Source organism: Spermophilus citellus, assembly GCF_964194105.1.
Source record: "Spermophilus citellus genome assembly, chromosome: 1".
NCBI lineage: Eukaryota > Metazoa > Chordata > Mammalia > Rodentia > Sciuridae > Spermophilus > Spermophilus citellus.
Genome location: NC_138182.1, coordinates 191,108,496 through 191,251,027, shown reverse-complemented (window position 1 = coordinate 191,251,027; position 142,532 = coordinate 191,108,496). Strand labels below are relative to the sequence as shown.

General features: G+C 46.9%; 2 protein-coding genes and 2 long non-coding RNA genes across 8 annotated transcripts in view; 3 read left to right on the top strand and 1 right to left on the bottom strand.

The window, feature by feature from the left end:
* Positions 1–52,805, top strand: part of UBE2D2 (ubiquitin conjugating enzyme E2 D2) — a 56,619-nt gene extending 3,814 nt beyond the window's left edge. For both annotated transcript variants that reach the window (XM_081293673.1, XM_081293672.1), the window contains 6 exons: positions 35,238–35,301; positions 37,650–37,681; positions 37,762–37,839; positions 37,923–38,028; positions 48,259–48,352; positions 51,139–52,805. In XM_081293673.1, the coding sequence (XP_081149799.1) occupies position 35,301; positions 37,650–37,681; positions 37,762–37,839; positions 37,923–38,028; positions 48,259–48,352; positions 51,139–51,184 (357 nt within the window). In that variant the 5' untranslated portion in view covers positions 35,238–35,300 and the 3' untranslated portion in view covers positions 51,185–52,805. The remainder of the gene's footprint in view (positions 1–35,237; positions 35,302–37,649; positions 37,682–37,761; positions 37,840–37,922; positions 38,029–48,258; positions 48,353–51,138) is intronic.
* A 15,185-nt stretch (positions 52,806–67,990) lies between these two features.
* Positions 67,991–75,389, bottom strand: LOC308643614. Of its 2 annotated transcripts, none has more exons than XR_014020756.1 (3): positions 73,976–75,389; positions 73,557–73,662; positions 67,991–69,477 (listed from the first exon to the last, which is right to left on the bottom strand). It is a non-coding gene; the product is annotated as an uncharacterized lncRNA (long non-coding RNA). The 2 variants fall into 2 exon arrangements; XR_014020757.1 differs by lacking the exon at positions 67,991–69,477 and adding an exon at positions 69,494–69,703.
* On the top strand, positions 72,867–110,224 carry CXXC5 (CXXC finger protein 5). 2 transcript variants are annotated; one of them, XM_081283560.1, is made up of 3 exons: positions 72,867–73,489; positions 106,708–107,814; positions 109,170–110,224. In XM_081283560.1, exons 2-3 carry the CDS (start codon positions 106,867–106,869, stop codon positions 109,212–109,214), a joined length of 993 nt encoding a protein of 330 aa, XP_081139686.1. In that variant the 5' UTR covers positions 72,867–73,489; positions 106,708–106,866; the 3' UTR covers positions 109,215–110,224. The 2 variants fall into 2 exon arrangements, with proteins under 2 accessions (XP_081139686.1, XP_081139687.1); XM_081283561.1 differs by lacking the exon at positions 72,867–73,489 and adding an exon at positions 73,507–73,652.
* A 9,605-nt stretch (positions 110,225–119,829) lies between these two features.
* On the top strand, positions 119,830–130,389 carry LOC308650435. 2 transcript variants are annotated; one of them, XR_014022325.1, is made up of 3 exons: positions 119,830–119,920; positions 127,005–127,114; positions 129,851–130,389. It is a non-coding gene; the product is annotated as an uncharacterized lncRNA (long non-coding RNA). The 2 variants fall into 2 exon arrangements; XR_014022326.1 differs by lacking the exon at positions 119,830–119,920 and adding an exon at positions 124,229–124,931.
* Positions 130,390–142,532: the final 12,143 nt, after the last annotated feature.

The following is a 142,532-nucleotide window of genomic DNA, read 5'->3' as shown; positions in this document are numbered from 1 at the left end:
ATGGAATTAAGTTTTTTACTTTTCATATGATGCCCATTTTAGGCTGAATGGCAGAGCAGTCAGTCCCATCTTATCCTCAGTCCTATTAGTGTATCTCTAATGGAATCTGCAAGACACTTGCTTATCTTTTTTTTTTCTTTTAATACTGGGGTTTGAACTCAGGGGTGCTTTACCAGAGTTACATCCCCAGACCTTTTTATTTTTTATTTAGAGACAGGGTCTCATCAATTTGCTGAGGGTCTCAAATTTGTTATCTTCCTGTCTCAGCCTCCAGATTACAGTTATGTGCCACTATGGCCAGTAACATACTTGTTTTATATTGATCTTGGTCTTGAACCTTAATTATCATTTTCTGAAATAATAATTCTCCTTAAATGCCTTTTCAACTTTAGATGTCAAGAACTGCATCTGGATTCCAATAAAATTTTTCTTTTTTTTTTTAAGTATTTATTTTATAGTTGGACACAATATCTTTATTTCACTCATTTTTTACATAGTGCTGAGGATCGAAACCAGGGTCACGCGCGTGCGAGACGAGCGCGCTACCGCTGAGCCACAACACTAGCCCCCAGTAAAATTTTTCTAAGAAAAACCACATTTGACATGGTATTTTTAGGAATTTAGTATCTTGTTTCTTTGACAGAGGGACACTATTTGTATCTGAATTTGGCAGTCTTCAAATCTTTTTTTTTTTCCCCTGTGCTGAGGAATTGCAATGTCTTTTTTGGGAAAAGCTTTTGAAGGGCTTTATTTTGAGATACAGTTTAAGGTTGTCAGACCTATGCTTTAAGCAGACTATATCAAAGAGGATTATTATGAATATACAGTGTAGTTCTGGCAAAGGTTGAGATCCTCTGGGGTTTTTGTATCTATACTAAATGGCTCTGGTCTATGTTTTGAGGTTTTTCTGCTGACTATATAGGTCTTCAGCTTTGATTTTGATGCTTTGAGTGCTTTGAAGCACTACCCCCATCCCTTTTCCAGTACTTGCATCTCATCTGTTGTGGGCTAAGAAACCAGATCATGGAGTTTATTAAAATTGTGTCTAAAATAAGATCTAGTAGGCTCTGAGTGAAGAGGGTTCATGTGTTCTGTGAATTGTGTGGTCTCTGGAAGATCAGAGACCTTTTTGACTTGCTTCCTGTTTTTCTTTTGCTATATAGATGCCAGAGGTTCTTTTGTAAGTGCCATAATACTGACATACAAAGTTAGTTTCTGTATTTTTTAGGAAGGTTAAAGGCTCAGTATCTTGATCTTTGAGGATTTGAAGATTGACCAAACTTTGGATACTGAAAGTTTTTTTTTTTTTTTTAATTGGTGCTGGGAATTGAACCCAGAGGTGCTTTATCACGGAGTCAGTCACATCCCCAGCTCTTTTATTTTGAGACAAGATCTCACTAAGTTGTTTAGGGCCTTTCCAAGCTGTTGAGACTCATCTTGAATTTACAGTCCTCCTGCCTCAGCCTCTTGAGTTGCTGGGATTATAGGCATGTGCAACCATATCTGACAAGCTTCTTTTTTAATAGTAATAGAGTCATGTACATTTAAAAGATATCCTTGGGGCTGGATTGTGGCTCAGCGGTAGAGCGCTCGCCTAGCACAGGTGGGACCTGGGTTCGAACCTCAGCACCACATCAAAATAAAAAGGCATTGTGTTATGTCCATCTACACCTAAAAAATAAATATTAAAAAAAAAAAGATATCCTAATGGTGCCCTTGCTACTTCTAGTTATAGTTAACATTTGGTATACTAGCTTTAAAACATCACCTAATATATATTATATTATTCTGTTTTTTGTTTAAGATTTTATTTTTTAGCTGCCTTAAATCTTTTAAGCCTCCTAAAACAAAATGATGAAGTTTTCGGCTAAAGATTTAAAACTCTGATGACTATGAAATCCAGGCAGGTAACCAAAGTGAGCAAGAAGAAAGAAGAAAATTAGCAAATGCATGTGTTGTGTCAGATGAGGGCAGCTGCTACCCTGTTCCCTCCAAATGTTGCCATTGCCAAGATCCTTGGGCCCAGTGTTGCCAGATCTTCCTTTTTTTTCTACCCATGAAAGAGAAGCTGAAAGTCCAGATTTTTGGCAACCTAATCAAATTTTTTTTCTTCTCTTTTTTAGTACTGAGGATTGAACCCAGTGTGAAAGGCATGCTAGACAAGTACTCTAATACTGAGCTACATCTCCCACCCTTTTTTTATTTTGAGACTATCTCACAAAGTTGCCCAGGCTGGCTTAGAACCTATGATTTTCCTCCTCAGTTGCTGGGAATACAAGTGCCTGCTACTGCACCTAGCTTTATATTGTGGTGTGAGGTTATAGGAAACATCAATTTAATAGATTTAATCCCATTTAGAGGTATATATCTTATCCTTTTTAAAAAAAAAATTTTTTTTTAGTTGTAGGTGGACACAGTATTTTTATTTGTTTTTATTATTTCTTTCTTTTTTTTTTTTTTTTAAAGAGAGAGTGAGAGAGAGGGGGGAGAGAGAGAGAGAGAGAGAGAGAGAGAGAGAGAATTTTTAATATTTATTTTTTAGTTCTCGGTGGACACAACATCTTTGTTGGTATGTGGTGCTGAGGATCGAACCCGGGTCGCACGCACGCCAGGCGAGTGCGCTACCGCTTGAGCCACATCCCCAGCCCTATTTCTTTTTTTTTTTTTTTTTAGTTTTCGGCGGACACAACATCTTTGTTTGTGGTGCTAAGGATTGAACCCGGGCCACACGCTTTAGCCACATCCCCAGCCCGTTGTTTTTATTATTTCTATGTGGTGCTGAGGATTGAACCCAGGGCCTCACATGTGTGAGGCAAGTGCTGTACTGAGCTATACCCCCAGCCCCATTTTATTCTTTAAAAAAAAAAAAAAAAAAAAAAAATATATATATATATATATATATGTATATATTTTAGTTGTAGATGGATATCATACCTTTATTTTTTATCTGGTGCTGAGAATTGAACCCAGTGCCTCACATGTGCTAAGCAAGTGCTCTACCATTGAGCTACAACCCCAGTCCATACATCTTATTTTTCATTATGATTTGTTTCATGTTGGTACTCATCTTGAGGTTGAGAGGTTACCAGAGTAATGATTTTTCCTTCTTTTTCTTTTTTGCACTGGGGATTGACTCAAGAGGCACTCTTAAGACTGAGCTATGTCCCCAGCCCTTTATATATATTGAGATCCACCTGCTTCCTGGGTTGCTGGGATTATAGGTGTGTGTAATTGTCTCATTACACCTGGTTCAAGTGTGATTCCTAAGGATGTGGGAAAGGAGTTGTAATACTGTAACAGTAATAAATTTTAAAATATTATTTAAAAGTTGCCTGGGGGCTGGGGATGTAGCTTGGGTTGTGGCGTGCTCCCCTAGCATACACAAAGCCTTAGGCTGAATCTCTAGCACCATGTGGAAGAAATACTAGAGATTTGGATTGTATATTACTATCATCAGAGGAGGGCTGGGATATAGTTCAGTGGGAGTATTCTCACCTAGCAGGTGGAAGGTCCTCTGGGCTCCATCTAAATGAATTCCTATCAAAACGATGAAACAAATTAACAAATATTCCTGTGAAATGCTGGGAACTTTAACATAGTAAGTAGTTGGCTAAAAGAAAGCTATTTAAATTAGAATTAGTTCTATCTTGGAAAGTAGGTGTACCTTATTCCAAAAAATAGCTTTTTTTTTTTTTTTTGGTGGTGATGGTGCTGGGGCTTGAACCTAGGGCCTCCTACATGCGAAACAAGTGCTCTATCACTAAACTCCAATCCCATCCAACCCCAGCTCTTAGGATGAGTATATAAGTATTTTGGGAAGTTTTTTTTTCTCCTTCCACTAGAAAAGGATTTCTTCCCAGGGGGCAGTGGCCCATACCTACAGTCCTAGCTCTATTGAGAGGCTGAGGCAGGAAGATTACTTGAGATAAGGAGTTCAGGCCAGCCTGGGTAACTGAAAGATCTCATCTCTTAAAAAACACTGGGGGTGTAGCTCAGTGGTATACCCAGTGCTTAGTATACATGATAAGGCCCTAGTTCGACCCCCAGCATGATTTTAAAAAAAGAAGAAGAAATAGAAACTTTACTTTGCAACATTTCATTGAATTGAGAGACTTTCTTTGGTTCTACTAGGTTTCTATTTAAATATAATTTAAATAGCCATTATTAGCCAGGTGTTGTGGTACATACCTATAATTCCAGCTACTCCAGAGGCTAAAGCATGGAACACAAATTTGAGGCCAGTCTGGGCAACTTAGCAAGACCCTATCTCAGAGTAAAATAAAATGGGGTAGGAATGTTGCTCAGTGGTGAAGTGCCCCTGTGTTTAGTCCCCACTACCAGAGGTGGTGGGGAGCTGTCTTTGAGGATAACTTAATGAAGATTTTTCTTTAGAGATCCTCAGGGATTGTGTATTATTGTAATGCTGACTAAGGAGGTTTTAATAAGGCCCAATTCTGGATATTATAGTTCAAAAAGGGATGGCTGCTAAAATATCCCAGGCAGCTCCCACGATAGGAATTCCTGACTTATTTCTGATATTTCCAGAATCCTCTGCCCCCCACATCATGGAAATATAGGAGCACACTTGGTTTTCCTGTACAAATATTTGATGGCTAACCATCAGGCTAATCTTCAAAATCATATTAAATTATAACATAGAGAAATAAAGTACCATTTTTTTCTGTTCAAAGTCAAGTGAGATTTCAACTAATAGAATCATAATGTTAAGTATTGCAACATATCTCAGGGCTGCTATCTGAAAAGGCCATGTGACTTGCTAGGGAAGACTAGGCCTGAATCCAGAACCTGGATTTATTGCTGGGTATGGCGGTGTACACCTGTAATCCCAGCAATTTGGGAAGCTGAGATAGGAGAATTGCAAATTAGAGGCCAACCTTGGCAACTTAGTGAGACCTTGTTTCAAAATTAAAAAAGTTGGGTATGTGACTCAGTTTAAACTAAGTGTTTCAGGGTTCTGTCCCCGTTGGGTACAGGGGTGGTGTAGAGGGAAAGAAATTTGGATTTCTTTTTTTTTTTTTTTAAAAAGAGAGAGAGAGAGAGAGAGAGAGAATTTTATTTATTTTTTAGTTTTTTTGGCGGACACAACATTTTTGTTTGTATGTGGTGCTGAGGATCGAACCCGGGCCACACGCATGCCAGGCGAGCGCGCTACCGCTTGAGCCATACATATCTCCAGCCCAGAATTTTGGATTTCTTGACTGTATCCAATATCTTTTCTGGAAGGACATGTAATAAATACCTTTATGTAGGTGTTAGGATATAAATCAAAAGGAAGCAATATTTTTTCTTTTGTTCAAACAATTTTTTAAAAAATTGGGAATTGAACCCAGAAGTGCTTTACCATTGAGCTACATCCCCAGCTCCAGCTCTTAATATTTTGAGAGGGTCTCACCAAGTTGTCCAGGCTGGCCATAAATGCAATCCTCCTACTTCAACTTCCCTAGTCACTGGGATTACAGATGTGCTCCACTAGCCTGACATAATTAGGATTAAATTATGTCCTGGAATCTGAATATCTTTGTAAACTTTCCTTTGAATTGTTGATGGGGGTCACATTAAGAGCATATCCATGATCACACACTTGGATGTTCTTTATCATTCATTCATTTATATATATATATATATATATATATATATATATATATATATATATATTTTTTTTTTTTTTTTTTAATTTTCTTTAGTTGTAGATGGACACAATATCTATTTTTTTTTTTATGTATTTATGTGGTGCTAAGGATCGAACCCAGGGCCTCATGCATGTGAGGCAAGTGCTCTACCACTGAGCTACAACTCCAGTCTTGTTATATATTTTTCATCAGTGTAAAATGGGTGCAGTGGTGCATACTTGTAATTCCAGCTATTTAGAGGATCTGGCAGAAGGATCTCAAGTTTGAGGCTAACTAGGCAGTTTGGTAAGACCATGGCTCAAAAAATTGAAAAACAGTAAGGGCTGGGGATATAGCTCAGAGGTAGAGCACTCCTCGGCTCTGTCCCCGGTACTGCCAAAAAAACAAAAAAAGAAGAAGAAGAAAGTCAAATGGGTTCTTAAATTTTTACAAAAGATTAAGAACCATCCTCCTACCTTCTTAAATATAGTTTTAATCTCATCATGACCAAAGCATCTATTCTACAGAGAAAATAGGAATCTTTTATTATGTGAATCTTTTAGATTTCCTTGGAGGCTTTAAAAAAAATTCCAGCTACTATATTTAGAGATTAACTGTATATCAAGAATTACTGAATCTTTTCAGCAGTTCTATGAGAATTGCTTTCCCCGGGTTAGACGAGAAACAGAGACATGGAGTAAACTTGTCCAAGATTATATGGTTATGGTAGAAAAAGTCAGTATTCAGATGAAGGTCTTGACTGTACAGCCCAGCCACTGCTTCTCTACATTTGACTGTCTTTATCATTGTTTTCTCCCTGCTTGTTTCTAGAGAAACTGTACTTTTCCCGTTGCCAAACAATTACCTTCTATCCTATTCTTTCTTAAATGTCCTTGCTCTCTAGTAAATTGTCTGCTTTTATAGTTCCAGTGTCTGCTCTACTAGTCTTCTTCAGCATCCAAATTTATCCAAGGTGTTTTCCCTTTCTAAATAAACAAATTTGTAGGGCTGGGGATGTGGCTCAAGCGGTAGCGCGCTCGCCTGGCATGCGTGCGGCCCGGGTTCGATCCTCAGCACCACATACCAACAAAGATGTTGTGTCTGCCGAGAACTAAAAAATAAATATTTAAAAAAAAAAAAATAAAATAAATAAACAAATTTGTTTAGTGGTGCTGGGGATGAACTAAGGAATGGTGCATGCTAGGCAGGCATTCTGCCACTGGACTACACTGCCAATTCCAGCAAATGAAAAAAAAATTTTTTTTGGATCTGGAGATTTAACCAAGGGGTGGTATTCCCCCCCCCTTTTTTTTATAAAGATGCCTTTATTTTTATGTGTATGTGGTGATAAGGATCGAACCCAGTGCCTCACACATGCTAGGCAAGTGCTCTGCCACTGAGATACAGCCTCAGCCCCTCTCCACCCCTTTTTTTAAATTAAAAAAATTTTTTTAATATGTGTGTGTTAATTGTGTCATTTCTTTTTTAAAAAATATTTATTTTTTTAGACTTTTAATTTTATTTATATGTGGTGCTGAGTATCAAACCCAGCATCTCACACATGCTATGCCAGCACTCTACCACTGAGCCACAACCGCAGCCCCTGCCTTGGAATTTTTGATCTTCCTGCCTCAGCTTCCCTAATCCCTGGGATTACAGGCACTTGCTACTGCATCAAGCTAAATATTTTTTAATTAATTCATATATATTTTAAATTTGACATCACACTGCCAGTTGTGTTGTCTTACGCCTATTGTCCCATCTACTCAGAAGGCTGAGGCAGGAGGATTGCAATTTTTAGGTCAGTATGGGCAATTTAGGGAGACCCTGTCTCAGAATAAAAAATAAAATAAAAAGGACTGAGGATGTAGCTCAGTTTCTGGGTTCAGTCCCTAGGATTTCTAAACAAATAGCTCTAATGATCTCTTGTGAGATCATTATTAATTTAAATATATAATCAAAATACACTATAATAAACAAAAAAAAGATAGGGACTATTGAAAACGATATCAAGATGGAACATCTTTCATATTTATTAAGACTAGTATTTTTGGGGGGCCAGAGACATAGCTCATTGGCAGTGCTTGCCTAGCATGTACAAGCACCCTCACACACAAAAAATAGTACTTTTCTTACTTAATATAGTGATCCTTTGGGGCTGGGATTGTGGCTCAGTGGTAGAGCTCTTGCCTAGCATGTGTGAGGCCCTGGGTTCGATTCTCAGCACCACATATGAATAAGTAAAATAAATGTCCATTGACAAGTGAAAAAAAAATATTTAAAAAAAAAGTGATCTTAGGGCTGGGGATGTGGCTCAAGCGGTAGCACGCTCGCCTGGCATGCGTGCGGCCCGGGTTCGATCCTCAGCACTACATACAAAGATGTTGTGTCCGCCGAAAACTAAAAAAATAAATATTAAAAAATTCTTTCTCCCTCTCTCTCTCTTTCTCCCCCCCCCTCCCCCTCCCCCTCTCCCCCTCTCCCCCTCTCTCCCTCTCTCCCTCTCCCTCACTCCTCTCTCCTCTCTCCTCTCTCCTCTCTCCCTCTCTCCTTTTTTTTTTAAAAAAAGTGATCCTCATCAGGTGCTGCATTAATGTATTACTGGATACATTATTACAGTGTATGAAAATTGTTTGGAACAGGTACATTGTTGTAAATGAAAGAACACAAACTTCTTTTATTTATTTCTTTATTTTATATATTTATTTATTTATTTTTTAAAAGTAGTTGGACACAATACCTTTATTTTATTTATTTATTTTTATGTGGTGCTGAGGATCGAACCCAGGGCCTCGCATGTGCTAGACGAGCACTCTACCCCTGAGCCACAATCCTAGCCCCCTACTGCTTATTTTATACTATTATTTGCCATATGTAGGCAATTCAGCTACCACTAACACTTTTTGGTACTGAGGATTGAATACTGGAGTGCTTAACCAATAAGCCACATCACCAGCCCCCCCCCCACCTTTTAAATGTTTTGTTTTAGTTGTAGTTGGACGCAGTACCTTTATTTTACTTTTATGTGGTGCTGAGGCTCGAACCCAGGGCCTTGCACGTACTAGAGGAGTGCGCTACCGCTGAGCTACAACTCCAAACCCATCGCCAGCCCTTTTAATATTTTATTTTCAGACATGATCTCTCCAAGTTGCTCAGGACTTTGCTAAGATGTTGAGCCTGCCTTTGAACTCGTGATTCTCCTGCCTCAGCTTCCCTAGGCACTGGGATTATAGACATGTGTCACCATGCCCAGCTTACCAACATTATTAATTGTCCTTCATGAACAAGTCACCTAGTTTTTTCTAAAAACCAGAGACTATGCTTTGTTTATGTTTTTTTTTAATTATTAATTTTTTGTACTTGTAAATGAATAGAAAGCCTTTATTTGTTTTTATGTGGTGCTGAGGATTGAACATAGTGCCTCACACTTGCTAGGCAAGCACTCTGCCACTCAGCTACGGCCCCAGCTAACTCTTGCTTGTTTATTTAAAAATAATTTGACTTCTTGGGTTAAATAATCAAGGGACTCTGCTTTCCATTTAAAACCTGTTCATTCTAACTATAAGTCTTTGGGAAATAGGTTAGAATGCTAGAAATATTTAATATTACGGTGAGCTTTGATTAAATAACTTCTCAAGTATATATGGAATTATGACAAGAAATAGGGTAGATCAGTGGTTCATTGGTGGTTAAGAAGAAAGTAATGCTGGTAGTTAAATACTGCATCTCTATGCAGATTGATAGAAGTTTGGCATCATTTGCACGTGTGTGTGTGTGTGTGTGTGTATGTATGTATGTGTGTGTGTGTGTATGTATGTGTGTGTGTGTGTGTGTTACTTGAGTTCAACTACCCAGGACCTCCTCATACATGCTAGGCAAGTATTCTACTACTGAGATACATCCCCAGTGTCTTTAAATAGTTTTTTTTTTTTTTTTTTTTAATTTTTGAGACAGGTCTGGGCTTAGGCTGGCCTGGAATTTGTGATCATCTTGCCTAAGCCTCTTCAGCCTCCCCAATACCTGGGATAACAGTTTCTGCCACTGGCTGGGCTTATCATTTGCTTTTGCCATTTGATGTGCAGATTTCTTGAGGCAAATTATTGCTCTAAAGCTGAAAATAAAAAAGTAATGCTTAAGAATATGTATTGGGCTAGGAATATAGCTCATTTGGTAGAGTGCTTGCCTCACATGCACAAGGCCCTGGGTTCAATCCCCAGCAGCACACACATAGACACACACAAACACACAAAAGTATGTATTAAAAGTGGATAAAAGGGCTGGGGATGTGGCTCAAGCGGTAGCGCGCTCGCCTTGCATGCGTGCGGCCCGGGTTTGATCCTCCGCACCACATACCAACAAAGATGTTGTGTCCGCCGAGAACTAAAAAATAAATATTAAAAATTCTCTCTCTCTCTCTCTCTCTCTCTCTCTCTCTCTCTCTCCTCTCACTCTCTCTTAAAAAAAAAAAGTGGATAAAATTTAGAACAAAAAATATTGCTGCCTTCACAATAGTGATAATAGTACATAGTAGTTTATCATGGGAAAAACTTTGTAATTGAAACAGTTCTCATTGATCCTGCTCAGTCATTTTATTTTGTTCTTTTTTAGTGCTTTCCCTTATAGAAAGAATGTCTTCTTACCCCACATTCCTCTCCTTCCAAATTCTTTATTCAAACTTAGAGACTTCTGAGAAGCTTGCACTAATATAGAATTGTTGTTTCTTCTTCTTCTTCTTCTTCTCCTTCTCCTTCTCCTTCTCCTTCTCCTTCTCCTTCTCCTTCTGTAGATGGACACAATACATTTTTTTTCTTCTTCTTTTTTTTTATTATTAGAACTATTTTCTTATTTGAGGTTTTTTCCCAGATCCTGAATTTCTTCTAAATTTACAATGAAACAACCAGAGGATTGGAAACATTGGTTCTGAGACAGACTCCTTGGTAATGAGAAAGTCCAATTCCAACTGGGGAAGTTTACCTGAGTCCCAGCCTTCTCAGTTTAACATACACTTACCACCTAGAAAAATAAATCCCAAGTACCCATCTGTGTTGAAGGAAAAGAGTTACTTGTGATTTTATAAATAATGGAACTAACGATACCTTTCTTTTATTTATTTTTATGTGGTGCTGAGGATTGAACCCAGTGCCTCACATGTCCTAGGCAAGTGCTCTACCACTGAGCTACAACCCTAGCCCCAGTATTGTTTCTTAGTATGTGTACATGAATGATTTTTATCTCTTTTGGACTTAGCTTTCCTGGACAATATCTCTGTTTTATTCTTTGTAGTATACCTGATGCATGGTAGGTATTCAGTGAATGCCAATTCCAGTGGTGTGGTAGGAAAAGATAAGAGGATTTTGGAGCAGCATACCTACCGAGTTATTTTCTAGTCCTGTGGCATTAGGCAGGTGTTCTCACTAATGTTTTTAAGCCTCAGTTTTCTTATGTATAGAAGGGGGATAATGTCATATAGCCCACAAGCCTGTGGGAAATATTAACAGGATTAATTCTTGGTACTTTGAACTACACAAAAGGTGTAGGTTCTTGTTTTGTTTTGTTTTTTGTTTGGTTATTTGTTGCTTTTAGTTTTGTTTTTACAACATGTGGCCCTTTAGTTTGTTTCACAATCTGAAAACAAATCAAATAACCATCAATAGATGAATATAACAGCAAAATATAGGATATCCATACAATGTAGCATTACCCAGCAACAAAAAGGAGCAGTTCCTGGTGCAGTGGGAGGCTGAGGCAGGAGGATCCCAGAGTTCAAAGCCAGTCTCAGCAAAAAGCAAACCCTAAGCAACTCAAGTGAGACCCTGTCTCTAAATAAAACACAACATAGGGCTGGAGATGTGGCTCAGTGGTGGAATGCCCCCGAGTTCAATCCCTGGCACCAAAAATAAACAAATAAATGAATGAATAAAAAGGAGCAGATAAAAGATACTTATCTGCCACTTATATTAACTCAGCTTTAAATTCAGCCTTTAGAACCTTCTCTATTGTAAGGAGCTGGACTCTTTCACTTTTGCATTTAGCAAAATATTAGGCATTGTCAGTAGAGGGCACTGGAAGGACATTGCAGAAGTAAGAGGTTTCTTGGATCTGTTAGGCTTTTTATTACTTTTGTTTTTATTTTAATTTTTTTCTGTTAGTCTTCTTAAAATCATTATTTAGTGTTTTTGTTTGTTTGTTGTTTTTTGTTTTGCTTTTGCAATACTGGATATTGAACCCTGGACCTTGGATATGCTAGGTAGCTAGCATGTGGGTTTACCACTGAATTACATCTGCCCTCTAATAACATGTGAAAGTTTCATAGTCTAGAATTGTGACTAGTTCTCTTAAATGTTACCTTGTAATAGAGGTATCAGCTGTTATTTGAGGACATCCTTCACCATCCATAGAGGATCGTTCCAAAAAAGTGATAGCATTTCTTTGTCAGTTTCTACAGGACTTATGTCAGGTAAAAACTTGGAAATCAAATTTGTTTTTTACAGAAGCATCAATGATAAAGAGTATAGGAATTAATCTCTTAAAGTAGTAGTTCACTAGCTGGACACAGTGTTGCATACCTGTAATTCTAGGGGCTTGGAGGCTGAGGCAAGAGGATCCCAGGTTCAAGGCCAGCTTTAGCAACTTAGGGAGACCCTGTTTGAAAATAAAAAATAACAAGGTCTGGGTGTGTATGTAGCTTGGTGATAGAGGGCTCCTGGGTTCAATCCCCAGTATGAGGAGTTGGGGGGAGAAACAAAAAGATTAAAAAATAACCTACTAAGGTAAGTGCTTTTCTTTAGGTAAAGTATGCTTTTCTTTATACTATGCATATTAGTTTTCTATGCTGTCATAATAAATTACCACAAAGTGGGTGGCTTAAAACAACAGAAATGTGCTCTCTTGGATTTGGAGTACAGCAGTCTGAATCAGTGTGTCAGCAGGGTCACATTCCTTTTAATGCTGTAGGGGAGAATGATTCCTTGTTTCTTCCAACTTCTGGTGACTGTCAGCATTCTTTGGTTCCTTGTTTTGTGGTCACATCTCTTTCAGTCACTGCTTCTTCCATCTTTATAGCACCTTCTCTGTGTGTCTTATCTTCTCTTTTGTCATATATATATATATATATATATATATATATATATATATTTTTTTTTTTTTTTTTTTTAAGAGAGAGAATTTTTTAATATTTATTAGTTTTTGGCAGACACAACATCTTTGTTTGTATGTGGTGCTGAGGATTGAACCCAGGCCGCACGCATGCCAGGCGAGCGCGCTACTGCTTGAGCCACATCCCCAGCCCTGTCTCCTATATATATGACAGTTGTAATTAAACTTGCCCAAGACTGGGGATGTACCTCAGTGGTAGAACATTTGTCTAGCATGGGTAAGTACCTGGGTTTAGTTCCCAATACTGTAAAAAACAAACAGACAAATCCAAAAACTTGTTCACCCAGGTGATACAGGATGATTTTTTATCTAAAGATTCATAATTATATCTGCAGATACCATTTTTTCCAAATAAGGTGACATTTGTAGGTCCCAGGAGTTAAGGCATGTGGATATCTATTTTTCAGATGGGGTATTTAGTCCACTGAGGGTTGAGCCCAAGGCTGGGCAAGTGCTGTACCACCAAACTTCAAACTTCATGCCCAACCTCAACATGAGAGCATTTAATCACTCAGTTTTTTTTTGGGGGGGTGGGTGGTAAATACTGGGAATTGAACTGGGGGGGCATTAGGCCATTGAACCACATCCCCAGCCCTATCTTGTATTTTATTTAGTGACAGGTCCTCACTGAGTTGCTTAGCACCTCACTTTTTGCTGAGGCTGGCTTGAACTGTAGATCCTCCTGGTTTAGCCTCCCAGGACACTAGGATTTCAGGCATGTGCCACACTGTGCCCAGCTCAATCACTCAATTGCTTTTTTTTTTTTTTTTGAGCAGTACTGGGTATTGAATCTGGCGGGTGAGGCTCCTACCACTAAGTGACATCCCTAGTCCTTTACAGGGTCTCACCAAGTTGCTGAGGCTGGCCTTGAATTTGAGACTCTTGCCTCAACTCAAGTCACTGGTATTATGGGCATGTGCTGCTAGGCCTGGCTAGCCTTTGGGTTTTTTCACACTGTTTTTCAACCTACACAAAAGTTGCAAATACAGTATAAAGAGTATTTTTTTTTTCCTTGAGCCATTTCAGAGGAAGTTGCCAACATGATGCTTCATCAACCCTCATTTAATTTAATTTAATTTTTCTGGTGCTGGAGGTTGGATCCAGTGCCTCATGTGTGTAGGTAAAGTATCAGTGAGCATGCCTCCAGTCCCTGCATGGATCTGCAATGTTGTTTTCACAGTGATTGTACCATTTTACATTCCCACCAGTTATGCACAAGGGTTCCTTTTTTTCATTTTTCTTTGCATTTTGCTGACTATTGTTTTCTTTCTTTCTTTCTTTCTTTCTTTCTTTTTTTTTTTTTTTGTTAATAAGTATCCCAGGGGATATGAGGTGATGATTTTTAGTCCATTCTAAGATAATTTTTTAATTTAATAATATAGGGGTCCAGATTTAGTCTTTTGTATGTGAATATGCAGTTGTTCCAATATTATTTATTGAAAAGATTATGTCTTTGAACCCTGTTGAATTGTTTTGGCATTGAAAACCATTAAACTACAGATGTTTGGGTTTATTTCTGGACTTTCAATTTTATTACATTGATCTCTGTAATCTTGTTTTAGTTGTAGATGGACACAGTACCTTTATTATTTTATGTGGTGCTGAGGCTTGAATCCAGTGCCTCGTATGTTCTAGGCAAGCACTCTACCACTAAGTTATCACCCTAACCCTGATCTTTATGTTCATATGCCACTACCATACTGTCTTTTCTTTGGGGAGTTGGGAGTACTGGGGATTGAATTTAGGGGCACTTGATCCCTGAGCCACACCCCCAGCCCTATTTTGTATTTTATTTAGAGACAGGGTCTTACTGAGTTGCTTAATGCCTTGCTTTTGCTGAGGCTGGCTTTGAGCTAGGGATCCTCCTGCCTCAGCCTCCCAAGCCATTAGGATTACAGGCATGCACCACCACACCTGGCCTTACCATACTGTTTTGAATGCTTTAGATTTGCATTTTGTTTTGAGTCCATAAATGAGTCCTCCAGCTTTATTCTTTTCCAGATTGTTTCTGTTCTTTGAGCCCTTTGTATTTCTATGTGAATTTTATTTTATTTATTTTTTGGGTACTGGGGATTTAACTCAGGTACAATTTATCACTGAGCTGACAGCTCCAGCACTTAACTTTTTTTGTTTTTTTCTGAGACAGGGTCTTATTAAATTCCTTAGGACCTTGCTAAGTTGCTGAGGCTGGCTGATCTTCCTACCTCTGCCTCCCAAGTTGCTGGGATTACAGGTGTGCACCACTGCTCTTGACTCCATATGATTTTTATCATCAGCTTTTTTACTTCCTGTAAAAATAGTTGCAATTTTGATAGAGATTGCATTGAGAATCTATAGCTTAGTTTGAAGAGTATCTGCACTAGTCTTACTATGCTCCCTTTGTAATTTTCATCTTTGTCTTTGTCTACTTTCTGGAAGGTCTTCTCAATTTTGTCGTCCAGCCTTTCAATTAAAGTATTTTCATTCTCAGAAAATTTCATTTGTTGGACTGTTTTAAGTGTTTTTTTTGTTTGTTTGTTTTTGCAGTACCGGGGGTTTGAACCCAGGGCCTCATGCATGCTGGGCTACATTCCCAGCTTTATTTATTTTTCTTGGTATTGGGGATTGAACCCAGGGGTGCTTTGCCACTGAGCTACATCCCCAGCCTTTTGTTTGTTGTTTTTAAACTTTTTTTAGGGGTTCTGGGCATTGAACTAAGGGGCACTCAACTACTGAACCACCTTCCCAGCCCTTTTTTTTTTTTTTTTAAAGAGAGAGTGAGAGAGGAGAGAGAGAGAGAGAGAGAGAGAGAGAGAGAGAATTTTTTTAAATATTTATTTTTTAGTTCTCGGCGGACACAACATCTTTGTTGGTATGTGGTGCTGAGGATTGAATCCGGGCTGCATGCACGCCAGGCAAGCGCGCTACCGCTTGAGCCACATCCCCAGCCCCCCAGCCCTTTTTTTTTTTGTTATTATAGATGGACATGATACCTTTATTTTGTTTGTTTAATTTTATGTGGTACCAGGGATCGAACCCAGTACCTCACACATGCTAGGCAAATGCTCTACTACTGAGCCACAACCCCGGCCCGCAGCCTTTTGTTTTAATTTCATTTTTTTTAACTTTTTAAAATTTTAAGATAGGGGTCACTAAATTGCCCAGGGTGGCCTTGAACTTGTAACCATCCTCAGCAGTTCAAATTATAGGTATGCACCACAGCTCCCAGTTTATTTTTTTTAATCTTCACTTTTTTTTGGTACCGGAAATTGAACCCAGGGTTATTTAACCTCAGAGCCACATCCCCAGACCTTTTTATGTTTTATTTTGAGACAGGGTCTTGTTAAGTTGCTTAGGGCCTCAATAAGTTGATGAGGCTGGCTTTGAACTCATTGATCCTCCTGCCTCAGCTTCTCAAGCCACTGAGATTACAGGTGTGCACCACCCAGTTTATTTTGTGACAGGGTTGGATGTGCTAGATTATATTTTGTGTATGCAAATACTATGTTATTTTGTATAAGGAACTTGAGCATCAGATTTCAGTATCCCTGGGGATTGGTCCTCTCTCCTCACTGCTGCCCATGGGGGATACTGAGGGATGGCTGTATAAGGGAAATTGCTAACTATTCTACAGTACATAGAAAGAACAACAAAGAATTATCTGGCCCCAAAATGTCAGTAGTGCTAAGATTGAGAAACACCAAGATAAGACTTTTTATTATTTATTTATTTACTTATTTGGTACCAAAGGAAAACCCAGGAGCACTCAACCATTGAGTCACCACCCTAGCCCTTTTTATTTTTTATTTTGAGACAGGGCAAGGTCTCACTAAAGGGCTCAATAAGTTGCTGAGACTGGCTTTGAATTTGGCCATTCTCCTGCCTCAGCTTCCCGAGATGCTGGGATCAAAGGCATCCATCCACCATGCCTGGTGTGATAAGGATTTTTAAAAAGTGCACAGTAGTTAACTAAAAATATGGACAATAATTTTTGTATCAAATGTGTAATCGAGCAAAAGAAAAAAATTGGTAAAGTTCTAAATACTGGACCTGTAATTGTAATTTCATGTTTGCTACATTTGATTGGTTAAACAAGACGTGTTCCTGGGTTCAGAGGGAGGAGATATAGACTCTATTTACTGATAAGAGAAGTGGCCCTGCTTATAACAAGGGAAGAAATTGTTTGTAGCCATCATTGAAGATTATGTGTTTCAGGACATATTTAATGTTTTATTTTTATTTGTTTATTTTTCGGGGGTGAGGTACTGAGGATTGAACTTAGAGGTACTCAACCACTGAACCACATCCCTAGCCCTATTTTGTATTTTATTTAGACACAGGGTCTTACTGAGTTGCTTAGCTACCTCACCGTTGCTGAGGCTGGCTTTCGATTCTCCTGTCTCAGCCTCCCGAGCTGCTGGGATTACAGGTGTGTGCCATTTTGCCCGGCAAGATATTTAATGCTTTCTTAACATAATTCTTGGATAAGGTTCATGTGCCATAAATTTATTTTTTAATGTAATTTTTGCTGCTATAGAGTCATTAAAAATGAGCTAGTTGAGGGCTGGCATTATGACTCAGTGGTAGAGAACTTGACTCGAACATGTGAGGTACGGGGTTTGATCCTCAGAACCACATAAAAATAAAGATATCGTGTCCATCTACAATTAAATATTTTTTTGTGGTGCTGGGATTGAACCCAGGGCTTTACACATGCTCTGGGAGTGCTCTACCACTGAGCTACATTCCTACATTTCTAGCCCTAAATTAACATGTTTTTCTAAATGTTTATCCAACAAAACTTCTTAAGATTTGTTTGGGAATAGTGGGCGGGAATAGAGAAGGAGATGGAAGGGGAAAAATGTGATTGTTTTGAGAAGTTATCTAGTTTGAGGACGGGGTGCTTCCTGTCAGAATAACTTCCAAATTTGCTTTGTTTAGCCTAGTGCTAAGAGACTAAGGGAAAGAAGTTAGAAAGGTAAAAGAATTAAATAACAGATGAATTTCATGCTTTTACAGACTTTTTCTTTTGAAACTTTCACTTAAGAGTCATAGGCTTGATAGTACACACTTGTTAAGAAACTTGAGACTGACTAGATTGTGTTTTTAGGGGGAAGAACTTCATTCATAATATTTTTATACTTCTATTGTACCACAGAACAACTTCTCTACTTTCTGTCTCCTCTGTATTGATCTAAACAATGCTCTTGGAATCCTCAAGTAGCACCACTGTAATGATTGTATGAGTTAAATATCCTCTAAAACTTAATCATATCTATCATATTGTAAACTACTTACTACATAGAAATAATGTTTGAGAAGATAGATATGTTTACTCTGACTTGGATATCACACAATTTAAATATGTATTGAAGCATCACATGGTACTCATAAATCGATACAATTTTTATGTCAAAAAGTAAATTTAGCTGGTCATGGTGGCATACCTATGATCACAGAAACTCTTCTTCAGTTAAATGGTTTTGTGTTGTTTGTTTTTAACTGGCTATGTAAGTTGTTATTTGTAGAATAACCTTTTCCAGAACTGGAGCACCTGACTGTCCTTCATTGTACTATAAAAATAAATGATTTCCAATCATGGTGGCACATGCCTATAAAACAAACAACTTGAGCTGAGGCAGGAGAATCCCAAGTTCTAGGTCAGCCTCAGCAACTTAGTGAGACCCTGTCTCAAAATAGAAAATAAAAAGGACTAGGGATGTGACTTAGTGCTAAAATGTTCTGGGTTTAATTGTTAGTACCACAAAAAGTAAATTAAAAAAAATATTCATATACTATGAAAAGTTTGTGCATGCCATTTTTGTATTTAATGAACGAAATTGACCTAGTATTTTTTTCCCCACCTTATTAAACTGCTTACTAGAGCTGAGGTTTCTAAATGTTTTCTTGAAACAGGCAATGCAGGTTGGTACTCTAGCCTAGCTATAGACTTGAATTTCCTGTTTGGCCCCTTCTACTTTCACTTGCAGATAGCATGACAGTACTTTCAGGGTGTGAATTTTCATCATCACAGGAAAACAAACTGTTCTATTTTCTTATTGTCTAAGTACTCTATCCCCCAAGATTGTACTAACTGCTTCTGTTCCTGTATAGAAGAAAAGTGATTAGATACTATCTCAGGTGCTTTTAATGTAGACCAAGGACTCCTATCTTTAAGCTTACATACAATATAATTTTTAAAAACATTATTTCATATGTACCAAGTCACATTTGTTAATAGTGTCTAGTTTTGGAGACTGAAATGTTCCAGGGAGAGATAAGACCTCTTTCTGTTAGTTGGTGTTTTGATTTGTTCTTTTTCAGTGCTAGAGATTGAACCTAGGGTCTTGTGTGTGCTGGGCAAGTGCTCTACCATGAGCCATGTCCCCCATTCCATTTTCTTATTTTGAGATAGGGTCTTGCTAAATTGCACAGGCTGGACTTGAATTTGCAATTATCCTGCCCCCCTAGCCTGTCAAATACTTGGGATTACAAACTCTTGTGCCTTTGATTCATTATGTGAGACAATTTTGCAGATATATAATGAGTCTTCTAGTGATTGGTACTGGCAATTGAACCCACAGGCCCTTTACCACTGAGTTTCATCCCAACCCCTTATTTTTTGAGACAGTGTCTTGCTAAGTTTCCTGGGCTGGCCTAGAACTTGTGGTTCTCCTGCCTTAGCCTCAAGTGGGGTGACAGGAATGTACACTGTGCTTGGTTTACCATTGTACAGTTTAACAGCTTACTTGACTGTTTTACCCATCATGTACCATACAGTTTGTCAATCTGTGGGAAGACTGATGTAACCATAGTCAGATTTCTTATTACGTATTTATTTATTTATTTATTTGATAACTGGGATTGAATCTAGGGGTACTTTACCATGAACTACATCCCCAGCCCTTTGTATTTTTTCTTTGGAGACAGAGTCTCACTAAATTGCTGAGGGCCTACCTCCAGAGTTGCTGGGATTACAGATGTGTGCCACTGTGCCCAACAGTTTCATCCTTTGAAACTCTTGATAGTCATTGAAAATTTGTGAAATGAAAACTACTGGCTTTACTGTGGAGGAATGAAGATGAAAGTCCATGAGAAGTATTACTTTTTGTTTCAAGGATTTACAGTTCTGACAGTTTTATATATTTCAGCACATCACACCACTTAAGTACCCATATGCTGCTTAACAAAAATAGTTCACATAGGTTCTTTGGGAGAGGGGCATAGATAGTTTTACAGGGTATAATGAGAATCAGATTGCCATCTTACTTCTATTATGAGTTCCCTATTATTCTGTCGCTTTAAGTTAGGTTCCAGTTTGGTACTGGGTCGTGAGACATTAAATAGTACACAAAGCTCAGAGGCCAACCTGGGCAACCTCTGATTCCCTGTCTCAATAAAAAGGAGTGGGTATGTAGCTCAGTGATAGAATGCTTGCCTAGTTTGCCCAAGGCCTTGGGTTTAATCCTCAGTACCAACAAAAACAGAAATATGAACTATGCTAAGTCGGAAGAGTATCTTCTGCTTCTTTGTAGTATTTAAGGAGAAATTAATGAAAAATGGGCCAGATGCAGTGGCACAAACCTTTCATCCCAGCAACTCAGGAGGCTGAGGCAGGAGGAAGTAGAATGGTGGTTACCTGAGCAGGGTTTGAGGGTTAGGGAAATGTTGGTTAAAGGATACAGTTTCGGTTAGATGGGAATAAATAAGAGATCTATTGTGCAACCTGGTAACTATAATTAATAACAACATATTCAAAATTGCTAGGAGAGTGTTTTTTAAAATATTTTTTAGTTGTAGATGGACACATACCTTTATTTATTTTTTTGTGGTGCTAAGGATCAAACCCAGTGCCTCACATGTGCTAGGCAAGTGGTCTGCCTCAGAGCCAACTTGCCAGCCCCTAGGAGAGTGTTTTTAAGCACAAAAAAACTTAGTTGCAAAAAACGTAAGTATGTTAGATTTGTGTGTGTGTTTTAGCTGAATATTGCTATATTCAACATTGTATACATATTTACATAATTTTGTAAATGATGCATATGTTTTTTGACAGTTTTAATAAATTAAAAAAGTTTTGAATTATGAATTCAAATAAGTGAAATAAAGCCTAGGGAAGATTTATTTATTTGTCTATTTACTGATTTATTTATTGGTGCTGGGGATCAAACCCAGGGCCTTATACATGGTAAGCATATGCTGTGCCACCAAGCTACACCCCCAGCCCTAGGAAAAGTTCTTGATCCTCATAATGAACAGAGGAAAGTAGGCATGGTGATAATTGCCAGTGTCTCAGCTACTTTGGAGGCTGAGCTGGGAGGATCACTTGAGCCAGAAATTTAGATAAGCTGAGCGACATAATGAGACCTCAAAAGAAATAAGTAGCTGGGTGGCACTGTAATCCCAGTGACTTGGGAGGCTGAAGCAATTGGATCGAAAATTCAAGGCCAGCCTCAGCAATTTGGTGAGGCCCCAAGCAATTTAGTGAGACCCTGTCTTTTTTGGGTTGATACTGCAGATTGAATCCAGGGGTACTTTACCACTGAGCCACTTCCCCAGCCTTTTTAATTTTTTTATTTTGAGACAGTCTTGATAAGTAGCTTAGGGCCTTGCTAAATTGCAGAGACTGGCCTTGAATTTGCAGTCCTCCTGCCTCAGTCTCTCAAATTGCTGGGATTACAGGTGTGCACCACTGTGCCCAGCTATGAGATCTAGTCTTAAAATAAAAAGGTTTGGGGGCTGGGGATGTGGCTCAAGCGGTAGTGCGCTCGCCTGGCATGCGTGTGGCCCGGGTTTGATCCTCAGCACTATATACAAATTAAAAAAAAAAAAAAGATGTTGTGTCTGCTGAAAACTAAAAAAAGTAAATAAATATTAAAATTCTCTCTCACACACTCTCTCTCTCTTTTTAAAAAAATAAAAAGGTTTGGAGATGGGTCTCACTAGTAAAGCACCTCTGGGTTCATGCCCTAGAACTCCCCTCCCTCCAAAAAAAAAGGAGACTAAAACAAATTATGAAGAGAAGATGTTGTCATTAATTATAGCAGAACGTTTCCATCTAAATGGTTTCTGCTCAAAGGGAGAAATTTAGTGTTCTCTCTAGTGTTTTCCAGTCCCCCCCTTTTTTTTGGAACTGGGGATTGAACCCAGGGATACTTTGCCCCACTATGCTACAATTTCCAAACTTTTTTTTTTTTTTTGAGACAGGTCTTGCCAAGTTGCTGAGGTTGGTTGGCCTAGAATTTGGCAGTCAGGGATTCTCAGCCTGGGATTATAAACTTGTAGCACTGCCCCTGGTTTGTTTTCTGGTCTTAGCCCCAAATGCCTTTTCCATTCAGGTTCAATAAATAAATCTTAATGTATTCTGTATGTCACTATAGACTTTGTTTTCTGGCACTATAGGTGATTAGGCTCAGCAAATTGGACTTGTCCTTGGAAGTATACCCCTCACATTGTCCCACCCCCACTGTCATACTGGAGATTGAACCCAGGAGCACTTTACTGTTACCACTGAGCTATATATCCCTACCCCTTTATATTTTTTAGAGACAGATCTGACTAAATTGCTCATGCTGGCCTTGAACTTGTGCTTCTCCTGCCTTAGCCTCCCTAGTAGCTGTAAATACAGACATGCAGCTTTGCACATGGCCTTTGGAAATGTCTTTTATGTGTTTTTTTTTTTTTTTTTTGGTGGTGTTGGAATTGAACCCAGAGCTTTGTGCTTATGAGGCAAGCACTTTGCCAACTGAGCTATATTCTGCAATCCTGGTTTTATGTTTTATTGTCCTTTTTTTAAAAAATATTTTTTAGTTTTCAGTTGACCTTTATTTTGTTTACTTATATACGGTGCTGAGAATTGAACCCAGTGCCTCACACATGCCAGGCAAGTGCTCTTCCACTAAGCCACAGCTCCAGCTCCTCTTTTTTTTTTTTTTTTTTTAAAGAGAGAGTGAGAGAGGAGAGAGAGAGAGAGAGAATTTTCAATATTTATTTCTAGTTCTCGGCAGACACAACATCTTTGTTGGTATGTGGTGCTGAGGATCGAACCCGGGCCGCATGCATGCCAGGCGAGCGCGCTACCGCTTGAGCCACATCCCCAGCCCCTCCAGCTCCTCTTTACCATTCTTTTTGTTGTATCAGTTCTGCTTGGTACTGTGCTAAGAATCCTTTCATTTAGGTATTTAAGTGCTTCTTATTTTCCACTCTTTGAGAAATGTACTGAAGAATGTGACATATCTTATCTCTCACTTTAAAGAGTTTATAATTTAAACATTCAAGGAATAGAGGGTGAGAATATAGAAGTGAACTTTTGATAGTTAATTGAACATGAAGTACAACTGTAGAGTACCATATATGATATTAAATGTATATAACACTGTTAATGAATAAAGTAGCAGCTTTGAAAAGGAAGGTGATTTATGGGGTCTAAAAAGTTAAGAACATGTTCACATATATAAACACTATCTTTATAATTGGAAACGTTTAGTGCTGTATTTTAAAATCACAAATATGCTATTGTGGATTTAGATAAAAATGATCTGGGCCAGGGGTGGCTGGGGGTGCAATTCAGTGATAGAACACTTGCCTAGCATGCACAGGGGCCTGGGTTTGATCCCCAGTACTGGGGTCTTTAGGAGAGATCTGGGTGTAGCTTAATATATTTTTCTTTAAATCTGTTTCATACTGGGTCAGTTGTGCATTGTCAGTTTTATATAGATTTCTCCATTGTGAAACTTTAAACAATGGTAAGCAAATTTGTTGGGTGTGGTGGTGCATGTCTTTAATCTCAGTGGCTCAGAATTGCAAGTCCAAGAACAGCCTGCACAACTTAGTGAGAACCTGTTTCAAAATAGAAAATAAAAATAAATAAAAAGTACTGGGATATGGGGCTAGGATTGTAGCTCAGTGGTAGAGTACTTGCCCCTCACATGTGAGGCACTGGGTTCAATCCTCAGCAACACATAAAAAATAAAGTAAAAGTATTGTCTACCTACAACTAAAAAAAAAAAAAAATTAAAAAAGAAAGTACTGGGATAAAGTGCTCTTGGTTTAGTACCAAAACCAAACAAGAACATGGTAAGCAAATTCAGATGTCTTATCAAATCAGCTGTCATTTATTTGGGAGAAATATCTTACAAGTCTGAACTCACTGACTTGATCTCAGAATTCCTAGACTCAGTTGTTCTCTTGCTTCAGCCTCCTTAGTTGCAAGGACTACAGGAGTTTCACTGACTTTTTACAACTTCTTTTCTCAAGGTAGATTTTTCCTGCTTGCCAAAGTGATATTCATTATTCTCTGACTTCCTGATTCCATATTGCTGTCCCTTACCTTCTGATGTGTAGACCTAGTTTTATACTTGAGGTCAGTGGTGAGTGTAAAAAAACAATTTTCAGGGGATTGGTGATTTAGTTTGAGATAAAAACCTTTTGGGTTCAATCTTCACTACTGCCTATAAATAAATATAAGTACATAAAAATAAAACCAATCTCTGAAAATTCATAGATAATACATGTAATCTGCCTTGGAAAGAATTTATGATGATTGGGCTGGGGTTGTGGCTCAATGGTAGAGTGCTTGCCTAGCATGTGTGATGCACTGGGTTCGATTCTCAGCACCATGTAAACAAATTAAATAAAATAAAGTTTTAAAAAATGTGAAGATTGAAAAAAAATAAAGAAGAATTTATAATGGGTGTGTACACTCTTGTAATCCCAGCTAATTGGGAGCTGAGGTAGGAGAATCCTAAATTGTAGGGCAGCCTTGGCAATTTAGCAAGATCCTGTCTCAGAATTTTAAAAGGGGCTGTGGATGAAACTTAATGGAAAAAAGTAATTATGTTGTATTAACCTTATCTGAAAAACTACTAAACTTGAACTTTTTCTTACTTTAAACATTTGCTTAAAACACTTCAAAGTAGTTTTTTGGATAGATCTAAAATGAAGATGAGGAATAACTATTGGACAGTTTAGCTGTATTGTGCAGATTTCTCTGTCATGTTGAAAGACTTATTCATGAAACTGTAACATTTCTTGTCTGGGATAAAAATACATTTTCATGGTTCTTTCAAACTTATTTCAGACATTATGTATTTTGTGAGAATCAAATCTTGAGGGGGAGAAGGAAGAAAGAAGTAAAGGCTAGTTTTGTGTTCGAACTGTTTTCTATATGCAGAACCTTTTTAGAACCTTGAATATTCTAATGTGTAAGAATGTAGAATACAACATTTTCCAAATTTCTTTGACCCTTAAAGACCTATAAATAAACCATGCTGTGTAAATTTCCTTTTCAGTCTAACTCTCCGCCCCTCGGTCCTGGTCTTATTTGGGTGGTCTGTAACTTGTGACCCTCCCACCTCAGCTTCCTGAGTAGTAGAGACTTACCAGTGTTTGCTACCGAGAAAGTGGCCTTATTTTATAGATATGAGAACTCTGATCTGGACTGTTTGACTGTTTTGCTTTAAGTTATGTCAGAGCATATAATGAAAAATATTGAAGTATATTAACATTTAGAAAACCTGAATTCTGCATATTACCCCTAGTGATTATAAGCAAGAATATAAGGAAGTTATTTATTTATTTATTTTTGAACTGAGGATCAAACCCGGAGTGCTTTACCACTGAGCTCTACGGTAGAATTTTTATTTTGAGACAGGGTCTCAAAATAAAACCAGTGATCCTCCTGCCCCATCTTCACCAATTACTGGGATCACAGGCATGTGCCTCCATGCCTAGTCCTTAGTTTCATTTTCATGCTTTCACAAGGACTGCTTAATTTTCATTATTTGCAACATAAAAATCTCTGTGGTATTCTTGGTAGAACCATTCATTTATTAGGTTTTTTTTCATATATATATATTATATATATATATTTTAGTTGTAGATGGACACAATACCTTTATTTATTTATCTTTGTGGTGCTGAGGATCAAACCTAGGGCCTTACACATGCTGGCGAGTTCTCTACCACTGAGCCTTAATCCCAGCCTGAGAACAGGTTTTATTTTTATTTATTAATTTATTTATTTTGGTACTGGTTCTTTTGTAGCTCAACCACTGAGCTACAACCCCAGCCCTTCGTACTTTTTTTTATTTTGAGACAGGGTCTTGCTAAGTTGCTGAGGCTGGTCTCATTTAGAATTTTTCATAAATTTAGTAAGAAATTTGTTAAAAGAGCTAGAATGTAGTTCAGTGGAAAACCACCCCTGGGTTCAGTCCTCAGAAACATACACACACAACAAAAAAGGGAAGGAAGAGAGAAAATAAGAGCCAGCTGGGCATTGGGGGCATATCTATAATCCCAGAGAGGAGGATCCTAAATTCAAGGCCAGCCTGGGCAATTTAGTGGTACCTTGTCTCAATAATAAGGGCTGGGAATGTAGTGCCTTCAGGTATAGCACCTCTGAGTTCAATTCCCAGTTCAACAAAGGAGGGGGAAAGAAAGATCTGTTTAAGAGCAAATTCCTCTTTAATAATGGAAACATTTCAATTAGATAAATAGCAAATAATTTGTTTTGTAAACGAATAGCTATAGTATTAGAAATGTAATTTTAAAAGAGGAAGTTCTTTCTACTTAGTGTTTACCTTGAGAAACTCATGAATAAAAGAGAATATTTAGTAAAGCATTTTAATAGTGAAAAATAGGAAATAAACTGTAAAGAAAGGTTTTATTGTTGTGAGTAGCAGAATAAACAGCAATGGAAAAAAGATAAACTAGGTCTACTGTGTATTTTCATGGGAAAATATCTCGATATTTTGAGGGGGAAAGCAAAGTATGGAAATATATGTAACCATGTAAGGCTTTCTAAATATAAATTTAAAAATTTTATGTGCAGTGATGTAGGCTTGTATTTGGGAGGCTGAGGCAGAAGGATGGCACATTCAAGGCCAATCTCAGAATTTAGTGAGACCTTGTTTAAAAATTTAAAAAAAAAGAAATAAAAAGGGCTGGGGATGTAACTCAGTGGTTGAGCGCCACTGATTCAATCCTCAGTATTGCAAAATAAATAAATGAATATGAAAACAGTGCTATATTGTTTATGGACACAGATAAAAGTATAAAGGATTGCATGGGAATAAAAAACACTATATTTAGGTTAATCATTACTTATGGAATGGTATATGGGAACTTTGTAAAGATTCAAAGTTAATGTGGCAGTACTAAGATTGGGCAAAGCTGAGGGCTGGGAATGTGGATCAATGGGTTCAATCCCTGGTACCCCCCCCCCCCCAAAAAAAAAAAAAAAGACTGTACAAAGCTGGGTGGTAGGTTCAGGTTGCTTATTTTCTGTATTTAAGATTTACTTGGGGGCTGGGGATGTGGCTCAAGCGGTAGCATGCTCGCCTGGCATGCGTGCGGCCCGGGTTCGATCCTCAGCACCACATACAAACAAAGATGTTGTGTCCGCCGAGAACAAAAAAATAAATATTAAAAATTCTCTCTCTCTCTCTCTCTCTCTCGCTCTCTCTCCTCTATCTTTAAAAAAAAAAAGATTTACTTGGATTATTTTTAAGGAAGAATAGGCTTGTTTCTGATAAGGGTGTCACTTCTTGTAGTCATTTCAGAGAAAGATTCATAAAGATCCTTTTCCATCAATTTGTCACTAAAAAGTAGCATTATTAAGAGAGAAAAAGGAAATAATATTTAAGTGTGCCAAGGGGTTAAGTCTGTTGGCTCCGGATAATTTGATATTATCAAAAATCATATTTCTCTGTCAAACTCAGATAAATGTGAATTGCTTTATCTTCCAAGCTGTTACTTTATTCATTAACAGTATTATATACATTTAATATCATATGGTAATTTAAAATATGCTAGCAGTTGTTTTCAAATATTAGCTTAAATATAAGATTGGCATATAAATTGGGAATAGACAATTAATTTAAATTAAGGTTAAATTAAATTCAAGGCCAACCTAGGTAATTTAGCAAGACCCTGTCTCAGAAATAAAAAGGGCTGGGGATGTAGCTCAGTGGTAGAGAGCACCCCTGGGTTTGGCGAAGGGGAGGAATGGCAAAAATTGCTGAAGACTATTTTGCTCAGTAGTTGTAGGATGGAGCCTGGAAAGTTTGCATTTCTAATAAGTTTCCTATGATGACCAGGTTGTTGTGCCCAGGACCTCAGTTTCGAGAACTACTAGTTTGTTCTTGGCAGGTCAGTAATTCTAAATGAGATTTAGCTTAATTTCCTGGGCAAACAGTTTCTTAAAACATTTTAAACTTGTGAATTTCTAATGTTTTAGACCTTGCATATTTAGAATATTTTAGATCCAGACTGAAGAAGCATGGTATAATAAAACACCCAAATTCTTACCCTTATGTTAGATACTTTTTTTTTTTTTTTGTTATAAAATTTGGGAATAGGTCTAGATTATCTCTTCTGAATTTGAGGTTATAATCCTGTGAATCATAAACTCTTTAAATCTTTTCATATCATGAAAAAGAACCACCCAAAATACTTGATTCGTTAGCAGTGTTCAAAACTGTTAAAACCTGTCTTTAGTCAAGTATGGTGGGACACACCTGTAATCCTAGCAATTCAGGATGCTGAGGCAGGAGGACTGCAAGTTGGAGGCCAACCTGGGCAATTTAGACTGTCTCTATAAAATAAAAATGGTTGGGGATGTAGCTCAGCACCCCAAAATACTTGATTTTAAAACCAGTTTTCTACCAAGCTAATTATAACATCCTAGTTTCCCATCTTGTTCTTCTCACCTCTAGACTAAAGGTGAGGACCAAAAGAGCAAAACAAACCTTTTCTGTGCTGTATTTATGTTGCTTCATAATGGTTAAGATTGGGGAATAACTAGAAAAGCTGGGCATAATGATGCATGCTTGTAGTCTCAGCTATTTGGTAGTCTGAAGCAGGAGGATCCCTTCCCAGGAATTCAAGGCCAGCTTGGGTAACATAGGGAGACCTGGTCTTGTGGTGGTGGGCAAGCAAGAGGCATTAATTTTTACCCAAGATGGCTTTACTACTTAGATAAAATGAAAAGAAATCTACATATCCCTTGCAGGATTGCAGTATCCCTTCCTCTAAAAAATTCAGGAAACTTTCTTTCCTGGTTGTGTGGTGTGTGTGTGTGTGTGTGTGTGTGTGTGTGTGAGAGAGAGAGAGAGAGAGAGAGAGAGAGAGAGAGAGAGAGAGAGAGAGGCACTAGGGATTGGACCCAGGGGCACTCTACCACTGAACTACCACTTTTTATTTTGAGACAGGGTCTCACTAATTTCCTGAGGCCAGCCTCAAACTTCTGATCCTCCTGTCTCTGCCTCCTGAGTCACTGGAATGGCCTTGTGCCTGGGGTGAGGCCCAAAATTTAATCCCAGCAAAAAGTTTGTATATATATGCGCGCGCACGTATACACACACACACACACACACACACACACGCATACAAATAAATAAGGAATAATTATTTGGGAAGTGGGTATTAAGGAATAACAAGGGATTATTACTAGTCTTTCTTATTTCTGCATTAGAAATCACATTCCTGAACCAAAAAAGATAGTAGGAAAAGTATTAAAAGTTTCATTGAAAGTTAAACTTTACTTGAAAATAATTAAAACAGTTGGTATAGGTTCAGGGCTGTTTGAACTAAGACAAAAACACTTAGGATAGTTTGAGAGAAGCAAAATTATTTATAGTTCATAGTCTTTATTTATAAAGATCTTAGTTCTACCATATACCTATATACAAGATTAATATAGGAAAATAATTTTTCTCCTAATACTGCAGATTAAACCCAAGGGTACTTTACCAACTTTTTTTTTTTTTTTGGTATGGGGATTGAACTTGGGGGCATGCGACCACAGAGCCATATCCCCAGCCCTGTTTTGTATTTTATTTAGAGACAGGGTCTTGCTGAGTTGTTTATTAGCTTTTGCTGAAGCTGGCTCTGAACTCGGGATCCTTCTGCCTCAGCCTCCTGAGCTGCTGGGATTTCAGGTGTACATCACCGTGCCCTGCTGACAAAGAACTCTTTTAAATTGGCTAAAATACATAGTTTGCTCCCCCAAATGATACTTATTTTAATTTTTAAAGGCTGTCAAGGAAATTAAAAATGTAAAATCTTTTTATAATTTGAGGATTCTAGTTTAACTGTCAGGCTTCACTGACTTCCCCATGTTTTTCTTTATTTTTTATTTTTTAATGTTTTTTGGTACCAGGGATTGAACTGGGCGGGGGGCGGGGGCACTCCACCATGAGCCACGTCCCCAGCCCTATTTTGTATTTTATTTAAAGACCAGGTCTCACTGTGTTGCTTAAGGCCTTGCTTTTGCTGAGGCTGGCTTTAAACTTGCAATCCTCCTGTCACAGCCTCCCAAGCCGCTGGGATTACAGGAGTGCGCCATCATGCCCAGCTTTCCCCCACATTTTCCAAGAATCTAATTATACATACTTTTATTTCTCTATTGCTCTTTCTATAGAAAAGTTATTTTCCTAGAATGCTCTACCACAGGGCTATACCTCCAGTGCTTTTTATTTTATTTTGAGACAGGGTCTGGCTAAGTTGCCCAGGCTGGCTTTGAACCTCAGATCCTTCAGTCTTGGCCTCCTAAAGAGCTGGAATTATAGGTCTGCTCAGCAAAATTGAACAACCTTGAGGGCTGAAAATGTTGATTAGTGGCAGAGCAATTGCCTAGTATATGTAAGGCCCTGGAGTCAATCCCCAGTACCACAAAAATAAACAACTTTGAGATGCTGAATTTTTTTAAATATTTATTTTTTAGTTGTAGGTAGACACAATACCTTTATTTTATTTTTATGTGGTGCTGAGGATCGAACCCAGTGCCTCACACATGCTAGATGAGCGCTCTACCTCTGAGCCACAACCCCAGCCCCAAGATGTTGAATTTTTTTAAAATTTATTTTTTAGTTTCAGGTGAACACAAAATTTTATTTTTTATGTGGTGCTGAGGATCAAACCCAATGCCTCACGTGTGCTAGGTGATCGCTCTGCCACTGAGCCACAACCCCAGCTCTGAGATGTTGAATTTACATTTGTAATACGTATCTCAAAGTTGAGTTCAACAATTTTAAGCTAAAAATTTTTAAAAAAATTTTTAGTTGTTGATAGACCTTTATTTTATTTACTTACTTATATGCAGTGCTGAGAATCGAACCCAGGGCCTTACACATGCCAGGCAAGTATGCTAACTGCTGAGCCTCAGCCCCTTAAATTAAAGCTTTAATTATACAGTTTGAGTTTTGATAAGTATATGTAAGTTGTTCACTCTCCAAAATTATGATATAGAACACTTCCATCACCCCCAAATTTTCCTCCTGTCCATTTGTATTCAGTACACTCACTCTTTTTTTTATATTTATTTTTTAGTTTTAGGTGGACACAATATCTTTATTTTACATTTATGTGGTTCTGAGGATCGAACCCAGTGCGCCTCAGGCATGCTAGGTGAGCACTCGACCACTGAGCCACAACCCCAGCTCCTAGAACAAGTCCTCTTATGAATTTTTTAAAATACCACTGACCTTGTTATAAGATGGTGTCTTCCGTATTTAAGAATTTCTAATAATGTACCTTACACATTTTTTTACATGTTTTCGTAATATGTATTATTTGCAGAACATAGAAGTATTTTCATTTAATCAAGCAAAACACAAATTTTGACTTCACATTCACATATAACTTTCTCTGACATTTGAAACTCAATAGATTGGTGATCCAGAAGAACTTCAATAATCATTATATGGAACAAACTATATTATTATCTCCAAAGTTTACTCCCCCAAAATTTCTTCTTTTATACTCTAAAACATCTTCATCGTGTTGTTTGATGAGATAGAACCACAGAAAGATGGTGGTACCCAAGGTCAGCCTGACTTTCAGCCAGTCTGGCTGGTCGTTCGTCGGCGGGTCCTGCAGGTAGAACTTTGTGCTGAAGCTAGCATGCAGAAGCCCCTGGTTCAATCCCAAGAACCCTCCTCAAAGTTCGTTGCATATCTGAGTCTGAAGCTCCTTAAGGCTTCCCTGGTTTCCTTCTTTCTGGAGCAGGGAAGAACATTTATTTCTTAGTTTCCTAGCGGGAAACCAGTACTCTCACTCTTATCTCCAGCTTCTGGAAACACTGATCTGTGTTTGTTTGGGGGGTTACTAGGGATCAACTCCAGAGGCTCTTAACCTCTGAGCCACAAGTTGCTTAGAGCCTCACTAAATTGCTGAAGCTTTTTTTGGGGGGGGGGTGGTGGTGGTCATCGTGCTGTGGATTGAACCCAGGGCCTTGTGCATGATAGGCAAGTGGTCTACCATTGAGCTATATCTCCAGCCCCTAAGGCTGGCTTTGAACTCAATGATCCTCCTGCTTCAGCCTCCCAAGTTGCTGGGATTACAGGTGTGTGCTACCATGCCTGACTTGATGTGCTTTCTGTCATTATAGTTTTATCTTTTCTAGAATGTCAAATAAATGGAATCATACAGTATGTAAGCCTTTTTTGTCTGGCTTCTTTTACTTAGCATCATGCATATCTGCCTTTGAACCAAAGAAGTGTTCAATGAGTGTATTAAATGTATATTAGCCTACATTTGAGTAAGTTTTTTAAAATTGATTGTATCATACTGACTCAAGAAGTGTACTGATGGGGCTGGGAATGTGGCTCAGGCGATAGCGTGCTCGTCTGGCATGCGTGTGGCCCGGGTTCGATCCTCAGCACCACAAACAAAGATGTTGTGTCCGCCAAGAACTAAAAAATAAATATTAAAAATTCTCTCTCTCTCTCTCTCTCTCTCTCTCCTCTCACTCTCTCTCTTAAAAAAAAAAAGAAATGTACTAATGGATTGTAAATTCAGCTTAGATAAATCTTAGCTCTTGAGGTCAAACCTTGATATCATTTGGCATAAAAAAAGGTAAATCAGTTTGAAAGGAGCAAAAGATTAAGGCTAAATCAGAAGTGAAATTCCATTTAATGAACATAGCAAGACTTCAGAATAGCTTGTTAAATTCAAATTATATTTTAATAGTAGCCTATTGCTATAGCAGTCAGTGTCTTAAATGAAGCCATAGTTCTTAGTTATACTGACTTATATTGAAGGAATATTTGGGAATGGGAATTATACAGTAATTATATTTCTTCTTGAAATGGGTGGAAAATCTGTAGGGAAGCAAAATCTAAAAACTGAAATACTTGAGGAAATGTTTTATTTTTTATTTTTCATTTTATTTATTTTTTTTAAAGAGAGAGAGAGAGAATTTTAATATTTATTTTTTAGTTTTCGGCGGACACAACATCTTTGTTTGTATGTGGTGCTGAGGATCGAACCTGGGCCGCACGCATGCCAGGCAAGCGCACTACCGCTTGAGCCACATCCCCAGCCCAGAGGAAATGTTTTAGATCTCAAGTCTCAGCACCTTTTTTTTTTTTTCTTTCCAAGACTTGTCTCTATTTATGCTTTGTACTCCAAGTTCACACATAGGAGTAAAGAGCATAATAGTTGTAGTAAAGGACTGGTTGAATAATTTTAACTCTGACAACTCTCAGAAACAAATATGTGTTGGGTACACCTGTAATCCCAGTGATTTGGGGGGCTGGGATTTGCAGGAGGATGGCAAATTCAAAGCCAGCCCCAGCAATTTAGCAAGGCCCTAAGCAACTTAGTGAAACCCTGTCTTAAAATTTAAAAAAAGAGCTGGGGTTGTGGCTCAATGGTTAAATGCCTCTAGGTTCAATCCCCAGTACAAAAAAACAAACTGTTCAAAAACGAAACACCAAAACCAGAAAAAAAAAAGTATGTTGCAAATTAATATATAATGTTTGGAGTACTAAAACCATACCTTTATGAAACATTGGTAAGTCTATAAAATAGTTTATAGCATTCAAAAATATTAGATTTTACTGTTGTTCTTGTAAAGTATACTCTAAAACTAGTTTTTCTTCAGAACTTGTTTTAATCAGAAACCAAAACCAAAACAAAGGGTACTGAAAGTATACAGTGTCTAGCAAGGCCCTGGGTTCAGTCCCCAGTACTACACATACACACAATAAATAAACAAACAAACAAATAAATAAATAATATAAAATAAATAAAATACAAGTGGAGGGCTGGGAATGTGGTTCAGTGGTAGGAGTTGCTTAGCATATGCCTGCTCTGGGTTCAATTTCTGGTATTACAAAAGAAAAAAACCAAGCCAAGGGAAAGTAGTATGATTTTCTGCCTTATAATTATTCAGGCATACCCACTGTTAACTGTTCTCAAGTTTAGCTAGGAAGTAAGGGCATCCAGGTGCATATCTGTAATCCTAGCCACTTAGAATACTGAGGCAGGAGAATCAGAAGTTTTGAGACCAACCTCAGCATTTTAACAAGTCCCTAAGCAACTTAGTAAGACCCTGTCTCAAAATTAGAAATTAAAAATTAAAAAATCAAAAGGGTTGTTGCTCACTGGTAAAGTGCCTATGGGTTCAATCCCCAATACCAAAAACTAAAACAACAAAAACAGCTAAAGAGCTGACATCTGATTGTAGAACATTACTTAAGTAGATCAGTCTGTAAAGCTTTATGGTGTGGTGTGGTGTGTGTAGTGGGGACAGATGAACCAGGGATTGAATTCAGGGGCATGTGACCACTGAGGCACACCCCCAGCCCTATTTTGTATTTTATATAGAGATAGGGTCTCACTGAGTTGCTTGGCACTTTGGTTTTGCTGAGGCTAGCTTTGAACTTGAGAACCTTATGCCTTAGCTTCCTGAGCCCTTGGGATTATAGGCATGCACCACTGCACCGCCCAGCTATGATGGGTGACTAAAGTCAGTCCTCTTTTTTTTGGTGGGGGCAGTTCTGGAGGTTGAATCTGGGAGCACTTTACTAGTGAGCTACATCCCCAGTCCTTTTATTTATTTTTCACATTTTTGAGATAGAGTCTTGCAGACTTGCTGAGGCTATTCTTGAGATCCTTCAGCCTCAGCCCCCAGAGTAGCTGGGATTAGAAGTATGTGCCACCATGTCAAGCTCAACCCCCTATCTATCTAATCTATTTATTTATTTGGAACCCAAGGGCACTGAACTACCTCCCCAGGCCTTTTTATTTTTTTACTTTGAGACAGAATGGCCTCAGATTTTCAGTCTTCCTGCCTCAGCCTTCAGAGTTGCTGTGAATACAGGCATGTAGCTCTTTGCCCAGCTCTTAGTTCTATATTTGCCTACTAAATTCTAAACAAAGCAAAAATGCCGCACTTTACTATTCTATTTTTTCAGTGCTAGGGGTTGAACCCAGGTGTCTAGTATATGCTAGGCAAGCATCCTTACCTCTGAGGTATACCCTCTCACTTTTAAAAGCATACAGTTGCATTTAAGAGTCCAAAGTAACTTCAATTTAAAAGTTCACTATCTAATCCTCATTTGAAGGAATGATCCTTAAGAGCTTCAACAGTAAGTAGGACAGAGAATATTGGTAACAATGAAAATTTAGTCACCATGTAATTACATTTATGTTGAATACATTTCTTTTCTTTTCTTTTTTTTCCTTAAGGAATTAAATGACCTGGCAAGGGACCCTCCAGCACAGTGTTCTGCAGGTCCTGTTGGAGATGATAGTAAGTATTTAAAAGGAATTATGGAGTAAAACAGCATAACAATGTCTCTGGGGAGCTGTGTATTATACAATCTCTTAAAGTTATCTTGTTTTAAGAGATAGTTTGCTAAGGAAAGGAGGGAGTGTATACTTTTAGTTTCCAATGAAAGAAGCCATTCAGTCATTTTCTATTATATTTTGAACCCCCTGTGCTAGGCATTGTCTTCGTTGTTCTGGTTTATTCCTCTCCCCTCCTTCATTCCTTCTGTGTATTTTTGTGGGGTAAAATAGTTAATTAATTACATCTAGTTGTTTATTTATTTGTTGGTACCAGGGATGAAACTCAAGAGTGCTTTACCTACCATTCAACTACATCCTCAGTCTTTTTTTGTTTTCTGGTATGGAGAATTGAACCCAGGAACACTTAAAATGCTTGGCCACATCTCCAGCCCTTTTTATTTTTTATTTCGAGAAGAGGGTCTCACCACATTACTTAGGACTTCTCTAAGTGGCTGATGCTGACCTTGAATTTGTGATTCTTTCACCTCAGCCTCCCAAGTTGCTGGGCTTACAGGTGCTCACCACCTTGCCAGGTTTTCCTAATGTATTTTTAATGTCTAATTTACATGCTTACTACTATCTAAAATAATTTATTAAATGATCTTACCACATAGGTTGAGTAATAATTTCCCTTTTTTTCTAATATGATTCAATGTAGCTTTTCCCCCTGTATCTTCTAATTTTGTTTGAAGGGAGGATATTTGAAGGACTCTGTTTTGTAACACCAGACAAATCCACAAAAAATTGGTAATGTTTATCAATTAAAAAAATGATTGTGATTGGCAGAAACATTTGTATAAGAAAATTATACATATTTTTTTAAAAAGAGAAAGACCCTAAGGAACTTAGCACCTAAAAAAACTTGGCTGGGGTTGTGTCTCAGTGGTTGTGCCCTGGATTCTGTCCCTGGTACCAAAATAAAACAGTAACAATAACAAAAAAAAAAAAAAAAAAAAAACCCAGAAATGAGTATGAGAATGAGATTATCTTGTCTTCTCTGATGCTAGGGATCAAACCTAGTGCCTCACATACGCTAGGCAAGCGCTCTATTGCTGAACTATTTACCCCAGTTCCTTGATTTTATTAAGAATTTTTTTTTTTCTGATTTCTTTTTTCTTTTTCCTTACTATAAGGAGAATGATGATGATGACAGTGATGATTTTGGTACCAGGGAGTTGCTTAGGGCATCACTAAGTATGAGGATTATTTTAAAGATTAAAACTGATATTATAAATTATAAATTATGAGAGGGTATGGGGTTATGACTCAGCTGTAGAGCGCTTGCCTAGCACGCACGTGTGAGGCCCTGGGTTCGATCCTCAGCACCACATAAAAATAAAGAAATAAAATAAAGGTATTATGTCCAACTATAAAAATAAAATACTTAAAAAATAAATAAATTATGAGACTGGGGCTAGGGTTATAGCTTGGTAGAGTGCTTGTCTCACACATATGAGGCATTGGGTTCAATCCTTGGCAGCACATAAAAATAAATAAAAAAGATAAATAAATAAAATAAATTATGAGACTAAGTATGTACATGTGTGGAAAAATCTGATTTACATTATTAAAGTTTGACCTGTCCAGCATTAATATTTACTGTGTTTAATACCAAGCAGGGCAGACCACACACTTTAACAATACAAAATGATTTAAGTACGACTGGCTAGGGAGTAGGTCAGAGGTTTTAAAGTAGCTTAGAAAAAAGTAATAAGAGCCTCATAGAGATTTCTGAAGTGGATACATTCTTCTCTCTTTTTTTTTGTTTTTGTTTTTCTTTTGTTTTGGTACCAGGGATTAAATAGGGCCTTGTTAAATTGCTGAGGCCAACTTTGAACTTTCAATCCTTCTGCCTTAGCCTCCTGAGCCACTGGGATTGTAGGCATGCACCACCATGCCTAGCAGTCATTCTTAGTGTTTTTTATTCCAGTTTTTGCCGTTCTGCCATATCATATGACATGCTCTTTTCATTCATTTGAAAAAGTGGCTTAGCCAGGCTCAGTGGCATATAACCTTATAATCCCAGCTCTCCAGTAGGCTGAGGCAGGAGGATCATAAGTTCTAGGCCAGTCTAAATAACCTAGCCAGATCTTATAAAAAGGGCTGGGGATGTAGCTCAGTGATTAAGCACCCCTGGATTTGATCCCTGGTACAGAAGGAAAGAAGGAAGGGGTTGGGGAGGAAGAAAGAAAACAAAGGAAGGATGAATGGATTATACATGAATGTGGATTAGATGGGGAATGATTACTTACTTGATAAGGTACAATGTGGAGATTGATACATGGTGATTTTTTTCTTGTTCTTTTTCAGTGTTCCATTGGCAAGCTACAATAATGGGGCCAGTAAGTATTGAGATTAATTTCAGAATAAATAGTTTATGTAATTTATTCCTTTTAATTCCACTTTTCTTTATCATTAACAGAATGACAGTCCCTATCAGGGTGGAGTATTTTTCTTGACAATTCATTTCCCAACAGATTATCCCTTCAAACCACCTAAGGTAATTGGGATATGATAATTATTTTTAATGTGCTCTGTGTGATACTATTAAACAAATTTACAAAAATTTTCCTTTTTCTATAGGTTGCATTTACAACAAGAATTTATCATCCAAATATTAACAGTAATGGCAGCATTTGTCTCGATATTCTACGGTCACAGTGGTCTCCAGCACTAACTATTTCAAAAGGTAATGGAATGGATATTTGATACCAAGCTAAACACTTTTTTTTTTTTTTCCCTTAAGACAATCCAGTTTTGGGCCTGGGGTTGTGGCTCAACGGTAGAGCACTCACCTTGCAGGTGCGAGGCCCTGGGTTCTATCTATAGCACCACATACAAATAAATGAATAAATAAAACAAAAGTATTGTGTCCAACTACAATTAAAAAATAAATTTTTTTAAAAAAAGATTATCTATTTTTGAAGAGATTACTCCTTGTTTTTTGGCGGGATGTGGTAACCAGGAATTGAACTCAGGGGTCACATTCCTAGCCCTATCTTGTATTTTATTTAGAGACAGGTCTCACTGAGTTCCTTAGGACCTCGCTAAGTTGCTGAGTCTGACTTTGAACTCATGAACCTCCTGCCTCCACCTCCTAAACTGCTGGGATTATAGGCATGGGACACCACGCCCAGCTTATTCCTTTTAAAAGGAACAATCTCCCTTAGTCTGAAATAGACATCATGACAATGGGAAAGGGTTGGGGCTTTGAGCCTAAAAATTCCATGGTATGGTAACTAGTCTGTTGATTATGTTATTTTGGATTAGGTTGGCTGAGCATAGTAGTGTATGCCTATAATCTAGACAATTTGAGAGACTAAAACAGGAGGAATGCAAGTTCAAGGCCAGCTTCAACAATTTATAAAGGACCTAAGCAATCTCACAAGACCTGCTCAAAATAAAAAAAGGGCTGAAGATATAGCTCAGTAATAACTTTAATAAGTAAAAGATATTACTCAATTTAGTGGTAAATTGCCCTTGTGTTCAATCCCGAGTGTCCCACCCCCAATAAAAAAGGAAAAAACAAATAGCTCTTTAGAAGATAGCATTACTTGTGCTATAAATACAGTACACAGACATTAGATGGGGGTGGAGGGGGGCCATGTTGGTTCTGGGGATTTTACCCAGGGGCACTTAACCACATCCCCAGCCCTTTTTAAATATTTTTATTTAGAGACAGGGTCTCACTGAGTTACTTAGAGCCTTGCTAAATAGCTGAGGCTGGCTTTGAACCTGTGATCCTCCTGCGTCAGCCTCCTGAGCCACTGGGATTACAGGCATGCGCTGATGCGCCCAGCTGGATACTAGATTTTTGAAGAGCCAGATGTAGGTAAATTGGTGTAGAGTCTGTTTAAGATTTCACCCAATGTTATTTTTAGGAACAGATTCATCCTCTTAAGATGATCAGTTTAGCATAAATATTTTTGGACTGTAGGTGTCATGTAGTAGTAGAGTGATTACCTAACGTGCACAAGGGTCTGGGTTTGATCCTCCAGCACTGCCTTCCCCCTGTCAAATTTTTTTCCCTCTGAACATCCCAATGATGATTAGTATAGCTCTATGTGTGTTTGAAAATATGTTTTTAAAAAAAAGTTAATTGCTAAATTTGTAATGAAAGACCAGTAGTTCTACTAAATCATTACATGAGTAAATTAGGGATTTTTTTTTTTTTTTTTTTTTTTTTGGTACTAATGAACTGGTGAGATAGTTAATGAGAATTGTCTTAAATGTTAATTTGAAAATTTGCATCCCCCCAATATTATCCCTAAATGAAATTAAAAGTGGATTAAAAACTAAACTATAGCCAGGCGTGGCAGTGTATGCCTATAATCCTAGTGACTCTGGAGGCTGAGGTAGGAGTTCAAAGCCAGCCTCAACGAAATCGAGGCACTAAGCAACTCATTGAGACCTGGTCTCTAAATAAAATACAAACTAGGGCTGGGGATGTCACTCAGTGGTAACGTGCCCTTGAGTTCAATCCTAGTACCCCTGTACCATCTCCCCCCAAAAAAATAAATAAAGGGAAGATTTGTCAGATCTCAGCTTTCTTTTGGGCAAGGGGCTATTACAGATTGAACCCAGGAGTGCTTAACCACTGAGCTACATCACCAGGCTTTTATTTTTAATTTTGAGATAAGGTCTTGCTAGATTGCTTAGGGCTGGGTTGCTGAGGCTGGCTTTGAAATTGCAGTCCTCCTGCCTTGGCCTCCTGAGTCACTGGGATAACAGGCGAGTGTGCACCCGGCCCTAGATCTCAATTATCTAATATGAAAAGTCTTGAAAAAAAGAAAATGAAAGAGTTAAAAGAAAAAAGAAAAGAAAATCAAATGGGTTAATGTTTAAAATGTGAAGAACTTAATAAGAGGAAAAAAAATATCTCACCATGTGCAGTGGCACACAGCTGTATGTAATTCTAGCAGTTTGGGATGTTGAGGTAGAAAGATTAAAAGCCTAGTCTAGGCAACTCAGTGAGACTCTTGTCTCAAAATAAAAAGGGCTGGGATTATAGTTCAGTGTTAAGGGCCTCTGGATTCAATCTCCAGTACCAGAAAAAATAGAATTTACCATTTCTTTAGTGAATTTTGTCTTCTGTAGAGTGCCCCTGGGTTCAACCCTCAGCACTGCAAAAACAGACAAACCAACCCAATCAAACCCAAACAACCCCAGTCCCAATAGACAAATGCACAAAAAAGAACCAAAGAATAAGGAAACTTAAAAAAAAAATTTTTTTTTAGTTGTAGATAGACATAATACCTTTATTTTTATGTGCTGCTGAGGATCAAACCCAGTGCCTCACATGTGCTAGGCAAGTGCTGTGCCATTGAGTCATATAACCCCAGCCCAACTTAAAATTTTTAAGTTCCCATTTTTTTTGCTTACATATGCTAAGCCAACCTCTACCACTGAGATACATCCTGAGCCCGCTCTTCACCAGTAAACCATTTCACCATCATCTTCCCTCTCTTTTAGTGATAATGAGGATTGAACCCAGGGACACTTTACCACTGAGCTTCATTCCTTTTTTTTTTTTTTTTTTTTAATTTTTTGTAATATTTATTTTTTAGTTATCGGCGGACACATCTTTGTTTGTATGTGGTGCTGAGGATCGAACCCAGGCCGAACGCATGCCAGGCGAGCACGCTACCGCTTGAGCCACATCCCCAGCCCAGCTTCATTCCTTATTTAGAGACAGGTCTCACTAAGTTGGGAAGCTGGGCTTGAACTTGGAATCTTCCTGAAATTTTAAGTAGGGGCTGAGGATGTAGCTCAGTGACACAGGGCCCCTAGGTTAAATTCCAGTAACCCCTCCTCCCACACACAGACTAAATGCTGATGATGTACATTATAATGAGTACTATATACAGTAGAAGGGTAGATTGTACACTGTTACATGTTAAGAGACTTTCATTCCCCTGATCCAGTAATTACAACAATAGCAAATGCTTAAAAAAGCTTTGTATTGAAGTACATTTGTGACAGTGATGTGGTTTTGTTTTGTTTGTTTTGGTACCTGGGATTGAACCCAGGGGTGTTTAACCACTGAGCCACATCCCCAGCCCCCCCCCCCCAGTTCTTTTTGTATTTTATTTAGAGACAGGGTCTCACTGAGTTGATGAGGGACTTGCCAAATTGCTGAGACTGGATTTGAACTTGCCATCCTCCTGCCTCAGCCTCCCAAGCCTCTGGGATTTCAGTTGTCTGCCATGGTACCTGGCTGACAGCGGTGTTATTTCTGAAAATTGGAGATTATATACAGGTGCAGTAGTAGAGGAAGAAATAAAAATAAGTTCTAGCACATACATTTAAGAGTAGTGATCAATTATAGCCTGGTATGCTGGTGCACATCTGTAATCCCAGCTTCTTGGGTGGCTGATGCAGGAAGTTCACAAGTTCGATGCCAGCTTGGGCAACATAAAAAGTCCCTATCTAAAAAACAAAATGAAAGGCTGGGTTTGTAACTTTTAAATAGGGGTTGAGTGCTTGCCTTCCATATGAGAGGCACTGGGTTCAATTCCTAGTGCTGCAAAAAAAAAAAAAAGCCTTTAAAAAGTTATGACACTAGCCAGGCAGTGGTGTGTGCCTGTAATCCCAGCATCTTTGGAGGCTTAGAAGGATCACAAATTCAAGGCCAGTCTCAGCAACTTAGTTGAAACCCTGTCTCAAAATAGACTAGGAAAAGATAAATAAAATAAATACTGGGAGTGTAGCTTGGAGGTAGAACACTATTGGTACTCAATCCTTAGTACGCCCCTGCAAAAAAGTATGGCACTTAAAGTCATTAGTAGAATGTTTGCCTAACATGCACACAGTTCTGGGTTTGATTCCCATCAAATCCTCTCTGAAAATACATAAAATTATTGAAATGGAAAAATACTGTGTGGAAAAAAGCAGAAAAGGGCCAGGCACAGTGGCTCAGGAGGCTGAGACAGGAGGATCTGCCAAGTTCAAAGCCAGCCTCAGCAAAAAGCAAGGCTCTAAATGACTCAGTTAAGATCCTATCTCTAAATAAAATACAAAAATAGGGCTGGGGATGTGGCTTAGTGGTTGAGAACCCCTGAGTTGAATTCCCAGTATCCCTCCCAAAATGGGGAAATTTTGTATACTTTGAGTTATATTAAAAAGTTTTAAGGGCTGGGGTTGTAGCTCAGTGACAGAGCACTTTCCTCGCACATGCTAGGGTTCAATCCTTAGCACCATATACAAATTAAATAAAGGCTTTCTGTCCATCTACAACTATAAAATTTTTTTTATAAAGTTTTAAGTAGTTAGAAATAAGACAGTCCAAGTTTTTGCATTTGGTAGTAAAATTTGATATATGAAAAGTTTTTTTTTTTTTCTGTCTACTTAAAATTACCATTTCTGCAGGGCACAATGGAACATTCCTGTAATCCCTGCTATGTGGTTGAGTCAGAGGAGTGAAAGTTTGAGACTAGCCTGGGCAGTTTATCAAGACCTTGTATCAGTGGTAGAGGGCCAGTACCAGAAAAAATTAAAATTTACTCTTTCTTCCTCCCCTCCCTTCCCCTCCCCTCCCCTCCCCTTCCTCCCCTCCCCTCCCCTGCCTCCCCTGCCTCCCCTCCCCTCCTCTCCCCCCTTTCCTTCCTTCCTTCCTTCCTTCCTTCCTTCCTTCCTTCCTTCCTTCCTTCCTTCCTTCCTTCCTTCCTTCCTCTTCATGAACAAAATACCATTACTTTATTTATTTTTATGTGGTGCTGAGGAATGATCCCAGTGCCTGACGTGTGCTAGGAAACGCTCTACCACTGAGCTACAATCTAAGCCCCAAATATACCATTTCTTCAGTGAATCTAGTCAAGAGGCATGGTGGTGTACAGCTAGAATCCCAGCAACTCTTGGAGACTGAGGCAGGAGGATCCCAAGTTGGAGGCCAGCCTCAGCAATTAGCAAAACACCATCTTAAAATAAAAAATGTTTAAAATGGGGTGGGGGTATAGCAATGTGGAAGTCCCCTGGGTTGAATCCCTAGCACAATGAATAGAACATAGATTCTGAATCAAATTCCATATGTTGAAATTGCAGTGCTACCTCTTATTGAATGAAACTTGAGACATAGAATTCTGTGTTTCAGTTTTTTTATCTGTAGAATAGGGATGCTTAATAGGTTTTTTCATTGTTATTATAAAGATTAAAGTATAGTCAACTCTTTCCTTATAAACACTTCAAAAGTGGGGCAAAAGCACAGTTGTCACAGTATTAGAAGTTTGTCATGTTATAACTTGAATATTAAGATTTGTATATTCTTAAAATTAATTCTTTAAAGGAAACCAAAACTCTACAGCATTAAATTAAAATTTCTGGAGTCTTAAGTAAAAGTCGAAACAAAAAAACCCAGAGAACCACATTTTTCTTCAAATTTTTATTTTATTTTTGGTACTGGAGATTGAACCAGGGGCACTCTAGCCCTTCTTTTTTTTTTTTTTTAGTTTTAGGTGGACACAGTATCTTTATTTTTATGTGGTGCTAAGAATCAAACCCCTCACGCATGCTAGGCGAGCGCGATACCACTTGAGCCACATCCCCAGTCCCTCCCCCCTTTTAAAAATGTTTTTTTAGTTATAGATGGACACAATATCTTTATTATTATTTTTTATTTGTTTATTTTTACGTGGTGCTGGGGACCGAACCCAGAGCCTCACGCATGCGAAGCAACTGCTCTACCACTGAGCTACAACCCCAGCCCTTCCAGCCCTTTTTATATTTTATTTTGGGACAGGGTCTTGCTAAGTTGCTGAGGCTGGCTTTACTTAACTCATGAACCTCTTGCCTCAACCTCCTGAGCCACTGAGAGAGAACTACATTTTTACAAGTTGTGAATTAAATAGTTTTTTTTTTTTTTTCCAGAGAAGTGGGCTTTTCTTTCAATTCAAGGGCTATTTGAGAAAGTGTTTATTATGTGTTTTTGTCATTGTCTAACCTGGTGAAGTTTCTGTTGGTTGCCCTTTCTTTGCTAAAGAGCAGTAGAGATATAAATCTAATAATGGAACCAAGAGAGGTGGAATTGTGTGCAGTATGTATATGTTTGAGGGGTTAGCTTAATAGCTGAAATTGTTATCATTTTTTTTATCCCTTCCCTTTTTCATGTCTAATGTTGATTCCTACCACCACCACCCCTCCAGCCCCACTATTGTAAATTATAAGGACTGTTAGAAGTTTATTTAACTGATATTCTATCTGGATAGGTATCTCTTAAGATAATTGTAGTGCCATTATGTTGAATATGTCACCTATCATAGATTTTAATGTTTCGTTGAGCCCTTTTCATAAATTGAATGTGTGTTTAAGTATTTCTGTGAAAGGCCTTAATCCTGTGTGTGATAATAATTGTCCTTTAACATATGCTTCCCCTCCTTCCACCCCATTACTGGGAATTGAACCCACGGGTGCTCTACCACTGAGTTACACTTCCAGTCCTTTATATTTTACATTTTGAAACTGGATCTCACTGAGTTGTCCAGGCTGACCTCAAACTTGCAATTCTCTCTCAGCCTTCTGAGTTGGTAGGATTTACAGGTATGTGCCACCATTCCTGGTTATGATCATTTTCAAGGACAATAATTTTGACCTCAAATCCCCTTTTCTTTCCCCAAACCTTAGTGCAGGGGATTGAATGCAGGGTCTGACATATTAAGTATGCACTCTACCAATGAGCATATCCCCAGCTTCCCTCCACTTTCAAGATACATGTTCGGAACCTAAATATACAGAAAAATGTATGTGTGTAAATATAAGTAAAAGTTTATTCATTATCAGTGAGGAACCTATGCAGGTTGTAGAAGTTATTCTTGTTATGGAAGAAGAAAATACAGTAGGTTATAAGCCAAAATCAATTTTCCCTGAATTAAAGGAGCTAAGTGGTGTACTAAGAATCCTTTCATTAGGTCCAGATAATCACTATCCTGCTTCTCTTTCCTAGAAAGAAAGTCAGAAAAGCTACTTCTTTAAAATTTATCCTTTTAAATTTGTCTAGAAGAATAAGTAAAGGGCTGTGCATGATGGCATAAACTTTTAATCCCAGCCACCTGGAAGCAGAGGCAGAAGATAAATTCTAGGCCAGCTTGGGTAATGTAACAAGACCCTGTCTCAAAATAAAATAAAGAAGGGGAAGGGGCTAGGGCTAGCTCTGTGGTGGAGTCTTGACTGGCATGTATAACCTTGGGTTTAATCTCTAGTATAATTGGAAAAAGAAGAAGAAGAAAAATTAAAGGGAATTTGTAACACATACTAATTTTGAAGTATGTCTGATTTTATGTGAAGAATCAGTGGTAGGGGCTGGGGTTGTGGCTCAGTAGAAGAGCACGTGCCTAGCATGTGCAAGGCCCTGGGTTTTGATTCTCAGCACTGCATATAAATACATAAAATAAAGGTCCATTGATCAAGAAAGAAAGAGAGAGAGAGGGAGGGAGGAAGGAAGGAAGGGGAAGGAAGGAAGGGGAGGGAGGAAGGAAGGAAGGAAGGAAGGAAGGAAGGAAGGAAGGAAGGAAGGAAGGAAGGAAGGAAAAGAAAGAAGAACCAGTGGTACTCTTGCTAATTTGATAGACCACTGAAATTTCTTCTTTTTATAGTCAACACTTTCATGAACATTCAAAAATTTATAACTCCCTTTTGTAATTTCCGGGAAATACATGCAGTCTTTCCAAATTCTATTAGAATGTGCCATGCTTGAAGAGGGCATTAGGTGATGGTACATGATGGGAAGAAAAGATGTTTTAGGACTGCCATCTACCGGAATTGTGCCCAACGGAAATGAAGAGTCAGAAAATATTCTTTCCTGATGTTTTTTATTTGCTATATAAGGCAAGGAAATAGCTTTTTTTTTTTTTTAAATTACCAAACTGAAGAATAAAAAGGACATGTCAACTTTTTCTTTGTCTCAGAAGCCCTTGATCTCTGTAGAATAGATTGATAGGAAAATTAGTAAACCCTTTTCTTGTTGAATTTAGTGTTTGGGGAATAAAGTGTACTCAAAGTCATTGCGTCTTGGCACAGAATACTAGAGAGAAGTAAGATAAATTCTGATACCATCAGAATAAAAGAATTTGAATTTATTTCATTATGTCAGAGACTACTTAATGTTATCAGTAACCTGTTCTCTTTTGCATTCAACAAGGAATGCATAAATTAATGACATATTTAAATAGAAAAAATTATACTATTAATGTTTATCTGATGCATCCCAGGTTATCACTGAGGAAATAGCTTAGATGAAATCTAACTCATTGCTGAAAAGAATTTAAGACTTTAGTAGAAGTATGTGTTGTATTTATATATGTGTGGCTATCCCCATTTGGTAGCAAATTGTTGCCTTCATGTTCTTGACTTGGACTAAATTGTTTTCAGTTAAAAATGAAACAAATCTATTGGAGTTGTAGCTCAGTGGTAGAATGCTTGTCTGGCATGTGTGAGGCACTGGGTTTGATTTCCAATACTTATATATCTATACAAAGGCCCACTAACAACAAAAAAATATATTAAAAAAAAAATCCAGTGTATCTGATAATGGTACCTGCCATTGACAAAACAGTGATTGTTGAATTTCACAGTTGTCATTTTTGCTTAAGAGAATTCAGTAATGTGGTTGTCTTTGTAATTTTGAAAGCCATATATTTTCTTGAGTCTGGGCTTCTGAAAATTGAACTTCATGTGTTCTGACAAGTGTTCTTGGTCTAAGATTTGTGGAAGACCTATTTTGTTTAGTGATTTTTTAAATTTGTTTTTTATTCTTCTTTTGGTGGTGCTGGGGATAGAACACAGGGCCTAGTGCATGCTAGGCAAGTGCTGTACCACTGAGCTATACTCCAAGCTCAAGACCTGAGTTTTTAAATTTCATTCTAAATTAACTCTGGGCCAGATTCTTTAGGAATTTAGGCATAAAAGCAGTCCTGTCTATGCTGTTTACATCATGGGGTAATTGTGACACTGAATCAAAGGGGCCAGATATTCTTACCTGGGAGGCCAAGGTGTCTGTCATTCACCATAAATTTTCTGTTTGTTTGTTTTAATTTGGGGAGGTGAGTACTGGGGATTGAACTCAGGGGCACTCAACCACTGAGCCACATCCCCAGCCCTATTTTGTATTTTATTTAGAGACAGAGTCATTACTGAGTTGCTTAGTGCCTCACCCTTTCTGAAGTTGGCTTTGAACTAATAATCACTGAGATTATAGGCGTGTGCTGTTGCACCCGGCCTTCATTTTAATTTTTTAATGACTGAATCAGACAGCTGTTTCAACTTAAAATCTCTGATGATTACTGGTAGTAATAGAAAGGGCCTGGCATAGTGGTACACTCCTATAATCCTAGCAGCTAGGGAGGCTGAGGCAGGAGGATCACAAGTTCAAAGCTAGCCTCAGCCATTTAATGAGCCTCTAAGCAATTTAGCAAAACCTTGTCACAGAATAAAACAGGGCCAAAGATGTAGCTCAGTGGCAAAACAATCCTGGGTTCAATCCCCAACACTGCAAAAAAGAAAAAGAAGAAAGATGGAATTTACAAAGTTTCTAGTTATTACATTATATATAGGTTCTGTTTTTGGTGTGGGAAGGCAGTGTTATCAGTTGACCACTGAGCTACACTCCCAATCCCTAAATCAATTGTTAGAAGTTTTCTCTTGTGTTTTTTTTTTTCCAACCCATTGCATATGTTCTACCCCCTCTCCCCATCCCCCCCTTTTTTTGATACTAGGGATTGAACCCCGGGGGCACTCAGTCACTGAGCGGTACCCCCAGCCCTTTCTTTCTCTTTAAGATATAGCTCACTATGTTGCCTAGGCTGTCCTTGAACTCACAGTCCTGCTTCAGCCTCTGGAGTAGGTTTACATGCATGGGCAATGGCACCTGGCTAGCTCTTTGCATTTATTCTCTATTAATTTACATATTTATATGTATGTTTTTTCTTCCTAGTACTCTTGTCCATCTGTTCTCTGTTGTGTGATCCCAATCCAGATGATCCTTTAGTGCCTGAGATTGCTCGGATCTACAAAACAGATAGAGAAAAGTAAGTATGCCTCTAGACGGAAAGCTATCATGGTGGGATGGAAATGTTTGTCTCAAATCTTTCTTGTCTAAGGACTGAACATATGCCAAATATCTTAAACGAAGTCTTAATATACTTTCCTGTGAACAAGAAAGAGGAGTGTTTGCACTAAGTATCATTATAAATAGATTATACTGATTTTATCTCTAGAACTTTTTAATATTTATTTTTTAGTTTTCGGTGGACACAACATCTTTGTTTGTATGTGGTGCTGATGATCCAACCCGGGCCACATGCATGCCAGGCGAGCGCGCTACCGCTTGAGCCACATCCCCAGCCCTTATGTTTGGTTTTTGACATATAAAATAATTTGCATCAAGTTCCCATTTGTTTTGCATAGGTATTTGTAAATTAATGGGAAAGAAAATTGATATTTCTACCAATCTAAAGGAAGAATAACAAATTACCGCTACGGAATATGAAAGCCCCAAATTTCTTTTTTTTTTTTTTTTTTTTTTTTAAAGAGAGAGTGAGAGAGGAGAGAGAGAGAGAATTTTTTAATATTTATTTTTTAGTTCTCGGCGGACACAACATCTTTGTTGGTATGTGGTGCTGAGGATCGAACCCGGGCCGCACGCATGCCAGGCGAGCGTGCTACCGCTTGAGCCACATCCCCAGCCCAAGCCCCAAATTTCTTTTAAAACAAAACTTGAGGGCTGGGGTTGTAGTTCAGTGGTAGAGTACTTGCCTCCCACGTGTGAGGCACTGGGTTCAATCCTCAGCACCAAATAAAAATAAACAAATAAAAATAAAAATTGTGTCCATCTATAGCTTAAAAAAAAAATTTAAATGCTTCAGAATTGTATACTGTGAATTATTGAAGAGTGGTCAGAATATCAACAGATAATGTTCTTCCTATTTTTGTTTTATGTATTAATCAGTGGGATTGTAGGACAAACTAGATGGAAGCAGATATATATTTTTCTTAAGTTAAAATATAAAGTATTGGCTGGGTATGATAGTACATGCTTATAATCAAGCAACTTGGGGAGGCTGAGGCAGGAGGGTGAGAAGTTCAAGGATCAGCAATTTAGTGAGACCCTTTGGAACTTTTAGTAAGACCCTGTCTCAAAATAAAAAGGACTAGGGATGTAGCTCAGTGATCAAGCAACTCTGGGTTCAATCTCCAGTACCAAAAAGAAAAAGAGGAATATATACACACACACATATATATAATTAAAGAATTATTTGAATTTTGATGGATTAGAGAGACATAGTATTTTGTGTTTTTTTTTTTTTTTTTTGATGGAGCTACACCGGGAATAGCATTTGATTCTTAGTTTTGTTTGTGTTTAGGTCCAAATAGAATTGTAGTCTTGTGTTTCTGGCTCATTCAGAATAAAATTAGATTGTCCTTTTTTTTTTTTTTTTTTTTTTTTTAAACTAGCCATTTTGCCTACTGCCTAGAATTGTGGCCATGAATGCTTACCAGAAGGCAGATCCTAAGTTATTGTGGTAGTAATGTTTACCAGAACTTTTCTGCACCCCACCCCCCCATCCCCCGATTTTGTGTTTGTTTGCTTTTTTTTTTTTTGTTTTTTTTTTTTGCTTGGGGGGCTACCAGGAATTGAACTCAGGGATACTCAACCACTGAGGCACATCCCCAGCCCTGTTTTATGTTTTATTTAGAGACAGGATCTCACTGAGTTGCTTAGTGCCTCACTCTTGCTCAGGCTGGCTTTGAACTGGTGATCCTTCTGTCTCAGCTTCCTGAGCAGCTGGGACTATAGGCGTCCACCATGCTCGGTTTTGTTTGCTTTTTTGTTTTCAGATAGGTCTCCCTATAGTGCCTTAAACTCCTGGGCTCAAGCTGTCCTCTTGCCTCAGCCTTTGAGTAGCTGGGACTAAAGGCACTTGCCACCATTCCTAGCCTTGCTTCCTTCTCTCTCTCTCTCTCTCTCTCTCTCTCTCTCTCTCTCTCTCTCTCTCTCGTTGATGTACCATTTATTTATTTATTTATGTATATGTGGTGTTGAGGATCGAACCCAGTGCCTCATACATGCTAGGCAAGTGCTCTGCCACTGAGCCACAACCCCAGCCCCACTTCTCTCTTTTAGTATAAAAATTACAAACTACTGGAATGTTTTCTGGAGTAGTAAGCCCATACATTTTGTCAAGCAAAGTTAAGTTCTTTCAGAACCAGTTATTTTATTGATATAATTGAAAGCATGATGTCAGTTTAATAACTGTTAGTATATGATTTGAAGAATCATACAATGTAGAATTCCAGTTTTAAAAACTTCAAATAAATGAATTAAAGAGAGTTGAAGGTCTTTCATTGAAATAGGTCAATCAAGTTTACAAAAAGTACATGCCAGCAAATGCCAAAATTTAAGTAAAATTCTCCATAAGTATCATTTACAGAAAATTATTGTGCATTTTATAGGTCTTTCCTGTTACCATTGAGTAAAGGCTCATTATAAATTTGAGGTAGCCCAGTGTGATTGTACACACCTGTAATCCTAGCTACTTGGGAGGTTGAGGTAGGTGGATTTCAAATTTAAGGCCAGCCTCAGCAACTGAGACCCTGTTTCATAATAAAATAAAAAGGACTGGGGATGTAACTCAGTGATAGAGTATCCCTGGTTCAGTTCCCAGTATCACCAAAAAGAAAAAATTAAGGTTAAAATAAGGTAGCTTTGCTAGAAGTTATTTCCCTCAAGTTATTAGATGGAATAAAATAAAATCTGTTGCTTAATAACTGACTCCTCACCTATGTTAAGCCAAGCTTCTCTTTGTGTGTACAGGTACAACAGAATAGCTCGGGAATGGACTCAGAAGTATGCGATGTAATTAAAGAAATTATTGGATAACCTCTACAAATAAAGATAGGGGAACTCTGAAAGAGAAAGTCCTTTTGATTTCCATTTGACTGCTTTCTATGAGCCCACGCCTCATCTTCCCCTGTGCACATGTTTACCTGATACAGCAGTGCTGCGTGTTGTACATACTTGGAACAACAAACTAGAAATACTGTACTTCTGTACCAACATTGCCTCCTAGCAGAGAAGTGTGTGACAAGCCAATTCTCCAGGCGTAACCTAGGTGTGAGGCTAAAAAAATTCTCCTTATTGACTTAAATTTGGATAACGACAAGGTGTGAGGAATGGTGGGTGGTACATGGTGTATGCTTGGATGGGGTAAAGCTCCACTGACCTGTAGGAGATTGTTTTTAAGTGGAATCCATTTAAACTCAAAACAGTTATGAAATGAAGAACATGAAGCTGTTTCTGTATTAATTTTATTCCGAAGGACCTACAACTTAGGTGAGAAGGTTATGACCAACCAGATTAAACTCTGCCCACATCCTATATATTTTAAGGTCTAAGTTTAACTGGTCAGCATTTAAATGGATTGGAGCTATTAGTATATAAAGTGTGATGGGCTTTGTTCCCAACTTCTTTTACATCTCCCTGCCTCTTCAACCTTCGTCCTTTCAGCCCCTTTCTCCATATTCTTTGGTTTGTATGTGGTTTCTCAGTTAATACATAGCTAATAGCTCTTATTTTTCTTATGTTTTTAACTGCTTAGGTCTATTTGGATGTAAGGGTGAAAATTCATTTGATGGAAATACTTGTGTATATTTAAAGACCCAATTGCTCCTCTGGAGCTTGTACGTTCAAGAATGATTAATCTGTGTAATAAACTGATTACTACAGTCATTACATATAATTTTGTGTGAATAGGCTTTTTGATTTTAAGAACTTTGTCTATCTGAGATTAGTGGTGGATTTTCCTTCTCTCCTGAAATGTTTTCATTGATAATGGTTGCATTTCAAAATCATGAAACAATTTCAGTTTACCTAGAAAAAAGGACATCTTGAGCAGTTTTATTGAACAAAGAGAAGCATAAGCTTAAAAGTGTTTTCATGAAAAGTATGTGCAGCATTCCAGGAACATGACTGTTAAACTAAATAAGAAATTTTCTTTATTAATGAAACTAAGCTGCATCACCAAAACCTTGTGACATTCCCTTGGTACATAGGCCATAAAACATGAAGGCAATGCTACTTGGTAAGTTAATCCTCTGTGATTGTAATTTTAGAAGAGCAACTTTGACCAAACCTGAGCACAATCTTGTATTGGAGAGTCTACATAATTACTTTGCACTAACATTTGTAGGATGTTCATCCAGTTTTAAATTGTACTATATGTGGCTTTTTGAAGTCTTCCCTTGACTCTGGTAAAATGTAGTTTGAAACTTGTAAACAACTGTATTTGCCAGAAACATCATGTGTGTGAACTAGGCAAATTACCATTCCCCACCCCCCTTCTTTTCCTAATTTAAATGTAAACCAGGCCAGCCTGAAGGCCTTGAATGATGCTCTCTAGCCATCAGGTTCTTTAAATGCATCTTTACACTCTTGCACAAAAATTGAGGAATAAATGTCCACTGCTTTTGGTTTTAAACTTGGTCACCTTGTCTTATCTCTCAGTGTCACTTCTCCATCTTAGAAAGAACCTACCTGTGATACAACCTAATACCCTCTTTAAGTTCTGCATCTTTGGATGCTGGCTGCTTATAAGCATTTCAAGGGTGCTTATTAGCATCCTGAACCTTGTAGAACAGGTGTGGGAAAGGAGTGAGGATGGAACCTAAAATCACCCTATTTAATACCATGGGCAGGTGGGAATTTGGTTGTGGGTTTTTTTTGTTTTGTTTTGTTTTGTTTGTTTTTGAGGAGGGTTGTGAGGGTTTTTTGTTTGTTTTTGTCCAGTTTTGGGGATCAGGCCCGCCTTGCACACTTGGCATATGCTAGGAAAGTGCTCTGTCACTGAGCTACATCCCTAGCCTGACGAATTTATCAGTTTTTGACTTGCTATTAACTCTGCTGTTGACTATGGGTCAGCTGCATAGATCTTGAAAGCCTTCTTTATTTGCCACTCATCTAGTGGTAAAAAGCAACCAGTTTATTACCACTTATTAGATCATAATGAGAATATTTTCACAAGGGTGCTGTAAAGTATTTTTGTGCTACATGAAAGCTGCCATCCTGGTGTGCAGGTGCCAGATTAAAGGTTTGGATGGTCACAAACAACATTAAGCTCTTGAGTGAAATTTCATTTAGTCTTGCTCATTTGAGTATTATACACATTTGGTTCAGTCATGTGCATGTGCCTTGCCCAGAATGAAGGGCACCTTTGCCACTCAGAAAAAAAGTGTTACTCAGGGTGGTTCTCATCTAGGAGCATGTTGCTCTGTGGCTTTCTAAAGCTAGTTTGCAGCAACCTTGATTATCTTCAAGCAATAGTTACAAGGGAATGTTAGTGTATGGGTTTCCTTTTGTTTGCTTATTTAATAACAGGTTGAAATACTTTGTCAAGTTAGAGTTGGATCAGTTTCTTTTGGTAAAACTAAATCATTTCAGATATTTGCATGCTGTTATTGGCCAGCAGTCAAAGGGAGCATTGTCCTGTTTGTTTTTTCTTTCTTTGTAGTGGATATTCAACCCAGGGGTGCTTTATTATTGAGCTACATTCCCAGTCTTTTTTATTTTTCATTTTGAGACAAGTTCTCACTAAGTTGATGAGGCTGGCCTCAAACTTGTCTCTGTTAGCCTCAATATCCTGGATTATAGTAGGCATGTGCCATCTTGCCTGGTTTGTCCTGCAGGTTTCTACACTTTGCCTAGAACAATGACTTGGAAGGGCTATAGGGATGGGAATGGTGGGAAATTCTGTAGAGAAGGAAAACTCTATGGTCAGAGAAGGGGACCTTTCTCTGCATTGACATAGCTAAAAAATAGAAGCTTTCCTTTTCCATTTCCACCTGCTGCAATATTCTACTTTCTAAGTCATTACTCTTTGCCTCAGCAAGTTACTTTGAAACCTAGCTGGGTTGTCAGGAGAAATGGAATACTGCTTTTTTTGGTACTAAGGATTGAATGGGGGCAGGAGGGACTTAACCACTGAGATATATTACCCAGCCCTTTTTATTTTTTATTTTGAGATAGGGTCTCACAAAGATGCTGCTTAGGGCCTTGCTAAATTGCTAAGGCTGGCTTTGAACTTCTGAGTGTCCTGCTTCAGCATCCCAAGCTGCTGGGATTATAGGCCTGTGCCACTCTGCCCAACAGAAATGGGTTATTTCTAAAGTACAGTTAGAATGCTTATAAACATTGTCTGCAATTAATGTGAAATGCTGGCTTTTTCTTGGTGCGCTCTGTAGTGCTCCTTAACATGCCGTGATGAGGTTTTAATAGAAGAAGTCTCTTCTGTTTCTGGTCTTCTGAATCAGGAATAGGCATCTTTATTACCCCTACAGCAAATTTTGTCACTGGTGTTAAGAATCCATCTTTGTGCTATGCACGTACTCAGATGAAAACTGGCTTCCTCTAAGTTCTCTTTACCTCACAGAAGTCTTCGTAAGCCTTTAACTGACACTGTAACTTTACTTAGCTGAAGCTGGTATAGTGGTACATGTTCAGGGACCTCTTAATATTTCCAGATCGATTCCTGGGCTGAGCTTAGAAATAGGAAAACTGGCTGGGCACAGTGGAGTACACCTGCAATTGCAGGTACTTGGGAGGCTGAGGCAATAGGATTGCAAATTTGAGGTCAGCCTGAGCAACTTGGCAAGACCTGTCTTAAAATTTTTTAAAAAATAATAAAAAGAGCTGGAGATATAGCTCAGTGGTAGAACATCACTAGGTTCAATCCCCAGTACTATGGGGGAAAAAATGAAAGAAATAGGGAAACTGTCCAGGAGATCACATTGTCAGGGTTAATATTCATGAAATAGTTCCCTTATATTTTTCTTAGTCAATATAAGTGGAAAGGTTTAGACTTACTTAAAGCCTTTAAGTCCTTTAGCCTTATATAATACTGTTACCAACCAGCTTTTACTTTTTCTCAGTGACTGCTCTTGGGGTGGTTGAGGCCAGATCAGACATTTTTTAAACAAATGACCATTTTTATTTTTTAAATATTTGTGGGGCTTTATCTGGTCAGAGGCACAATATAATCGGCCTCTTAGCAGATGTAAACTATAAAAGAGCTTGGGTTGTAGCTCAGTGGTAGAGCACACGTGTGAGGCACTGGGTTTGATCCTCAGCACCATATAAAAATAACGAAGATAAAAACTATGAATACCATCTTCCTAAGACAGCAGTTTAGTAGCCATCTTCAGGGCTGGGAATGTAATTTGGGGCAGAGTGCTTGCCTAGCATGGGTTCAATCGCCAGGACTGCAGATAAATACACATATATGTTCTTTGATTAAGTGGTTTTGTGTTGTTTGCATATAAGCCTACTTGTAGAATAGGCGTTTCCAGGGCTGGAGTGCCTAATTGCCCTACATTGTACTATGGAAGCAAATGGTTGTCAGACGTGTTGATGCTCATCAGCGACTAAAGGATAAGGCAAGGGGATTGCAAATTTAAGGCCTGTCTCAGTGATTTAGTGAGACCTTGTCTCAAAAAAATAAGGACTGGGGATGTAGTTCAATAGTAAAGCACCCCTGAGTTCAATTCCTGGTACTTTAAAAAAGGGGAGGGGGCTGGCAAATGATTTACCACTTGTGGAAAAACAAGAAACAATTGAATGCCCAAGCTAGTTGTCCTATGCTGCTGCTATACAATGAAGGAAGAGTAGCAGCAGCTTTGGTGAATGTACCGTGTTCTCTTTCAGACTTAAGATTTGAGGGGGAATAGTGGCCATTTCCCCAGGCACATTTCTGTTTATCCTAAGATAGGTGTTCTCAATGTTCTCTTATTTGAACTTAAGAGGACGACCACCCCCCATTGTTTTGGGGGGTACTGGGGATTGAACCTAGGGCCTGGTGCGTGCTAGGCAAGAGCTTTACTACTGAGCTATATCCTCAGTCATTTTCATTTTGACACAGGGTCTCACTAAGTTGTCCAGGCCAACCTTGAACTTGTGATTGCCTTCCCTCAGCCTCCCTAGTAACTGCGATTACAGGCTTATGTCCCCGAGCCTGACTAGTACTTATAAATCTTGAATCCTTGTGAGTTGTTTGTGTGTGTGTGTGTGTGGGGGGGGTGCTGGAGATTGAACCCAGGGCCTTTGCATACGAGGCAAGCACTCTACCAACTGAGCTATATCCCCAGCCCCCTTTGTCTAATATACTATGCATTGAACCCAGTAGTACTTAACTAGCCCTTTTTGTTTATTTATTTATTTTTTTTACAGTGGAGTCTCAGTAAATTGCTTAGGACCTTGTTAAGTTGCTGAGGCTGTGTTTGAACTTACAGTCCTCCTGCCTCAGCCTCTTGAACCACTGGGATTACAGGCATACATGATCCAGCCACAAATCTTGAATCTTTACAGGTATCCCCCTGCCCTAAATTGCAGGGCCTCTAGGGAATAAAAGTGAGTGGGAGGGGCTGGGGTTGTGTCTCAGTGGTAGAGTACTTGCCTTGCATGTGTGAGGCACTGGGTTCAATTCTCAGCACCACATATAAATAAGTGAATAAAATAAAGGTCCATCAACAACTTAAAAAAATTTTTTTTTAAATGGGAGGGTTTAGTTATGTTAACCCTAAGACTAGACCATAGATAATGAAGTGGCTTTGGAGGGTTCTAGAAACAGCCCACAAATACAGTCAGACATTTGGGCTCCAGAACCAGCACCATACCATGTCAGAGGTAAGAGAAGTTTGTATGCTTAAAGTAATTGACAAAAGTTGGGCTACCTTCCTGATAGCAGGGGTGTCTGGAGCTTCCCCCAACTAACCCAAGGAACAATACTGGTATGGTTCATCTGGATAGTTTCCCCTCAAGCCAGGGGGAAAGTGTGGTTACCCCAAGGGTGTTTTGTAGAGTTGATGGGAGCCATTCTTGTTTTAGAGGTCATTCAGGGCTTCCTGCTGCAGAGTGATTAAAGGATCTCTGGAAACCAAGACTTTCCCAGACCTGCCAGTAAAGTTGAGCTTTTTGGAAAGATGGCTCCAGTTCAGCTGTGTCCTCCTTTGTAGGAAACACCCGGAGGGCATTTGAGAAGAGGTTGGGGAGGTTGTGGTGCATTATTACGAGTAAGGGGGCAGGTTCTCCGCAGGTGGATTCAAATCTCTAAGCCACATAGAAAGGGCACTTTTGAAGTTTTAGACTTATATTATACTTGGAGGTGGTTGGGGAGAATTGCCCTGTCACATTGGGTCCCTAGGTGGTTTTTGCTCATTCTGCCCCCAGTCCAGCCCTGACTCAGGTGACAACTGGATGTGGTTACATTTCAATGCCTGCAGGTGGATTTATCAGGTAAATACAGGTGCCATTTACCAGGTTGGGGAGTGAAGGTGGCCTTAGTTTCTGAGTGGATGCTAGTGCCTGAGTGGCCAGCAGAGGGCAATGATGACCCATAGCTTTAAACAGCTGTAAAGTGTACAGTCAGTGAATCTGCATGGACAGAACCTGAGAGGGGCTTTTGTTGGGGTGGGGAGACTTCTTCTGGGCTTGGCTTTTGTTTGGTGTGTCAGTGACCAGATGAGTCAGTGCCTGGTTCAGTCAGGTTCTAAGAGGAAAACAGGTTAGTGACTTATATTCCACCCAGAGGCCTACCAGTAGTAGCAAGCTGTTATCTTCTGTCTTACCTCCTTATGGCTGTTGTAGACTGTGTGTGAACAGGCTAAATGTTGTCCAGGCCAGGGCCATTATCTGCAGGTTACATGGGAGCAAAGACCTATCCATTGCTTCATATGAATAAGGGGATCCATATTTTTGGTACCTACTGAAGCAGGCAGTTCCTGTGCCCACATCAGACTAACCCAAGTCTTGCCTGTCTACCTAGTCTAGGCAACTATGACATAGTTTTTCTAGATCCTGAGGATGGAGGCCTGGAGACAGGAGGAGAAAAGCAGGGCTGGTGATAGTGCCTGGGAAATATTCTTGTGCGTTTCAATCTAGTGTTCAGGGGAAGGCCCCCAGGCTCCCCAGTCTTCCTGCCCAACATCTGTGAGCCCCCAGGGCCACCACCCGGAAGCCAGCTGCCTCTTCATGGGGAATTCTTTGAAATTCTAGGCTTGGCCATCTGGGTATGCAAATATCTCCAGATTTGCTGAACCCACCAAGTGGCTGCAACCCAGGCAGAGCTGTGAGAACTACACTACCCCCAGATGGGGAAAGCTGCCTAGGGGCTGTTGGTGCCTGGAACACAGGGCTTTGCCTACTGATAAATTCTAGGAGGGAGGTCATGGGAGCTCTTCAAGTCCTCGTCTAGTTCCTAACCATGTAGGGGATTTGCGGGAAGCTCTGGATGGAAGAAAGTCCCTTGAGTAAGGAGGAAACTCTCCAGTCTAGCTTGGCTGAAGGGAAAAACTCTTTGACTTCCTACTATGCCAGACCCAGGCAATAGAACAGATGCTTAAGCATCTCACAGTAGGGCTTGCAGCTTGGCCCCCAAGCCTGCCCCTGGGACTGATTATCTGGCTGCTGCAGGAGAAACGTAAGTTCTAGTGGGTGGGAAGTCAGGGTCAGGGTGGAAACTTACAGAGGAAGCCACAGAGAATGTGGCTGACGGGCTCCAGACCTGGAATAGCATAGGGCAGCATGTGTGTATGTGCACACGTGTGTTATATGTATGAGTTCAGGAGCTTGTGAGAGAGAATTGTGAAGGTGGACATTTCTTAATGATTATCCATAAATCGGGTTAGTATTTAGGTACTGAACCCAAGTCGGTAGTCTGAAGAACAGGAATCAGATCTGGGTTTAAACCACAGGCCCAAGGCTTTTCAGTTGTATGATCTTAAGCAAATCATTTTTCTGTCTTTTTGATTTTTCTCATCTAGAAAATTGGTACTTGGCCCCCAGCTTGGCCCATAAGCAATACTTTTTTGACTGTTAGTGTTTGTGGGTTCTGGGAGGGTAGGTAGGCATGGATGGTGGAATATCTTTCCTGGATAAAGCCAGAGGTTTGTCCTTCTTGGAGCTGGACCAGCTTCTTGGACATCCAGGGACCTGGGATAGGCTCTGGGCCCTTTGGGGCCTACAACTCACATCCCCTAAGACCTGCAAGCGAGTGTCTACCCAATGAATAGGGTAGTAGGCAAATGACATGCTTGGCTGGCATGTGTGTAGCTGCCCATCCTGGTGAATAAAAGCTGGGAAGGAGGGTAGTGGGAGAATTCACCTCTAGGCATGGAGTTGGAGGTGCTGTGGAAAGAAACCAGATCTCCCCTGTTTCTCAGTCTTTCCTGAAGGGTTAAGGAGAGGGATGTTAGTGGTTGATTGTAGCACCCTAGAGTCAGCATCCTTGCTGTCCCCAGCCTAGTTTAGGGACCCATTCCTCCTCACACACACATTAGTCAAGGATGCCCTCTGGGGGGAGGGGTCTTGGTTTAGTGGGCAGGACTTGGCATCCAGACACAGGTTAGGGAATTAACCAGAGTCACACAGCTAGGCAAAACTAAGGAATGTTGGGAATCTAGCCCAGACCTTTAGGGGGAGCTCCCAGCTGCAAGACATTCCTGGAAACCCCTGGGTGGGCCCAGATCTTAAACTGGAGGAAGTGAGGGCTACAAGTCCAGCTGTCCCTGCACTGGAACCCCTCCAGGGTACACTGAAGGACTAATGATCTTGGCCCTGCTTCCATTCACATGCACTCCTGGGAATGGGGATTGGGGACATGCTGAGATCTGGGTCCAGCCAGTTCCTGCTTTAGATGTGGAATGGGGAAGGCCTTCCCAAGGACTCTCAGTTTCTCTTGTTGAAAATGAAGGAATTGTCAGACGGACTGACTTTAATTTGATAAAGCCGAGAAACTTATTTTGGAGGCTCTGGTATCCTGAGTGGGTGACCCTTGTGGGAGAAATGCTGTATATTCCACAACCTTGTGGGAGTAGAAGGAAATTAGGCCAGTAGTATGCACTAGTTGAGTTGCACCTGGTGATAGATTGGGGGTGTTTCCCCACCAAGAGCCAGAGCCATGGCACTCTGCTGCTTGGGCAAACACTGCTGCCCTGGGGGAAGGGGGTCTGGGCTGGGTTGGCTGTATATTGGGAGAAGTGAAAATGTGGCCTGCTATGCCAGTGAGTGCAGTAGCCTGAATTGTGTTTGTGACACTTGAGTTGCTTCCCAGGTATGTGTAATAGCAAAATTAGTTTTGCCACTGGGGTGAATCTGGTTTCCAGAGAGGAATGGACCAAATTGGAAGTGATGCCAAGTACCTGCAGCATTATGTAGATATGACTTAGTAATTTATAGCCATTAATAGTGTAACCCAAGACCCCCTATGTGTTGAGTGCTTACCATGTGCCTGGCCCTGTGCTAAACACTTTACTTGCATCATTCCTGCGAGAACCCTTAGGTTTAATGCTCTTTTGCCTATGCCACAGTGCTTGTGTCATGTGAGATTGAGGGGAACACAATTGTATTTGTGTTGGGTGTGCAAACTTTATCCTTATTTTAGTTACTGGGGTGTACCTCATAGCAGGAGGTGCCCCTGTTGTATATCATCCTTGTGCTCTTAATCCCTTGTGTTGTACAGAGTGAGACCCAGTCTGACAATGTTGATGGGTGATGTATAATATGGGTATGTGACTTTTTTGCTTTGTTGTGCAGGCAGAGTTGTGTGATTGAGACCGCTGGTGGAGTGTTTGGCTTATTCTGTGTTCTGGTGATTTGGTGGGTGTCTTGTGATGGTGTGAGGCCCTGTTGTGTGGTGTACTGGTTGTGTTATAGAGTGACTGATTGTATGTTGAATCCTGTGTCATTATTACATACCTGTGACCCTGTTGTATGTCCCTGCAAACTAGGTGTTTGGTCCTGTTGTGTTGTGACTTCTATCAGAGACTTGTGTAACTGTGGTGTGACTCCTTTGTGATGTTGGTGGCCCAAGTGATATCTCCCTGTACAGATTGTGTCCACAAGACCCTGCAGTGCCCTTTTGTGGATCTCTTGTGTTTTTTGACCTCGGCCACGAGTGCCCCCACTCCTGCCGGCTGCACCGCCCCTCCCCCGTGCTGTCCGCCCGCGCCGTGCGGCGATCGATCGCCATTGATTGTCCCTGACGAGCTGCTCCACTTTCCAGCCAATGTCAGGAGGGGGGATCTCCGCCGCCCTGGCGGTGTCATTTCCACACACTCCCTGGGCTGCCGCCACAACGGGCGCCGCCAAGAGCCGGCCTGGATCGCAAAGAGCCGGCCTGGATCGCCCGGAGCGCGGACTGGACCGCCCACATCCTGGGAGGAAGCCCCCGACGGCGCGGCCTGACCCTTCATTGCTGGCCTGGCCGCCCATTTCCCAGGATGGGTGGGTGGATGTTGTCCCCAAACGAGTTTGAGCTGTCTGGTCTGGGGTGGCTGCTCCCTATAGGTGCGCCTGCCTAAGTGACAGGGTGGGGGCCATGCCGCTTCCGGCTGACGGAGGCGCCAGCGGGCCAACAGGCCAGCCAGCGTAGCTGACCCAAACAGATGCTAATGATTTTCCGGGAGGCCCTGGTTATCTCTGGCCTCAGCCGGCTGGTGTGGGAGACCTGGGCCCAGCCAGACCTTCTCATCCTCCCTCTCATTCCAGTGACCCCCACTAAATGACCAGTTGGCCCCAAGTGTACCGTGAAGGTCGCAGGCTGCCCCGGGTGTCTCCAGAATTGTGACTACGTGGAAATATTTGTTTCTTGTCCACTCTGGATGCTACTGTCTTCTCTTCTGAATGTCTTTCCAAAGAACCTCCACCACCATACACACACCCAAGCATGGGAAACTGAGGTCCGAAGAAGTGCGCTGCCTGAGGTCACGGGACCCCATCCCTTGCTCAGTTGAGTGGGTCACACTCTGAAAACCATCCTGTCGGGGACCAGCAACCCCTCCCCCTCAACACCCTCCACCCCCCCACACACAGGGGACGGAGCCAGTTTCCAGACTCCCCGGTGGAAGTGCTGACGTGGCTCTGGGCAGCTGTCTGGGGCCGGGAAGCGGGGCAGATGTCACGCAGCCCAGGGGAGGAGGCGGCTCCGCTGGGAAGGCGGGGAGGGTGGGCAGGGCCTCTGGCCAGGCGAGACTGCCTCCTCCCCCTCGGACCTGGCTCACTTCTGTCTGGAGCTGGGGCACAGCCACTGGGCTAGGCTGACACGCCTCCAAGACTAGCTGCAGCTCCTCTGTGTGGCTACTGGCAAGTGCTGCAGCCTCTCTGAGCCTTTCTGCTGGAGAATAACAGCACCTGCTATGAATGGGTATGATCCTCAAGTGAAAGCAGAGGTGTGTGAAGGCCGGGCCCAGTGCCAGGCACATTGTTCCTGTTCAATAAATGTCAGCTATTGTTATTGTTGTCTTTGCAAGTGGGAACTTGGTGTGTCCAAAGGCAAAACTGAGTCCTGAGAGTGCCAACCATCTTCAGAGGTCATTACAGCCAGTCTGCTGCCTCACTGCCCCTGGCTTTCTACAATTCTCATGCCTATCTAGCTTTGTGCCTTCTTACTGCAGTGTCAGCCCCTCTTGGCTCTGCCTGCTGCCAAGCTGCCCCTCTCCCCGCCTCTTATCCGTGTGGTTCCCTCCTATCTGGCGGCCACATTGGGTCCCTGGAGCAACACAGCCCCTCTGGGAACAGCAATCGATGGGGCGGAACAGCCTCCCTGACAGATGGACCCACGGAGGCTGGGCTGCTTCAGCAGAGCTCCCTAGGAAACCAGAGACAGGAGCTGAGCCACCATGGCTGCCTCCTAAATAGAAATGGGAGGGGGTGGAGGAAGGAGGAGGAGGAGGAGGCCTGAGCTTCCAACCAGCCATCTCTTGGCTGGGGCAGCCCTTTGGGGGTGGGCTTGAAGCAGGGCAACCTTCACCCTTTTCCAAAGGCCCAGAATCCTTGGTGCAGGGAGGGCTTTGTAGGGTTTGCCTGGAAGTCTGATGTGTGAATCCCCCTCCATTTGCAAATGAAATGCTTTACCAGGTCCATACTTTTTCTTATATGTCCAGAGGCTGGCATGTGGGTAGGTAGGCAGGCTGGCAACTTAACACATTTCTGAGGCCACAAGGGGTCTTTGAAGCCAGAGTGGCAGAATTAGGCCTTCTCTGCCTGTAGAAGGTGAGAGATTATGAACCTTGGCCCCTTTATGGAAGTGGATGGCTGGGGGTGGGTGAGGGTGGGTAGGTGGAGGATACCTCCTATTTCCATCCAGGCTCCCAGATTAGTCATGGAAGTTCCTCCCAGGGTTTAACCCAGGTCTCGAAACCTCAGCACTACTGACACTTTGAGCCATAGGACATTTTATTCTTTGTCCTGTACATTGTAGTATGTTTAATACCTCCAGTCTCTAACCATTAGATGCCTATAGCAGCAGTGTTATAGAAAATGTTTCCAGATATTACCAGATATCCTCTGGGAGATTCTGTAGTTCAGGACCAACCCTCTGGAGGAGATACCCAGGACCCCATGGGGATGCCAAAGATCTGCAGTAGCAGGGGAGGGATCTTCTAAAATAGCTTTGTCCCCAGCTATCTCGAGTCCAGAAGTGTGGGAAATATCTCATACCCCTGGCTCTAACTGCTAGGTTGGAGCATACCATGCTTGCTTGAGATGGCAGGGCTGTTGGCGTCACTGCTCAGCTGTGCCAGGCTTGATGCCAACATCTCACTGCTGAGACTACAAGTCATGGAAGTGGGGGGGGGGGTAGACGAGGTCATTGGGCTACTTGCTACCTAGGTGGCCTTCTGTTCAGCCATCTTGAGATGGGCCACCAGCATGGATGATTAGCCTCCTCCCTTCCCCTGATGCCCTGCCAATGTCTGCTGCCTCCCTCTAGGTCACCGCTGGAGTAGGGATGGGGCTGACAGGACTCATATCCAGTGGAGGCTATTGCTATAATGTGGGTTGGATAAAAGGTACTAAGTATCCTAATCTGCAGCCCTTGAACCAGAGGACTGGGGAGGGGACTCCTTTGAGTCATTCTCTTTTTCCCACCCAGGCAGGCAGGCAGGCAGGGAAGGGAAAGCTCTCTGGTGTACAGTGTTACTGTTGTGAAGTCCCTACTTCTGTCTAACCTACTTCCTTCTTCCTAAAGCATCAGCCCTGTACTGGCCTGCATGCTCTGCCCTAGCAAAAACAGTGCCCAACATTGAGGTCAGGGTGTGCCCTCATTCCTGGGGAAGAGAATTCTCACCCATGGGGAAATCTCAGTCAGAATACAGGTCAACCATTGCCTGGGTGATGGACAAATGAGGATGCCTAAGTGGACAAGGCTGGGGAGATAGGATTGGTGCCATATCATACCACCCACTGATCCCAGCACCAGCCTAGGGGTCCCAGGGTAAGGAGGAGGGAATGGCTGGGGAGGTGGGCAGTGGCTTTGTAACCAGAGATGGGCTTGGCGGGCTAAAGCACCGCTTGGGGCTAAGGTTTAAAATAGCGCCTCGGCCTGGCCAGGATCGTGTTCGGGTCACCCACAAGGCAGCATGGCTACCACCATCCAGCTCAGGTTTCTCCACTTCTCTGATGATTTGGCAGTGGAGGAGGGGGCTACTCTGGTCTCTGGAAGGGGGTTCAGGCACTGCCACTACAGATTCCTGACCATGCACTGGCCTCCCATACACAGCCCCACCAGAAGACACAAAACTTGTTCCAACCATATTCTGATGGCCTCCCTCCACAGTAAACATTTAGCACCAACTGGGGGCCAGACACTGGGCAGGGCATGGGGATGGGTAAGGTCTTATCCCTGTCTTGGGCCCCAGGAATGCAAGAAGGGGTGGGTGATCAATATGCATCAGGGATCCTGTCCCAAGGACCCATGTTTCATTTATGTCCCAGCCTCACCCTGAAAATTCTAGTCTTGAGGAAAGCAAGAGGAAGAAACGCACCCACAGGCTACAGCAAGAGAGAAAGTTTAGACCTCAGGTAAGCCTTCTACCTGAGAACAGGAAGGTAGCTACAATGAGGAGGAGAAAATGTCTTCAAAAGGTAGCAATCATCCTAGAGCTTAACCTGGGAGGTTCATAGCCTGTTTCCCCTGTAAGGAGTGACCCAAGAGAATGATCTGGTACCCTCCATCCTCTCATGCCCAGGCAAAGGCCTGCCAGTTTATTCTGGTAACTCTGTGTCCACATAAGGTGCCCATTTCCTCAGGCTAACCCAAAGAATAGGGAGATAGGTCAGGGGTATTAAGAGGGAGTCCCTTTAGTTTTTCAAGGGAGGAAGATAGATAATCACCCAGCCACTCCCCATTATGCTGTTGGAAAGTAGGAGAAAATTAGTTCCAACAATAAAAAGCTTTATCTACACCAGTCCCTTCTGCTCCACTCTCCCTTACTAGTTTCTGAGTCCCTGGATAGTGGCTCCTGGGACCTGGCAGGTGGGGGTTCTTCCTGCCTTTCCCTTCTTCCTCAGTTCTGGGTCATGGTGGGGGAGATGGTGACATAGGAGGCCAGGTCAGTTTAGGACCATGTGCCTTCTAGATGGAGCAATGGCCAGTCCTCCTGACAGAGCTCACATTTATCTAAAAAATCATCTTGTATATCTTAATGATTTCTCAACAGCCCTGATTGAAGCATGCCTAATTTAGTCATGCCGTAAGTAACTTTTTATATTTCCTTAGGGAATCATTTCACTTATGAATCTTTTCTGAATCTGCAATCTCAATTAAAAGTTGATGTTGTTTTTTTCTGTCTCCTCTGCTTCTGAGATGCCTCCCTAGTGAAAAGGGTGGCAGCAGCATCAATCCTCCCTCATTGGCCTGTCTGAAGAATTCTTCCTGGGGTGGGGGGAGCAGCTAAGCCTCCCTGGCGGTAGCATGTGGAGGATGTGAGCTGGGGAAGGGGCTCCCAGAGAGGCGGCACAGTAGGGGACATTGATAGTCTCTAGCTCATACAACCCCCCATCTCCCTACTCCTATGGGGCCCTGGGCAGTATTATACTGGGGAGAGGGCTTGTCCAGCCCCTCCAGCCATTAGGGTGTCTCCTCGTCTATTGCTTAAGAATTTGAGAAGGGGATGGGCTGAACCCCTTCAAGGATTCAGCTCACAAGTACAAAACTGGTCCAAATCCAGGTCATCTTCTTATATAGCTGCCATAGTCTGGGTAAATTACCTCCCTTTTTTTTTTCCTTATCAGCAAAATAGGAATGAGTTGCTAAACAGATTACCTACCAAGTAGGTAAATTGTTTTAATATAACTCCTCCACGAAGGCAGCCTTTGTTGTCCCCCCTCACCCTCAGGACCCCAGCACCAGGAAACAGGTTAGAAGGATGCTGAGGATACTCTCCCAGTTCTGAGCAGTGTCTATTTCTCACCCCATTCATTATCCAGTCCTGGTGACACCCCAGGTGGAGTGGGTGGGACAAGCATAATTATCTGCTGAGACTTGCCCAGGGGTTCCCCCAGAGGGCTCCCACCCATCCCAATGTCTGGCTCTTTCCTCTGAGAAACAAAGGTCAGGGATACAGCACAAGACAGGAGGGCAAATTAGATTGAGAAGCTCTCAGAATTTAGAGGGAAGGGCCATTCCCTTTGAAATGCCCCTCCTCCTGCTTTTGATAGTTGGGGGAAGGACTTGCCCAGGTGCTGAGACCTCTGGCTCTGACCTCTGACTTTTGACTTCTGGTGTGGGGGGTACTCAGGCCAGAGTCATGGCGGGGGTGGAGCCCAGGGGACCCAGTGGCGGCTCTGGGAGTTAACGATTTACGAGGGGCCCCTTCCTGAGGCCTCCCTCCTCCCTGGCCCAGCGGGCAACCCGTGACTGCCCAGGCGGCTAGACACAGAACCAGTCCCACCAGTTCAAAGAGCAGTTCATCCTGGGGCCCACCCCTTGCTCTTCCTGAGCACCCCATTTTGTAGAGTCTAAAGAGGAAGGCAGAGGAGGGGTTGGTGGACTGGGTGTTTGGGGCCCCTACTCTGGTCCATTTTTGGAAGTCCTGGTGGGAAGAGCATTTAAAACCGTACTCCAGCCCCTGGGGCCAGGTAGCTGAGAGGCAGCAGAGCTTCAGCAGGCCTCCCCCATACTTCACCCCATCCTGCAGGCCTTAGGCAAAGCACTTTCAGGCCAGGCTGTCTTCTCAATGCCTAGGCATCCTCCCGCAGGTCTAGGACCTTCAGGTTTGAAACATGCCCTCCCCTTCCCCCAAGGCCTCCTCTTCAGTTACCTTCTCTCCCTTCAGCAATGTTTGCCTTTCCCTCTTCATGATGAGGGGGGTGGGGTGGGGCTTGAGCTACAGCTTTGGCCTCTGGGAGCATTCAGTCCCATTCCCACAGCACAGGGAGCTGAACCATGATTTTGCCTAGAGAAGCCAAGGGTTACTGTCAGGGGCATGATACCCTGCCAGATTGTCCTTACTCCCTCTCCCCCCTCTACATACTGAGTTCCTTGTTCCTGGCAGACGATGTGAAGCTATATCTATGGTTGTCTATGGCATGTATGTAACTGTGGTTGGGCATGGGAAAGTGTATGTATGACAAGCCGAGTGTGATTTCTGCTCTTTCCCAGGCTTTTTGTGTTGGGGCTAGAGTCCCTCTTTTGCCCCACTCCCTTCCCTTCTGTTTACATAAGGTCAAGGCCAGGCATGAGCCATCAAACTGATTGCTCAGAAATGGGCAAGTCTGGACCACTTGGGAGACAGACCTATGAGGGTGTGTTTTTTTTTTTTTTTTTAATTGTTGTTTTGTTTTGTTTTCTGGTACTGAGGATTGAACTCAGGGGTGCTTAACCACTGAGCCACATTCCCAGCCCTTTTTTATATTTTATTTAGAGACAGGGTCTCACTGAGTTGCTAAGTTCCTCACCAAGTTGCTGAGGCTGGCTTTGAACTCGCAATCCTCCTGTCTCAGCCTCCTGAGCTGCTGGGATTGCAGGCATGAACCACCACACCCAGCTCTGACCTATGAGCTTTTTGATTATTCCTTTTAGTTACACAGCTCTCTTGCCCCTTCAAATATCATGGGGTCAATGGTGAGGGAAACCTAAGGTCCAGTGGTTACTGTGAAGGCTGAGACCCCAAAGTCCTGGGCAGTTAAGCCCCTCCCTGCTTCTGCCCATATTGGAATTTTGACTGAGATCACTGTCCAGTATGACCCCATTGAAGACTATCCTGTACCCTGTCCTAGCAGGCAGGGATGCCAACACCCTTGCTTCCATCCTTGAAACCATAACTCTTAAGACTCCTCTCTATGCAGCATTTCTGGTCACTGGATGTTTAATCAGTCCTGGCCACTAGCTGATACATGGCAGTTGTAGAAAATGCCTCAGACAAGGCATAGATTGAAATCCTGGTTTTGCTACATTGTAACATTGAACAGGTGACACAGCCTGAGGATTAAATAAGTATGTGCACAGAAAGCAATTAATATGGTGCCCAACACATAGTAAGTGCTTAGAAAGAGGTAGGCTATAATTGTTATTATTTGACCTACCTAGAGCCAGGCTTCAGGTCTAGGGCAGTTTGGTAGCCTCAAAGAATTTTCATTGATTGTGGCAGTGGAGAACAGGGAGATAGAGGAGCAAATATAAGCTTTTGGGGGGTTGGGATATATGCCAGTGGTAGAGGATTTGTGTAGCATGTATGAAGCTCTGAGTTCAATCCCCAGCGCCATACACACACACAAAAGCTATTTTAGCCAGCTGGGGTGGCACCCATCTGTAATCCCAGTGACTCTTGGAGGCAGAGATAGAAGGATTACAAGTTCCAGGTCAGCCTTAGGCAATTTAGTTAGACCCTATCTCAAAATAAAAAGGACTAGGGATATAGGTCAATGGTAGAGTGCCTGTGGGTTCAATTCTCAGAACCAAAACAAAAATTTCTCTGCAGTATGGTCACTGTGGCCATAGGAGGGGACAAGGGGCCCAAAGCAGGCCACAGAGTATAGCTATGCAGTGCATGCACTTCAAAAAGGCACCTAGCAAAGGTAGCTAGGAAGGCTAAAGGGCAGTCCATGGGCCTCTTGCACAGGTTTCTATATATGCTTTAAGTGGATGACTTTTTCTAATTTGTACAAATGCTACTGGTGGCCATGTAGGCATGGCCCAAACTCAGGCTGGAATTGACACAAAAAGCTCCCAGTGGAAGTGATATATATGCTGTTAGTCTTCAATGGAGTTTATGGGGTGAGCTCTTCTAGGCAGAGGGATGAGCACATGTAAAGTCCTGGAAATCTGCAAGAGGGCCTTGGAGTGTCTGAGAGGACTGCTGATATTAAATGGTGTTGGTCAGCAGAGACCTGGAATTGAAAGGAGAAGAGGGCTGGTTTGGGAAGGGTGGCCATGGTGTCTGAGAGGAATCATTTGGGAGTAAGGGGCTTGAGCTGATTCTGTGCGCTCTGGGAAGGCACTACAGGATTTGATTCAGGTGAACTCCTGGTCAGATCTGTATGGGAGAAACCTCAGGAGCACAGCAAATCTCAGGGTTAGAAAACAACATCAGTGCAGTCTCACTTTTTTCCTCATCTGAAAAATGGAGATGATATAAGAAGTTAATGAGATAATATACCTTAACTGTTTAGCACAATGACCTACTGAGGTAGGGTAAGGCTTTATAAATGCCAGACATGAATTTTATCAGCAGGTTTCAAGAGAGCACCATCAAGCTGGGAGGTAGCTCAGTGGTAGGGTGCTTGGGGCAAGGCCCTATATTCCATCCCCAGCACTGCAAAAGAGAACAAGAAAGAAGCACAACACCAGCACTCCTCCCTAGAAGACAGGGCAGCTGGGTACAAGGACTCTTGCTCCCCAAAGGTGCTGGAGACTTGAGGAACTGGCATCCTGACTTGAAGTTTGAATGATTACTTGAAAGAAGTCAGCAGAGAGCCAAGTGTGGATGGCCCAGGCCTTTAATCCCATCGACTCAGGAGGCTGAGCCAGGAGGATTGCCAGTTCCAAGCTAACCTCAGCCACTTAGCAAGACCCTGTCTCAAAATAAAAAGTAAAAAAAGGACTGGGGATGTGGCTCAGGTTGAATGCACCTGGATTCAATCCACAGTACCAAAAAATAAAAACACCTCAGCAGAAAGTTTAATAACGATGTGAGACAAGCATTCCTTTTTGGAGGTAGAAGAGGGGTAGCAAGTCAGAGTGACTTCTCTTCTTGGGGAAAGAGGATAAGGTGAGAATGGTTTCCACAAGGGCAAAAGCCCCCACCTCATCCTTCCTGGGTGTCCTCTGCTTGTCTCAACGTCCATAATGGAGAGTTCTATGTGGCTAGCTTTCACTTGACATTTCCTGTCATATTACATTTTCCATATTCTGGCCCTGTCCTCCCTTGTTCCCATCTGGGTTGAACAGGTAAGGGTCGAGGTCTCCACGGTTCTTGATTTCCAGGAGAAGGAAAAGGCTACAAGATTCACCCTCTGAACTGGGACTGGTAATTGTCATCATCGCTTCCCTGAGGAAACCATCACCATTGAGATCACCTGGTCTTCTTCCACTGTAGCCCGTAGACCTTCACCTTTGTAGTTGGGTGGAGGTGGGAATAAGGATCTCAAAAAATGGATAATGTACTCCTCTATTGTGATGTATGTAAGAAATAATAAAAAAATAAATTTTTAAAAAAGGATAATTAATAATAATTCCCTAATGGGGTAACTGTCTACCATCCTCCCATGGATCCTGGCATTAAGCTTTTTTTCAGGTGTACAGAATCAGGTTCTGCATTTCATATCAGGTTTCATGGGTTTGTAGGTTAGTTTCACTTTTTGGGTCCTAACTCGGAGGCCTGCTTTTAACTCCCAGGAAACAGGTCCTTCCTCACAGTTTGTGCCTCTGCTTTCCCTGAAATGGTAGATGGGAGCGGATTAAGTGCTAGCCATCCTAGAGCATCTAGACCTGTGATTCTGCTTCATTTTTCCCGTATGCTCAGTGACAAACAGTGCCTGCCCTCTCAAGGTGAGGCCCAGAATATCTTTAAGCAGTTTAGAGGTGAACATTCAGGGGTATACACTGTCTTAAAATTGTATTTCCAAACCAAGAACCTTAATTTTTACTCACATGGTATGTTTACTTGGGGTGTCTTTGAAGAAGCCTGCTGGAGAGGTGGAGAGAGGCTAAATGCCTCACCTAAGGGATATATATATATAATTTTTTTTTTGGGGGGGGGAGTGGTACTTGGAATTGAACTCAGTGGTGCTCTACTACTTAGTCAGCCTTTATTTTATTTTGACACAGGGTTTCCCTAAATTTCTGAGGTCGGCCTTGAACTTTTGATCCACCTGCCTCAGCCTCCCCAGTGGCTGGGATCACAGGCCCACCACACCCAGCAAGAAGTCATTCTTTGACACAATAGTTAAAGAAGAACATTTCAGCATTTGTGCAAGGAAGGAACTGGCTGGGAGGGGGATATCCCTGATAACTGGGAAGAGTCACTCCTTGTGGCCTGGGATGTCAGAGTGGGAGAGGCAAACATTCCAGAGGAGTCTTGCCCTTTTACACCACCCTCACCCCCAACAGGTTTGAGCTTCAAATCCACACTTAGAAGGCTTAAAGGTGGCTGTCGGCTGCTACTCCAGGGGGACACTGACCATGGCCTTTGCCCTGGCTGGGAAACTGCCACACAGCACAAAAGGAGAGAGGAAGCTGCAAGGTGGGAGCAGGTTTCCCTTCTCTGAGGGAGGCCTGTGGCTGAGGCACCCTGGCTGCAGTTAACTCCCTGTTATCTGGACCCCAATCAAGCTCAAACTGTAACTTTTAACCAGAAGGAGGCCAACTTCTCCAATGCATTGCCCACCCCACCCCCACCAATCCCGAGAATTGAGAACTTCCACTTTGGGATTATATACAGTTTGGGATTAGGAAGGAGTCAGGGCCTTGCTCTATAGGTCCCTGAGAAGACATCTGCAGCTGTAGGATTAGCCCAAACCGGGCAGATGAGGGGTGGTGAGGGTACTGGAATAAGGACGAGGATATACCCACCCAAATCTACGTTTTGGGTGGGCGTTTATTCTGCCAGAGCTGAGGTTTCATTCTCTTTCAACCAGTATCTATTGAGCCCAGCTGTGTTCCCTGCACTGTTTCATGCTCAAGAGTTCGTAGCCTCTTGAGTCTCAAGCCATTACAGTGTCGTCACCTTAACCCCAGGGCTCAGTAGGTTGGGCTGGCACCAGCCTCCCAAGAAACAGAATGTCCTTTCTCAGATCAGTTTCCTCACCTGTGAAATGGGAACAAAAAATTCCGCCCCTTTTTTCTCAGTGGACCTAGTGTCTACTGAATTACAGGAAGGTGCTCTGGGAAGGGTACGGTCTTTGAACACGCGCCTAGGTTCCACAGCCCTGAGCCAAAAGTCCCCAGCCCAACGCACACCTAGTAGGGGAGGAGGTGCTGTCTAACTCTCTCGATCCTTGTAGCTTCTTGCCCCGCTTACCAGGGGGCAGAGGACGGCAGGCTTTCTCGGAAGGTGTGTTTCCAGGCCCAGGCATCACAAAAGGGAGAGGCTTTTTTTTTTTTTTTGTAAAGTTGCGCGAAAAAAGGGTGAAGCAGGGAGCGCGGGGAAGCTGAACCTGGGCGGACCTCGCCACGGCGCAGGGAACTCCAGGCGAAGCGGCTGCGGCTCCAGCTCAGAGCCTGCGGCGTCCAAGTGGCCAGAGCTGCGCTGGGAGGGAGGCGGCAGGAGGAGGGAGGGGAGCCGAGGTGGAGGGGGGGGGAGGGAGCGGCTAGTCCGGTCCAGGTTTTGCCGGCAGCCCCCGGGCAGCGTTCAGAGCTCCTGCCCGGGCGGGCGCGCGGCGGCGGCGGCGGCGGCGGCGGCAGAGGCGGCGAAGCCTGAGCGGGGATGTAGAGGCGGCGGCACTGGCGGCAGCAGAGGCGGCGGTGGCGGCGAAAGCAGGCGTTTGAGCTGAGCAAGAGCAGCGAAGCCTCATAACCCAATAGTCCGACCCTGCGTCCCAGCCCTGCTCAGCCCGCGCCCAGCATGCGCGCCGCCTGCTGAGTCCGGGCGCTGCACGCTGAGCCCTCCGCCCGCCGCGCCGCGCTCCGCTCCGCTCCGGGGTGATTAGTTGCTTTTTGTTGTTTTTTAATTTGGGCCGCGGGGAGGGGGAGGAGGGGCAGGTGCTGCGGGCTCCCCCCCCTCCCCGCCTCGGGCCAGCCGCGGCGGCGCGACTCCGGCTCCGGACCCAGGCGCAGCGGGCGGCTGGGGCTGAGCGCACCGCGGCGGCAGTGCCCAGAGAGGAGCGCAGCTCCCCGCCCCGCCCCTCCCCCTCGGCCTCGCGGCGACTGCGGTGGTGGCGGCTCGGACGACTCGGAGAGCCGGTAGGTGTCGGGCCATGGCCCTCCCCCGACCCCCCCCCAGACCGGCCCCCTCCCCTTCCCCGCCTACCTCCCTCTCCTCCCCCGGGGCTCGGTGCGCGGCCGGGGCCGGAGTTCGCTGGAAGTCGGCGGAAAGTTTGGCTGCGCGGGTTCCCCCGAAGTTCAGGTGCGGAAAGCTAGGGACGGGGAAGGAGGGGTCCGTGTTTGGGAGGGGCGGGGGGCTCCCGCAACCTGAGCCGCGGAGCCGCGAAGCCTGGGAGACCTAGCGCCGGTGAACGTTTGGTGGCCGCTTCTATACCCAAGCCTCCCCAAGCTGCAGTATGCTCGGTCGCAGATCACTGAGTTCAGACAAAAAGAGGGGTTTTAGGGTCGGGGACGGCGGGCTGGGCGCCGTGGAGTGGGGTTGGGGCTTTTCCTGAGAGGTGCCGTCCCCTTCCCAATCACTCCAGATCGTGGGCACTGGGGTGGCGGGCGCCCCGGGGTCCTCACCTCTTGGTGTTAGGTGGGCGCTCCGCCTGCGGGGGTGACTGCTTGGAGATCTCTGGTGTGCATTCTCCGCAGCAGACCCCACTCACAACCCTGTGTTTGGGGGCGATGGTAACTGCCCTGAGCGGCTTCGACCACGCGTGGCTGAGCCTCCCCCTCCTCTTGGAAGAGGCGGCGGCCACTTCTGCATTTCCCCTCCAGCTCCTCGCCCCCGCTGCCCGCGGGGTGCCTGGCGGGCTGATCAAGTTTGACCTTTTTTTTTTTTAATCGGTGAAAGTATCACCCCCACTTCCACCGTGCCCCGCAGCCTCTCCCTCCCACCACAGCGATGGGGAGCCTTTCGGGCTGCCTCCCAAGCCCCGCGTGGGCTAAATAGCGTGCAAAGCCAGGGAGGGAGAATGGGGGTTTTCCCCTAGCTGCAGGGCTGTTGGAGGGGGATGCGTCCCAGGCTCCTGCCGAGCAGCTCTGGCTCCGAATTTACCCCTGAAGTTCTGCCCGAGCCCCCCTCCCCTTCGCTTCCCCGGAGCGAAGGGCTGAACCACCGCGAGAGGAATGTGTTAATTTTCTGACTGGGGGAAGTTGTCCTCGCCCGGAATGGGCTGTTTTCCGGCGGGGAGCGCGGGGTGCGCCTGGCTTTGTTTATTTGTAGGATCGACAGAAAGTGTGTGACCCCAGTTTTTAAATGGGGGTCCATCTCGGGACCTGTCAGAAGAGCTGAAACATCCAATGAGAGAGCAAGACCTCTCTTTTTTTCCTCTTCTCCGAGAATCAGAAGGGGTACACGGAGTTTGGGTTAGTGCCATGGGCTGCAAGGAGGCACCAGTGGATTTGGGGGGGTTCTGTAGCGACTCATCCCGAAAGACCTGCTCCCTCTAGTCTCCTGCGACGAGGGTCTGAGATTCAGCAGTTTCACCCTCTTTGCCCCCAGGATCCTGGGTGGTCCAAGAGTCGCATCTTTGGATTGGGGGCTGCAGAAAGGGGGGTCGTCGGACCATCCTCCCGATCCCCGCCTTTCCCTGCGCCGCAGGCGCTGTTTGCAGCCCTCGGTTTTGTAGTGGGCCCAGCCCCACCCCGCTCCTGGCGTTTGCTCTGGAAGCTCTGGGGAGGGGGGCGTGTGTGATCCCTTGGTCCTCTACCCCGCCGGAGCCGCCCCAGGGCCGCCGGCAAACAGAGTCCCTTTCAAGTTTTCCGCTGGGGCCGCCTGGCGGGGGCTGCAAACACAGTCGCTGCGGACTTGTTTGGAGCGCGATTTGAACGCCCGGCGCCACCTCAGCTGCCCCTGGCCGCTGGGGTGGGGGGGTTCGGTCCCTGAAATTAGGAGCATTTAAATGAGATATTTGGGGGATCTTACTTGCCTAAGATTGACTTGTCCTCCTCCCGAAAGACCCCCCCTCCAACTGCTGCTAGGAACCCAGAAACTAGAACCTGAAGCACCTTCCAATCCCGTTTTCTGAGATCCGTGAGGGGAGACATAGGGCGCTACCTCCCCGTAACGGCGGCGTGGTGTTGATTTAGCAGTTTCCCTAGATGAGAATCAAGCTGGAGCTTGTTGGGGGGGGGAGTGGCCCGCTCTGCAGCTGTCACCCCCCTCCCAGAACGAAATTGTTCTCTCCCCTTGGGGAGGAGGGAGAGGGGGTTGACAGTCTGATTTTTTTTTTCACCCCTGGAAAGGGGTGGGAACAGCTGAGGGAGGTTGGCCTCTGCATTTTCAGTCAGCCCTGGGAGCTTGGTTGATATAGCCCCCCTCTCCATCTTGGGACTCTCGGGAAGCCCCCGAGCCAGCCTTGAGCCTCCCTCTTCCCCCATGCCACTTTCCTTTCCAAGGTGGAGGCAGAGAGGTTCCTGTGCAGAAGACAGAGCTGGCTGGCTGGCTGACTGACTGACTGTTGGTGGCTTATTTATGTGTGTTTGGGCTCAGTTGTTTTCCTGGCTCAGCAGGTGACCCTGGCCTGGGCCTCCTATCTCTCCTGCAACAGAGCCTGTTGACTTATCCGAGGACCAGCGGCCTCCTCTTTATCACGTGAGGCCTGGAATGTCCACCCAGCCTGGCTGGGTTAGTCTAAGGTGGGGGGGGGAAGGGGAGGGGACTGTTGGGAAGGGTTCTGCATCCAGGGCCGAGGATGGCACAAGCCTGCTGTCTGTCCATGTGCTCCACCATGACCCTCAACTTTTTGCCTCTTTTCAGCTTTTTGCCTGTCTTTTACCCATTTGGCATGTGCGAAACTGAGGCCCATAGAAGTCTGGGGGCAGGGTTGCATCTGGATAAAGAACCACATCTGGGAATTTAGGACCCCACTGCCGCAGTCTTGGCTGGGCACAGAATCACGAGCCACCACACAGCTTTGTCGATTCAAACAGCAATCCTTTATTCCCGAACTCACACCGGCCTCCACACACGTTCTGGGGCAATCCCAGTTCTGCTGCCACCCAATTCACCTACTCCACGAGGCTATTTCCCAAAAATGCTCTCTGAATCTCACGAGAGTTCAACAGGAGCTTAGGCAGCAGGAACGCCCTAATTCCAGCAGCAATAATCCTCAACATCGAACTTCCCTAAAATCCAAGGTCTTAAACTGGGAACGCCTTGTCTTAAACCGGGAATGCCCTAAACCCAAGGATTGGGATACTTCCTCAAACTGCAGGATACACCCTAATCCTGAATCCACCCTCGTCCTTGGGCAGGGTCACCTAACATGCAATGTCAACAGCGAAATTAACATGGGGTACGCTGGCAAGGAAATTTCCTACTTGGTAATGGCCCTCAGCATCTCCCCCCTTCTGATTAATTAAACAACAAGCAATGTGGCTTAAGGACCGTGCCTGGTAGGTTGTCCAATTCAACATATGGTTCTTACCCGTCATGGGAAAACTGACCTTTAGGCGTCAGCCTCCTGTCTTAGGTTGAATCCACTGCAATCAGATCAACCCGTCACTGACTACCGGTCCAGCATTCAGCCATGCTTGTGGATAGGCCTATGCACCAGTGGGGGGGTGAGGTTTCTTGCCTCACCTCTGTTGGCCCCCAAATATCCTTGGTGCCAGTGGGGGGGTGAGGTTCTTGCCTCACCTCTGTTGGCCCCCAAATTTTAGACCATCACTAGTAGAAGGGAGGAAGATACAGAAATGCCATGACACCAAGCCAATTGACGGCTCCTTTGGAAAAATTGCATCACTGGTGACACCATCAGCAAAGATATGCCAGCATTACCACAATTAACATGGGGTGTGTTGGCAAGGAAATTGCATCACTGGTGACACCATCAGCAAAGATATGCCAGCATTACCACAATTCGCTGCATCAGACGATAGTTCACAATGCATGCAACTGATATATAGTCCAGGCAAGTTCTGCAAGCAGTTCAAAGTGGAAAAGTCTATCAATATGTCCATTTTTTCCCAAAGTAAATCGAGTCCTTGATTGAGCATTACTTGTTGAGTTATATTCATTGATGCATCAGTTTATGCAGTTTACTGTGATGGCTATCATAGAAGCTGTAGTTTGGTTTTATCTTAGTCTTCACCGGCACTGGGATGGAGATGGGAATTCTGGCAATGATGCTAAAGAGACATTATCCTGAACAGAATTATTAAATATAATGAAAAGGAAAGGTGAAAGTAAACAAACAGATCTGTTAACCTCCTAAAAAACAATCCTTAACAGCTGTTTACCTAATTTAAATTAGTAAGCAAACAGATCTGTTAACCACCTTTAAAAACAATCATTAACAGCTGTTTACCTAATTTAAATTAAACCATTCAAATCACGTGAATAAAAAAAAATTCGGATCCATTGTTTCATGAGCGCTCCTCATATATGAAATATGGACATACACACATACAGACATACAACACAAAACAGTGCACACATAACATACAACACATAAGACAATAAAGGCCTTGTAGTTTTACCTAGGTGGAATCTCCATTGCAATGTTTAAACACTCTAGTCAAAAAATAAAACACAGTCAAAAAATAAAACTGATCAGAAAAACATTAACCTAGGTTTGTATGAGCTCAAAAATTAAAATAGAACTTTACGATGTGGGAAAAATGCAATAATAAAATAGATATTGAAAAAAGCACCGTGGTTAATCACTGTCGCAGATGTAAGAATAGTCAAGCTGGAGCTCCGGATATCAGCTGTTATGGATTTGAGTCAAATCATCTTTTTCTTCTGTAGAAATTGCTTTAGTTAATCTCTCTGGAATCCAAATCGGCTGCTGTTCTCCCTGCGGAAAAACACAGACGGAACCCCGATTCCAGACAATAACTGGATCAGGACCTTTCCATTGTCCTGTTAGAACATCTTTCCAAAGTACCTTAGGCTTATGTACATTTTTCGGGTACATATGTCTTTCCGCAGCACTAAGTCCTGATGAATCCAAATTTAGAAAGTTTAGAGTAAAAAGGGTTATTTTATCTTTAGGGGATATATACCCCTATAAGATCCTTTTAAATTTAAGTCATTCAAAAGCATTCTGCCTTAGTTTTTAGAATTACTTTAGTTCTTTTAATTTTTTGATGTGGTTTTAAACCATAGTTGTCTTAGCCTCTTGCATTTTCTATCTGAAATACCTTTACTTGACATTTTCAACCATTTTCTATCTTATTTCTATCTTCTAGTTTTCTTCTAAGGTTTTTATATTTACCCTTAGTTGCTTTTTTCTCTCCTAGTTTTCTTTTGTTTCCTATTTTGTGGGTTTAAAATTCTTGTCTTTCTACATCTTTTTTATCTTCCTATATCTTTTTTATCTTTCTACATCTTCTCTCTTTTTTTACCTTTCTGTACTTCTGTTTTTAAAGTTTTTCACTTCAAATTTTTAATCTTCTTTATCTAAATATCTTTTATCTTATTATCTTCCCATTTTCATGGTTTTTTTTTTTCCATCCATCATGAAGGCATCTTAACCACCTTCAACTTAACCTTTTAAAGCCTTTTGCAACTTATTTAGACATTTTACAACTTTTTACGTTACCACACAAAGATTATCTCATCTAGAAACATTTCTTTTTCCTTTAACCTTTTATATTAAAATATATTTCCACATCTTGAATCTTTTTATCTCCTTTTTAACCATTAACCCTTTATATAAATCAACTGAAACTTCTTATACTCTTTGTATATAAATTACACCTGATAGAATCTTAACACTTAGTAACCTTGTTTCAGCAAAGACACAGACCAAAGCAATATTAAACTTTTTTCTATTTACCAATTTATGAAAACACACATAATGTTTAAATATATTACCTTATGGAACTTAATAAGTAAAGAGTACTTGATTTCATATTTAGTGGTTGATATTTTAACACATTAGCTTTGTAAATTAATCAGATGTCTGTAAAAACCAAGATCTTAGACAAGTATAGTAAACAGAACTAGGCATCTCTTTCTTGTTGAAGAAAAATCCTTCTACAGGATACCATGATGGTCCCATTGATAGACTTAATAACTCGTCTATAAAAAGCCATGGGCTACATTTTTGTACTGTATCAACATATGCCCTAGCTGTTCTTGGTCTTACTGGGGTGCCTCCTTCCTCTAACAATTTCTCTTCCTCGGAGGCGAACAACTTCAAACCTTGAGTTAACCATTTTCCCCAGTTTGCCTGAGAAAGTTCTAGGAACAGGCAACTTGAAATAAAAACAAAATAAATCAAAACAAGAACACATTGTTTTTTGAAATTGTCACCCATTTTTTTTTGCTCTCCTTCAGGAGCGAGCAAATTCACTTACCCCCAAGCTTCAGACATCCCGAGTACGGGCCACCAAATGCCGCAGTCTCGGCTGGGCACAGAATCACAAGCCACCACAGCTTTGTAGATTCAAACAGCAATCCTTTATTCCCGAACTCACACCGGCCTCCACACACGTTCTGGGGCAATCCCAGTTCTGCTGCCACCCAATTCACCTACTCCACGAGGCTATTTCCCAAAAATGCTCTCTGAATCTCACGAGAGTTCAACAGGAGCTTAGGCAGCAGGAACGCCCTAATTCCAGCAGCAATAATCCTCAACATCGAACTTCCCTAAAATCCAAGGTCTTAAACTGGGAACGCCTTGTCTTAAACCGGGAATGCCCTAAACCCAAGGATTGGGATACTTCCTCAAACTGCAGGATACACCCTAATCCTGAATCCACCCTCGTCCTTGGGCAGGGTCACCTAACATGCAATGTCAACAGCGAAATTAACATGGGGTACGCTGGCAAGGAAATTTCCTACTTGGTAATGGCCCTCAGCACCCCACCTCCTATTTCATGGGAGGGTAGAATGGAGATGGGGGTATCCCTCAGAAAGAAGTGAATGATATATGCTGGGCAGAGGTCAGTTGACTTTTTAGGGTACAGAATGGGGTAGAGGTCTGGGGGAATATAGGTGAGCCAGACTCAGGCCTACTTCTAGAGCCCCGTGGTGACCAGTCAGAACTAGTTACCAACTATAATGCTCTGGAGCATACTTTAACTGGCTAGGGATAGGGCAGGCTCACTTATTGTTGTTATTATTGCTCTCTGCTTATATGTAGTTAATTTATTCATTCATTAGCCTAATATGTAAATGTTATACATACTATGTATTTCTGGGGGTGCAGAATCACTGCCCCAACTCTGTAGGCATGTTCCGGGCAGAAGCTCCACCCCCTTCCCCGCCTCCTGGGGCCCTGATTGGGGCTTCCCTTTTATTTTTTTCCCCTTGGGGCTCTCCCAATCCTGCTCCCCACCTACTGGTCCCATCCTGGCCCTGTGTGTGTGGTTGTGTGTGTGTGTGTGTGTGTGAAGTGTTCTTGATTAAGTATATTAATAGTTAAACTCTCACTCATAGCTGGAACTCACCAGACCACAAAAAGCCTCCCCCGTTACTCACGCGCTACTGCCCAACAAGAATATCCCACTAAAGTTTTTTTTCTGCTTCCCTTACTTCCCCCTCACTCTCTCTGACTCCCCCCAGTGCTGAGCCCACCCATCCAGGCTGAAGGCAGTGAGAAAGGACTGCCCCCTCAAAGACCCAGGAATCTCCAATCCTCCACCTGCCTGCTAAAGCCAGAGGCAATGTCAGCTGACAGATGAGGCTGTGTGGTACTAGTCAGTTGGTCTGCATTGTGGGACTGGATGGCCTGTGTGCTTATGACTCAGGATATGTGGGGTTTCTAAGTTGTGTGTGTATGTCTAGAAATTGGTGTGTTGCATGTGTGTCTCAGGAGTCTGAGCATGCATGGATCTGTGGATGCGGGCTTGTGTAGCTGCATTATACATGTAAACCCAATGTATGTTTCTGAGTCTGAGATTGTAAATTAGAAAATTGGATGTGTCTCTCTGGATCTAGGAATGTATATTTTCTCTACGTGTGTGCCTGAAAAATTCAGAGTCTGGTTGTGGTTGTGTGTATTTGTGTGTTTTGTATATGCTTATAAATCTGGGAGTAAGCCTATCTAAGCTGTATGGGTCATGGTCTGGGCCTTCAGTAGCTGGTAGCTATGTGTTCCTTTCTCTTTTAGTATCTCTCTCTGCCCCTCTGTCTCTTCCTTCCTGGTTGTTTGAGGCCCTGAGAAAGAGAGAGAGAGAGAGAGAGAGAGAGAGTGTGTGTGTGTGTGTGTGTGTGTAGCATCAAACCTCTTCTACCCGGCTCCCCCCCTCCCCAGTAACTGGGCAGCTTCCCCGTCTGCCTGCCTGCTGGGAGTTTTGGAAGCCATGGAGGGAGACAGGCTGGGGCCGGGGTGACAGCGCGTATCCACGGTGATGGCAGCCTGTGATTACAGGAATAAAAGGATTTTAAGGTCATGGGTGTTTTTTATGTCCCCCCCCTTTGGTGGAGTCAGTGGCTGCAAAGGGCCACAGCTGTGTGTGTGTGCAGGTTGGAAAGTCTGCCCCTGTGAAAGTGAACATGGTTATGTGGAGCTTTACCTGGGAGCATGAACACAAGCGTGTACATGCATGAGCAGAATCTGTGAGAGTGAGTATGCCTATCTGCCTGCTCCTCATGTGAGAGTCTGGGGGCTGCCATCGATTCCCCTGGGGGAGAATTCCTAGTAAAAGTTGCTCCTGGGAATCACATGAACCTGGAATCCTGCAGTCTTCTATATGCTGAGGAGGGCACTCAGGCCCCACCCGCTGCTCACCTGCGCCCCCTCCCTGAGTCCAGTGTCTCTAGCTGGATACTGCCTGGGCCCAGTTACCTGGGCAAGGCCACATCTCAGGGTGTCAGTGCCCCTGGCCCAGCTCCAGCCCCTGTAATTGCATTCTGCCGCCTAATCCCCTGCCAGCTCAATTAGATCACAAATTCTTCTTCATTTCCTGCTTCTGATGCTGGCCTCCCTCTGGGCTAGCAGTGACTAGAAGAGAGGAGGGATCTTGACCCCCCCCCCCTTCTACCAGCACTAGAGGCTGGAGGGGGGGGGTGGTAATAAATTCCTGGTACATGGACCCTGGAGTCCAGGTTATATTTGAGGGACCAAAATGATGGGGCTCCATTGACCCTTTTTAGACCAGCTTCAGTATCCCCATTCTGGGGAAGAAGGCTCATATTACCTAATATAGGGGCTCTGGGTAGACCAGACAGGTCGCTCTAGTCAAGTCCCTAGGCTACATCCTTTCCTGGTTTCCAGTAGGCCCTGCCTACCTCCTGATCCCAGAGCAGTTGCTGGCCACCCCCAAGCACAGCAGTTGTGACCTTGGTTTTGACCTTTCCATGTTGTCCATTCTAGGAGCCAGTAGGACCACTGAGCTCCCCTCCTACTTAGTTCTTCTAATCCCCTCCCTTGGCCCCACCCAGATAAGTGTGTATGAGCAGTAGCTCTGAAGTCCTTCAGACCTGGCTCCAAATCCTGGCCACACCAATGTCTCAGTGGATGTATGATATATTGGCAAGTTGCGTTATCTCTACGAATCTGAGTTTCTTTATCTCTGAAACAGGTAGTTAAGAATGGCTGCCTCACAAGACCATTTTTGGTGAGCATAGGGAAGTTCGCATAGGTGCATTCCCAGTCATGGAGGGAGACAGACAGGCTTTTATAGTGATGAGTTCTTCATATCTTTCAGTGAATAGGAAGGAGAAAAAGCACTTGGCTCACACTTAGCATTTCTTCTCCATTTTGCTAATTACAGGTGTGTACCTTAGTTCTATCACTTTGCCTGAGTTTCTCTCCCCCATCTGTAAAATGGGACTGACAGAGGGCTGACCTTAGAGGTCACATGAAAGGATTAAATGCTTGGCCCCAGCAAGTTCTCTGCCCTTTCTTTCCTCACACCAAGCCTGGGGTGGATAGGACTAGTGAAGATACGGGCTCTGGGACCACGGGCTGACCAAGGTCATGAGACTGGTAATGAAGCCCAGGGATGACCTGCTGGCTCAGCTGAGCTGTGAGGCACAGCCTTCCTTCCCTGCAGGTCTCTGAAAATTGGTGGCTTGGCTGATTATTTTCTGGGAAGGGGAAGCTGAATGTCTGCCCCTCCTTTCCCAGGAGGCGCCCATGGCAGTGGCTGTGCTGACAGGCCTCCTGGCTTTCTTGCTAGGGTGGCTGGCAGCTCTGTGGAAGGCTGGCTGTGCCCAGATCAGCCCAAGGGAAGGGAACTGCAAAGGTCTCCCTCCCATCACTGACCCCTGCAGCCCCTCCCATCCTCAGCCTGTCTTCTCTCAATGGAAAGACAGCAAGGAGAACTCATAGCAGGAGAGCTGGGGAGACTGGCTGTGATGGAGGTGGCGGGGCAGCCTTCTGCCTCGGGGTCCCCTAGCACTCCCTGGCTAGTCTCCTGCTTTCTGTGACCTCTGTCACTCACTAGCCTGGGCTTTTTAATATTTCATGGCCCTTCAAACCAGCCCCCTGCCCCAGCCCACATGGCCCCCTTTGTCTGCCTGCCTGTCCCCCACTGCGTCTGCCCCTGCTGCATTCCCTGCCTTTCTTGATCGGTCTGTACCTCCATCTCTCATAGGATTCTCTCCCCTTCCCTGACATCTCTGACTGTCCCTCTGCCCCTTTCCTCCATTTTCCTCTTGTCAGCTGCCTCCTTCCCACTGGAACAGAAACCTCGGCAACTGGTCTGCCTGCATGTTCGCCCCCTGGGTCTACCCCTTCCTGCCCCCTCCCCCCAGCTGTGCTGGCTGCCCTGTGAGAGCTGGTTTTATTTATTTTTCTGTTTGTTTGGGAAGAGGGCAGTGGCAACTCTGAGCCTTGGCTGCTGCTCTGCTTGGAGCAGTGAGCAGGCGGCTGCACTGGCCTCCCAGGAATGTGGCTGGGACGTCCCGCGCTATATTTACTCCCCTCCAGCTGCTGTCCCCAACAGGGCAGAGCCAGCCCTGCCTGGTGGCCCCCAGGGAGCCCTGTGCCCGCCCTCCTCTGTCTGGCAGACCCCACATAGCCCTTGGGCCCACTGCTCCCCCCCTTGCCTGTGACCTCCTCTGACCTCCGATTTGCCTGGCCTGCCAGCAGAAACTCATGTGGCCCATGCTGGTATGGGTATACAGTGAGGGCACGGAGTCCTGGCACCCAGTACTCCCCCCACCATACTCCTGTGCACCCCTACTCAGGGGCCTAACCTATGTCTGTAATCTGATGGCCAGAATTATGCAAAACATCTTTCCAGGCTTCTCTTTACCAGGCCTGGTCCCTACTCTTGCCACAGTCCCCTCAACTCAGCTGCAATCACTGGGGAAGGGGGAGAGCTTGAGTGGCTGTGTCCTTGTATCACTGGTCCCCTTGGTTCCTCACACAAGCACACATGTGTGCGCAGCTGAGTGCTTGCACATACATATGCAGAAAGACTCCCTTTCCCATGGACACACATGTTGGGTTATACCTTCCTTGGAGGCAGGTCCTTGCCTCCTGTCATTGATTCCCTCATTCATCAGATGCTTACAGGGATATTTTGAGCCTGCTCCTTGCCAGCCTTGCAATGGGATGTGGCAGTGATTCCTTCCTGTACCCTCAGTGCCTGGCACCAAGTAAGTGCTGAAGATATTTCGCTGCTGCTGTACTGAGCTGCAGCCCCCAACTATTATCACTGTTAGGATCGGATATTGTAACAATGGCAGTGACAATGGCTGGCCCATCCTAAGCCCTTGCAGGGGCAGCCTCTGTGTTTGTGACCTTTGCCTCCTTTAGTCCTCCCAGTAGTCCAGTGAGTTGGGTGCTGTTAACATCTGTTTAGAGAAAGGAGGAAACTGAGGCTGGGAGAGTTTGTGACTGACAAGTGGGATTGAGTTCTGGCAGAGCCCTTGACAGGGTACGAACACTATGCAGACAGCCAGCGTTGGTCTATATATGTGGTGTTTCCAGCATCTTCCCTGGTACCTGGTTACATGGAACAGACTCCCTAAGTGCTTGTGAACAGACTCCCTAAGTGCTTGCTCTGCTTCCCCCTTGTGGCTCCCTAACCCCTGGCAGTGGGCCTGACATGAGGCAAGGGGATGGGCTGATTGGCTAGTTGGGTGAATAAAGGAATGAATTGATGAATGACCAGACAACTCAATGTGAGGATGAGTATTCTCAAGGAAAATGGGCATGTGGGATGTGCTGGTGAACAGACTGCTGTGTGGACACCCATTGGCCCATAGAGGATTCTGGGAAGTGAAGTAGGGTCAGGGCTGAATGACACAGCTAGAGACCAACAGTCTGCTGAGCCAGTGAGGCAGGACCTATCTTCTCCATGGACCTCAATTTTTCATCTGTCAAGTGGGCTTGGGAGCCTTTGTTCTGGCTGACTGCCAGCTGGCATGGGAGGTAAGGGGACTGTGGCTGGAAGGAGGAAGTAGTGGGTGGTGAAGACAGGAAGGTGAAGCGTGGAGCTTGGCTTGGAACCTGAGAAGCAGGGAGATCAGCCCTGACCTGACCCATAGAGTCCTCTCTCTGAGCCACAGGGGGGGAATGCAGGCTGTCAAGCCCCCCTGCCTCCCATTCCTGCTATGGTGCAGGCTTGTTTCCTGACATCTGCGACATCAGTGGTTTTGTGTGCCAGGAGGAGGTGGCTTGTCCCTTGGCCTAGTCCGGCTCCTCCCCAGACCCAGACTCCCCCCGCCCCTCTGCAGCTTCTTGTTAGTTCCTGTTGACCCTATGGGAGAAACCCAGCCCCTCTCCTGCCTGACCCACCTCCCCAAAAGCTAGATGAGCAATTGGTTGACTGGACCTACAGCAGTAGGAAGGGTAGACACGGTCCTCTTTCTTCCTGGGGCTGTCTGATCTTGGTGGTTTAGAATTTTTAGTGACAAGAGACTGGAATCATAAACTCCTTGTAATGGAAGGATTTTCAAGTCATGACTCTTGTCATGTTGGGATTCTAGAATCACAGAACCATGGGTTTTCCTGTGGGAAGGAAGTATGAATGGTCCGTCATGTTTCAGTCTTCTGTTGGATGGTAGGGGACAGTAATGCTCTGTGGGGAGGAGCTTCCCTAAGGTCATAGAGCCTGGAGCCCTCAGGTGACACAAGCCTGGGACAAAACCTGAGACAAAAATGCCAGTTTTGCCTGCAGGGGTGGACTGTGGGCCATCAGGCAGTGAGGGGATTCAGGGACGGCCTGGCCTGCAGGCACAGGAGGGGTCTTCCTTGCGGCCGCCTGCTGCCCACGCTTCCCGAGGCATCAGTGTGAGGAGGAAATGCGGGCTGTTTCTCCCAGCGACAGCCGGCAGGGCCGGGCGACTTCCCAGCTCCCCCTCTGACTCATGGCTGCCTGCAGCTCCCCTCCCCTGGGGGCCTCAGCAGCCCCATCTGTGCAATGGGGAGAGGTTTTGTCCCACAGCCTAGCGTTATAGAAACAATAAGACTAGGATTCTTTTCCAGGGCCACTTTTAGGCGGTAGAGAGTCTAAAGAGTGGTCCAGAAGAGCCACAGAGCATTTGGCCCTCGTATACTGAGAAGTCCTGCTTGGAGTCACCCTAGTGCCCCAAGAAACCTGGGGGGTCAACCTGGTTCCCTGGGCAGAAATTATGGGAAGCCAATGATAGAGGACCTAAATCATTCTTTTAGGAAGATCCCAGAATGTGAGGCTTAGAGCTCTCAGCGATCTCCCCTGACTTCAGTATACCCATCTGCAAAATGGAGGATGTTATTCTACTAGGTCAGTCATTTAGTGGCTGCGCTGTACCTGGATACGTGCTGGATGCTGGGGAATGGGGAATCGGGAATCCTTGACTCCAGAAATGGGATGGGATGTGATTGGGTGGAAGGGGTGACAGGAGAGGTAAGAAGCTGGCCAGCGAGGGAGTGTCCAACGGAAAATCCCAGCTGTTCTCAGGAAGCGTTTCCTCCTCAGGTCTCCTGGGAGAGAGACTAGGCAAGCAGGACAGAGAGCAGTGGGAGGCCCCTCGCGGTCCACGTGGAGACATCCCAGGCCTGGCAGCTGGGCAGGTGTGCCCTTCACACTGCCGAGGGCTGGAACACACCTCCCGTGCTGTGTGGTGGGGGGCCAGGGCTGCCAGGAGGGGCCCGGCCATAGTCCAGATTTTAAAGCTTTCCCCTGGGGCCTGGTGGTACCCTCCACCCTGTCCTGAGCTGCCACCGCGGGGGTGGCAGATGCTGTTTCTTCGGCCCAGGCGAGTGGGAGGCCTCCGGAAGATCCTCCTGGGAGGTTCCGGGGGGCAGCGGGGGCGTTGGCAGCTGCTGCCCAGCCAGGGTTGGCTCACAGTGGCCTCCCAGGTCCCTCAGGCCCCCAGGCTTGAGGTGGTGCTTTGGAATTGAGGCTGGTCCCTCCAGCCCTTGCTTCCCTGCTGCTGCCCACCAAGCTTCTTGTCTCTGGCCCCCTCCCATCCCTGGCTGCGACTGCAGAGCCCCCCGGGAAGGCAGGGGAGGAGGCACAGCGGGCTCAGAACAGCGGGTGCCCGCGCAGCCAAGTATTTGCGTGAGCTGTCAGAGACAGACAGGCATGTGGGGAATTTGGTGCATGTGGGGCTGGGGGAAGCAGCCGGGTGGGCAGGCAGGCAGGAGGAGGGAAGCTGGGGCTGCCTGCAGGCCTGTTGAACCCTGCAGAGATACTGTTTCTACCCAGTCCTTTAGGCATCTTCTCCTGCCTGTGCCAAGGCAGTGAGGAAAGTGGGGACTATCCTGACTGGGGTCTGATGGTGGTGCTAACACCCAAAGGGGGCACCTTGTCAAGGGCCCAGAGCTCTCTGGTGGAGTGTGGAGCCAGGCAAGAATCCGGGTTGTACCCAACTGTGGCCTCCAGGAAATAGCAGCTGTCTTCTCTGCCCCCACCCCACCCCAAGCCTGGCACAACTTGTTTCCTGGCCAGGGTCCGGCTGGGGCAGATTGGAGGAGCCTGGTATTGCCCGGCTGGGTAAGGAACAAGCAGGATGGAGGGGGTCATGTTTATAAGCCTAAAAGCAGTTGGAGTGCTGTGGAGAGAGGACCTAAGCCCTTGTTATCCTTATGCAAAGACCCCAAGTTAGTTGCCTTTGTGGCCTATTCCCAATAGATCCTATTAAACAGGACAGGGGCCCAGAGCTGAGTAATACTTGATTTTTCACAGCTGAGAGCCCAGAGGTGAATATACTGCCCTGAGGTCAAACAGTGGACTCCTAACCTTCCCTCCACCCTCATGTGGGTGGGGCCAATGGGAAGAGGTGAACTTTGGGGTTTGCTGGGGTGGGGGCTATATTTAGTTCTGCAGAGCTGAGGGGCCCCTCTAGGAGCAGCTGTTGGGGGGTGCACACACAGGCCTGGAGCTTCATTTAGTCTGGACAGAAATATCCTCCCCCCCACCCACCACCCACTGGCTGGGCGGCCAGGCTGCGGGTTTGTCCCCTGAGGGGCAGCTTGCCTGGGCCTGGCGGCCGGCGGGACAGGCAAGATGACCTGATAGGCTTTTCCCAGCTCAGGTTTCGATGAAACAGGAACCGGAGCCGCAGCCTGGACTGTGGGGGCCAAGGCAGCCAGGAGCCTGGGGGGGCCAGGGCTGCCTCCCCCGCTTCTCCCTCCCTCTGCTCTGTGATGCAGCCTCCCCTTCGCAAAGGCCTGGGGAAGCAGCAGGTTATTTATCAAGCCAGCCTCCCTGCCGCGTCTGCCCGCGCTTCCCCCCCACCACCACCACCTCTTGCGCTGGCGGCCATGAGCCCAGCAGAGCAGGGTGAGCTGGGCAGGCGGGTGGCGGGATTAGCTCAGGAGACGTGAGTCACCCCATCCCCAGCAGCCCTGCGAGGCCCTGCGGCCTGGCAGGCAGAACACGCACTCACGCACCCCCACATGTGGCACACTTAGGGCCACACAGGACAGACATGGTCATACAGAGCACACTTAATTCTACATGGTGTGGCACAGACTTGGTCACGTATGTTGTGGGCCCTTCAGAAGCACACTCACTGTTACAACCCTGGCCCCTGGTGTGTGCGTAACTGGCACAGACCTAGGGAAACAGACATACATGGTTACACAGGGGTGGGCCCCTTGGGAGGAGGCCACACTTGCCCTTTCAGACCCTGCACCAATAAGGCAGCTGTATGTCTACTCCATCCTGTCACAGCTCGGGCCAGTGGTCCTGAGGTCATAGTTCATGCCCAGGTGAGACCATAGGGTTGGTCCAGGAGGACTGACAGCAGATCCTGGTGCACACACCTGTACATGTTCCCACCTGATGTGGTTAGGGCTCCATTCCCCCATTAAGGCTCACACAAAAGAGGCCTGACCCTCAGCCATGATGTCATCTGATTCTGTAAGGTTTGGATAGGGGCTTTTCCCTATCACCAGGCTGGTGTGGCCCTACTAGGGGACCTACTTACCCTCCAGTGGGGAGCTCTGGCCTGAGCAAAGTAAGTGGGGTAGATGGGGCAGAGAGCAGAGAAGCTGATTTCCCCAGGAGAGCCCAGTGGCCAGTTGCTCTCCCCATTCAAGGTGGGATCTGTGAGAAATGGGGGGTGCCAGGGATTAGGAAAGGAACAAGAGCCCCTGATCCAGTGAACTGTGTCCCAGGAGTCTGTCCTCCCTGCTTACTCCGCTTGGTTTTCTCTGTCCCCTTGGTTCCCAGGGCCCTGATTATCCAGTGCCCCTCACCCCCACCTTTCAACCAGCACCCTGAGACTTAGAATACATCCCTGTTTTTTAGTCTGTAGCCCTGCAAATTGGTGTGGAGCTGGCCTGAATAGGAGGAGTTCCTGGGATGATCATTCTGGGCCCAGGAAAACTTCTACCTTCTGGCTTTAGAGGTCTCCTCCCTAAGGGCCTGGACAGTGGTCAAGGAGAGAAGAGAACCCAGGCAAGACTGGGTGCCATCCTGAGCCTTGGACCCTGAATTAGACAGGCCTGGGTGCCTGGCTTGGTTACTTCCTGCTGTGTAATTATAACCAGCCTGCCAACCTTTCTGACCTCACTTTTGTCGCCTATAAAATAGATATAAACCTCATCTGTCTTAAAGCTGTAGGACCTAAAATAAATGGTGAGGATTAGGGGTGTAGCTCGATGGTAGAGTGTATGCTTAGTATTTATGAGGTCCTAGGTTCAATCCCCATCACCACAGAAACAACAAAAGTAGATGACAGGGTATATTCTCATCAGTACTTACTTTGTCACACCTTCCAGGGAGTCCAACACCCTGTGCCTGAAATTTTTCTTGGCTTACTTAGAATATCTTAGCTTTCTCTAAGACTGTTGTCTGATAGGAATGCTGCATGTGCTTGATTGAGTGAGGAGGCTAAGCTGGGTGGGCATGGGTTGGGCCCAGGATAGAGGAGCCTATCTCTTGGATAAATTCCTGGAGGCTTCACAATGTGGGAGAAAAGGGAAAGAGCCAACCTTAGTTCCAAGGCTTTTTCTGTTCTCTAACCTAGCACACACAACAAGGCCACAACAAGTTGGACTTGAGCAGAAACTTCCAGGTTGCAAATGGGGCCTTAGCAGAATGTGAGGGGCTTTGCACCTGCCCATGTGTTAGGGCTGTTGGGACTGGAAGATCTAAGAAGTGCTAACTAGAGCGGGCATGGGTTGGGGGCTGGGGAGGTAGGAGGAAAGGACGGCAGGAGGTATAGGTGGGTTCTTCCTGTGGCCAGAAGAGGAAGTACAGGTACAGATCTGGCCAGCTGGTATTACTCTCCTTATACGGAACCATCATCAGCTCCCCATGGGCCTTCAGGGTAGAGGGCTGGGGGTTCTTTGTATTGGGGCTGGGGAAATAGTCATGAGGGGATTGGCTTTGAGATTAAATTCGAACAGGGCTACCACCTGGGTCATCAAATGTTCCAGGCCTGAGCTGTCCTTGCTGGCAGATGATGACAATAAAACACAAAACACAAAATAATAAAACACAAAAACACACACAAAACACAAAATAATAAAACACAAAAACACAGCTATCATATGTTGAGAACCTACTGCATGCTAGCCCAGAACCAAGAGTTTCGCATGTGTCTTCTCCAGGGCTTTGATGGGTTGGGGCTGACATCTGCATTTCACTGCACAAGACATGGGTTCAGCAAGGTTCAGCAACTTGTCTGCAGTCACCTAGGCTGAAGACTGCAGAGCAAGGAAAGGAACCCTGACTCTTGGAGTCCAGATGGACCCTTCCATGGCCTGTGCCTCTGAGAAGAGGGGCTCCCCACCATGCGTGATCACACATGCTGAGTCATATTCATAGTTGGGCCAGCCCTTTTCCCTCCCCCGTTTTAACTGTCCTAGGACTCTCTGCTGTCTACTGGAGGCACTCCCCAAGTTGAACCCAAGGGCTTTGGGACTGCTGGGGCCTTTAGTCCTTGGAAGGGTGAGCCCCTTTGGCTATGGCTTCAGCATGGGAAATGTCTCACTTGGGGGCTGAGGGTAGGGAATGCCCCTGAGAGCAGCTTGTTGCCCCTTGAGGTTGCAAGGATCTGCAAACAAGTTCTGGGAAACTCCATTGCTAGGCTTAGGAGAGCCACCTAGGGGTTTGCTCAGGGTCACACACCTCCCCCATCCCCACCTTGCTGGGGGCTCCTTGCTCCTCTTTGGGAAACCCTGCAGGCAGTTGTTGAGAAAGTTCCCTTCAGTGTATACTTCCTCTTCAGTACACAGGAGCAGCCTGTGGATCCCCTCCACCCCCAAATCTTGTTGCTTAGCCAAAGATTCCCCAGGCTCCATGTGGCCCTGGGGGACTCACTAAAGGTCCCCAAGCCAGGTTGACTTTGCTGGAGGTTACTCCTCACCTCAGTCAGATCACTTCCCCTTTTTGGTCTCAGTCTCTTCATCTGTGAAATGACTGCGTCCACCCTACACATGCTCAGAAGCAGGGGTAAGTTCATTTCCCACTCACAAACCCATGACTGGCATTCACTCCTCAGGTCCCCCCAGGTCCTGAGCTTCTACTATGGCACAGGAATATGGGAGCAGGGTGGACACTAGAGTTGGGCAACCTGCATTTCAGGCTCACCTTCATTGTCTAGGACTTGGGTGTGACCTCAGCCAGTCACTGCTGCACTCAGTCTGAGCCTCAGCATCCTCATCTGTGAAATGGTGCCTACCTCTTTGGACTGCTCTGAGGGTGGAGCAAGATGGCGAGGACAGAGCACCTAGCTAGACAGTGACAGTGGGCCCCCCCCCCCCCCAGTCCTCCAGCTTCCTGTCCCTCCAGCCTTGGTCTTGAGAATTCTGGGAAGGAGACGGTGCCAGTCTGCTGGCTCAGCCGACTTGGCTACTGACCTTCAGAGCACCCAGGCTGTCAAGGCCGCCTGACTGCCTGCTGGGCGGGCAGGGGGGAGCGCCAGCCAGCTCTTCTCCTGAAGCTGCCCGCCCCTGCTCCCCCTCTCCTCTCCCTCTCTGCGCCTATGTGTGAGCTAATTAATCTCAGCCCCTTTGGGAAATTAGAACGCCGCAGCCGCGGCCTCCTCAGCTCGCAATGCCTGTACTGCTACTGGGCCATGCCAAAATCCGTTGTGGTTTAGGGGCACTGGGGTGGAGGATGGGGGCAGCAGGATGAGCTGGGCAGGTCACAGGTCTCTGAGTCCCTGCCTTCTGGCTTACTGGCTGAGGGCTCTGGCCTCTTGGCCCCCTACCCATAAGGAAGCCAAGTAAACACACTGCCACAGTGAAACCAAATCCCCAGTGGCCTCTCTAACCTGGTCCCAGGGCTAGCGTGGACACCCCTCATTCCATGTTCTACCTCATGTGGGGTCCTCTTGCCTGCCCAGCTTGGGCTGATGGAGACACATGTAATTATGGAATTTTGCTTGGGAAATTAATTTGAAAAAAGTTAATTAATTGGTGGTTCCGGAGGTGGCAGGCTCCACGCCCGGCTGGTCTTGTTGACGTCAGTGCTGACCCACAGGAGACATGTGGCTTCCTGGGCAGGCTGGGGAGGGGGACCCCAGTGACCCAGCTGGGCAGCCCTGAGACAGGTAGATGGACAGTGAGGAGCAAAGAGCAGACCAGTGTCCTGGCCCAGAGTGGGCACACAGACAGGGTTTATTGACTAGACTCACTGAAGGTGAATCTCAGCCACTTGTTTGTGTGTCCGGCAAGCCATTGTCGGCTTCCACTGTACATGGATCCCAGTGTCTCAAGTACCCCCAGCCAACATAGACCAATGAATGTTTTGTCCATTTTTTTCAAACTTCTTTTCTCAAGAAAAACCGCTAAGCCTATTCTTAAAGCTTTTTGCAAAGGGCCGGAAGGACACTACTGGGCCCATTGTGCAAATGCCCAGGTTGTTGTACCTGTCCTCTAGCAGCATCAAGTAGGAGGGGCATGAAGCTTAGTCTTCTTCCCAAGGGATGAACACCCCAGCTCTTTGGAATCCCATAAGCAGCCCCCTTCAAAGAGTGGGTGATAGAGCCCTTAAAATTGACTGTTCCCTAAGGAGGGGGTCATGGAACATAGCCAGCCCCCTCCAACCCATCACCCCAGCAGTATTTATTTTGTATCCTTCTCCTCCCACTGCCCTCCCCCACCAACATATTTGTTGTCCTTTGTGTATACAGGTAGGGGTTTCCCACACCCAATCCTCAGCAAGACCCAGCTGGGATGAGACTGGAGGCAACATACCTCAAGGGTCTTGGGGTACATGTGGACCCCCACTTCCTCTGGACTCCCCACAGGACCACTGACCACAAGCTTCAGCTGAACTAAGTCCCTATTTCTGGAGGAGTGTGGGCAGACTTTCTCCAGGTAGGGGAAGGGCTGAGACAAGAGGTAGACAGGCCTGGGACAGGTCAGGGTCCTAAATCCCTAGGTGAGAAACAAGGGGTTCTCCAGATTGTTGGTCCGGGTTCCCCAAGCTCTGTGACCTTGGGCAGTTCCTTTCATTGAGGCTCATTTCTTCATCTAAGAAGTAGGAGTGATCACATAGCCATTCAGAAGCCATGGTCGGTACAGGGAGGCATAACCGCTTGAAGTGTTTGGCCCTGGCACCAGGCTTTTTCACTGCGTGGTGGAGGCAGGCTGGGTGGGAGAGAAGGGAGCCAACCATGTGGGACCGAGCTGTCAATGGGGCCTGAGAGGCCAGTGAGTTTGGGAGGGGAACTCAATGCCGTGGGGTTGGGACCAAGGAACTGAAGAATCTGAGAGGAGGTGATGTTTGCGAAGCAGCCAAGAACAAACAACTAGCAGGCCTGGGTGGAGGGTGTCAGTTATCCAGCATCCACCCTCAGGGGAAAAAAGTACCCTTCATGGGCAGGCAGATCTGGGAACTTCATATCTCACATCTGTCTGGTGTGTCCATAGTTCTGGGTTTCTTCAAGGCCTGACCCCAATCTTTGTGGCCATACCCACACCCTGACCATCCTGTGTGGGCCGAGTATGGGGTAATAGGGGACTTCCTTTGCCCACTTCGCCTCCTCCAAGAAGCTCTCCCTTCTATGTCTCCATCCTTCCCCATCCCGTTAGCCCCCTAGCTGAATATTCAAGGTTCTCTGCACAAATTGTTAAATTCTTCTGTGTATGTCCCTGAGGTGAGTTCCATGAAATTTCTTCTCTGTCTCGGTGCCCAGCACAGGGTTAGCACTTGACAGACCCATTGGTCATAGGACTTCTGTGTGTTTCCATCTTACATATGGGTCACATGAAGACATTGTTCAGCCAAGGTCATGCAGCCTATTTGAGGGGCAGAGCTAAGTTGGCTTAGGTGGTTGTAGGACCACTTGGTGCCCTCTGGGGCCTTCCCTGAAGAAATAATTACCATTCCTAGATTTCCTGGGGGCCCTGGCCCACCTGACAGGCTATGTTCCTAATACCAGACTTTCATCCTTATCCGTGACCTTGGGGAGTGAGGGATTCTGACATCAGGCAGGGGTCAAAGGGCAGAACTTGGGCTGGGGTTGTGGCTCAGTGATAGGGTGCTCTCCCTGCTCGCCTAGCACAGGGGAGGCACAGGGTTTGATGCTGAGCATCACATTAAAATAAAGGTAATTGTGTCCATCACAACTAAAAAATATTTTTTAAAGGCGGGGTGGGGGGGAACCTTAAATCTTTCTGAGCCTGAGTTTCTTCATCTGTAAAACAGGGATTTAAGTAGTGCTGGGAGGTGGGGGGGCTGAAGAGATAATGCCTATGTTGTTCTTAGCTGGTGCTTGGACCTAGTAAAAGCTCTGAGTGTTTGCCACCGTTATTATTACTTCTGACGTTGTTATTTTGTTGTCATTGCGTTATTGTTCATGTTCCCAGGGCCCAGCAGCTGTGGTAGCTGGGCCTGGACACAGCTCTTGGTCTGCAGAGAAGTTGCAGTGCCTAATTAGCTGTAAAAAGGCCTAGGTTTTTATTTTTGCTGCAGGGTCCCACCTGCCCAAGGCTTCCCCAGTCCCTCTCATCCACTGGGCTGGAGCCATGCCCCTCCCCAACCAGGTAGGGGGGCTGGCCCCAGGCGAAATCCTCCCCAAATTTCCCCTGCCACTCCCTCCGCCTCTCAGACCTCCGGGGCCATGAATCATTTATGAGGCAAAAATGAAACCAATTAAGGACAAACTTTGAAAGCCTCTAATTGCTGCGCCTGGTGGCACCGGAGAGTGAGGGGAGGCAGGCCTGCGCGCTGCGGAATCTCCTTGGCCCAGGCCTTCCCAGGCCGCCTGCCCCGCCGCGTCTCGGGGCGCCACAGCCTCCCGGCTCCCGCCGTCTCCCGGCCGGCCGCGGACGTGCCTGTGCGGCTCGGCAGCCTCGTCTGCCGCCCGGCGCCCGCCGGGTCCCAGGCCGACTAATTAGGCCCAGCTCCCTCCCCGCGCCGCCCGCTGCCCGCTCCAGGCCCGAGGTGATGGCGGCTGTTCCTGCCCTTCTGGGGCCTGTGCCCCAGAGCTGGCCGCCTTTCTCGGGCAGGAGCCAGCTCTGCTTGCCTGGCTTAACCCAGATGAGCCCAGGACACCCTGTGTCTGAACTGGAACCTGGGATCCAGCACACCCCCTGGGGTGCACGGGTCCCCTTCAGAGTCAGGGAGAGATGCTTATCAGCAGCCAGAGCAGAAGGGGCTGCGGGTGGCTGATGAGAAGCTGGGCCACAGGGGAAGGGCAGTGCTGAGCTCTTGGGTATTGCATTGGTTCATGGCATCCACTGCCTGCTCAGCTTTGCCTCAATCAGTGACCTTATTCAGATTCCTTAGTCTCAGTTTCCCCATTTGTAAACTATCAAGACCCACCAGTTTCCTCCCGGATTTGGGACTTGGGGAGCTGGGCTTTATATGTCACCCCAACCACTTTCCTCTCCTCTCTGGAGGTGCTGAGGTGTGGAGGTCAGAATCTGGACCCAACAGGGCCTGCCTCCCTGCTGTGAGCCCTGGATACCAATGACAGCCTGCTAGCTATATGGGGGGCCAGGCAGGCCCTGGACATTCAGGCCCGTTGTTTGCTGAAACAGAATTTCCGTGCTAGTGTTTTTCCATAATTATATTAGCAGGTGGGATTTTTCCTCGGGGAAGCAGTTGAGGGGGAGCACCATGGCTGTGTCCCCGCCCGCTCCAAGCGTGAGCTCACACTCAGCTCTGCCCGCCTGCCTTCCGTAATGATTTTTTAATTATGCAGCCAGTGCTCGGAATTGCTAATCCACCTCCAGCCCAGCATCCCTTCCTGCAGCTCACACCCTGGCCCCTTGCTGTCATCCCCAGAGTGGCTCGCCCAGCCCTGTGCCTGTTACTGAGTGTGGACAGGCTACCACAGTGGGAGAGAGGGTAGGCTAGGAAGGGTGGTAGGGTACCTCTCCTCCATCTGCAAATGATAGGACTTGGGGGCTGTTATGGCTCTCTTTGTCCTCCCCCCACCCCTAGCCCAAGTATGATTTGTGCCCTCCAAGACAGCTATAGCTCTGGAAGGGGGTGGGGTAGTAATCACTGACCACCCCTGAGTGATGTGTCCACACACACTTTAGGAACATTAGCCTGTCCCTCTAGTTCTGTGTGACCCCAAGGACAGATGCACACAGCACAATCTTTGTCTCTGTCACATCCACACTCACACTTTGCTTCCCTTCTCCACACTTACTTGGCAGCACAGTCAAGCTACACAAGCACAATGACAAGCTCTGTGGGTTTCTCACACACACAGCCACACCTGAGGGCTAGGGCACCCTCCGGAGACCTCATTCCCGCCTCACTATTGCCTCCAGACCCTCTCTCTCCTCTCCACCTGGCTTCTGGGAGGCACACTGAGGTCTCCTTGCTCACGCCTGGTAGGGAGCTGCCAGTGGCTGGCCTGCCTGAGCCTCCATCGACCCTGGCCTAGGGGAGGTGGGGGGGTCTGCTGTACAGTGGCGGCGGGTGGCGGCAGCTCCTCTCCAGGCGCCCAGCTGTGGCATCTGTCAAGGTCAGATAGCGACTCCGGAACCAGCCGGCTCGGCCCCATGGCCCCTCTCGCCTCATTATTTTTGTGTTCCGGGGCTGCAGCGACACCTCCCTCCCTTCCTCCCTCCCTCCCCTTCTTGCTGCCTCCCCCATGCCTCTGCAGGGACGCCCTGCGGTCTGGGGGCTTTGTTTTCCAGTTTTTTTTTTTTTTTTCCTGTGCTCAGGCCAGAGCTGTTGGACCTTGAACAGCAGACAAGACAGGTGCCTCCCTCATGGCCCAGACAGGTTCTCTGCTAGTAGAACCTTGGGTTTCTCACAGGGACAGACTGAACCTGGGTAGAGCCCAGCCCCCACCACAGCACAGGTGCACCTGTGGGCAGCTTCCTGTTTCCATAGGGGCCCTAGCAGCTGACACTAGTTCCTGTCCTTACCATCCTCATCCCAGTCAGGCTGCAGCCTCACATCCGTCCCAGTGCCCCTGACAGCTCAGTGTGCACACACTGGTGTTCCCGTGGTGCAGGCAGGTTGATCTGCACAGACATCCTCCTGCCATGTAAACTGATCTACTTGTACACCACACAATTCTGCATACATTCACAGGTGTGGACAGCACACACCTCTATCTTACACACAGGGAGGGCACACAGACACCTCCACCTGTGCTGGCATATAACACTTGTGAGAACAGCAGTGCGGTCCAGTCCACCAAGGGTGACATCTGAAACTACACATGCACCTGGGCACAGCCACAGTCCACTGAACACACACATAGCATGCAGTTGTCTGGCATATCTTCCAGTACACGTTTAAATATACTCATCCCGGGCATGGTGGCACAGACCTGGAATCCCAGCGGCTCAGGAGGCTGAGGCAGGAGGATCATGAGTTCCAAGCCAGCCTCAGCAACTTAGCAAGACCCTAAACAACTCAGTGAGACCCTGTCTCTAAATAAAATATAAAAAAGGGCTCAGTGGTTAAGCCCTATGGTACCAGTTCAATCCCTAGTGCCAAATAAATACTTAGATAGACACACCATACTCTCATACACGCATACATAGTGCTGCTCCTCGCAACATACACTCTGCCCCTGTGCCCTTGTTTCTTGTGCAGTTATATACTCAAGGGACTTTTGTCTCCTGAAATTTGGGACATGAACTTGAGGACTCTGCTTGATGTGCCCTCTGTGTCCTGAAAGTGGGAAATGGTGGCCGGACAGATGTACATCCCCCCTGCACCTGGCCAGTCTCTTCATGTGCACTGCTCTGACCCAAGAGCAGTGGGATGAGGGGGGTGGGTCCAAGTGGGTCATGATGGGTTTGGTGGCTGCCAACAGGCTCAGGGGGATGACTGCTTGGGTTCTATCACCCCCGATTAAGATATGTGAATGTTGGAGAAATGGGATGTGGGCAGACCCCAGGTCCCCAAGGTCTCTGGGCAGCCCTGTCCATCCACTCACTTCCTCCTCCAGCTGTGGACTGCTGTGACTGCCCCCAAGAGGGGGAGGTAGCTGGAGGCTTAGTGGTGGCTGGGCCCCCACCCCCCAGGAAACTCAAAACCCTGGGCCAGCCTCTGGTGGCGGGTTGGGGCAGGCACAAAGAGGGCCTCTGTGCAGCCGGCTGGGCTGCCCACAGGATTCTGGGGGAGGCGGCAGGAGCCGGTTTCCGTCCCGTTCTGCTTCCTGCGGAGGCCGCCGGAATGCCTGGAGCTCTGGCCTAGCCTGGCCTGTCCAGCCCACCCAGAGCCCCTTCCCCTGTCTTCCTGGGCCTTGAGGTACAGCTGAGGACTTTGCTGCAACAGTGCCCTAAGGTGATTTGCCCAAAGCCTGAGAACCACCCCCAAGACCCATGGGGAACTTTGGGGTAACCCCAGGCTGAGAGCTGAACTGGGCCTCATATTCCAGCTGACATCCCTCTCACCATTTTCCTTGGAGTCCTTGGAGAGCCAGGCCCTGGAATAACACAGACCTGGGTTTAAGTCCTGGCTCTGCCACCTATTGACCTCGTGACCTTAAGTAACTTTATCTCCCTAAGCCTCAGTTGCTTCATCTATAAAATGAGGATGATGACAGTCAAAATAAAGGGATATAGAGAGAATCCAGTGGTAAAATGCATAGGACCTGGCAGAGAGTGAGTGCTCATTCTTAGCGGGCCTGCCATTGTCATGTCCTTTGGAGAAGTACTTACTTGCCCCAGTAAGCTATGCATCATCTGGGGCTCATTCTAAACCATGTGACTTGCTCAAAACCCTTCTCTTCAAGGTCTGCCTCCCTACCTGCAAGTCATATCATTGATTCAGGCCTTCTGAGACTCGGAGGGTAGATGGGGAGTCACTATTTGGAATCTTTTCCCCCCGCCCGCCCCATATCTTTCTCCTTCCCCATGGGACCCTGTGGGGTCATGATTCCTGCAGTTTGGGCTGAGGAGCAAGAACCATTCTACCAGGTTTGGTGACGCAAGCCTGTAATCCCAGTGGCTTGGGAGGCTGAGGCAGGAGAATGGTGAGTTCAAAGCCAACCTCTGCAACAGCAAGGAGCTAAGCAACTCAGTGAGACCCTGTCTCTAATAAAACACAAAATAGGGCTAGGGATGTGGCTCAGTGGTTGAGTGCCCCTGAGTTCAATCCCCACCCCCACCCCCACCCCCGGCCCAGGAAAGAACCATTCTTCATATTTTTCAGATGGGAAAGGGCAGGGCCACAAACCCACACCTCTCCAGTTCCTACCCACTCCTGTTGAAAGGTGCCACCCACCCTGCAGACAAACATACACCTCACACAGGAACTCCAAAGGACAGAGCACTCCCCAAGATCCAGGGGTCACCAGTAGGCAGGGTAGCATTTTATGTATATCACAACTGCTCATCAAATTGCCTGCCCTAAACACGGCAGTCCACTTCTTCCTTCAGAGGGTGGGTGTGAGGTAAAGCATACATGATGTCTGGCACAGAGGAAGGAGTGTGTTAGTTGTGACCCTTGTGGTCCTATGTGACATGAGGAAACAGGGTTCAAAGGCTGTATGCCAAAGTCACAAAATAAGGAAAGACTTGCCCGGTCCTTTAAAGCCTTCAGAATCCGGCCTGAAGGAGGTGTCAGTTGAGGGGGGTTCTATCTTTCAGAGGCATCCTAGGCTCCTCATCGTCCCACTCCCTAGAACCCAGGTCAGAGCACACCTGCTGCCTGGGGCTTTAGGGTGCTACTCCATGAATGGGCTGAGCCTCTCCGCCCACTGTTTTGGGGAGCTCTAGAAGAAGAACAGAGGCCCACATGCTCCTGTGGTTTTTCTGGAAACTTGTGTCTCAGCCTGTTTCAGGCTAAGTAAGGGGTGGCACCTGCCCTAGGAGAAGGGGTTTAAGAGAAAGGCCAGGTGTCAGGGTAGAGTCCAGGAAGTGCGACCACAGTGCCCTTTCTGTCCTTGACGGTTGGTCTTGGGGTTATGGTATCAGCTGGGGCTGTGTTTCTGTTTCCAAGATCACTGTCACAGGGTGTTTCTCCTGGACTTGAGTGGGGCTTTTTCCCCTCTGGAAACTCCCCAGGCTGAATCATGGAGATCAGAGACAGAGCGCGCGCGCGCACACACACACACACACACACACACACACACACACACACACCATTGCTCAGCTTAGTTCACCCACCGTAGCCTGTGGTCTGCACTTCCTGCCACCACAGGTCTGCATGCCATCTGTCTGTCCATCTCGCCTTGGAGACCAAGGAGACCACTTCACCAAAGTGGGTGGAGGGTTGTGGTGGGGCTCTCAGCAACTGTAGAAATGGATTTGTGCCAGGGCGTGTGGGTTTGCAGAGCCCACCTACTATCATCCAGGTGGCCAGTGCCTTGGGGTCCCCAAATGCAGTCTCCTCCAGAAGGCCTTTCATCTGCAGGCAGGAAAGACCTGGAAGACTGGTACAGCTAGCAAGGAATCAAGGAGGGTAGGTGTCTTGGACAAACCCTGTACTTGAAAGGGGTGACTATTGCACAGTAAAAAATGTACTCAAAATCTTATATATAAGGGTGTATTGAATTACACCCTTAAAAATGGGCAGATTTTATAGTATGTAAGCTATACTTGAATAAAGCTGTTTTTAAAAATCATGCCCTTGGTCTCAAGGCCCTGTTCAGTTGAGGCCCATTCAAGCTCATGGCCACACTTCACACCTGCCTCCCTGTTCCTTAGTGATGCTTTCAGGCGGCATCCTCTCTGGGAACCTCTGTGGCAGCCCCTTCCTCCAGGAAGGCCTCCTGCCCTGCTCTGTCCCATTCCAGCTCTTGCTTCCCACTGGCTCATGTGGCCACCAGTCCAACTCCCGTGCACTCCTGGGGGCAAGACCGGAGTCTGTGTCCTTTTGTCCCTCAAGTATCACAGGGCAAGGGCTGCCACTGGAACAGGTAGGTGGTAGAGGGTCTGTGTGCAGCCAAACATCTGGAACATCCAGCTGTGGACCACCTGTGTACATGTATGTCTGGGCACACAGTATGACCTCCTCCCCTGTGCTGCCCAGCCCTACAGGAGTGAAGGGAAGCTCTTCTGGGGCTGAGGGTGGAGCGAGGGTACCACCACTACCTCCAGTGACCTCATTGCCTGCTGGCATTATGACGTCGCTGGTCTAGCATTCTGAGTTCCTGCCTGTGCATCTCCAAGCCCCCAGGTGGGGGCACTCCCCTGGGGTCTGTGACAGCTCGCCCCTGACCACAGAGAGGTGACAGGCATGGTAACAGTTCTGGGGTGGGGGGGTGTTGGGTAACTGGGTCACCTTGCCCTGAGCCATTCTTGTTAATTGCCCAAATAGAACAAAGGCAGTCACAAAGCAGGGTGACTAATACTTGGGCTCCAGGCTCAAGCTCTGTCCCTACTGGGCACCAGCTCTTTGACCCTGGGCAGACTGCTTGAACTGCAGTGAGCCTTAGTTTTCTCATCTCTGAAATTGGTTAATAGTTCTCTCCTTGGGTTCCATTAACATGTGAAGCATAAGAACACTGGGACACAGTAGGTCCTCAATAAATGCAAGCTGATAGGATTAGTTAAGGGAACCAGCGTGTCAACTTTGGTTGACACTGGATCCAGAAGTAGAGGGTCTGTGCCTTCTAGGGTAGAGGCAGGGAGTGGTCCCCTGTAGCAGGGTGACCCTGTTTGGACTTTCTCTTCCCAGTGTAGCCACAAAAGGTGTTGGCCCCATGGCCAGGTCCTGTGGCCAAGAACTTACTGCCCTCTATCCTCCTCTCTCCTTCTCTTTTCCCCAAGCCTGGTGGATCTCAGCTGGTCTCCTTCTGCAGACTTGTCCAACTGCTTCTCTTGGTCCTTATGCCCCTGGGGTCTAGGACTCTCAGGGCTATGGATCTCTTAGACCCTGAAGACCTGAGCCCAGACTAGGTACCTTGGGTCCTTAGATCTCTCTGAGCCCCATCACCCCAGTTTCTGGTCCCCTATCTGCCCTTTGTCCTCTAACTTTGACCCTTGCCCCCTCCTCACCAGGTCCCTTGTTCTCAAACCTACCTCTGTCTCTCCATTCTCTATCCCTACCACCTGTCTCTGTTCTTCTGCCGCTATGTCCTCCTGTGTCCCCATCTCTCCATGACTTGTTCCCCTGCCCCCTAGGCTCTGTCCCCGCCCGTCAGCCCCTGGTCCCAGCTCTCGCCCGCCCGGCTCCTGCATGGACAAAGGGGTCCTTTGTGGGCTGACCGCGGCTGGCGGGGCGGCGGGGCGCTGGCTCCGCATTGCTGATGAAACGGAGCCCTTTGTTGTCCCTCCTCAGGCGCAGTATTTCTTTTTGGGGGCTGGATGCGTTCCTGGCAGGGCCGATGATGGATGCGCCCGCCGCCGCCCGCCTGCCCGCCAGCTTTCCCTCCCGCTCATTCCCGCTCCGCTTCAACGCAGCCCCAGCTCCTCCCCTGCTTGCCTGGGCACTGCCAGGCCCTTCCTGGCCTGGGAGAGGTTGCTGTGTGCCCTGTAGTAGAAGGCTGGGTCCTAGGAGAATGTCGCTTCCATGTCCTCCCCTTCTGTGAGTAGGGCAGATGGGGTCCGTGATCAGGGGTCCACTGGGACCAGGGCATCAGCTTTTTCCCAAGGTCTGAAGGAGATGAGCAGGTTCAGGGGCAAATTTGGAACAAGCTTAAGGAAGAGGCCATGAAAACTAAATGCAGTTGTCTGCCCTTTCTGGGGTTTTGAGGACAATTAACCCCCTGGGGCCAGTCCCCCTTGTGTATCCTCCCCTACCTTCAGCTTCTGGAGCTGACACACCAATGTTCTGCCTGCAGCACCTGTTTAGTAACATCACATTCTCTGTCCCAAGCTCATGATCATGTTCCAGGAACTGGGGAGCTAGGGCCAGGTGGTCCCTGAGGAAGGACAGTAAAGTAGAGGGTCGGAGAAATTCTAAGAGGGGGCCAGCAATGAACAGAACAGGAGGTTTGTACCCACCAAGAGAGACTCAGGATGGAGACAAAAGCAGGGGCTCAGCCAGAGCGCCAGCCCTGAACCAACGCGGGCCGGCTGTTGGAGGGAGCTGACTTCTAATTGACCTGCCCGCCCCGCACGCAGAGCCAGATTCTGGAGCTGCGAGGAGGGAGGGAGCCGACGAGCAGAGCAAGAGCAGCGTTAATGCAGCTATTGATTTCTGCCACCAGCCAGCAGGCCACAGAAGTGGGGGACGCACGCAGGGGCCGGGGTGCATAGTGCTCCCTGCCCTACCTCTATAGCGTGAAGACCCTGCCTTCTCCTGCCTTTTCCCTTCCGCTGTATTTGGAGCTGCTGGGGTGTGGTCCAGGGCATGTTGGCCTTTCAGATGAGCAGAAGCTAGGAGAGGTGACTCGGTGGTGACCACCCTCATCTCCACTACCCCTGGTCCGCTACCCCTAACCAGGGTCTCTGATGCCTAAAGGCTCACCAGTCTTTGAGCTGAAAAATTGATCCTTGGACATAATGTGGTCCTTTTGCTCTTACTACATCTCTGACCTCTGACCCCTTAGCCCCTCCAGGACACTGCCAGGCCCTCCTGGGTCTGTCTTGGACTCTGCCAGCTTGCCCAGCTCTTCCTCCTCAGGCATCTGCCTTCACTAGGGAGGAGTCTTGGTGGGCTCATGTCGCTGGGGAGGGCCAGGGAACTTGTGGCTCTTGACGCCAGCGTTGCCTCTCCTTGACCATGTTCGTCCCTCTTTGTGGTCACTTATTGGCAGTCTTGGGGCAGGCTCTGCCTGCTCAGGGTCTCCATTACCCCCTCTGTAATGCCAAGGACTAGATGATCTTCTGGGACAGGCTGAGTGTCGGGGGCAGCTGGACTGGGGGATGATAGGGTTGTCTGGGGACAAAGATCCAATGTGTTCCCTCCTTCAAGCCCAGGGCAGGACGGGGTTCACCAGATGTGTGCCTCCCCCCTGAGCTACCAGCTGCTGGGCCCTGTCCTCCCACCCCTCTTCTGACAGGTGCTGACTTAGAAGCAGGCAGAGAAGGGACACTAGAGAGCCAGAACTGATGAGGAAACTGCCACCCTGCTCCATGTGGGCCAGTTCCTTCCAGCTGTGGAGGCTGGCTGCTCAGATGCCTTAGCCTTGAAGCCCACGTACAGAGGCCTTGTCTTGGGAAGGGGCACACATGGAAGCGGCTGAAGGACACACTTTTACGTGGCTCCACTCCTCTAGGGTCACAGCTGCTCTTGGTTCCTGCCTGCAGTCCACCCCTGGGTTCTCATGTGGACCTCACCCAGGCCAGACTCTTGACAGATCTTGTGAGGCCTCTGCCCCTACTGTATCTGGGAGCCAGGCCAGAGCATAGCAGAGACCCAAGTAGACATGAGAGTAGAGTCTGAGATGATAATGACCGTGGTTTGGGAGTTGAGGAAGAAGTATATGCATAGGCATGTTGTCCCCCTCTCAGGGGAAGGCTTGTCCTCTGGTTCAGTGCTGCCTGCTCTCTAGTAGGAAGTTAGATGTTCCTTGAAATAAGGATTCTAAACCTGGCCTATGTCCTCCCACCAACTTAGGAGGCTGAGGCAGGAGGATTGCAAGTTCAAGGCCAATCTTAGCACCTTAGCAAGATCCTTAACAACTTTGTAAGACCCTGTCTCAAATGAAAATAAAAAGTGGCCAGGCACAATGGCTCATGCCTATAGTCCCAGCAGCTTAGGAGGCTGAGGCAGGAGGACAAGTTCAAAACCAATCTCAACAATTTAAAGAGGCCCTAAGCAATTTACCAAGACCCTGTCTCAAAATTAAAAAAAAAAAAAGTAGAAAAGGGCTGAGGATATGGCTCAGTGGTTAAGCACCTCTGGGTTCAATCCCTGTTACCTAAAAATAAAAAAGTGCTGAGGATATAGCTCAGTGTAGAACACTCGTGATTTCACACGCGTGCGCCACACGCGAAGGAAGGAAAGAAAAGGAAGGTTTCTATACTCTGTTGGCAGACTCTGGGGACTCTGGTTTATACATAGCAACCAGGTTCCTTTTCCTCTAGTACTTGTCAGAGCCTTGAAATAGCAGATGTATATTAGAAATCTCCAAACGAGAATCCAAGAGCAGCTTCCCAGACTTTTTGATATATACCTTTAAGCACTCCTCTCCCTAGGAAGGTCCGGGGAAGGAAGGTTAGAAAGTAGAAGTGACCTTAATCCTCCAAGGTTAATAAGTATCTCCAGCTCTTTTCCACCCCAGCAAGGAAGGAGTGCCTGTCTCTACCAGGTCTTCTAGAACAAAGCAGGACAAATCCATGTCTTGGAGCTGTGGTCTGAGCCTGCACTGTGCCACCTGAGAGCCATGTGTCCATGGGCTAGTATTTTTTTTTTTTTCTTTCCTTTTTCAGTGCTAGGGATGGAGCCCAGGGTCCCATGCATGCTAGGCAAGCACTCTGCCATTGAGCCCCATCTGTAGTTTGGGCTAGTAATACTCTTAGACCTTGTTTTCCGCATCTGTGAAATAGAGGATTACCAGCCACTACTTTGCAGGGTTCTTCTGAGTCTCAGAACTGAGGTAGTACAAATAAAAAATTCCCTAACCAAGGTGGGCTTGGCACTTAATAAATGCCTCATCAGTCTGGTGGTGGTTACCGTGGTGATGGTGGGGAAGTTGAAGGAGGAGGAATTTGCTGCTATTCTCACCCTATATCCTCTTGTCCCAACAGAGTAAAGACTCTTCCACGGGGACACCTGACCATGTGCCGGCCCTGAGCAGCAAGGCCCACCAGGCACCTCCTTTGTGGGCAGCAGGGCCAAACACTTGCCTGTGAACCCCAGCAGTTGGCAGCCTCCCTCTGCAGCAGGGTCCGGGCCTTGGCCCCACCATGTCGAGCCTCAGTGGTGGCTCCCAAGAGGCCGGCGGCAGTAGTAGCAGCAACAGCAGCAGCAGCAGCAGCAGCAGCAGCAGTACCACCACCACCACCGGCAGCAGTGGCAGTGGCCCAAAGGCAGGAGCAACTGAAAAGGGTGCAGCAGTGGCAACTGCTGCGTCAGCCTCGGTGGCAGATGACACACCACCCCCAGAGCGTCGGAACAAGAGTGGCATCATCAGCGAACCCCTGAACAAGAGTCTGCGTCGTTCCCGCCCCCTCTCCCACTACTCTTCCTTTGGTGGCAGTGGTGGCAGTGGAAGCCTGATGGGCGGGGAGTCTGCTGACAAGGCAGCGGCGGCTGCAGCCGCGGCCTCCCTCTTGGCCAATGGTCACGACCTGGCGGCAGCCATGGCAGTGGACAAAAGCAACCCTACCTCAAAGCACAAAAGTGGTGCTGTGGCCAGCCTGCTGAGCAAGGCAGAGCGGGCCTCGGAGCTGGCAGCTGAGGGACAGCTGACGCTGCAGCAGTTCGCGCAGTCCACGGAGATGCTGAAGCGCGTGGTGCAGGAGCACCTACCACTGATGAGCGAGGCGGGCGCTGGCCTGCCTGACATGGAGGCCGTGGCGGGCGCCGAGGCCCTCAATGGCCAGTCCGACTTCCCCTACCTGGGCGCTTTCCCCATCAACCCAGGCCTCTTCATCATGACCCCCGCAGGTGTGTTCCTGGCCGAGAGCGCGCTGCACATGGCCGGCCTGGCCGAGTACCCCATGCAGGGAGAGCTAGCCTCTGCCATCAGCTCGGGCAAGAAGAAGCGGAAACGCTGCGGCATGTGTGCGCCCTGCCGGCGGCGCATCAACTGTGAGCAGTGCAGCAGTTGTAGGAACCGAAAGACTGGCCATCAGATTTGCAAATTCAGAAAATGTGAGGAACTCAAAAAGAAGCCTTCCGCTGCTCTGGAGGTAACGGCTCCTTAGAGGGAGGTGTGTGGGCTCTTGATCCGTCTGGCAGTCCAAACCCATCCCCCAGCCCCGGAGCCCAAATTTCCTACCTGGGCGAGTGTCTGGGGGAAGGCCCGGCCAGTCCTGGGGCCTGGGGGTCTGGCTTCAAGACACCAACCAGTTCACTGCCCTAAAAGTCAGAGCCACATTCTGAAACCTGAACAGGCTGTAGTTTGCAAGGCACTGGGATGCCGATGCCCCACCTGGGCTCTGGGTCAAGGATTGAGATTACCACATAGGTCCCGTTTCTCTGACACATGTCCTACAGCATCCAATCCGTGATCTGAGATTCTGGAACTGTCTCCTGTCCCATTTGAGGGATTCTGTCCCCTGTACCCGTAGAGCTCAGCCTTTCCCCCAAGGCCTCCCAAGGGTAGAGCAGCTCCAGTCTAGTCTGCCCTACGCTGAGGCCTGGAAGATTCCTGAATCTGTGCACCAAGTTCACAGATTTTGGGGCCTGGGCTGGGGTGGCCATGAGCCTGGATACAGTACAGGCAAGTCAGCAAGGGCCTGTCTACCATGGGGTGGATTTAGAGAAGGCATAGAAGTTCCCATGCTGCTTTCTCTCCACCCTGTGGCAGGGCCTGTCTCTGTGCCCCCAGACGTGACAACCTAGCTGGAGTGCCAGGCCTGGGTACAAAGCATCTTTTCAGCTTGCTCTGTCCCCTGCCCCTGGCACCGCCCCTCTACCAGTGGGCTTGACGCAAATCTCCAGAATGGTTGGAAAACAACAATGGTATCCTGGCCATGGCCCCTGGCCACCCCCTCCAGCCCCAGACCTCATGGGTGTGTTTGCCTATGTGCAAACAAAGGCACCCACTTTCGTCCGGTGTAGAGAAGCACGCACACCTGCCTGGTCCTCATATCTCATTATAGACACAGCTGCTTGTTGACCACCAGTTACCCTCCTTCCCCACACCGCTCCACGTGCACCGCACAATCTAGCAGAGCGCGACAGACACCCCCTGTACATAGCCAGTGCACACGCTGATTTGACAGAAACATGGACACAGCCCCCAGATTGCGGCATGGCCACCGGGTGCTCGGTGCCTTTGGGCCAGGGGAAGGGGTTTTCCTGTGGAAAGAGGGTTCCTGGGCACAGTGGCTCGGGAGGCCTCAGGGTGCTCTGGGCCCTCCAGCGGTCACAGCTCCTTCTCTGGCCTGGCCTGGCCAGGACAGCAGGAACTCTGCGGGGTGGCTGCCTTTACTCCAGGCCCACCCCTCCGCCATGAGGCCGTCCACGGGGAGCATCTTGCGCCTGGCCCACCTGGACCCTGACTGAACTCTCTCCTTGTTTTTGTCTCCCGCCCCGCCAGAAGGTGATGCTTCCGACGGGAGCCGCCTTCCGGTGGTTTCAGTGACGGCGGCGGGAACCCAAAGCTGCCCTCTCCGTGCAATGTCACTGCTCGCGTGGTCTCCGGCAAGGGATTCGGGCGAAGACAAACGGATGCACCCGTCTTTAGAACCAAAAATATTCTCTCACAGATTTCATTCCTGTTTTTATATATATATTTTTTGTTGTCGTTTTAACATCTCCACGTCCCTACTATAAAAAAGAAAAAAAATAGAAAAGAAAACAATTTAACTGCTTTTTCAGAAGAACAACAGCAACAACAAAGAGGTAAAGACGAATCTATAAAGTACCGAGACTTCCTGGGCAAAGAATGGACAATCAGTCTCCTTCCTGTGTCGATGTCGATGTTGTCTGTGCAGGAGATGCCGTTTTTGTGTAGAGAATGTAAATTTTCTGTAACCTTTTGAAATCTAGTTACTAATAAGCACTACTGTAATTTAGCACAGTTTAACTCCACCCTCATTTAAACTTCCTTTGATTCTTTCCGATCATGAAATAGTGCATAGTTTGCCTGGAGAATCCACTCACGTTTTATAAAGAGATTGTTGATGGCGCCGTGTAGAAGCCCCTTCTGTATCCATCCACGTATGCAGAGCTGTCGGTGGGAGCTCGCTGTGGGGAGGGGGCACCCCCCCACCCCCCAGGCCCAGGCCAGCCATGCTACACCCACTGTCCCTGACCGGGATCCCCACCCACCCCAACCGTGATGATTTTGGAAAGATGAAAGTTCTGTCTGTTTATCCACTGAGATCTGGGGGGGGCCGTGTCTTGATATTTCCAATCCTGGCTACTTTCCCTTAGAGAAAATAAGTCCTTTTTTCAGCTTCGCTAATAGCAGCAGAAGAAAGGGCTTCTTTGCGTGGTCCCCTGCCGGTGGGGGTGGGTGCCCAGGGGGCCCCCTGTGGCCTGGGGCCCCCTGCCCATGGCCAGCTTCCTGCTGATGAACATGCTGTTTGTATTGTTTTAGGAAACCAGGCTGTTTTGTGAATAAAACGAATGCATGTTTGTGTCACTGAAGCACCACTGGCTTCTTGCTCTCTGGTTTTGGGGGGCTGGTTTGGGGCTTTCTGGGACCATCTTGTGGGGCGAGAAGGGTGGCCCAGGGATATTTAGAGTGGGGTCTCTTGGTAAGAGAGGCCTTCTGGATCCAGCAAGGAGCAGCCTGGAGAGAGGATAGAAATGGCCTCCTTGGAAAGGGCTTATCCTGAAGCGTCCCACCTGCCTGCTCACACCCCGGACCTCAGAACCTGGGCCGCCAGGATCCTCACTCACCTGGAGCCATGTTTTCTATTCCCCTTGATTAATCAGGCCTCATGGTGCAAAGCAACCTGCAGTCTTGGGGAGGGGTCTGGGCTGCCTCTTGGGATCCCATTCCTTTCTTGTTCCATGGCACTTCCCCAGCCACTGTTCTGTTCCCCATGGAGCAGCCTGAGCCAGGTTGTATCCAAGCACACCAGAGACCCCTCCCTCCATTCTTCAGGCCTAAGAGTTGCTAGACTTGACTTCTGGGGAAGTCATCACACACAGCCACAGGGTCTAGGAAGCCACATGCTCTAGCCTGAACAGGAAGGAGTGGCAGTTGCATGCCCCTCTACATATCACAGAAGCCAGCCTGAAAGATATTTCCTATCCATCCACTGGGGGAAGCATTATTTTCACCCAGCTGCTTTTGAGCCTGGCAGAGATGGAGGCTAGACTTATGGAAGGACTTCCTGACAATGTTGAAACCCTGCTTCAGGTGGGTGAGGGATTTCAGAACAAAGGAAGGGGCAACTTCTAAAGCTGAGTGGGTGGTGAGGTGGGGGAAATGGGCTGTCTCTGCCATTGTTCCGGGAAGGAGAAAGCAGGGGGGTGGGGTGCTGACCCCCAACCCTTTCCCGGGTGTCGCAGGCTCCCTTGGAGCACCAGGGGCTCAGCAGCCTGGCCTGGCACAGCGGGGGCAGGCGGGGGCGGGGAGGCAGCTTTCAACTGCATCTCTGCCTGGGAAAATTCCCTTTCATGTGGCTGCCTGTGATCTCTCCAGGCGGCTCTGCCTAAGGGGGGTGTCCAGCAGGGAGTAGGGGGAGGTGTTGGCAGCTGGGGGGCACCCTCACCCCTAGCACAGGCAGACTGCAGCACCTCCAGAATCTCAAGGGGGTGGGGAGGACCCCCAGGGCTGTGGGAGGGGGAGCCCGGCCAGCAGGGGGCACCGGGCTGGCTGGAGGCCCCGCCTGCCTCCACCAGGGCTGGCAGCACACTGGCTGCAGATGGCCTCGGCTGGCCCTCATTGGCACGCCTGCAGGTGTGGGGTGGATGGCTCTGGTGCCAGTCCCGATGGGGGGGTGCTGTGACTCAGCCGGCCTTGCTTTTAGTGTGCCAGCCCATGGCCCAGTTGAGTCGCGTGGACCCACCTCCCAGCCCAGTCACCCCAAGTTCAAAGTCCCTCACCTCTCCCACCTCTTGACTCCTGGGTCTGGAGGAAGCCAGGGGGAGGACATAGCTGTGAGGCTGAACATGTGATGAGGACTCATTTACCTCATCCGGGAAAGGGGACAATAATCATCTCTCCCACAGAAAGTGGCCTGAGGGGAAACTGAGATCACTCGAACCACCGTCAGCACTCAGGCAATGGCAGCTGCTCTTACTACTTAAACCTCTCCAAAACGTCTCCCACCTCTGCCCAGACTCTGCATCCTCCCTGCTGCCCTAGCCAGCCAGGCCGCCCACCTCCATGGTGTGGCCAGCAGCAGGCCTTTCCTCCCCAGCCCCAGCCCCAGCCCCAGCCCCAGCCCGCCAAGCTCGCCCTGCTTCCTTTGCCTCTGTCTCTGGCTGGCTGTCTGCAGCTCCAACTTGATGGTCTCTGGCTCCATGTGTCATGAGTGTCTTCATCTTTTGACACCTCTGACCTCTGTGTGGCACTCATCTCTCCTGGCTCCACACCTCTCTATAGCTGGCAACTCCATCCCCATCTTGCAGGCCTACAAACCCCACCCACTGCTCCCCTGCCTCACAAGGCACTTAGAGGCAGACTTCCCTGGGGGTAGTGTGCCCTTTTCCATCTCCTCCAGGGTTCCTCAACTCCCCTTTGCTGCAGCTGGGAGCCTGACCTCCTAGTGACCTTTTTCTTTTTATGGGGGGGGGGTCTGGGACACTCGAGCCACACCCCCAGACCTATTTTTGTATTTTATTCAGAGACAGGGTCTCACTGAGTTGCTTAGTGGCTCACATTGCTGAAGTTGGCTTTGAACTCGCAATCCTCCTACTCCTATCTTAGCCTCCCCAGCTGCTGGGATCATAGGCATGCACCACCATGCCCAGCAAAATGGGGGTTTGAGAGGCTGGATGTATGGATGTTCTGAACCCAAGTCCAGCTCCTGCGAGGACCCTGTGTGTGTGTAAAAGAGATGGAGACATGCTACGAAGCCCTGAAAAGCCCCTGAGGTCTTACACAGCAACATGGCTATACTTGGCATCAAGTGTGACATGAAAATGGGTGTGTGACTGTGTGGAAGACTATGATATGGGACCTCCTGTGACCACAGGTTAGTATATGACACCAGTGGCCACACTTTGGGATGTTCTGTAACATTGCTTGTGTGATCCTTTGACGCAATCCTATAAGAGACCCAGTGCATTACCAGGGTGGACAACTAAATGTGTGACATTGATTACAGCATTATTGTTGTATGGCATTGTGTGGCCCTGTGACAAAACTGGGTGATTATATGAATGTGTAACGCTGTGTCCGTAAGACCATTCATGGATGTGGCCCTGAGACTGACATGGATTATCTGTGTCAGTGTGACCTCGGTTTGACCATGTGATACTACCTAAATAATGCTGGGTGTGTGCAATGACACCATGTCAGCGTGCACCTGTGATCCTCAGTGATGGGGACACTGTTGCCATGTCTTGGCTTCCTTGTCTTTCCTGGGTCTCTGCCCTGACAGCCTGCAACTCTAGAGGGAGAGCAGGCCTCTGGCGGCCTCTCTTATCCCCAGCCTGCCCCCTCGCCTGGTCCTGAGGCGCAGTCTACATGGGGGAGCTGGCATGGGGGCAGCAGGCACAGTTCCCACGGCTGCTGCGGCCCCTCTCCCAGACCCATCACCGCCTGCTTCAGCTACACAGAATCCTGGCAACCCCAACCTCTTTGTTCTCTGTGACCGCCAAAGGCCTCCCTCAACCTGGCCTGCCCATCGCCTGGCAGCACCCCCTCCCCATTACCCCACCACAGCAGCCAGGCCTGGCCTGACCTAGTCTCTAGTCACCCTTATCAGAGACCTCTGGGGCCTGATTCAGGATTCTAGACAGGGCCTTTGGACCTCTGCTCTGAGCTTGCTGTGGTTGATCTCTGCAGGAAAAAGGAAGCAGGACAGCTTCTGTGGCTGCACTGGGTAATTGTGAGCTCTGAACTGGGCTCTTTGTCAGGGTACTTCCCCTTGGCCCAAGGCTTGTTGGAGGCACAGACTTTAGTCTGGGACAGTTTCAGTTTACTAAGTAAATTTACTTCATTGATTCCAAGAAGTCATCAGTACCGGGATTATTACCCATTTTATAGATGAGAAACTGAAGTCCAAGAAATTAAGTGACTGGCCCATAAGCAAGATGGTGTCAGAGACCTAATTAGAACCCAGGCTCCTGGCTACCTAGGAGAGGAGGAGCAGCTCCCTCCAGGAGAATGCAGAGGGGGCATGGGAGTCTGGACATGGGTTCCCCCTCATTTCTTGGTCATCGTGTCAACACTGCATTTTGTGCATGTGTGTTTGGTGTGTGTGTGTGTGTCTTTGCTGGATGATCTTGGCCAAATGCCCTTGCCTCTGTGTTCTCAGGAAAGAGGGACAACATAGCCAGGGGGTGTAGAAGAGAGCCCTTGCCAGCGTGTTTTGCAGAGCAACAAGATCACCTCAGTTAGTGCCAAGACCCACATCTTTCCCAGCAGGGACATGAGGCTGGTGGGCCTGGTGGGCCTGGTGGACCGTGGTTTGAGGGTCCAGTCTCCATTCCTAGATTCAGCCCAGCTCACATTGCCACAAAGGAGATGGTGATGGCCACAGCTTGAATGTAGTCAAGTCCATTTGCATCTGACTCGATTGTAGCCCCAGCTTCCCACCCCTCAAGGTGCCAGAGATGGATAGATGGAGGTCACTGCACAGCCCCCCCCCCCAGCCCCTCATTGCCCGCCCACAGCCCTGGGCTGACAAGCCACTGCTGGCGACAGCCAAGGTTGGGGCAGGAACAGGCAGCCACCAGCCTGGTGATAATACAGACCTTGACCCAAACACCCTGCAGACAGGGAATCAGTGGGGCACAGAGAGAACTTGCTGTCCCCCAAGGTCACACAGCCTCGCAGCGAGTCCTGTCCCTGGAGGCCCACACCTGCCTTGAGGGTTCTTCTTGCTGGGGAGGATAGTGGGGGCATAAGAGGGTCCCCTGAGGCTGGCCAGGCTGCCAGAGCGGACACTTTCATCTCTCTCCGCCTGTCGACCTGCCATCTCTGAGCGGCATTAAATTCCGCTCCTGCCGGAGAACAAGGGCTGCCTCAGATTCCAGGCAGCAGGGCGTGAAGACAGGCGGCCCAGGGGAGGTGAGCCAGGTCCTCCAGGGCTCTAGCCTGGGTGCAAAGCCACTGGGCCGGTGGGATCTCATCTGGGGGCTCAGGTGGCCATTACCCCAGCCTCCAGTGCTCAATGAGATGCACGTCTGTTTCCTGTCCCCATCTCGTCCTTATGGGTGCCTTCCTCCCACTTCAGGTAGCACTGCAAGACCTTCCTGACCCCTGCTGTGTTAGGTTTCCCGGAGGCCCCCTTGCCATCCCAGGGCTGACCATCAAGGGCACCACCTTGGTAACCTATGGTCCTGTGGCTCAGTAAAGGAAGTGTTGGCAGCTCACACACAGAAGGGGTGGAAAGCCTCTGTAGGCTAAATAAACATCGTCTCCTCTTTCTGGGCCTTTTCCCCCCTGTGCATTTCTGACTCTAATTGGGGTGCTGATGACAGGTGAGAGAAACTTAGTAAATAGAGACTCCTCGGGCTGAGGCTGGGGCTCTGTGGTAGAGCACTTGGTAGCATGAGCAGGGCTCCGTGCTTGTTCCCCAGACCCCCCAACAAGCCTCCCTTCCCAACCCCTGGAACCTCCAGGAGTGCTTGGTAGAGACTCTGATCATATCCTGCCTCCCAGGGTGTAGAACTTATGGCTGTGGGCCAAAAATGGGGTCAATCTGTTGAGTTCACACATGCCCAACAATCTTGTGAGGAGGGCATTGATCAGTTATCCCCATTTTATAGATGAGACAGTTGAGGCTCAGAGGTAGAGAGACCCATGCAAGGTCACTTAGCTAGGTTCCTCTGCTTTTCAAAGCTAGCCTTTAACACCTGGTTATGCTTTGGGGGTGGGCTGCAAGGACTCCCCCATCCCACCACCCCACCTGACATGCCACCTATGTCCCTGCCCTTACACTTTTCTACATTTTCTGACTTTTGGGGTTTCCCCCTTTTCTTGTATATTGTTTTTCAAATCAGAATGCCCAATACATTTTTTTTGAAGTCCTGGGAATTAATTGAACCCAGGGGCACTACCTCCGAATTGCCCCCAGACACCTTCATTTTGAGACAGGGTCTCACTAACTTGCAGAGTCTGGCCTCGAATTTGTGATCCCGAGTCCCTGGGATTACAGGCATGCGGCCACCAGGCTTGGCCCCAATAAATTCTTTAAGCAAACGTTCTCTAGTCCAGAAAGGTCTGGAAACAAAGAGCACTGTGTGGCAGAAGGGTAGGAGATGAGGAAGTAGACGAGGTGACAGGGTTTGGGTATTCTGGGGGCCCGCGGTGGGCACAGCCTGCATCCACACAAGCTCCTGCCCTTCCACCTCCCTGGAGCCCCGCACGCTGGCTCACAGCCCCTCACCCAGCCTGCCCGGGAGCTGCAGCCCTGGGGCTGAGGTTTGGCTCTGCAGCAGTAGGATCCACAAGCAGCTGCTGGGGCCCTGGGGGAGTGGCTGCGAGGGCGAGGGCAAGTGCAGTGCCCGCTGCGCGTTGGTAAGGTGACGGAGCCCTCAGGAACAGGGACGCAGTGAAGCCATGGAAACATGGCTGAGGTGTGAAGCTGGCTCAGCCACTTCCCCCAGGTGGCCACCTCCCAAGCCTGGCAGGGGGCCCAGCAAGACAAGTCCAGCCACTGGCCGTCTGACTCTGCCCTCCTGGGAGCTAGGCTAGCAGCTGGGCAGGCTTAGTGTCATCCCAGGGCCAGGCTGGGGTCAGCCTTTGGGTCTGAGTAGGGAGGACTGGGAACAGGCAGGGGTGTCCCCCAAAGTCCCCTTAACCCATTCAGTTCCTCCCCTTCTACCATTCCCTCCTTCCTTATAAATATGTGTGTATTATTTACCTTAAGCATTTTGATAAATCATAATAGCAGAGACATCTGCTGTCAAAACTGCAAACTGCATTTGGGGCTCAGCTGGTGGACTACCAGAGCTGGAGGCCAGGGGTGCAAGGGTTCTGATGGTTTGAGGGGGATAATATGGATGCCCCCCACCTCTCCTCTAGGGCTGGACCTTGAAAGAGACCCAGGTCTCACCCTTTGGGACCCCTCTTCACCAGCTGCTGATAACAAAACCTTCCCAAGGAACCTACTCACCGCCACCCCCCAACCATGTTCCCTCCTTCCTGCCTCCCTCTGCCTCAGAATTAATGCAGCAGTGACAGCGGCTGAGAAGTCCCCCGAGCAGAGATTAACTCCTGGGGCAGTGCGGGCGGGGTTGGCCATGGGAGGCTGAGGGGGTGCTGTCGCGCAGCCCTCACAAGATTAATCGCCCTGCAGTCGGCCTCATCACGAGGGCGCCCAGGGCTCAACACCCCCATCCCCAGGAGGGGCTCTGGGTCCCGTGTCAGGAACCTGCCCTGCTCCCATGGCCCCCAGTCTAACTCGTGGGAGGAATTTGGGGGCCCAGACAGAGTTTCTTTCTCATTTTCTCTTCCCTTCCTGGTGGCCCTGAGGGACCCTAAGGAGCAAGCAGCAATCCTGTGGTTTCTTTCCCTCCCCCTGTTCCAATCTGGCTTAACAGCCCTGGGAGGGGGAGGGCCTGACCCTGGCCTGCCTGCCAACATTTTGAGGGCCCTGGTGGCCCTGGGTCTCCCATGGCTCTCCTGGCCCCAAAGCAGAGCTAGGGCTGGGGGCTGCTGCAGGAAACTTTCTGGATCCAAAGTGTTTATATGGGGGGCTCAGAGAGGCGTAATGGACCTGATGGTTTTGCTGTTCAGCTAGCCCCCTCTGCCCATCCTGGGGGCCCTGGGGAGATAATAGAGAGAGGGGGTCCTGGGTAGAAATAGTGAGGGTGCTGGCTGCTACAGCCACAGGGTCCAGGGCCTGGAGACAAGCCTTTCTCAGCCACTTATCCCCTTATAAGTCTTTATGGGTTGCAGCAAGTGGGGTTGAGGTCAAGGCAGAGAGGACCTAAGGGAGGCGGAGTCTGTCTTGATGGTAAATCTGGGCCTACAGGCCTTCTGTGTACCCAGTGCCCCAGGGGCCCCCTCACAGCCCTGCTGGAACCCCACTGGGTGAACTCATCTGTTTGCTTGCTGTCTTCCCAGCTAGGAGGACTGGGGGAAGGGACCTGCCTGGCTGGCAAGCCTCAGGTGCTCAACCATGTTGAATAAGTAGATGCACCGAGGGAGGAGGCCAGCGCCTGTTGCACTGGAGAAAGAACTGTTCAGTCTGAGCTTGAGGATCTGAGGAACAGTGCCTGCCACAGGCCGGAGCTTCCAAGTGGAAGTCGAGGAGGTGCCCCAAGAAGGGTCAGAAGAAAAGAGGGTCTAGAGCCAGGCATCACTCACCAGTTATATGACCTTTTGCAAGAGGCTGCCCTCCCCCGCAGACAGTTCACTCATAGGTCAGTGATGTCACTTCTCAGTGACACAAGGAGGCTGGAACAAGAGGTCCTGTGTGAAAGATCTTGTGAACTCTCTAGGCTCATACTCCATGGTAAGTAAGCAAGGGATTGACTGGGTGGGAAGACCCAAGGAGCTTCCTAGAGGAGGAAGGACCATGCCACTTTCCTAGAAGGCTTGGGGACCGGTACTTCTGAGGCAGTGACACCACACTGGAGAAGGCTCAGAGGACCACAGGCCTCAATATCAAGGTTTAGGATAAGTGGGTGTATTTTATCTTGGGGACAGTGGAAGCCAATGATGGTTCTCAAACTGGACAGCTTTGGAGGGGCTAAAATTTGGAAGGAAGCCTTTGGTCAACCAGGGTTGTGGGGCAACTTCTCAATCCCACTCTGGGCTCCTGGGGCTGAGGTGGGGAGTCAGCCAGAGGCCATGACCCAAGCCATATCTCTTTGGAGGGGAACCAAAACATTCCGGAAGTTGGGGACTAGACTTAACAGGAAATGACCTGTCTGTTTGGGGGCCTTGACCACTCGTTATAGGATGGGGAATCCAAATTACAGAATGGTCAGGCTGGTTGGAGGACTTCAGGACCCTTTCAATTCCTGGAGGTGGAGATGAGTGTCTAGGAGCTTGAACTAGAAGAAGAATATGGGCTGGAAGGCAGGGAAACTAGGATTTCCATTTTCTAGAAGTCCTTGGAATTCTCTGGTCCTTGGTTTCCTTTTTGTATAATAAGGGAGCTACATGGAAGAGGGGAAGCTGAGGAAGACCGAGAACCCAGCTGCTCCATCTCTAAGCCCCACCCCTAGCTGGCTTCATGAGCTCATGACCAAAAGCATAGCCAGCCCTTCCGCACCCAGCTTTCCTAATCAGTGCCTGGAGTACTTTGTAGCATCAATCAGGCGCGGTTCTAGGACTCTCCTGGGGGTTCACGCCTCAGGAGGGGGCTATCATTTAGGGGTCCTTCATTCTAGCTCTTCCTCCACCCTCATGCTGGGCCACCTCTCTTTTCCTGCTCCTCCACCCACACCCCCTCACCCCTGACCTAGTGGCCAGCAGCCTCTGCTGCTGTCATCCGTTGTCATGGGAACCTTGCAGCTCTGACCTGGTGCAGAGGAGAGCTGGCCTGGAGCTCCTAGCAGGGAAGCTGATGGTAGCCAGGCAGATGGGAGCGCCTGTTTCTGCCAGTTTGGATTCCCCCTCGGGAAGGGGCCATTGGAAGGATGACCTAAATGGGGTGGGCTAGGGTGCAAGGGGTCAGGGCCTGCCAGCCCCCAGTCCCTAGGGTCCCTTTCCATTTCCAGGCCCACTCTCTCCCAACCCAGCTACAGGCTGATGGGGGGAGGGAGAGTGGTGGGGACCTTCCCATTTCCCTCACTGCTGATGGGAGCTTAGAGCCCTGAGCTCAGCTCATTCTAAAAATACCAGGGAGGCGGTGGCAGCAGCTCTCCCGACACCCTGCCTACCCCCCCCCCCAAGCAACAGACACACACACATACACACACATGCCCAGGCGCACACTGGACCAGACTGCGCCACTTAACCACACAATGCTTTGGTCTATGGAGGTTCCCAAAGTTCCTCTTCTATGTCACTTTAAGAGATCTAGGCTCCACTTTCACCTTTGACCCCAATTTGCTGTGTGCTCTTGGGGTAGTCCTTTGACTTTTCTGGTCCTTTGTTTCCTTTTTGTATAATAAAGAAGGCACAGGAAAGAGGGGAGGCTGAGGAAGATTAAGAATCCAGAATCCAGTTACCCCATCACCTTTCATTATCACAGCAGTCTGACAGCTCCTTGAGTCAGAATCTCCTTTTTCCAGATGAGCACAATGAGGCTGGAGAGAAAGGTAAGGGGGCTCAAGGGATGATAAGCCAAGCCTTTGGGTTCCATGGAGGCCCTCTGGCCCAGAAGTGGCCAGTTGTATTTCTGAAACCTCTAAGTATTTGTTGAAAAGTAGATTTGTGTGGGCTGGGTTTGTGGCTCAGCGGCAGAGTGCTTGCCTAGCACGTGCGAGGCCCTGGGTTCGATCCTCAGCACCACATAAAAATAAATAAATAAAACAAAGATATTATGTCTAACTAAAAAAAAAAGAAAGAAAAGAAAAGTAGATTTGTGTCGATAGTGGGAAAGGGGCCTAGTTGATGATATCTCAGTTGAGTTCTGGGTTCTGCCAGCATGACTGAGAATGTGGTGGGGAGTCCACGGTGACTTCTACCAGGGTCTGGTCGAGGCTCATCCACTCTTCCTATCTGCTAGGGGCTTTGTTCAGGCTCCAGTGAAGGTTCACAGTCCCACTTCATCAGGGAGTCTGAGGCTCACTGTCCATTTAGGCAAGGCCTGGCCAAGGCACAGAATGAATATCTGTATTGCCCAACTGCCTGGGCTGGACCAAGGCTGGGGTGCCTGTGCATTCTGCCTGTCTGCCTGGTGCTGGCTGACGTTGGGTTGAGGGTTCACCCTGTGCCTCTGGAGCTGTGGTCAAGGGGAATCTACACTGTCCATTGCCCTGGGTCTAAGCCTTTTTACTAGCAGCCCTGGGCTCAGGATTTCAGTTTGGATTTCAAATCCTCTCTTCCTTCTTGGAAAGTTGTTCATTGTCTCTGCTTTAAAGGAGACCTAGCTTCATTTTGGTGACAGTGGAGGAAAGCTGGAACACACACAACTTCTGGTACCCTCTTGGAGTACCAGGGAAAATCTACCATGGAAGTCTCATTGGTCACTGGGAATATGGAAGTCTGGGGATCTACCACTGTGGAACCCTAGTCACTAGGTTCCTATTCTTCTTTCTACCAGCCCAAGGACATCTTGACATCTTTTTTTTTTTTTTTTTAACTAGGGATTGAACTCAGGGGTACAATATCACTAAGCTATATCCCCAGCTCCCTGCCCCCCCCCCCCGCCTTTTTTGAGATAGGGTCTCACTAAGTAGTTTAGGTTCTCACTAAATTGCTAAGGCTGGCCTCCAATTTGCAATCTTCTTGCCTCAGCCTCCAGGTCACCTGGATTACAGTATGTGCCACCATGCCCATAGACATCTTTTTCTTTTCCCTAGACATCTTGAAAACCACGGGGCACCCTTGTTCATAGACCCAATGTCTCAAAGTTTGGATTTGGTACTGGCAAGACCAGTATGTGGACTTTCTGAAGAGGTTACTCAATCCTGCAGGACAGAGATTGGGCTTTGAGTCATACTCCATAGTCACACCTATGAAACAGGTGTTTAATAGTATTTGTCAGGCTGGGAATGTAGCTCAGTGTACAGAAGTTGCCTAGCATGTTTGAGGCCCTGGTTCAAGTACCAGTACTTAGGGGGGAAATACCTGTCTCTAGGGGTAGATTCTAGAATAGGTATAAGAAATGAACGTGATATTCCCATAAAATGTCTGGCAGGGTAATCGTTATTTCTGAAGGCTGGCAGGAAAGAAGCATTCTCTGAGAGAATTCTGGAACATTTGTTTATTAATTATTATAGTGTAGGGCTGGGGATGTGGCTCAAGCGGTAGCGCGCTCGCCTGGCATGCATGCGGCCCGGGTTCGATCCTTATCACCACATACAAACAAAGATGTTGTATCCGCCGAAAAACTAGAAAATAAATATTTATTTTTTTATTTTTATTTTTATTTTTTTTAAAGAGAGAGTGAGAGGAGAGAGAGAGAGAGAGAGAGAGAGAGAGAGAGAGAGAGAATTTTTAATATTTATTTTTTAGTTCTTGGCGGACACAACATCTTTGTTGGTATGTGGTGCTGAGGATCGAATCCGGGCCGCACGCATGCCAGGCGAGCGCGCTACCGCTTGAGCCACATCCCCAGCCCTAGAAAATAAATATTTTAAAAAAAATTATTATAGTGCTGAGAACTGTGTTGGCTGCTGGATCTAGGGGCCTGAGACTCTAGATGGGGTCCCCTACTCTGAACTAGGGGCCTCCAAAAATGTTCATTAGTTTTGTGAACATATTTTCAGTCCATTAATGGATGGTCTTAGGTAAAACATTAATAAACTGCAACACATTGGTGGGGAAAATTAAATGTAAATTAGATAATTAAAAATGAAGCTGATGCCCGCTGCTTGGTTTTATTACCTCTTATGAGACCCAGGCACGGTGGTGCAGACCTGTAATCCCAGTGACTCGGGAGGCTGAGGTGGAAGGATCCTGAGTTCAAAGCCAGCCTCAACAAAAGCAAGGCTTTATGCAACTCAGTGAGACCCTGTCTCTAAATAAAATACAAAATAGGGCTGGGGATGTGGCTCAGTGATCAAGTGCCCCTGAGTTCAATTCCTGGTACCACTCCCCGCAAAAAAAACATGAGAAGTGGCCCTGGGTGGAGGCTGCGTGAAGGACTTTTGGTGAGGGTGAGGGCTGCAACCCGCTGCCCACTGGAGCCCAGTGTTGTCTTTGGAAGAGGTAAACAGAGGGGATGCTCCTGTATGGGCACTGGAGAGCTGGGGGGAGAGAGTGGGGGAATCAGTGTGGGCATAAGTTCTGCCTCTTGTGGGGGTCCCTGGAATAGCACCTTTCTCTTTCTTCTTTTTTTTTTTTTTTTTGGTATCCAGGGGCACCTAACCTCTGAGCCACATGCCCAGCCCTTTTTATTTTATTATTTTTTAAATTGTTTTTTAGTTGTAGAAGGACACAATGCCTTACTTTGTTTATTTATTTTTATGTGGTGCTGAGGTTCGAACCCAGTGCCTCCCACGTACTAGGTAAGTGCTGTACACTGAACCACAATCCCAACCCTATTTTATTATTTTTTAAAATATTTTTTTTAGGGCTAGGGATGTAGCTCTGTTGGTAGAGTGCTTGGCTCACATGCACAAGGCCCTGGGTTTGATTCCCAGCACTACCCCCAAAATAAACAAACAAACAAACAAACAAATAAATAAATAAATAAATAAATAAATTTAGTTGTAGATGGACACAATACCTTTATTTTATTTATTTTTATGTTCTGAGGATTGAACCCAGTGCCTCACATATGTTTGCCAAGCGCTCTACCACTGAGGTACAACTCTAACCCCCCTTTTTATTTTTTATTTAGAGACAGGATCTCTCACTAAATTGCTTAGGACCTCACTAAATTGCTGAGCCTAGCTTTAAACTTGTGATCCTCCTGCCTCAGCCTTCAGAGCTGCTGGGATTATAGGCATGTGCCCCAGTTCCTGGTTGCCAGCCCTTTTTATTTTCTGTTTTGTTTTTTGTTGTTGTTGTTTTGTTTTTTTTAATTTTGAGGTCAGGTCTTGCTAAGTTGCCCAAGCTGACCTCTAACTGGTGATCCCCCTGCCTTAGGTTCTAGAGTAGTATCTGGGATTACAGGTGAGTGCCACCATGCCCAGTTGCCTCTATGTTTCTTCATCTTTAAGAGGGATCATAGCAGATCCTATCTCATAGGACTGAGGTAGGAATTAGATGAGATAATGTCTAGAAAGCACCCAGCCAGGGGCATGACACATAGTAGGTATTCATTAAACAGCCAAGATTACTATTAATATTATAACTACCTTCATCCAGTTGAATCACTGAAAGCAGAAGGCTCTGAGTTTAGAACTGTGTAGACAAGAGATTCCTGCAGAGGCTGTCCATGTTAGCACGTGGGTGGGTCCTGTCTTCTCATTCTGTGGGATGAGGAAAGCAAGGTCGACATGGAGATAAGGGTCCAAGGTCATAGGCCCTGTGAGGTGGCATTCCTTTATTATTCCATGAGGAAGAGCCCTGGGAACAGCAGTCCCCCACAAAGCTCTGCTTCCTAACCCTAACCTGACTCCCTTCTCCCCCTACCCCACCTGCCCTCTGCTGGGTGTGGATGTAGCATTCTGGAGTGAAACAGATCAAGAGTTAAGTCCCAAAGGAGAGATTTTTGTTGTTGTTTGGTACTGGGGATTGAATCCAGGTGTGCTTTACGAGGGAGCTTCATCCCTACCCACTCTCGCCCCCCCCACACACACACCTTTTCTGACTGGGTCTGTTTTTTAAATTTTGAGACAGGGTCTCGCTAAATTGCCCAGGCTGGCCTCGAACCTAGGATCGTCCTGCCTCAGTCTCTGGCTTCGCAGAGATTATAGTCGTGAGCCACCCCAACCGGTTCCTAAGGAGTGTTCTAATCAGAGCGAGTCCAGAGAATAGACAGGCCTGTGGTGGTGGTGGCGGGTGGGGGCGCGTGTCTCAGGACTCCCCCTGTGCACCTCCTGTGCAATCTGGCTCAGTATTCTAAGACGCTGGGAGAATGGAGGATGGGCAAGGAAGGTAGCAGGGCCAGCAGAAGCAAAGGCAGGGAGGCTGGGAAGCCCCGGCCAGGCCTGTGGTGGGCTGTGGAGGGTGCACGACAAGGGGGTGGGAACACGGAGCGGGTGAGTCACCGTTTCTGGGCCAGGCAGGCGGCGGCTGCGGAGCGGGGGGCGCATTCCTGGCTGGCAGGGCGGCCGGCACTAATGTCTTTCCCACATGGCCCCGAATTCCCTGCTCGGCACGATCACACCGGCAAGACGCTCCCGCGGCCACCCCCGCCCCAGCTGCCTCCTTCCCACAGAGCAGGGAAGGCGGTGGGGTGGGGAAGAGTCGGGGAGGCGGGCGAACGGGGCCCTCGGGGGCAAGCCGAGGGTCCTCGAACCCCGGCTAGGGCCGCGCCCACAGGGCCGGGCACATGGTGCGCTCTGCACCCAGCAGTAAATAAGAGCAGGGTCCGCCTGTGAAGCGGGAGAAGGAAGAAGGCCCGGGACGACCATGGATCCCCGGCCACATCTCTGCTTCTTTGATCCCTCTTCATCTGCCCCCGCCCAGGGCTTCGCGCTGGGTCAGCAGGAGCAGCCAGGGCCGATGGGCGGCGGGATCACCGGCAACCGAGGCCTCCTGGGATCCAAGACAGTTTGTCTCCTCCCCTCCTTTGAGATGCCTGGGCCCAGGGTGGGGCGGGGGACTATCTGAGGCTGTAGTGCATCCGGTGGGGGCCTGGGGAGGGTGGTTCCTGGAAGAGGCCACACCCTGTCCCTCATTCCATGGGGTGGAGGACAGCCCTTGCTAAGGCCTAGGGGACTGAGTGCTCCTCTCCCACGCAGCCCCTGTCCCTGGGCCAGGCCCCTAGGGGGAAACTGAGGCTTCGAGGCCGGCCCACCCAGAGCTCCCTGTCTGCTGGGGGAAGTTGGCAGTTGTCCCTCCAGCTGGGCTCAGAGGCGCTAATGAGAGTTAAATGTAGGGCGTGAGTCACCTCAGAGAGCGGGCTGGGACCACCCCCAGATGTGGAGGGTGGAAGGGAGGTTTGTACAGACTGTTCAGCTTTTCCCCACTCCCCTGCACCTCACCCCCTCCCCTTGGCCATCTTGTCACCCTGGGCCAACCTCCCCCAAAAGTCTGGCTGCCTCAGGGAGGGGGACTGAGGGACCACAAGGGGACTCCAAATTCCCAGAATGGGGCCCAGAGTACCCTGAGGACTTGGAGACTAACACCTGAGATCTCTAGGGCTGTGAGCTCTGGGGTATGCCATGTGTCTTGGGGTGTGGGGGCTGGGCAAAGGCTCTGGCCACCACCGAAGCTCTCTCTACCGCCTACTGCCTGTCTGGCCTTGCTTAGGCCACCAGGCTCTGACCACACAGGGTGCCTGTCCCACTTCCCCAACTCTCATCCTCTCTGACCTCCAGCCAGTACAGGACTTCAGTATGCAGTCCTCATGATAGGGGAGGCAGTATGTGTGTGTGTGTGTGTGTGTGTGTGTGTGCGCGCATGTGCTTGCAAGTGCACACTCTGCACACACATGCTCCTGTGATTGGGTCTGTTTGTCTCATTTTGTGTATTTATGACTGATTGTGCACTTGTGTGTGTTACGTGTGACCTGCTGTCTCTGAGTGGGTCTTAGTGTTACAGGCGGCTTGGGAGGGCATGTGTTTCTTCATGTTTATATCTGTTTGTTGTTCCTATGTCTCTGTGTGGGTCTTTCTGTGTGACTGTGAGTGCCTGTGTTGGCCTTGCCCTGTCCACGGGGTCCTTGGCTCCTCCTTGAGCACCCACTGTCACCTGGAGCCTCCCATTTAGGGAAGTGAATCTGGGAGGGGGAGTAGAGGGAAGAAGAGCTTCTTTCCCCAAATGGAATAAATGGAATGGCCTGGCTGGGTGGGCAACACCAGGGGGTGGGCGTGGGCAGCCACAGGAGAGAAAAAGTGGGGGGGCCAGGAAGGAGGCCCTGCTCTGCAGTCCCCTCCCTGCTCCCTCTGCTCCCAGCCCAGCGCCTCCTGGCAAGAGCTTATTTGCATGGTATTTACATTTCATTTGCATCGCGTTCAATTAAAAACCTGACCAGCTCCCGCCTGCCTGGCGCTGCCTGCCCAGCCTGGTGAAAATGTTGGTTGGGCACTGCCGCCTTCCTACCCTCTACCCCTCCATGGACTGACCCACGTGGGAGGGGTCCTCCCCTCAGTGAAATCATCCAAGTCACCCACTCTAGGAGTGAGAGGGCTGGAAGTTCAAATGGAGAAACTGAGGTCCAGAAAGGATTGACTTGAGCCCCATACAAAGGGCCAATCTTAGAGCTAGAAGAATATTAGTAGTAAAACAGCTGTCCCTTTATGGAAGAGTCACTGTGCCAAGAGTGTGGCCAGCACCTGGTTTGCAATATCTCATGGGAACATTACTACCCTTCAAGGTCAGGACTTCCCTGCATTTTTTCCCAGTTTACAGATGAGAAAACCAAGGCTGGAGAGGGCAAGCCTTAAGTTTAGCCACCTGACCTAGAACTCAAATATCTGTCAATATGACTACCAAGTCCATGCTCCAAACCCCAGAGGAAAGGCCATTGCCTCTCCCCTTCTGGTGAAGTGAGCTCATTACCTCCAAGGTTACTAGTTGCAGGATGTACTGCAGCAACTCTCGCCCTAACTAGGGGGCTGGGCCCAATAGTAACTGTCCTCTTGCTTCATAAGACTGACAGCTATACCTTTTCCTGTCTAGAGGGTGGAATGTTCTCCTTGTGAAAGTCCTTCCTGGCACCAGGCCATAATCTTTCCTGTTGCAAGACTGCCCTTCTTGGGCTCCAATCAAAGCTTGCAACTTTGTAAAAGGTAAGTAAAGATGCTGATAATAATACAAACTCTAGGGGAAATAGCCAAGCTAAGGGTGAAGAGTGGGTGGAGAGGAGATCAGACAGGTCCAAGGAGACAACCAAGGCATCCGAGCCAACTGGGCAGAAGAAACCCTCAAGACACCTCCTGTCCTGGATCGGGAGCCTTACTGGAGCTCCCCCTTCAGTTAGCAAGAACTGGGCTGCAGGATATCATCAGCACAGGTGGGAAATATGACAAGTGCAGAAGGAGTGGAGGTCCTTAGGTTGCCCATGGAAAGATCACCCAGGGCCCAGAATCCAGTCCTGGGACTAGGGCACCCAGTCCCCACTGCCTTTTGGAAGAACTACTTTTCCCTTCCTCCCCAGCCTTAGGGATGTAGGGGGTCTCCTCCCACTACCTCTAGTTTGGATGGGGTGGGGGAGAACCTGGCCAATCAGCAGACCCAGCCTCCCTGACCACTCTGATTCATTCAGAGAATTTCAGGCATGTGATTTAGGCCTGACCAAACAGGCTGAATCCTAAGGGTTTGGTTATTGAGAAGAAGCAGGTGATGTCTGATCTTGTAGTATGGGAATTTGGGGCCCCTATCTTCTGAGGAGAGCTTCCCATGAAGCCAACAAAGGGAAATTGATCTCCTTGTACTTGAAGCCAAGCACTCTTTTTTTTTTTTTTTTTTTTTGGTATCAGGGGTTGAAATCAAGGGCACTTGACCACTGAGCCAATCCCCAGCCCCATTTTGTATTTGATTTAGAGACAGGGTCTCAGTGAGTTACCTAGTGCCTTGCTTTTGCTGAGGCTGGCTTTGAACTCACGATCCTCCTGTCTCAGCCTCCTGATCCACTGGAAGCCAAACACTCTTGTATTCTTGAGCCTCAGAATAAGTCAGTAGGTTCTACTTTTGCTTAAGCCTTTGTGGTTTCTGTCCCAGGCCTTGCCCACTTCTGTCTGCAAGCTTGTGGCCATGCACTGCTCCTCTGCCTTCCTATTGTCCTCTACTCACCAGCAGTGCCTGTTTAGAGGCCCAGCTCATTTCACCCCCTCCAGAAGGCTTTCTCCTTCTCTCCTCCATTCTCCAGAGAGTTACCTGGAACTTCTGACCCCCACCTTGGGGCTTAGTGTCTATGCCTACAACTGATGTGTTAATTTTCCGGGCTTGCTTCTCACAGCCCTAGGGTGGACTGTAAATTCCTAAATAGTATGAGCTGAGTCCCCTCCTATAAAGAAGAATGATGCATGTATGTAATCCCAGCAATTTGGGAGGCTAAAGCAGGAGGATAGCAAGTTCAAGGCCAGCCTCAGTAATTGAGCTGAGGCCTTAAGCAATTTAGCAAGACCCTGTCTCAAAATAAAAAATAAAAAATGGGCTGCAGATGTGGCTCTAGAGAAAAGCACCTCTGGGTTCAATCCCTAGTATTAAAAAAAAAAAAAAAGAATAAGAATAGTGGTTAGAAGTTTGGCATCTGTTGGCATCAGGCAACCTCAGTTCAAATTCTAGCCCATCTGTGTGACTGATCTTTGAGCCAGTCCCTCCTCCTCTGAGTTTCCCCTTCTTTAAAATTGGGAGGAGGGCTGGGGATGTTGCTCAAGCGGTAGCGTGCTTGCCTCAGCACCACATACAAAGATGTTGTGTCCACCGAAAACTAAAAAATAAATATTAAAATTCTCTCTCTCTCTCTCTCTCTTAAAAAAAATAAAAATAAATAAAAATAAAATTGGGAGGGTACAGCCAGGCGCATCATGGCATACACATAAGAGTGCTAGCTACTCAGGAGGATGAGGTGGGGAGATCCCTTGAGCCCAATTGTTCAAGACCAGTTGGGCAACTTTGCAAGACCCTGTCTCTAATACATAAAAGTTTCCATGTATAAAATAGGGATATTAGGGCTGGGGCTGTAGCTCAATGGCAGAGCGCTTCCCTCACATGTGTGAGGCACTGGTTTGAATCCTTAGCACCACATTAAAAAAAAAGAAAGAAAGAAAAGAAACAAAATAAAGACATTCTCTCTGTCTACAACTACCAAAAAAATTTAAAAAATAGGGATATTAACCAGGTGATGGTGCACCTGTAGCCTCAAACACTCAGGAGGATCACTTGAGTTCAAGACCAGCCTAGTCAACAGAGTGAGACCTGTCTCAAAACAGAGGCTGGGGCTGTAGCTCAGTGGCAGAGCGCTTGCCTCTGAAGCACTGGGTTCAATCCTCAGCACCACACAAAAATAAATAAATAAAGATATTGTGTCCATCTACAACTAAAAAAAAAAAAATAGGGGCTGTGTTTGTGGTTCCGCAGTAGAGCACATGCCCAGCATGCATGAGGCAGTGTGCATGAGGCCCTGGGTTCAATCCCCACCATTGCATTAAAAAAAAAAAAGAAAAAAGACTCAGTAAAATGGTGATGTTGTAAAGACTGAAGATTAAATGAATCTGTATGAAAGTACTTAGCACAGATATTTATTGGGCAGCTACCCTGGAGCTGAGGTTTCAGCTCTGAAGTGTCCACAGCCATGGTTCCAGCCCTGGGAGAAGCTGAAGGTGGAAACTGGGGCAGTGTGGCCCCACCTTGGAGCAGCAGATCAGGAGTGTAGGGGTGGCTCTCCCCAGCTTTCCGAGCTGTTTGAGGTCAGGGGTCCCCTTTGGTTCCCCTTCCTTCCAAGATACTGGGGACTCTTGGTGGGGGAAGGTCCAGTGGGTCATTCCCTCCCCCTTCTTCCCTTCCCTTGTTGTCCCTTCCAGCCGGCGCCTCTCTGAGTTAATCTCCTCGCCCGTCAGGGGGTGACAGGAGGTGTCTGTCATTCGGAGCTGAGGCCGTCAGCCTCACCAGCTAATTGGGGCACAGGCGCCGGGAGCACGGGAAATGGCCGGAGGGAAGGAGCAGGAAGGAGAGAAGAGAAGCCACCCTCACCATCTTCTCTTCCTGCCTGCTTTGGGCTGATCCACATGGCTCCTCAGGGGAGGAGGAAGACCAACTGGAAGAGGAGTAGGGCTGTGGGAAGGGACTCTGTGACCATGGACAAATTGCTATTCCTTTCTGGGCTTCATATTATTCATAATGATAACAGCAAGCCTTTATTGAGCAATTACTGTGTAAATCCTCCAGTGGTTTTCTATGACTTCTCCCAAGGACTTCCCCTAGCCTCTGCTTGCCAGTCTTGCTCCAGTCACTCCAACCTCCTGAAGAGCAAGCTCTTCCTGCCTCAAGGGCTTTACACTTGCCATTTCTGCTCCTTGGAAAACCTTCCTCTACTACTTAACATGGTTGGCTCCCCCTCATTCTTCAGGTCTCTGCTTCAAGGACACCTCAGAGACAGGTTTCTGACCATTTTATCCAAAATTCCTCTCTCTCACCTCCAGTTACCCTGTTATGTCACACTGTCAGATTATCCTATTTATACTTTCACAGTGTTTGTCATGATGTAAAATTTTAATTTACATATTTGTGGCTGGTCATGGTGGCATACGCCTATAAGGCCAGCTACTCTGAGAGGCTAAGGCAGGAAGGATCACAAGTTCAAGGCCACCCTGGGCAACTTAGTGGGACCCTGTCTCAAAATAAAAAATAAAAAAAAAAAAACTAGGGGTGAAGTTCCATGGTAAAATATTCCTGAGTTCGATACCCAGGATGTATGTATGCATGTGTATATATCTCTCTATATAGATATCTCACATACCCATACAAATTTACATATTTGTGACTTATATTGATTTTCCCCTTATCAGATTGGAAACTCCTGAGAACAAGAAACTTTGCTGTGGGGCTGGAGACGTGGCTCAAGCGGTAGCGCGCTCGCCTGGCATGCGTGCGGCCCGGGTTCGATCCTCAGCACCACATACCAACAAAGATGTTGTGTCCGCTGAGAACTAAAAAAAATAAATAAATATTAAAAATTCTCTCTCTCTCTCTCTCTTTAAAAAAAAAGAAGAATGTGGTAGCAGGGGAACTGTGCTGGACTCACTTTTTAAAAAAAAAAAAAAAAAAAAGAAACTTTGCTGTGACTTATTGCTGAAACCTCAGTACCTCAATCAATGCTAGACACCTAGAAGGCCCTCAATAAATAGAGAATGAATAAATAAATGAAATGCAGTCATTCTGTTAAGTACTTCATCCAACCCAGTTCTCACAAGAAACTTGGTATATGTCTATTTTGAGGAGAAGAAACCAAGGCTCAAGGAGAATAAGTGACTGTAAGTTCTGGTAACTGGAAGAGCCTCCAGATTGTGGTACCCTAGAGGTATAAGGGATCCGAAGTTTATTGCAAAGGCTGCTTCCAGCCTGGCCATTCAGCTGCACAGAGGTGACAGGGGAATATATGAAGAGGAGAGGCCAGGGGCCAGGGGATCCATGCTGGGGTGGAAGTTTTCTTGAGAGCTCAGCAGCCTCAGGAGCTTCTGCTGAGTTTGGGGTGGAACCTGTGCTGGAGTGGTGGATGGAGTGGATGGTGTCCAGGGCAGGGTAAGGATGGGGAGGAAGGCAGGAGGATCTAAGAGCCTCTTCCTTCAGTCTGCATCTGTCTTTCACGTCCCTCATGCCTGTCAAAAATGCAGCCTCCTGGGCCTGGAATTCAAGGTTTGGCACGATCCAGTCCTTACTGCCTTTCTCTTCTCCTCTCCCCTTGCTTTCCTTAATGCCCTGGAGAAGTCCATGCCTGCCCACTGCATCTTCGGTCACATTTCACCACTTTTTCTATCCATTTTTTGAAGCTCAGCACCTGTGCTGCCTCCTCCAGGAAGGGCTTCCAGGTTAGTGTTTGTGCAGTGCTTGTCTGCAGGTGTGAGGATCCCCAGGAGCTGTTGGTACCCTGTGTTGCCCTCCATGCCCATTGTATGGCTAGAACAAAGACAATAAGTATCCTGGCCCATCCATCTATGGGCCAGTTCAACTCACTATTCTGAGTTCCTGGATCTCTGGTTCTTCCTTGGGCACCTACTAGATGCTTTCAAGTCTGAAATTTCAACCTACAGTGAGGAAGAGGAATGGGTAGGCTGCACGATACCTCTACCAATCCCAGTCCTCAACCGCTGACAACTCATGGCCAATCAGACTTTAAGACTCTCATTACAATGATGGTTGGGTCCAGTCAGGACAGGCTTTTGGCCTTTGTTGACTCACATGGGTTGCTCCTCATTAGCCAATCACAAGATCTCCCTCCTCCTACCTTCCCACATAGGATGTATTTTAGTTAGTTTTCCATCTCTGGGACAATATACCTGAGAAAATCAACCTAGAGAAGGAAAGATTTATTTTGGCTTATGTTTGCAGAGGTTTCAGTCCATAGTCATTTGGCTCTGCTGCTTTGGGCCAGTGATGAGGCAGTCCATCATGGTAGAAGGATGCAAGAAACAAAGCTACTCACCTCATGGCAACCAAGAAGCAAAGAGAAAGCAAAAAGAAGTATCAGAGACAAAATAAACCCTTCAAAGTCATGCCCCCAGTGACCCACCTTCTCCTAATATCTCATTCAGCTATTCACTGATGAGGTTAGAACCCTCATGATCCAATCACTTCCAAAAGCCTCACCTCTGAACATTGCTGCATTTGGGGACCAAGACTTCAACACATGAGCCACTGGGAGACATTCTAGATCTAAAACATAACACAGCATCTCTTAGGAGGCCCTGACCCAGTTAAAGGTCCAGGCTAAGACCAGTCTATGCCCAGACTTTCCCCCTTTTCCCCAAGATCACAGAGCAGTTTCTTTCTTTCGAGTCCTTGCTACCATTCCATTACTGGTATCTCCATTTCTTCCTGCCCCATCCTTCTTTGGACTGCTCAAGCTGCGCCAACAGAAGGGTGCAGGCACTGGAGGTCTGGCACTGTGTAAGGACAGGCAGCCCAGCCATCCCCCAGCAGCCACAGCAACCATAGCTGTGCACGCAACATCAAAGTGCACAGAGGCCCAGCACCCTATCCTATACCCTATCCTTGTCTTGGCCTCACCACCCACCCACCCACCCAAAGCAGGGGTGGGGATTCTTGCAACTAGTCTAAGCTTGTCTACTTGCAGTGTTGTGGAGGGGAGAAATGAGAAGGCTCCTGCCTGCCTTCATCTCTGTCCCTCCTTCCTCTCTATCCATCCCTATCTGGGGGGCCTAGTGGGTCAGCCAGAAGAGCCAGTAAACAGAGGCCAGTGTGCACACTTGAAATAATGCACACACACAAACACAGTAGTGCACAAGAAAATGTCTGGGGTCTGAGTACCTGCCGCCCCACAATGAAGGTTAAGGAAAAAGAATAAGAGGTATTCTTAAGTGTGTGCACACTGGCCTCTGTTTACTGGCTCTTCTGCTTGACCCACTAGGCCTCCCAGGCAAGGATGGATGGAGAGGAAGGAGGGACAGAGATGAAAGGAGGCAGGAGCCTTCTCATTTCTCTCCCCCACAACACTGGAAGTAGATAAGCTTAGACTAGTTGCAAGAATCCCCACCCCCTGCTCTGAGTGGGTGGGTGGTGAGGCCAAGACAAGGATAGGGTATAGGATAGGGTGCTGGGCCTCTGTGCATTTTGATGTTATGTGCACAGCATGCAAAGCAGATGCAAATATTATGCAAAGTAGAACTTTCTTTTTCTAGTCAACAACTCCAAGGTGCTCTGAAATGGGCTGTAGTGGGGCCTGGTACCCAAGGGGAGATATGGAGGTTACAGTAGACATCATGGCTGTTTGTAGAGAGAATGCCACATTCAAATCCTACCTACTGCATACCTGGCTCCAGGTGGGGCTCCTGAGGATTCAGATGAAAACTCTGTCCTTGAGGATTCAGGCACACAGAGAAGTTGAGGCAAGAAGGGCAGATCCATCTCCACAGGGCTTTGCTTGAGGATCTTTCAGAGGCATCTGGGTATTAAACATCACGTACGACCATATCACAGAATGGTTGAATTCTCCTGTCCTGGCCTTAGCCAAACCCAGCACCACTATTTGATTGCTGTGTGACTTTGGGCAAGGCCTTTGCCCCCAGAAGTTTCTGTTTATTTGTTCATAAATTAAGAACGATAATTGTATTTCTCTCATGGGATGGTTAAAGAACTCAATAACAGGTACAGCATGGATGGACCAGTGCAAGGTGACTTGCTCTAGGTACAAACTCCACAGATGGCAACTGTAATGACAGTAACTGCTTTCCCAAGGTTGCCTCCACCCCTCCAACCTCTTGTGACTGGCTAGGAGGACCCAGAGAATAAAATACATGGCTATACCAGCTGTAATTGAAAGGACCAGGCATGAACCTAAGGGAAGAGCCTGGGTTTTCTTCTTTCTTCCCCTACTACAGTGCTGCTTGAGAGAAGGTATCTCAACTGACTAGATGAATGATAACTAAATGCTCTTACCTTTTCTGACAGTTGGGGACGGAGCGCTCCCATGGAGATCACTGAGTGACTCTTGGAGAATCCCATCTCAGACAGCTCAGTGAACTAACTAGGTGGACTGGGTGGGTTCCTTCCCAATGACTCCCATCCCCCAAACTGCCCTCCAAACAAAGGTGGGGGGTTAATGGGAGGAGTTTCTGCTCTCTGCAAATGAAAATAGGGCCAAAGGTGGGGTGGAAAGGTCAGGCAGTGTGTTGGGGAAAGTTCTGGTGCAGAGAAGCATGTGTGTGGAGGTAGGTGGAATAGCAGCAACACCACAATAATAGGCAACATTGGTGAGTTTCTTTTGTTATCTATTTACTTATTGCCATACTGGGGATTGAACCCAGGACCTGGCACTTGCTAGGCAAGTACTCTGCCACTGAGATACATGCCCAGCTCTTTTAAATTTTTAAAATTTTGGGCTTGGGATGTAGCTCAGTGGTACAGCACCACTTGGCAAGATCTTGTGTTTAATCCCCCATCAATAAAATTTTTAATTAAAAATTATATATATATATATATATATATATATATATATATATATATATATATATATATTTATTGAGGGGGGGGATACTGGGGATTAAACTCAGGGGCACTGGACCACTGAGCCAGCCCTTTTTTGTATTTTATTTAGAGACAGGGTCTCTTGGGGCTGAGGTTGTGGCTCAGCGGCAGAGTGCTTGCCTGGCATGTTGCAAAGCCCTGGGTTCAATCCTTAGCACCACATAAAAATGATTAAATAAAATAAAGGTATTGTGTCCAACTACAAAAAAAAAAATATTTAGAGACAGGGTCTTACTGAGTTGCCTAGTGTCTTGCTAAGTTGCTGAGGCTGGTTTTGAACTGATTTTGTAATCCTCCTGCCTCAGCCTCCTGAGCCACTGGGATTACAGGTGTGTGTCAGGCCCAGCTATATGTAAATATTGAGAAAGGGTCTCACTATCTTGCCTAAGCTGGTTTCAATTTTTTTTTAAATTGAACCCAGGGGTGCTTAACCACTGAGCCACATCCCCAGCCCCATTTTGTATTTTATTTAGAGACAGGGTCTCACTGAGTTGCTTAGTGCCTTGCTAAGTTGCTGAGGCTGGCTTTGAACTTGTGGTCCTTCTGTCTCCAGCAGCTGGGATTACAGGCTTGTGCCACCATACCCTGCCCCCCAGCCCCTTTTTATATTTTACTTAGAGAAAAGGTCTAAGTTGCTTAGATTGGGTTCAATCTTTCAATCATCCTGCCTCAAGCCCCCAGAGGCTCTCGATTATAGGCATGCAACACCTTGCCAGGCTGGTTTCAAACTTTTGACCATCCTTCCTCAACCTTCTGTGTAGATCACTGGCCCATCTATAGCCCAAGCTCTGTGCCAAACACTTCAAATTATCTCATGTTCAAACTTCACAGGCCAATCTCTGTGGTCATCCAGCTCCTTTTCATTTTAAATGCTTAAGGAAACTGATTGAGATGCTTGCCCAAGGATACTCAGCTAGTGAATATCAGCATCAGTATTTGAACCCTGGCATTCTTGCTCCTTAGCTTTACCCTTAGCCTCCAAGCAGCTTCTCCATATCCCAAAGGGAAGTCTGGGTTCAAACCCTGCTCTTTGTACCATCAGGCTTGTCACTGTACCTCACCACCTCACCTATGCCTCCAATTTATCTGCCAAAATATATTACTAAGCCACCTCCTTTTGCCTCTCCACCCAGTACCCTCCCTCTCCCCACTGCTCGAAACTTTTGCCTTCCTCTGGTCTACATGGTAGCCAGAAAGATCTTTTAAAAAATTTTAAGTCAGACCTTATTATGTCCAGCTTCACCCTTCTCCCTCCAAAGTTTCCTGTTGCACTTTGCACAAATCATGACCTTTCATGTGGCCTGCAAGGCCCTCCCCTATCTGAATCCCCTTTGGGTCTATGGTCATGCCCACAAAGGCCTTTCCCTACCTTCAACAAGGTAGGAACTATTGTCTTGGAGACCTTACTTTAGCTGTGCTGCTCCTATCTTTTTGCTCTACTCCTTCTTTGCTTAGCTGGTTCTTCCTGGTCTTGGCTCAGATGTCACCTCCTCAGAGAGGCTTTCCCTGATTACAACAGCTAATATGATTCCATCCCTGAATTCAGTCTCACATGACCTATTTTACTGTCTTCTTGGATCCTTAGACTCTCTACAGTGATCTTGTTCAACTATTTGTTTACTTAACTATGGGCTGCCTCCCTGAGCTAGAATGTAACTTCTGTGAGGCTGAGAACAAGATTATTTGTTCTCTGGAGTCCCCATAGTTTACATAGGGCCTGGCACTTAGTAGGCACTCAATAAATATCTGAAACAATGTGTGCTTGGTGTGTCCGAGATCAAGAGGTTCCAATCTCCCTCTGCCTCAGTTTCCTTTTTGTTGGCCTTTGCTCCTCCTTGCTTCCCAGAGAAGCTCTGGATGAGATCAGAGATGGCAAAACGTTCCCTCTGGGGGAGGGAGGGCATGATGCCCAACTGGGGATGAGGTCACTGCAGGAGGCAAGCAGAGCCATAAAGATCATCTTAGCCATGCCCCTGCCTGAGCACGGGATCCCAGGCCCACAGGGCAGAGCGTGAGACCCCTTCCTCGGGTGGGAAGCAACTCCCGGAGGGGCCTCCTCTCCCCCTTCCCCGGGGAGGCAGGTGGAGCTGCGTCCTCATCTTTGTTCCCATCTGGAGCGCGTTTGGCGCGGCGTGGCGGGGGCGGAGCTGCGCCCCCGCGGTGCCCAGAGAGACGGGCCCGCCCGCTTATCTGATCTGCGGCTAATTGAAACTCCCTGCTCGCGAAGGTCAGCTCGGTCCCCTGACAGCTGCCGAGCCGAGCCGGGCCGGATGGAAAACCCGGGCTGTGCAGGGCCCGGCGGGGCGCGGGGGGAGGGGTTGTGGGGGGCTGCTTCTGCGGCAAAGTAGACAAAGGCGGCCCCTCCCTCCTCGTGCGCGCTGCTGGGGGTCGCCAGAGGTAGCAGCCTTCGCCCTCACTCTGCAGGGCGCTCCAGCCAGGGTCACACGGCCTAAGGCTGCAGAGGAGGTGGGCGCCCTTAATCCCTATGCACCGCCCACCCTGCTCCCACGCCGAGGCCCCGTCTGGGGTCTCTGGGAGAGTCACCCCCAACTTCCTGCCCCCACCCCGACTCCACGCCCCGGCTCTGAGACTTCCTGCCTCCCCGGCTCCGGGCAGCTCGGGCTGTGGGAAGCTGGTGGGGCGGGGGCGGCCCGGTCCCCTCCCCCAGCTACTCGACGGAGCGCTGGGGGTCCGGGAGGAAATGTGCACGGTGGGGGGCACGGTCCGGCCCCCGGGCCGCCATCCGGTGGGGCAGGTGCGGCCTCAGTCCTGGGAGGGAGGGCAGGCAGGCCTGTTGCTAATGGGGCTGGAACGAGGGGGCGGGAGGAGGACTCCGCGGGGGGCAGCGTTTCCAGGGTTCCGGGTGCGGATGTGGCCAGCTCTGAAGCCTCCAGCCCTGCGTGCTGCGCCTCAGGCGGGCCCAGGCCCAGTGCAGCCCTCACCTGTCGTGTGTGCCTAGGCAAAGGAACTGGGAACTCTCGAGGCCTAACTCGCAGCCTCTGCGTGTGCGCCCTTAATCAAAGCCTGTACGGCCTTTCCTTTCTCAGCCAGGAAAAAAATAACCTCAACCACAATTTTCAAGAACCACTTGCCAAAAACGATGTTAAGCGTTAAACGGACTTTTTAGTCTCACAACAATTCCATTTCTCTGATGAACAAGCTGAGGCGCAGAAAGGTTGTAACTTGCTTAAAGTCACACCGCTAGTAAATTATTAGGAACGTTTGGTTCTGACACCACAGTCAGCCTTCTTAGCCACGGGTGGTGCCGTCTTGGCAAGAGCTCCAGAGTGGTGCGCCAATCCAGGTCGATTCCCTAGGGCATCCACAAGTGCTGAGCCCCTCGGTGGCGTCTTGCCTCACATGTTCCCGTCCCGGGGTTGGACACGTGTTTCGTGGCGCAGTCCCGCGTGCCAGAGCCCGGGGACAGAGGCATAGCTTAGCGCACTGGTGCCCAGGTGCGATATTCCCGGTTGGGACTCGGCAGAGTCATATGGTATGGGGCCTGAGTCTCTGGCAGGGCCGAGCGGGGGCGGAGAACTCAGAGCTGGGTCCACGCGGGCCACGGCGCCTGGGAGGCCGCAATCCGGGCGCCTGCAGCCGGCGAGGCGAGGGGTGACGCGCGGGGGCCCAGCTACCGTGACCTCCTCCGCGGTTGCCATGGAGACCGTGCACTATAAATAAAAAAAAAAAAAGGAGGAGGAATTTCAAACCCGTTTTCTACGGAGCTTGGCGGGAGGGGGGGAGGAACGCTCTCTTTGAATCGAGTTTCCCATTTCACCTTCCCAGGCGGCAGGAGTGCTTCCCCAGTAGCCCAGCCGGGAAATTGCCGCCCCTCACGCCGCGTGGCGCCCCCGGAGAAAGCTAATTAGCGCAGCCCGGGGAGCTGGAGACAGGGGACCTGGCCCCGGGGGGCCAGGGCCCGCCTTTTGTGGGGAGAGGAAAGCGCCTACAAATTGCGCGGCCCCCCCCCCCCCGGAGCCCCATCTCTCCAGGCGCGCGCGCGGCCCGGCGCGGGCCGGGGCACCGGGCGCAGGCGGGAGGTCGCATCTGCAGCTTTGGCGCAATGAATCAGGCGCGGCCGCCGTCGCCGCCGCCGAGCGCGTCTGGCATCCGGAGTCTCCCGGGATCGAAAATAATTTGGGCAAAGCGGTGGGAGGTGTATGCGCGCGCGCTCCGAGGGGAGGGCGGGGGAGCCGGCCGGGCGGGGTGCGCAGGGCGGGGGGAGGTGCCATCCGACAGCCCCGCTGTGGTGAGAACAGAGTTGACACTTCTTTCCTTTCCACTTACTGCGGCAAGTACCGCGAGGAAGCTTAACCCTCTCGTTGCTTGGAGGTTAGAGACAGCGCAAGCGCCCTCCTGAGGGCGCGCCGGGGCGGAGGCCAGGTGTGTGGACTCCTTCGGAAAGGATTATTGCTGCCTGCTGGATCAGCTCTCTGACTCCACTGGCTGGCGTTCCCACCCGGATATTCCTCAAGGCATCCTTCCCGGGGCTTTCTCAGTACCTCTTTTTACCTTTCCCAGATCTGACTAGAGCCCGCACGATGGCCTCAGTTTCCCCACCTGTACAAGAGAGTCGGGGGGTACTTCTGAAGCAGTTCCCTCCCCTGTGTGTCTGGCGGCCCTGGTTTTGTGACCTTGTGGCTTGGGCTCTGCGCCAGGGCGGGGTTGGCAGTTAGGGAAACGGGTGCAGGAGTCGGAACTGACCCCCCCCCCCTTGTCTCCCGCCAGCGCTCTGGGCGTCCTTCATCAAAATGGCCGGGTTCCTGTTTTTGCCTCTGACGGCAGAAATGTCACCGCCGCTGCATTAAGCACGCTCCGCGGGAACTCGGTTTGGAGCGAGGAGCTGGCGCTCAGCCCTGCCAAGCTGCCTGCCGCAGGGGGGAGGAGGTGGGCTGGCTGGCCTGCCGGCCTGGCTGGGGTCAGCCTTTGTCTGAGGGGCTCCTACCTTCTTGCTGGTCCAGCCTGCCTCTGCCCCCCTCCCCTCAAGCTATGCAGGTCGCTCCCACCTCACTCAAGTTTGGCCTGGAGAGGCTGGGAGTCTGTTTATACCCTTGTGCCTTTTTGGCTCGGGGATAGCTGGGGGAGATGATTGGGAGGGGAGGAGAACTTATTTCTTCCTCTTCCCCACCCCTCTAATTGGGAACACCTCTAGAATTCATGGATCTTCTCTCCATTAGTATTGCCCATTTGGTGAGGAAGGAGTGAGTGGTAGCCAGGCCTCAGAGCATCCCCATCCTTATGACCTGAAGTTTCCCCAGGAGTGCATTGTAGGGGGTTCCACATTTATCTCACTCCTCTGTCAGAGAAAATCTCCAAGAATGTTCAGACCACTGTGAGCATACAGATGTGGAGAGGTGGGTTCTGTGTGTGTGTGTGTGTGTGTGTGTGAGAGAGAGAGAGAGATGGTACTGTCATCTGCATGCTTCACAGACCTGAGAGGTGGCCCTGGTCCTCACTCTGAGAGGCATGCTGGAAGCTCCCCAGAAATCAAAGGTCATGGGATCTAGCCATCACTGCACAGACTGGGAGATTGAGAGAGAAGAAACTATCTAGGTCTCTGCCTAAGGGAGATTTTCTGTGGCTAAGAGTGTGGATTCTGGCTAGGTGTGGTGGTACATACCTATAAATTCTAGTGATATGGAGTCTGAGGCAGAAGGGTTGCAAGTTTGAGGTCGGCCTTGGCATCTTTAGACCCTGAGCAACTTAATGAGACCCTGTCTCAAAATAAAAAAGGACTGGGGATGTAGCTCTTTGTAAAGTGACCCTGGGTTCAATCCCCATTACCAAACAAACAAAAGAAGCATAGACTCTGAACTTGGGAGCAACATGCTTGAATTCAATTTGGGTGTCTAATTCTTAATTCTTTTTTTTAAAAATAGATTCTGAATTCCTTTTTTTAAAAAATACCTTTATTTTATTTTTATGTGTTGCTGAGGATCAAACCCAGGGCCTCATGTGTGCCAGGCGAGCACTCTACCATTGAGCCACAGCCCCCTGGGTGTCTAATTCTTATCCCCAAAATGCTCTGCCACCAATCAGCTGCATCCTAGAGGGCACATGACCTATGTTGCCAGTGCCTTAGCTTCCTTGATTGTAAATATGGGTAACACTGATGGTCCCTAACCCTACAGAAGCCATGTGTGACTTCATTGGCACTGTTCCTGCAAAGTGAAGAGTGCAGATTGAGATACTTAACGACTGATAAATGTCAGCATTTCAGCATTGTTACCATAGTTATCAGTATTAGAACCAGAATTTTTTTTTTTTTTTTTTAGTTCTCGGTGGACACAACATCTTTGTTGGTATGTGGTGCTGAGGATCGAACCCGGGCCGCACGCATGCCAGGCGAGCGCGCTACCGCTTGAGCCACATCCCCAGCCCCTAGAACCAGAATTTGAACTAAAGTCTGTGGTTTAGAAACTAGTTTGTAGAGCAGAGGAAAGTCTGGCCCAACTGTTTCTGGTTCTCTAACAAGTTTTATTCTTTAGGAGCCCACTAGATCATGGGCAGAGGAGAGTGAGTGTGGGGTAGGAGTCAGTCAGTCTTCTGGGGGCATCTCCTCTGTGGGTTTCCACTTGCCCATTCCAAGCCCTAAAGCCTAGGTCTTTTTCACCCTTGGTGTGTTGCTCCCGATGGCTCCAACTTGGAGGTGTAGAGGCCTACTGGATTCGTCCTTGAGGGCTTGCCCCTAATAGACCCATGTCAAGCATCAGGGTCTGGGATGGTGGGAGTAGGAGTATTGATGTTGAGAGCATTTAAGGGACAGGAATAGGAATGGAAATGCGGTTCCCCCTTCCTCCCTTGGAAAAGTACGTTGGGGAGCTGAGTAAGACAATGTGTGTCTGGAACAAAGGGCTGATGTTCATTCAGGGTCTTGGGGACTGCTAGTTTCTGAAGTGTGACCCAAAGATTATGGGCAGAATGCAGGAAGGACTTTCTGAAAACCAGGGCTTTGCACCAGGGAGGATCCTGGTGATGGGGACATCTGTTGGGCAAAAGTATATTCATGTTGTACTTGAAGTACAGGTAGCTGTCTAATTGAAACTGATGGATGACTGGGATCACCTTTCAATGATCCTTCTTGGATTATAGGCAGCAGAGGGCACCAGTTTAGCTCTGGATCCTCCTCTTCTCACAAGTGCCTGCACATCTACCCATGCTCAGGCACACTCACCCAGGTTCACACTGGCCCTGGTGTGAACATGCCAGGGTCCCCATATGCAATTCATGTATACATAGGTTGCAACACCTCACTTATAGTACACATGTACATACATGCTCATGCATATTATACACAAGTACATACTTGGACACCCAGACACACAAACATGCACCTGCACAGACACCCTGATGCACCCATGCACACATTAATACCATATACACACACACACACTTACACATGCACAAATGGGAAGACCCACAGACATTTGCTCTTCCTTCAGCTAACTTGTGTGTATTTGGACTTTCCATTTCCCATGAGGATAGGGCTACCGTTGTTCATTG

Excerpts from the sequence above, each read along its gene's own strand:
- CXXC5 (XM_081283560.1), top strand. The coding sequence starts at position 106,867 with ATGTCGAGCCTCAGTGGTGGCTCCCAAGAGGCCGGCGGCAGTAGTAGC. Across the intron at positions 107,815-109,169 it reads AGCCTTCCGCTGCTCTGGAG|AAGGTGATGCTTCCGACGGG; the intron begins GTAACGGCTCCT and ends CCGCCCCGCCAG.